The sequence below is a fragment of the Hypomesus nipponensis genome, chromosome 2 (assembly GCF_054491055.1).
Source record: "Hypomesus nipponensis isolate SF chromosome 2, ASM5449105v1, whole genome shotgun sequence".
Classification (NCBI taxonomy): Eukaryota; Metazoa; Chordata; class Actinopteri; order Osmeriformes; family Osmeridae; genus Hypomesus; species Hypomesus nipponensis.
The window spans coordinates 11,302,868-11,423,942 of record NC_140362.1 but is presented as its reverse complement, the minus strand read 5'-3'; the positions used below and the strand labels follow the sequence as shown (position 1 = coordinate 11,423,942).

Sequence of the window (121,075 nt, the reverse complement as noted above, 5' to 3'; positions counted from 1 at the left end):
ATGGAGGACCACACTGATGTCATTCTGAATGGTATAATAATATTTCTCTCCAAGCGGGTTAGTCAATACAGCCACAAGTCTGCTTGGTCTTCTTAAAAATATTTTGGTTTGCACACCACCTGAATGAGTGGAGAAAAACATGTTGACTTTACTTTGCTTTTGCATACAGATCAGTATGTGACAGTGGGAAAAAGAAAGATTAAAAGAAGCTCTTGTAAACTCTGTAACTGCAAATGTGAAGATAATAACCAGCGGGATTGTTCTATTCCCCTGTCTGTCTCCTTTGGCAGGTTATTGCATTCTGCCATGTCCTTTTGCAAAGTCACACTATAAATTGCTGCCCAATTGATTTCCATCATAGCACTTACTCATCAGGGCTGCAAGGAGTGTTCTCGCAGTCCCAAAGGCTAGGCATGGGCCAGGGTGCAAATGAGTGTTGCACAATTCCGCAGTACACTGGAGTGATCCTACTGTGGTCTCATGCCTGATACAACCACTTGCGTTTGAGACGACAACGGAATCTTTGGCCTAATGAGAAGCCGAGCCAGCTGAGAGACATTGCATGAAGTCAGGGAGCTAGCCTGACTGGATGTTCACATCCAGGATCATTGTGTAGGCCTAGTGTAATGTATAACTGGTTGGAAGGCATTGGTTTTATTAGGTAAAGCATCATCATAGTCAGCCAAGAGTGAGACCTGTCTCTGTCATAATAGATTGTGCACTACATCTGTTGTGCACTGCAGTGCTACAGAACTCATATGAACTTGTACAGTATGTACATTCACATTTGATTAGAAGTTCATTTCCAAAGCTGACATGTTAGTGCAGTTAGTGTGTTTCTTATTTCTCAATTGAATGTGTTGAGGTCAGTGCAATTGAAGCAAATTTGCTGAAGCAAATACTTTGTCGTCATGTCATGGAATTGATTAGCAATCTGATATTCAAGCAGACAAACAATATTTGTCCTGGTGATTCTTTGCAAAAAAAAATTACATCGACCAGTGTAGCTGCAGACTGCACCAAGACCCAATTTTGAAGCAGGTTGGAAAAGTTAAGCAAGCATTCTTGTCAGTTGCCAATATTTGGAGGATCTACAGTATGCATGATATACAGTAGTGAGACAAACAGCAGCCACAGAACAACACAAGAAGCAGAAAATACACATAAGTAAAGATCCACATTTGTCATGAATGGTAACAATAAATACATTTGCAGGTCATTGATATTTTGGGAAATTGACTTTTGGGTTGAGAAACACATGAACATAAAATCAATATTTATTCCACAATTGAATACAATCAAGTTCAAACAAGAAAAATATATTACATGACTTTGCTATTTTCTAACAGGCATATAAAAATATTTCTTTTTAATAGTATTATCGTGAATTTCAAGTAACCTATATGAAGTTAAATCAACAAGAGGTGAAAACCAAACCTTGGAGCACTTAGACATATATTTTTTTTTATTAAAGACACAGTACAAATGGAAGCAAAACAAATGTTTTGTAAGATTCAACCACATTTTCTGAATGTTTTATGCTCAAATTTCATCCTTCATTTTTCTCAACAGGTCTGTAATTTTATGGTGATTCTCTGAGACTTACAGCAGCAGCTCATAATATCCCCTTTGGCAAATACTATATTATACTTTACACTGCTTTTACTGCAAATTTGTAAGAACAAGTTCACACATTCACCAAAGTCAAGTAAGGTTTTTCATGTTGCTGTCCAGCCTATTAAGTACTGCAATAGACATCATCAAACATAGATGTTTTTACTTTACATTCTTTACAGAGCATGTGCTTGTAGCTCTTTTCTTGTAGAAAGTCATAGCACCAATGTGCATTTATTTGGGGTTATCTCCGACTCTTTGGAATTCGTTTGAAAAGAATTGCACTTCAATCAACTTTAAAAATGTATTTTGATAACATAATTTCTCTGTAACACTCATGAAAGTTCCAGATTGTGTGTCACATGGTAGTTTTACAGGCTATGCTAGGCTTGTGACAAAACACCAGTGTGTCTTTGCAATAAAGAACTGGATGGATGGAAAAAGTAAAAACACCTTCCTCAACCAATATACTAGATAAAGACAAAGAAATCACAAAAGACAAAGAAAAAAAATCATACAGTAAAGCCTTAATAAAAGCATCTATGTCCTTAATAAAAGCATCTAAAGTATCTATGTCCATGCATGTGACATAGATACTGTACATACAGTACAATGCGTACAGAAGAATGTACAGATATCAAATAAATAAATACATGAATTAATAAGATACATAAATCAATAACTAAGGAGTTGCATCAATCTAGAAGATTGATTACAATTCAAAGGAAAATTGAAAAATACTCATCTGTAGAGTCATCGTACAGTACACAAAGCAGCAACCTGTCCTGATGCAATACAACTGTCAACAAGACACATTTGGGGTTTTTGTCTCCTCACCAAAAAAACATTTAGTGTGAAATCACAAATACTAAACGTGAAACTTCACAGTCTGCAAACACTTAATACTTTTTGCTAATATGGTGCTGCTTTTGTATTCTACTGATTATTATACAATCAGTTTAGAGGCCAAGATCATGTTTTGCATCACTAACGGTTCACAAGACATTGGTGCAAATCTTGCAAGTGTGAACATCTAAAAAGCAAGATTTATATATTTTTTTAAATGTTGATTGCATGTGGAATATTACTGTAATGCACACATTTGAATAAAATGAAAAACCTTCATACATGACCAACATTAGTTGGCTCTGTGACACTATAGAAAGGGAAAATAGGTCACCTAAAAATAAAAAAGCAGCTGCATTAGATAACATGGAGTAAAGATGGCTCCAAAGCCTCTTTCGAGAAAAAGCCAGATTCTGGTCATATTGAAATAAAAACAAGTTACTAACTAAGGTAGCATAACCATAAAGACATAAACCCATTAAGGAGAAATCACAGTAGCCTCCTTTTTCCACACAAAGCCCTCGCAACTAACAATCCCATCCTCACGTGTCTATATGTCACTTATAGTCTTAGTCCCCATTCGACTCAACAACCTTCTCGGTCAGTATCTCCTGGAAGGTCGAGAGCTGTTTCATCTGCTCCGTCTGCATGGAGTGTCTTCTCATCAGCTTCTTTTTCATCTTGAAGTCCGGCCCCCGTTTAGGTGAAGCAGGGGCCACAGGGACTAGAATCTTGTGACCAGAGTTGACCGGGGATGTGGGCTTCCCGTTAGCCCTTATGTCCGGGATAGGCCTCTGGGGGTTGATGTTAAGTGGAGGCAGAAAGCCAGGCCTGGTGTGTGAAATGTGGTCCAGGAGCAACGTCCCAGAGCCCCTACGCTCCAGGAGACCATGGGGCCGCCTGCGGATGGTGATAGGGGACACCGAGTTGGGGATGCTCTCCAGTGACTCCCGAGAAGAGCTGGTGAGCAGTGACAGGGGCGAAGCGTTGTACTTCCGTCTTTCCACTGACACTCTGCCTGAGTCTGGAGACCCAGGAATGGACTCGGGACATAGGTGTGTGTCTGACTCATAGTGTTCCATCCGGGTGAGTTTGGGGTGAGCCAGGGCACGGGCTGCCACCGCCCCCGGTCCTCCTGCAGTTTCCTGGGATTCTGGTGCAGTGTTCCTTCTGTACAGGATTTGATGCTGCTGGACCTTGTCGGCCCAAGATGAGCCACAGAAAGCAGCACAGTCTTCGGAGCAAGACCGGTCGATGAGCATGGGCGAGCAGGGGTCATGGGTCTCGATACTGTGCCGGCGAGACAAGAGAGGTCTGCCAGGGCCCGAGATAGACAAACCGTTTATCTCTGTGACAACCCTGCTGACCCCACCAGCTTCCTCCCCTGAGCCACTGTTTGCAGTGTCTTGTTGGACACCGCTGAGCACCGAGGGCGCCACCAGACCCCAGGGCTCTGAGTTCAACCTCTTTAGAAGCTTGCGCGGGGGTGGCCTCTTGTCCCCCGGAGGTCGAGCTGAAGGTAAGGGTAAAGCCGAGGTCAGCGCAAAGCTAAAGATTCCCACCTCCTCCTCCGCTTTCTCCACCGCAGGAGAGTTGGAGGTGCGGATCTCCACCTCAGAAGGGGACATGCAAACCGGAGAGGAATTGTCCACCAGAGCCGGAGAGGGTGGAGAGTTTAGGTACTGCTTCGTTTTTTTTGTGCCTGAGGGCGACGTATCCGTGGTGATGATGATCACTTCCTTCCCCTTGGCCTTGCAAGCATCCAGAAGAACCTGCAAGGTATCCCGATCGCCCCGGTTGATGGCATGGACCAGGGCCGAGGACCCAGAGTAATCCTTGAGGCTTGGGTCAGCTCCGTTCTCCAAGAGTAGTGACACAACCTCCTTTCCTGCCTGCTCGGCGCAAGCATGAATCAAAGCGGTCCGTCCAGATTTATCAGGGATGTTGGGATCGGCACCTTTCTCCAGGAGGTAGCGTACCATCCTCTGCCGGGTCTGGGAGTCATCGTAACTAGCTATGCAGGCCGCCGAGATGGGGGTCTCACCGCGGTCGTTGCCCTCATTGATGTAGGCACCTCCCTCCAGCAGCAGGCGGGTCAGTCGCAGTTTGCCCTGAAAGACTGCTTTGAGGAGAGCATTTCCCTCGGTGTGGAGGGCAACTCCATCTCCCATGGTTGTCCCTGGAGCTTCTACCTCCTCCACTCAGTCCTGCTGCAGCCTGTTAGTTAGCTTAGCATTGACTAGGCATGCTGCGCAAGGGGCTGGACAATCTGAGGACAAACAATGTTGTAGTAAAGTAAATGACCTATGCCACGACAGACAACTCTTTGACACTAACTTTCAGAAACATGTCATTCCTGCCTGTTAGAGCTTGAATCAAGTTACTACAAATGTGACATTGAATGATCGTTACGATGATTGAGAGAGACAGGTTACGTGTTTAAAAATGAGAGAACATACAAAATGAAACTATTCCAGAGTTATGATCCTCTCTACAATAAAATGCCGTAAAAGTGCTAATAGTCTATTTATTATTGGAGCTATGATGTGTGAACATTTTGGGGAGGCCTGGGCTAGCCTTATTAGATAATTGTCATGACAAAAAAAGAAGATCACATCATCAAGAGCTTGACCCTTTATTTCACTTGCAACCCAGCATATTTTCGACACCACTCAACACATCCTTATGAGGAAGTATGTCTTCTTAGCATTCACACCACATTGAATTGCTGAACAATTTATGCAAACTCATAAAGAAGGCATAATATGCTGTGTACTGTGTGTGCCAAGCAAGACTAAGGGGGCCAAATGCTGAATGAATGAACTACAGTTAACTACTGCACTTGCTAGCAAAAGGGAAGCATGCACCAAATCTTGGGTTGCTGTAGCATGTTTTAAAATGGTACATTATGGGTGGAATACAGGGACAACAAGATTGAAGTAGAAAAATATGAAGGAAAACATATTTTTTAACCAATAATAAAATCATATTTTTCCAAATCGTTGAACATATAGGAGTTCTGTAAGTTACCTGCACTGTTATGTAAAATATTGTAATCATGGCACCTTGTCTATAATTACATTGGATCAATCACTGTGAGCTTTAACCTCTTCAAAGGTTGTCTATGAATAAATTCTGGTCTGTGCTAATGAACCACTGATAGAGGAAAAGAGACAAAATCATTCTCAGAGAAGAAACAAACAGCTGTCTGTAAATAGTGGGATGCTGTGTCACATGGGGATTATGGTTGAATGCCAGGGTGATTTACCCTGCTATGTTCATGTTAACCATCAACACGGGCTCACAACCAGGGTTAACAAGAAGAACGGGGACAGACTGTGTCTATGAAAACAGAAAACATGGATTGTAATCATTGCAGAGGCAACAGAGGGAGGACATTGCAGCCAATGCAGGTGCAGTAGATGAGTACATTAATTATAAAACAAACCACAATCGTTGCTGCCACATCAATCTCACTTTAGCGAGGGGTTTGCTGCAAGTGTATTCCAGGGTACTCCTCCTGCCTCGGCTGGTTAATAAGATCATTAGGACCCCATTACCTCAGCAGCCCCCTGTTGATCTGTGAGAACAAGCCAAGCAGCCTTACTGAAATTGTCATTGTTGCCACACTTTCCCACACTGACGGACAGTACAATAAGTATTCAACCATTGAAAGAGTAATGTGTTTAAAGGCGTGTGTGCATGTTTGTATATGTATGCGTGCTTATGATTATGTGTGCGTGCAGGCCTGGCTCTGGGATTTGGCGTGCCTGTGGTGTGGCTGGATGGCCCCCAGGGACGAATTTGTGTGTGTGTGTTCATGTGCATGTGTGTGGGTTTATAAAGCGGACTGTTTGGTATTTCGCCGAGACAATTTCAAAATTCAATTTGCCTCCCTGTTACTAGGAGGTCATAAGGGAAAGCTTTGTGGATACAGGCTAACTGAAACCTGTCACACACGAGTCAATTAACAGGCAAAAAGGCAGTGGTGTGGACTGGAGCTGTGAGATACAAATGGAGTTAGAAAGTCGACATGACAGATACTTTTTGCAATGTTTTTTACTCCAAAGAGTTGGAATGTAACAGCTGTAAACGGAATGGCATGATGCAGACAAGTTCAAGCTTGAAAATCAGAGCTAAACCATATTATCATATGTTAGTATCTATGATAGATGTATATTTCCATCAACAGAGCCATACCATATTTAACAAAAGAATGCAGGAAACTAGGGAGCCTGTTATTTGTAACGTAAATAATATATTTTTGTATTATCTGCCTTTCTGCCTGTCTTTGGTTGTATAGACAGGCAGAGAGACAGATAATATAAAATATATTATTTGTGTCACAAATTACAGAGTCCCGAGCACTCAACAAAATATGCACATAATAGTTTGAGTGACAGCCTTTACAATGCCTGGGTGGACCTCCGTCTCTTTGTTCATTGAGACAGAGCTCAATTAAATTACTTTTCATCCATCCAGGCAATTTTTATTGTCACCCTATTTGCCTAAATAATTCTGTTGGGTATCAATGTCACTTTAATGACAGTTGTTACTTTGTCGTTATTGAATGCCTCCAGGGGCCTTGGTGGGTGGAGTGGGTGTTGGGGACTGTCACGGCCGCAGTGGTTGTCAGGCTATGAGTTGAGACGTGGTTTTGGAGAAAGGCTCTCTATTCCGAGTGCGTGGTTACAAGGGCTGCCGCCTACAGAATTCTGTGTGTGTATTTGTGTGTGTGTCAGTGGGCCTAAATAAAGTACATGCATTTGTGTGTGTATGTATTTGAAAAGGAGACAGAGAGTGTTTCTAACATCAGTCTGCCCTAAAGCCTAAAGACCAAGACTAACTGTGAGTCCAAAAAAATTGACACCAAAGTGGATATTTATGCAACAATTGGCTGATTGAACAAGTAGACTAACCAACACCTTTGCAAGGTGGAGGCAAAATGTTATCATTAGTCCACAGAACCTCATGCAGAATGTACTTGCAAAAAAGGTTGCACGGGGGGCCAGCTATGTGTTGAGCTCAACTTAAAGCCAACAGGGACACTAGACCATGTGACTCTCAACTTGTATCTGGTCCTTAAGAGCTTCCTCACAAGCAGGAAACAAGGAGCAGTTCACACACAAGCCTTTCTCTATCATAGAGTACGACAGCAGTGATACCTTTGGCAGCTCAGAGCAAAGACATGCTTTAGTAACGATAGGTCACAGCAGGAAAATACTCATTGAAAAGATATTGGAGTAGGCATAGCTATCCAACAGCGCTTTCATTCACAGCCGGCAACAAGGTGCAATTGGGCCTGCAATTGAACACAAAGATCTTCTACACTCTGTCAACTCAGAGCAAAGAGGTACAATGGAAAACATGGCTGTTACATCAGAATTGTTAGATAGGCTTAAGCTAACCTACTGTAGCTATCAAAAGGAAGTGTTTCAGAGTGAAGGTACCAAACACATCACAGATATTCAAACCTCCTTGCAGAGAGAGACCACACACTCAGAGGTAAGAGATGTGGAACACGGTAAAGATGGCCCACCTGAGGTACGGTGCTGATGTTTTTTTGCGGGGCGGGTTGGGTTTCTGAACACAGATAACGAGGAGACGGAGATCTTTGGACCCCAGCTCAGAGGTATGACTCATCGCCAAAGATGCACCCGGATAACAGGCACAGCGTGAGTGCCAGTGTCGCGGCGGTCAGATAACGACGCACAATAGGCCTTGCAGAGCAGAATATCTGACACATTTTCTCCCCTTGAACTGAAATCTTTTTGTAGCTATTGTTGTTTTACACCAAACTGCCTCATGACTGGTGTGCATCAGTAACACCCACCTCTGTGTACTGTACAGTAAATCCCTTAATATACAGGATGTTATTAAAAGTTGGATTGTCATGAAAGATGATACACAAAATAATCAAATGGAGAAGGAGCAACCATGGCAAATAGGTTGAAAGGTCCAGAAAGGTTTTATGTTTTCTATTTCTGTCCATATCAGATACAAATTTGAACCTTTCTCCATGCTTCTGCCCCAACATATCCATTGGGTTTCAAAGGTCCCCACAGCTACCGTGACGAACTGTGACAGGAATTCCATCAGACGTCTGAAGGGTGCGGCTGTGTTTGTCTCACCGAGCCGGCGAGCAGACTAGAAAACATATGCACACCCTCACGCAGAGCTGCCATGGTCATTTGCTCTCACCTCCACCACCATTCTTGCCGCCAACCCCCCATCTATGCCCACAGCATCCCAGTTTGACCCCCTGGCTACAGGTTTTGTCGACAACCATGGGGGGTTGGACATCAATTCAGCTGCCAGTGCAAATGAGACACACTCCCACTCCGAGGGAAGGTGGAAAAAATAAGCTATTTTGGGTTCAGTAGTTACAGCTATTCTGGAGTGAGATGGATTGTTCTGGTAGCTAGCTGTCACTACTACTGCATCTTAGCCCTATGGCTGAAGGAGGCGGAGGGTAACAACACTAATCCAATAGAGATTAGTATTTGGCTGTTAGTATAAAACTAGATTTAAACACTTTGTGTCAATTTCTATTAGGACAAATCAACATTTTCAATAGCTTCTAAAAACAACAAATCAAATTATACAAATATAGCAAGGTATCTTTACGGATTACCTGCAAGCTAACTGTCTATATTGTTTACCTAGTGCATATTTCTCTTGTGCCATGTGGCCTTTTTTTCAGCAGGTGAAGAAATGCTCATCTGTGTGACTGAATGCTGGTCAAATTTTCCCTTCCTTTTTTCAATTGAAAGCAATGTGTGCATGATTTATAGAGAGAAAATATGTGTGTGTATATGTGTGCTTTTGAAAGCGTGCAGATGAGCCTATATGTGCGGCTGGAAGACATTATTAAAATGAACACTTTCCCCCAACCCCCACCCTATCTTTCATCTGCCTTCACCCTCTCTCTCTTCCCTGACATACACACACATAGGCATACACACTAATTCTCACTTTCTCTCGCTTGCTCATTAGCTCAATCAAAGGCATGCATATGCATTGGCACTAAATAGTTACCAAGCCCCTTGACAGGAGACTGTCAGACACAAACCTCTACGACATCTGGTCACCTAGCTTTCCACTACACTACAACAGGAGCCCATATCACTGCACCAACCGTCACCCGCTGAACCACCAACTTGCCAAATCAGCCTGAGGTGGCCGTCGCTATGTCACATGCCCACCTGCTGATCACTTCCTGTTAGGAAGATGGATGAGATTGCCAACAGCTCTAAAAGTGCCTCTCATTGGCCCTCCAGACCGATTAGTCATGTCTGGGAGGGTTTCGGGGTGGATTTGACCCCTGACCTATTCACTGCGTTGTTGCATTTAATCTCTCATTCACATGAGTTATGATGCCAACACTGCACTGTTGTATATCTGTAACGACATGAAAACTATGAATAATGCATAAGAAACATGTTTTCAGCTATGTTTTTGTACCGAGTTGGTTGGACATTCACCCTTTGATTGTACACATGCAGCTTGGTGGGACACACATTAGTATTCTCTACATTTCCTCCCAGTTTTATATGAAGACAGACCAAGGAGATTGAGTCAAGAAGTCAAGAGTAAAGGCCAAGTAGAGCAACACTAACAGGTTGGGATTCAAGCGCATGTAGCACTGATAGTGATACAGTAATACTCTCACTGAACCATTTGGCACGTACTGTATGTCTCATGTTATACAATCTGCTGTTTAGCCTCCATCTTCTCCATGGTGAATGTTCTATGCTGCATCATAATATGTCCCTTTGTGACCCTTGACTGCAGTTGAGTACATGCCGTCCTCTTCTCTGCGCTGGTTCACATTGTGGATCAATCACTTCCTGGGCCAAAGTGAAAAGCTCTGTATTCAGGCGCGTCTAGATTTCATGCCCAATCAAGCCACATCAAGCACTGCATCTGCCCATGATGCAGGCCACAGCTTTTAACGCTTCATTGCAGGATGTTGCAGGGATTTAAAAGTAACAATGATGAGAGATGGTCTCCTGCATAGAAAGTCTTTATAAAAAGTTACATTCTAAAGGTGTTAAGTGAGAGTATACTGCAGTGTAATGCTGTAAGTAATGGTACTGATGAGCAGGAGCAACATTTTCCAATGCACCTCATTCAACAGCCCTCTTCCTTCACTTCCACAAATGTTTTACGTAGTTATTTTATTTACTTAACATACATTTTTCCCAGTCTTAAATGATATTAACCTAATTGGTCAAATTACAGCTACAGAATCATACGGCACCTCCGTATAGACCTACCTACAAGGAAATCTCATGGTAGGACACCAATCACCAGGTATCCTAGTATTTTGTTCCATAAAGCCCAACAGTCTCACTTCATCATTTACATCATATTAAATAGGAGAACCGTCTGCGAATGAACCATATAGGCTACCGCGTGAGGATTCCGTTCTGAACAGTTGTAGCTGTCCGTGGTGCTGAATTGGTAGGCTTCTCTCAAGCGGCGAGAAAACGAAAATGTATAGACACAAATACTGAACGCGGACTCATATTATCGGTAATAAATAAATACTAACTAAAAGCACTTACTCTGACCAATTTATTTTATTTGTTTACGTCAGCTGGTTTCACTGACGTCTTAGTTCTAAAATTAAACCGCCAGCGAAGTTGTGGGCTACCATTCCAGGTGACTGACTAAACAGTAGGCAAACTGCGGCAGCAAATACGAATTCAACAGTGCATGTTACTGGACAACGGGGCATTTTGCAGTTAAACATTTCCTTAAGATGACAGTCGTTTCAGAATGCGTATATATATCCACCATGTCAGCACAACGGCGTTATTAGTCTGTAGGCTACAAATGATGGCTCACCAGTCGCAACATTCCAAAGGTTAGGCTTTGCCTCAAAACACAACCGCATTGAGTGAGGAGGTTGACAATCAGTTTATAGACCTGTGCAGTTTCATGATTTTTCAGGCTTACAGTGTTACTATGAGTGTAACTGGACTGGAAAAACTGCGCTATAAAATGTAAAGATTAATATCAGACCAGATTATATAATTACTTTCAATGTAAAGCACACTGGTACAGTAAAACGACCCGACTCCATTTGAGGAGATTCGTTTTGGAAGTCTAAAGCATGCAGTTCTGTCGACAGAACATTTAAAAATGAAATAACTTCAAGTTACTTGTTTGAGTCGCTTGATATGTTGCTATAATAAAAATATATAAACATTCATTCTAGTAAAATTTGAAATGATCATTAAGCCGCAGTGTAACTTGATGTGCTAGTCACATTTATATTGTTGTTCAGCACAATTATTATCTTCGGTAATAGAAAGGCATTGGCTTAACTAGAACAACAGTAGGCTTGGTTACAGTTTTTTATGTAAGCTAGGCTGCTATGCAAATAATTGCTGACAACATGCTCTGGTAAATTAAAAACAGGTTCTTACCATAGGGAGTGCAAAACGTTTAATTTGGATTCATTTGGCATTTGGCTTTTCTATAAACCAATCTGTTAAATGCTCCGCAAATCAAATATTCTGCGTTGAGCCAGCTTGCCTCCCCTTCCCCCTCTTCTCGAGCCACCACGAGTTTAGAAGACGCGGAGCTTCTCTGCGGGGGCGGGAGTGGGCCGCGTGGTTGGAGAGAAGAAGAGATGCTCTTGCGCTCCCACTCATCGAATTCACATGGAAGGAACGCGGCGAAGATGCTGAGAGCAGACGACACGCTCAGATGATCCCAGTGTTTGACAGGCAGATGGGGAGAGAGAGGGAGAGAGGGGGTGGAGGGAGAGATATAACCTGACTGTTCAGCAGCAAGGTAGCAGAATGTTAAGCAAGATGCCGTTGAGTTCGACAATCAGGTTCATAAACTTATGTAAATTCATGTTAAACCTGAAGTGTTCAATTAGCTAGGCTATTTGATCACCAAATCCAACACCAAAAGATGTGTGTGAAACACTAAAGAAAAACTGTTAAACTAAGACGGATTGTTTTCTGAGTCTTCTAGACAGTCGGTGGTCAGCTCGATCCGTTTAGCAGGGTGGCCTACTTCTGTTTAAACTTGGCTGTTTGGATGTCAAGTGAGCATATGAAAACGTTTTAGAGTTGCATTTTAGGTGATGAAAGGCAGGCAATTTAAATCCTGCCCATAAGTTGCATCTGCAACAATATTTCACACCTAAACCCCAGGCACATTATATAGGCTTACACTTGTTTTCCCACCTTCAGAAAATATATTTTTGACTTCCTGAATGTATATTTAAGGACTTATGAATAAGTTGACAGACACACACACACACAACTGCTGATGCACTTTATTACTGTATGATTGATATTCTCATTGCAAAACCAGTTGCAGCATTTTAAGAACTGTTCATATAATTTCGCTTAAATGCACCAAAGAAACAAAGCAAAATCAAACATTATTTAAGTCATCTGACACAGAAGAAATATACATGCTCCCAATTCATTTGAAACAACTGCGGAAGGAGAAAGTACTTGTACCCAGACTAAATAAAATACTAATTCAGTGACTGTTGCTATTATGGAACACAGTTTCTATGGCAACTGATTTACTGGATTCCTACAGAAGCGTTCCCACGGTGACATGTGTGCGCACTCCCGCTCTCTCTCTTGCACACACACACACACTCACACACACGCACACACACACACACACACACACACACACACACACACACACACACACACACACACACACACACACACACAAGGCTGACAATATCTGTCTGACTGACAAGTTAAGTCTTACGATCATTCAGGTGCGAAATCATCCCCAAGTAAGCTACATCAGGATGCTGAGCTAAGGATGACTAGGATTTAAACTATAACCTGAATATTCTTTTTACAAGCCAGACATAACATCCCACCCAACAGACATCTGTATTAGTGCACAGCAACTTTGTTGCAGTATATCTCTCTGTATTTGTTTACACCATCTTTTAAATACATACAGTTAGGGCCATAAACATTTGGACAGTAACTTTGGCTTTGTCTGCCCCCACAATGGATTTCAAATGAAAGTGAAGACTTTCAGCTTTAATTCAAGGCGTTCAACGAAAATATTGTACCAAACGTTCAGGAATTGCAACTATTTTTATACACCTTATTTCAGGTCCTCAAAAGTAATTGGACACATTAAAAATCATAAATCAAACAAACATACTTTGTCAAGAATCTTTTGCAGGTAATGATTGCTTGAACCCTGGAACCCATGGACCAAACATTGGGTTTCCTCCTATGTGGTGCTTTGCCAGGCCTTTACTGCGGCTGTCTTCAGTTGTTGTTTATTTGTGGGTCTTTCTGCCTTACGTTTGGTCTTCCTCAGGTGAAATGCATGCTCGATCAGGTTGAGATCAGGTGATTCACTTGGCCATTGCAGATTGTTCCACTTCAGTGCCTTAAAAAACTTCTGGGTTGCTTTGCAGTATGTTTGGGTCATTGTCCATATGTAAAGTGAAGTACCATCCAATCAACTTTGCTGAATTTGGCTGAATCTGTGCAGACAATATATCTTTTACATTTTAGAATTCATTTGGCTGCTTCTGTCTTCTGTCACATCATCAATAAACATTAGTGTCCCAGTGCCATTGAAAGTCATGCATGCCCATGCCATTACATTGCCTCCCTGTGTTTAGCAGATGATGTGGTATGCTTCAGATCATGAACCGTTCCAAGCCTTCTCCATACTTTTTTCTTCCCATCATTCTGATACAGGGGGATCTTAGTTCCATCTGTCCAAAGAATGCTGTTTCAGAACTGGGGCTGGCTTTTTTAGATGTTTTTTGACTAAGTCTAATCTGGCCTTTCTATTATTGAGACTTATGAATGGTTTGACTCTAGTGGTGTACACTCTGTATTTGCTCTGGTGAAGTATTTGCTTTATGGTACACTTGAATAAGGATATGCCTACCTCCTGGAGAGTGTTTGTCACTTGGCTGGATGCTGTGGAGGGTTTTTTTTTCATAATGGAAAGGATCCTGTGATCATCCACCACCGTTGTCTTTCTTGGACGTCCAGCCCTTTTTGTGTTGCTCAGCACACCAGTGCATTATTTTCTCTCAGAATGTACCAAACTGTTGATTTGGCCACTCCTAGTGTTCCTGCTATCTCTCTGATGGATTCTTTTTTGCAAATTAATGATGGCCTGTTTCCCTTGTATTGAGCGCTCATTTGACCGCATGCTGTGGGTTAACAGCAACAGCTTCCAAATGCAAATGCCACACTTGAAATCAACTCCAGACCTTTTACCTGCTTAATTGATGAAGACACAACAAAGAATAGCCCACACCTGTCAATGAAATAGGTTTTGAGTCAATTGTCCAATTACTCTTGGTCCCTTGAAAAGAAGGGGGACCAAGGGAGAAGTTGCATATTAGCATATTATTGAGCTGGAATTCCTAAACCCTCCCTCCAATATGATAATACCCTTAAATTGAAGCTCAGACACAGCCCATATTAATTATTTAACTGTTCCTTGAATATGTTTTGATAAACCAAGGCTGTAATCATAATATATATATTAATATATAATATTCAAATCTGGTAAAATGTTCCCCCCTCCCAATATATTTATATATAAATAAAAATATAAATGTGCTACGCAACGAAAGGCAACCACCCATGTTATCCGAAATTATCACAACAAATTTAATTCGTTCCCCCAATGTTGACTCCGAGGCTACGGCCTTATGGTAAACAGTCAATACAACTAAACGTGTGTTGATGTCAAAATGTTTATGGACCCAACTGTGCATATTTGAAAGATAGGCAGATACAAGTCTATAGACTGATATATCAGTAATAGCTGTACTTGGAAGATCCCAAAGACTGTAACTGCTCAAACTGCTTGTGTTCCATACGTCCAGTAGAGCAACAGACACAAGCTATCACTGAAGTCCAACTAAGTCGCAGTCTTAAATGTTTTGGCTTATAACAATTTACAAGACGATGGAGCAACGCTATTAATTCTGTCGTGCATGTCCGTTGCAACATTAGTAAGGAACGCAGTGTCTCAGTACTCATAAATAGCTCCGAAACACCAGGGGGCAGTGAATGAATAGTGTCACAACTGCATTTGCAGAGAACATCGAGATAATGTAAACAAAGAATATTGACCACCAACTTAAGGCACTTGTCTTCAGACAGATGTTAGCAATATAATACAGTTAAAGTTCAAATTTGATGGATTTTTAAAATGGACAGTTGTCAAGGAATTGCACGGGTTTCCAGCGATCCAAATTGTTTGGATATCGCTTTATGAGAAACACTCCAGTTGTGTTTTGCTTCCATCTTTCAAAGCCTAGCTAAGCTGTACGTGAAGTTTTTTAAGAAGGTAAAATGGGTGGGAAAATATAGTCTCCATTTCAACATTTCATTGTTTAATATTCTAGATCATTTTTATTTGCACGTTTGTGCATCTTTAAAGTATGTGCATTACCAGGTAACAGAAAGCATGATTTCTGTAATAGCCCACCCCCCTGGATTTGTCTCGATAGTTTGTTGGCATGTTCAATGACAATTACTAACCATCTCCGTTTTACTCTTCATTTCCCATCCCAAGTTTACTGTTCCACGATGGCCGGTAGGGGACGTGGGCGCGGAAGGGGCCACATGAGCTTCAGTGTGGAAGCAGTCGGGATTGGGAAAGGGGAAAATTTGCCCCCTTCCATTCTCCAGCCCACTCCTCTTTTCCCCGTAAGTTAATTCTGTCATCTGTGACGTGTATTTTATCCCTCTCATATATTTAGCTACAATAATATCTGACTACAAAGCGCTGTGTGTTAGGAAGGAATACTTAAAATATAAGAAAGGCTAAAGTGAGTATTTCTATGCCTTGGTAGCCTATGGAACACAAGCCGGTACCTCTGGTGATGGGAGAGGACTTAGAGTACATGCTAGCCCTGAAGCAGGAGTTCAGAGGTGCCATGAAGACCCTGCCATTTTACATCCGTCCTGCTGCCCCACAAAAAGGTCTGCTTGGCATGTCTATGACATAAATGTGTCGTAGACCGAATCACAAACTCAAAATGTTGTACATAAAAGCCTTCCAAATAAACAAATATATTTTAGTGCCATCGTTTGATAGTAGTTTTGGCAGTTTTATAGTGCTTGCCTTTGAAGGAGTGTGATCAGGTAAACACTTGATATATGAAAGGAGAGGGTCCGGATGGTTCTGTCCCAATACATATCTCTTTAATTTACAGATGTGGAGCGTTATTCTGATAAGTACCAGAACAACGAGCCTACGGACAATACTATTGAGTGGAACCCTGGTGAGTCTGCAGTGCAGCAAAGTTTCAATAACCTTGCATGGTGCTGAGATCCAGGTTGCTCATTCTTGCCACTGCACCACAGTGATTACCGTATTCTACGAAAAATATGCTGCATTTTCTATAAGTTGCATCCCCCCAGAATTGGAACTTTCTGTTTGTAAATCAGAGTCTAGGCCGCACTGGAATATAGGCCGACTGTTTATTTACCCAACACCACTTTCACATAGGACAGCTTGGATAGCCATCTAACTAGACAACATTCACATTCACAATCAGGGTGAACACTCAAATGATTTAACTACAGACCATACATAGCATTACACATATCAAAACAGAACGAACACTAGAACCCCGAACAATGCTTATCTAACTAAGCTAATGCCCTTAACTTCGTAGCTTTTCAGCTTGCCGCGGGGCATTCTGGGTACTAAAAGCATTGTCGCTACAATACCAAGCAATGCACGAATGTAGGCGATCTTACAGTATTGTGTAACTCACTTCGGTTGTGGATAGTATGTCCAGTAGTGATGGGAAGTTCGGATCATTTTACTGACTCGGTTCTTTGAATTTCGTTCAGTAAAATGAACTAATCTTTTGGGGGGTGTTGCTCAATATTTTATAGCCAATTCCCTGGCCTAAATACGTCCACTGCAAACATTTATCATATTCTCGAGTATATGTTAGTGCATGTAAACCAGCAGATACTATTTTTGGTGTTGTTATGATGAGAGACCTATGCACTTTTGTAAAGCTCTCGGAAGTCAATTTGGATAAAAGCGTCTGCTAAATGCATATATATTTTTTTTAAGTATTTTTTATTGGGGTGGCAGCTGCCACCCCTTAGATCCGCCACTGCTACTATCCATTTGCCTACTTTAGCAAGTCACTATTTCCAAGCCCTGATAGTGTAACGACACAGTAAATAATTCATCTTTCAAGTAATAAGCCCCCGTTCAAGTGTTGAGCTTTAAATTAGCTGCACGGTCTGTAGAGATTTTGGGACAAAGCCACTTCTTTTGTTCTTAAACCTATAACCTGCTTCAAAATATAAGCCGTACAACCACAAGAAAACAGTAAAATCGGGGTACAGGCCGCGGCTTTATTTCCGAATACGGTATATGTCCTACCAAACTGCCACACAGAACATTTGCTCAGAGAAACTATTTGTTGGCAAATGGACAAATACGAAAACACAAAAACCTGGACAATGAGTCTCATTATTCATGATGATGCCAAACATGGTGAACGTTTAAACAGGGTGAGGGGGAGCTGAGACAGAACAGGAGAGAAACTGCTCAGCATGGACTAGTAGCAGCCAGCATGATCTGATTACCAGCATAATGTAGTTAAACAAAGATTAATGAAGTCAATAATATAATCCCATAAAGAGCATGAAATCATTCCCTGGTCCTTCCCAGATGTGACCGATGTAACAGAGTGTGCAACAGCCTGATTGAAGTTGTCAAGTGATCCAAACCATGTAAAATGGTAGAAATTAAAGTTGTCACTCTGAGCCTTGTTAGGTAACAATGTGTGGCTGCATTCTCCAAACTGGATTTGATGGAGATATGCTGAAGGATCATTTTAGAAAGGTCTCTGCTGTGTTTGAAGTTTAGTCAGTGTCCAAGAATGTGTATTTTGTTATCATTGCAGACTGGAAAAGATTGCCCAAAGAGCTTCGAATACGGGTGAGAAAACCCCAAAAAGAGAGTAAGTGAACTCTTATTTCCCAAATAATGTTAATTAAATTAACATTACATTGATTGACATACATTTTTACTTTTTTATTCTGTACATTTTAAAAGTCTGGTCTTCTCTCACACGTGTTACTGATATTTTGCCTTCATTTGTGTTTATTGAAGGAATAAAATGCTTGTATGCAAGTATACATTTAAACAGAATACAGTAAATATGATATGGTCTTAAGTTATTAGCTTGGTCTGCCTCAGCTAGCAAATGTACCTCTGGTCCTCCTTGCTCTGTAAGTTCTGGGCAGCTTGCATTGTATAGGTGAAGTGGCACAGACACAGGTGTCTTGAGAGGAGCTGCGTTTGTGTGACCCATGGTCTTTCTCCAGAGACACAAGGGAAACCATTTGCCTTTCTGCTTTCCATGTGAAAGGAGAGATAAGATAAAGCCATCGCAGGCAGACGACAAAGACACTTTCCGTCTCATGAAAAAATTATCCGCTTTTTATTTGTGGGGCTAAATATAGAGCAGTGTCATGAATGAGTGGCATTTGAAGGGAATGGAGGAAGACTGGGAGAGGGTTGGGGATAGATGATGGAAATTTGGTTCCCTAATGGCTCTCTTATCTTCCTTTTTATACCTCTTACACAGACACCTTCCTTACTGTGGAGGTTCCAGTGGGACCCAAACCTAGTAAAAAATCCAGAGTGGACAAGGAAGAGATCATATTAAAACTGGAGGTTAGTCCTTACTGCAGCTGCCACAGCTTCTTCATCACTTGGCCATTGGCATTCAGCAGAAACATACCAAGCATTGTGTTCTGTTGGCATGCAGCAAAGTAAACGATTATGGGAGAAGCTCTTGGTAAAAACTGAAAGCATCGCAGACACAATGTTTTATGTGTTTTCAGACGCTGGAGAAGAAAGAGGAGGAGGTGAGCTCGGATGATGAAGAGGGGGAGAAGAAAAAGCAAGAGGAGGAGGTGCAGGAGGGCGACAATGAGTACGACGAGGAAGAGTTTGAAGAGGTGTGCACCCTAACATGTTACATACCTTACCTTATCTTCATGACCTTAGCCAAACCCCCAACTAAAGTGTTGCTTTTTGTTTTTATTGACCAGGCACTATTCAAGCTATCTTGGATTACAAAATTGATGTCAATTTACATATTCACATTTCTAGTTGGAAAACCTCATCACATTTGTTTATGCTTTGGACCAGACTTAATCTGAGTTTGGGAAATAAACTCTCAGGTTAACCTTCTCCCTTTGAGAACTGTGGGTGCATTTTCATATGAATACTTTTTGATAGGAAATACAGGATTTGTGTTAAACCTCCATACAGAAGTTACCTCTGTGGTTCTCACCCTGTGTGGTGAGCATCTTTGTTTACTCCTGAGTGTGTCCTAATAAATCTCATGTCCCCATAGGAGACCGATTACATCATGTCCTACTTTGACAACGGAGAGGAGTTTGGGGGGGACAGCGATGACAACATGGATGAGGCTATTTACTGATGAAATAACTGGTTACCAAGCATGACGTTACTCAATGACTCCGGTGGGGGGAAAACATGTGACACTCCAGAACAGAGAAATTATAGTTATTGTTTTATTTTTGTAAGTTTGTAGGTTTTTACATGACTTGTAATGTTTTATAATGTTAGTTTTTTTTTTTTTGTGGGATGGTATATTTTTAATGGGGAAAAATATGTATCAATGTTGGTACACCAACATCTTTTCTATAAGCGATGACCATTCATTGTCAATTTCAACTTTTGCACTGTTTTTTAGCGTTTTGCTGTTTACAAGTCTGTTTTTAGACCAAGAGAAGTTTTAGATGTATAGATGTCCCGTCAATGTTTTTTTGTGTTGCGTATGTCTATATTTCTGTATTTTACAACATTTTTTAAGAGTTTTATATTAATGTTGTCTTAATCTTAATGTTTAAAAACATTTGTGCAGTGAAATAAGACATTTACATCATGCACATACTTTCTTTGTTCAAGAAAGATGTAGATAAAAAATGGCAGCTAATTCTTAATGATTTTGAGATATTTCTCTTGTTGAAGCAAAGCCTTCGTACACAAGTGCTCTTACCAATAGGTGGCGTCATACAGAGATATGCGTAAGCTCCAGACAAAACAAACCACTGTCAATACACCATGTTTACATAGCAACCACTACTTTATTATAGTAATCCAAAATGACTCATGATTACATGAAGTATGCACTTCTTCCTATACTGAAATTCATCATTCAAGTTTTTTTTGCACATAGGGGCACCTTAGATTGCATCGCATCATGTTTTCTTCACTGGAAGGGCAGACATGAGGGCACTTTATCACATCTTGCACACACTGAGCCGCCAAAGAGGGCACTTTATCGTGTTCATCTACCACAGAGGGCATCTAAGAGGTCACTTTTTCTGCATTGTTTTCCAACATGGGGCATCGGGAGCAATTGAGTCCACCAGTGGCAAGAATACATAGAGTGGACAGGAATCGATTTTATGTAAGAAGCTCTTGAGACAAATAAATACAGTGGTGTGGGCAGTCTAATGTAAATAGTGTGTGACAGGCTTACAGATGTTGCCGATACACCAGCCATCGTCATGGTGCTGGGAAGAAGCACAGAAATTTACATTGAGTACTATAGGTTTTACTTGAAGAGAGCCACTACAAAGTGGTCATACATTTGAACATCTTGTTGGGGGACATTGTGATCAAGCGCAAGACCCTAGAATAAATGGTCTGATTGATCACACTGTAAATCTGCCAGGGCTCAGTCTCAGGTTCTATTGGCATCCCTCAACAGGGATTCATGACTCAACGCTTCAATGGAAGGGCTCTTGCAGACAATTTTAGACTGCACAACTGCTACCGTTGGATAAGTACGGTTACTTTGCTCTGATACCTTTGTACTTATGCCCAAGGCCATTTGGATAAGGGTTTTGTTTAGATGGTGTCATGAGCAATGACAAAGTGATGAGAAAAGGTCACTTGAACATGTTTGGCCCCAAGTAACCTGTGGCCATGGCAAGCCACTTAGAGAAAACATAGAGGCAATGTCCCCTTGCCTCCCCCTGATCTCTGTCCCACTTCCTAAAAAGGGCTTTGGACTGAGAACTAAACATTTTTTTTCAAGGGCTGGGCGTTGCAGGGACTCTCGCTGCTACAGGAGAAGGTACTTCTATCTCTTTGATGGTCTGTCTGAAGGACTCTTCCTCACTAAGTGCCATTGTAAGAGAAGAGTGACCTTTGGACAAAGGGCCCCCACTAAATATGATCAGATTTAAGTGGATTTGTAGCATTTTGGGTAGAGATTTTCACAATGACCTCGGATTGATTTGTAATTCTAACAAATGGTATGATAATGAATGCATTCCTTGTGAAGACTTTTCTCAAGTGTCTCATCAATTCTGATAATTCTTTAATAGTAATCGAAATACGTCTCTATGATATGTCTTTGAATGTTTTCATGCATTGATAGCATTAATATAAAGGGACTACTTTCCTCAAAATGCCCCCCAGAGGTTCCCTAGAGTGTATACATAACATGGAGACAAGGAGCTGCAAAAAACAGGTGAAAATAAAAGGGCTGCAAAAAAATCTGCAAACAGCGAGACAAGACAAGTCATGCAAACCAGAGCCTAGCACTGCAATGCATTCCCAGACGAACACTCCTCTCACTGAGGTCTGTCTGGAACACACATCAGAGCTCATGCTAAGAAACAGAAACAGCTAAGTGCTGTGGAAGATTACTAATGCCGAGCTGGGCTGAAACTAGAGCTGGCAGAGATGCCTCAGTGACAGAATGAGGGAGGGAGGTGGAGGAGAGAGAAATAGCGCGTTAGAAAGAGCGAGAGAAAGTGAGAGAAAGATTGAAACACTGCCTGAGACAGAATATAGAGAGGTGGGAGAGAGAGAGAGAGAGAGAGAGAAAGAGAGAGAGAGAGGATAGTGAAAAATGCAGGACTGATGCACTTAAATATCAGGCTCTGCCATAATATCTGCCACCAAGATTCTTTGGTCTCTCACAAGAGTCTCTCACCTGCCCTCTGCAAAGTGGATTTTTCATTCTTGAAACTAATATGTCCAAATATTTTGTATGGTCAACATGAGTTTAAAGGAACTAAATCAATTAGTTGAAAATTAATCATTTCAGATGTTGACATCACTTGAAGCACCTGAAATAACCCATTTAGACCCAATAATCTAGTTTACTTTTCTTGAACGCTCTCTCACGCACCCTGTTCAGAGGGAGCTCCCTGAGCCACACCTCCATGACACGCACTTGGTGTTACTGTACATGATCTCTATTTATATATTCTCTCTAAATATACTACAGTATATTGTGGCCCTGGATGATCTGTTAAACATGACACCATGGGTCAAACCTTCTCAATCACCAGCAAAGATGGGACAGACTACAATGGGAACTTTATTTATTGCAACTTTATTGAAGTTAATTGATCAGGGAACATTGCATTGTTACATCAACAGTGAAAATCTATAAATGGGTCATATGCATAAAGAAGTATATTGAACGCATGTATGGAGCCTTAATATCTATGTACTGTAAATACATATTCATATACTAGAAATGCAAAAATGTATAAAAATGCCATCAGATATTCAGATTATCTGAAAGGAGATTAGTACTCAAATGTAGTTGCACTATTTATATTATTCAAAAATATGCTGCAACAAAATAAAAATAAAAAGACAAAATGCTTTACAACTTCATGTAGTCAGTCAATGGTCAATGGCAAGAAAGCATAAGAAAATGGGAAGATTATTTAATTTTTGAAATGTTGCTGTCCATGTTGAAATCTACCAAAATCTTTGTGTATTTATAATGTTTAGGATGTATTAAGTAAATATAAAGTGTATTACAGACATCTCACTATTTTTCAGTTCCAATAAAACTTTGTGCTGCAGAAAATGTCTCCAGTACTCCACATAGTGGCAACCTGCAAACATTACACTGCATGGATGGAAGCACATGTTTTCACTCTTTTCAACAGTAAATCTACTTATTACTACTGTACCATAGTCCAGTATTTCTAGTTTAAAGACCACACCAACAACACATTGTTAATAGTTTCAAGCATGAAACTTAGTGAAAGGAATCAAGGGACTGTCCCCAATCAAATGTCTAACATGTTTACCTTACGGTTCTGTAAGCTTCCAGACTTCAATGTCAGAAGAAGAAGATAATTATGCCTAGCCTACTAATAATGGGGTCAGATAGCTGAGCGGTTAGGGCGTAAGGCTATGAATCACAAAGTTGTTGAATGATGTTGTGTCCTTGGGCAAGACTCTTCATCCTACTTGCCTCGGGGAGAATATCCCTGTACTTACTGTAAGTTGTTCTGGATAAGAGCCTCTGCGAAATGACTAAATGTAATAATAGGAAGAAACTCAATGGGTGCTTACGCTGCTTTGCTGCTCAGACCCCAACAAGTTAGTAAACTTAGTCAGCTCAAACACATTTTAGTTAATAAGTTACATTTTGATGTGGTACAACAAATGTCTATTAGAATGTATCAAAAATAAAATACATATACCAGGTGTCAGAACAAAAGGATGTATTCAGTTTTGTTTTATGATCATCATGTTTTTGTACAGGGTAAGAAGTCACTTCCTGAGCAATGACTCATTGGAAGAGATTCATAACATTACATTTGTTATATATAAAAAAATAATTTTAAAAATCCTGCATTACAAAAGTGTACAATGAAAGAAACATTATTCTGTTATTTTGTTTAGTTGTTTGTTCAGAATCATGCTCTCTATTTTATTCTCAGTTCATCCAGAATCGTGTAGCTCTAATACATAGCTTGTGTAGGCTTATATATCATTTTGTTCTATTTAAAGTCATCATGTATAGAAGGTAGGGCCCAAAAATTACTCAAGCCCAGGGGCCCCAACCTCCCTAAGTCCAGCCCTGTTGCCAACATCCATAGAGAATGTCTTCCAGAACCTGAAACAGACATGGAACTAAGCTTCTCCATATTCCAAACATTAGCTAAAATGTTACAACCCAGTGCTAGTTTTATTAATGTATTTTTTGTTACACAAATAGGAAGGTTCTCTATTCAGCTTCTCTTTCAGTTTTTAATTCAGGATGTTCAGCATATAATTCAGTTTAAAAACATTATACCTAATGTAAATGAAATTATAGCAGACTATAACAAGGTTACATGAATGACAACCATGTGCTTACAGATGTTTACACAGCATTTCTAGAAATGTTCACGTTAGTCAAACAAATACAACTTAAAGGTACTTATCGTACCTGCATTTGCAAGGGTGTAGAAATAAAGACAAAACCAAACATCAAAACGCATTTTTAGATATCTTATCTTCCTTATCTTAGTAATCGTGACTCCTTTCACTTTCACCCTCATTGTTCCTTGTTCATGTGAAAGTTATTCAACCAATCAAATAACATCAGGAAACTTGTCTTTGCTGGGAATTAAAACCAAGGAACACATAGCATCCTGTATGGTAATACAATGTAAATACGTATGCTTTAACTGTTTGTTGGAGGCTTCTGCCAAAATCGACAGTATGTTAATTGAGTTGATTAAAATGACTTAGGGTTATTTTAAAGATGTTAAGGATCACACCTTTACGTTCCTAATTCACAAAACATGGATTTTCACAGTTGTCATGACCTTAAATCATCACAAATAGAAAACAAAACATGTTATATATCCAGATATTCACAAAACAAAACATTCTTAGCCTTTAGAGGAGTGAGTTCTAAATATTACCGACGCTGCCACCAGAGTGAGTTATTTTTTTAAAACGAAAGCTAGCTAGCTTTCGTTAGCTTCAGTTACCTAGCAACCTAGCATAATACTCGTAGCAATGCTACTACCTGCTAGTGTTACTTGTTAGCCTCCTAATTGTAAATTTTGAAGCCATACTATAGCGTTTGTCATTGCATGCACCCAAAATAATTCTCATTTGAAAATTATCCCATGGTCATCAGCTTGTTCAGTTAGTATTTATCACTTTTATATTTTTCTTATCTTTAACATCCACATAGAATGTTTCCTAGAACCTAACAAAAGAGAGAACTATACATTTATAGATTGGCTATTTGATGTTATACAATAACTTCTACAGCTATTTGGCCACCTAATGTGGGTTTATTCAATGATTTTTTTCTTTTTTAATTCTATTTGTATATATGTTTTTAACCAAACTTAGCAGTGAAGATCCAATCCTTGTATCACTCTCTGACACAAGCAGATGGCATGACATATTACATTCATATATTTTATACAAGATAAGTCGTGATAGATATGTACCATGTCCAGTTTAGCTGGTTTCTGAATAAAATATGGACAACAGTTCTGCAAAGTAGTTTTCTGTATATGTTCTGTTCATGTCAACCGATCTACAAGATTAATTCAAAAGTCAGTTTGTGATGGTGGAATGTACCTGGAGACAGGCCACATAAACTGGTTTGTCTGGATCAACAACATTAAGAGGTGAGCTATCAAGGCTTTTGTTTGGGTCTCCAATGTTCTCATGAAAACATTCACAGAAGGCTTCAAAATAGTGAGCACTTAAAAAAACATGGGTACCTTCTGGGTCTTCCTATTAGTTTTTTCTTTGCACGCCATTGTTAATGCAGGTAAGAACCTTATGGACTACATACTTTACACTATCTTATGAAACAACTTATGTAGTATTTGACAATTAGCCATAATATGATAGAGCGATAGGATAGGCTCTTTGACATTCGCTACTGGTACATTATTATACCCACAGTCCTGTAATTACATGTGAATATAGTGGTCATATTCAACATAGATATTTTATACTTAATCAGTGATGAAAAATTAGCTTCATGTTAGTTGTTAGTTTTTCAATGTCAACTTCCATATTGAAAGAACTTAAGGACATATTAAGGACACGTAGTAATAGTTTTCTCCTTGTGTTTGCGTTTTCATAAAACATTATCTGTGGGTGTAAGGGGTTACACCTTGTCACAAAGTCAAAAAAGATTAAAAAAAAAAAAAGATAGCACAAAAGTTTTTCTTGATCCATACTGTAGAAAAACGTCAACACAATCTAATATATTAATATTAATTTCTTCAGGTTCTGGAAGACATTCTCTGTTTTTACTGGCAACATATATCACAGGAGAGACACAATTTCCAGAATTTACTGTTACATTGATGTTGGATGATGTTCAAGTTGGTTACTTTGACTCAAAAGATAAGAAGCTAGTTTATTCCAGCCAAGAAGGAACCACAAATGAAAAGGACAGATTTCAGGAGGAAGTGTATATATTGAATTACCATTACTTTACAATGCAAGAAAGAATGAGTTCTGTAAAACAAAGGTTGAATTTGACCACAGGGATTCATGTATATCAGAGAATAGCAGGATGTGAAATGAAGGACAACAGTGCATCAATCTCTATGGCAGGAGATGCTTGTGATGGAATTGATGCTGATAGATTGCTTTACAACATGACACACTATACATACTTTACTGGAAATCCTTGGCAGTTGGAATTAAATGAAATAGAGCTAACTTATGCCAAAACAATTTTACAAACATTCCACTTACCCGCTTGTATAAAGGGTCTGAAATATTTACTAGAAAAAGAAAAGAAATTGGTGCTTCGTAGGGTGCGTCCCAGAGTCAGGTTCATAGAGAAGGCAGTCCCAGGAGGGGCTCAGGTGAGCTGCCTGGCCACTGACTTCTACCCCCGACACATCAACCTGACCCTGCTGAGGGATGGCCAGCCTGTGGCAGAGCAGGAGCTCACAGGGGGGGCAGTGCTGCCCAACATGAATGGACTGTACCAAGTCAGGAAGACCCTGGACATCACCTCCAAGGAGCTGAGAGAGAGACACAACTACACCTGCACCGCTTCTCACCTCAGTCTGGACAACAAGTTGGACATCAGCTGGCAACCTGAGTTTTCGCGTGAACATCGTCTGACCATCCTTTCCAGCTCAGTGGTGTTGATGGTGATGACTGTGATGGTTCTCAGCATTGTCATGTGCGTGAGGTGGGTGAGGAAGTGTGCTGACTCCAGGTCGGCTCTGCAAAAGCCTGCCAACATCGATGCCCCCCTGAAAAATAACTCATCCACTCATTCTGACGAGTGATATAAACTGTTATTTAAAACTCTTGCTAAAACTGATAAGGATGTACAATTTGTTGCCTGTCTGCCTGCAGTACAGATTTCTTTCAAGTTTCAAGTTTTTTATTGTCAGGTGCTGCGAACAACACAAGGTCAAACTGGGTACTGAAATTCTTGGGACAAGACAATGCAAAGCAACCTGAACATAACATATAAGTACTAAGAACATAGATTACATCTATGATAAGATAAGATTAAACAAAAAAAATATTATAATAATAAATCTAATACACAAATAGTATGCAATATACAAAATACTAGACCTGTAATACACATAATGACCTATACTGACCTTGTAGACCTATACTAACCCAAGTCAAGTCCTATACTAACCTAAGACAAGACCTACACTAACCTAAGACAAGAGGGGTACAGTACAATAGTGCAATATTGAGCTGAAAGTGACAGTGTGTAAAGTGACTACTCAGAAATTTCTTAAGAGTATCTTTCAAAAAGAGCCCTCTAGTCTCATTCAGTATACAAATGGATCACTCTGCAGTCGGTACACACAAAAGGGGTCAAACTAGAGTCTCAATGAAAGTTGATAAAAAATGTGTAGGACTGGGTGTCACCCTGCCCGCACCTCTCATATGCTAATATTTGGAGTTGCTGGACGGAGTCTCTACTTGATGGCTCTCACACCTCATTGTATAACTTGCTGTAGCAATGCTATAGTCATATGTTGACAAGTAAGGATCAAGATGTCTGATTGGTTGTTGTTGGGTATAAAGGGAATTGTGAAGCATTGTTCTGTGGATTCTTCATCTTCTGACATTCTCCTCAGCTTTAGCTTGTCCTACTCATTCTCCTTCCTCACCTCTTGCTTTCTATCTCTGGTTCACAAAAATCATGATAGAGTAGGTAAGATTTAAAGCCTTCATTTTGTAATATGATTGCCTTGTAATTGATTTCATTAATTTGCGATGTTATTAAATGTATATTTCATTTAACCATACTTTGACCATTCATGCTCTGATTAAACCATAGAGTCAAATTACTGCAATTTCCATTGGTATTGTCATTATTTAGTTAATGTTAATACACTGTTCAGTTTCCCCTCTTCCTTTAAACCATAGGGGAATAGTTATGGTTGTTTGGCCAATGTTAAACCCCCTACAAATGCACCACATGGACAGTGCATGTTCAGCATGCACCCATCATACCCACACTCTGTACACACATATGCACAGCGTTCTGACCAACATGTGTTACAGACAACACTGGTGTTGGCAGTCTAATGTAAATAGTGTGTGACAGGAGAGAGAAAGAGTATAGTGAAATAAAAAAATGCAGGACTGATGCATTTAAATCAGGCTCTGCCATAATATCTGCCACCAAGATTCTTTGGTCTCTCACAAGAGTCTCTCACCTGCCCTCTGCAAAGTGGATTTTTCATTCTTGAAACTAATATTTCCAAATAGTTTGAGTCAACGTGAGTTTAAAGGAGCTAAATCAATTAGTTTAAAATGAATCATTTCAGATATTGACATCACTTGAAGCACCTGAAATAACCCCTTTAGACCCAATAATGTAGTTTACTTTTCTGTCATTCTCAGACATTTACTTGTACAATACAACAGTATGATCTGAGTAAACAGCAGGAGAAGGGTAATGTCTTGAACGCGCTATCACGCACCCTGTTCAGAGGGAGCTCCCTGAGCCACACCTCCATGACACGCACTTGGTGTTACTGTACATGATCTCTATTTATATATTCTCTCTAAATATACTACAGTATATTGTGGCCCTGGATGATCTGTAAACATGACACCATGGGTCAAACCTTCTCAATCACCAGCAAGGATGGGATAGACTACGATAGGAACTCTATTTATTGCAACTTTATTGAAGTTAATTGATCAGGTAACATTGCATAGTTACATCAACAGTGAAAATCTATAAATGGGGCACACGCATAACAGAAGTATATTGAACGCATGTATAGAGCCTAAATATCTATGTACTGTAAATACATATTCATATACTAGAAATGCAAAAACGTATAAAAAAAATACCATCAGATATTATCTGACGAGAAGATTTGCAACAAATTATAAATAAAAAACTCCAAAATACTTCACAACTAAGTGGGTCAGATGGCTGAACGGTTAGGGAATCAGAAGGTTGCTGGTTTGATTCCCAGCCATGCCAAATGACGGTGTGTCCCTGGGTAAGGCACTTCACCCTACTTGCCTCCAGGGAATGTCCCTGTACTTACTGTAAGTCACTCTGGATAAGAGTGTTTGTTAAATGACTAAACGTAAATATAAATGTAAACAACTTCATGTACTCCTCAGTCAGTGGTCAATGGCAAGAAGGAATAAGAACATTTGAAATTTGATAAGAAATGTCTCCAGTACTCCACATGGTGGCAACCTGCAAACATTACACTGCCTTGATAGAAGCACCTGTTTTCACTCTTTTCAACAGTAAATCTACTTATTACTACTGTACCATAGTCCAGTATTTCTAGTTTAAAGACCACACCAACAACAAATTGTTAATATCTTCAAGCATTAAACTAAGTGAAAATAATCAAGGGACTGTCCCCAATCAGATGTCTAAAATGTAGGCTTCCAGACTTCAATGTTAGAAGAAGAAGATAATCATGCCTAGCCTACTACTAATAATAAAAGGCAGAAACTCAATGGGTGCTTTTGCAGCTTTGCTGCTTGGACCCCAACAAGTTAGTGAACTGGAGACATAGTCAGCTCAAACACATTTTAGAATAAGTTACATGTTTATTGTTGATGTGCTAACAAATGGTTTTGTCAATATCTATCAGAATATATCAACAAGAAAATACATATAGCAGGTGTCAGAACAAAAGGATTTATTACGTTTTTTGATCAAAAAAATATGTTAAATCCTCAATTCATCTTGTACTTGAATTACAGCAGGCCTGACACTCACTAGAAAAAGCCGGGCCACAGTCTCTTAGAGAATCTGATAGGTATGTTGATAGGCATGTTGTGAGCTGTTGGGGGCCCGATAGCTCAGCTTGTAGTGTAGCCAGTGTGGTTGCTGATGTCGTTTTTCCCATTGAGACGGTGTCGGTCCCCCGCACTTTTTCAAAATTCCGGCCCTCAATTATTAGGAATTATACCAATTTAATATCTATTCAGACTTGCTCACCCGTTGCTCTTCCTACTAAGTTTTGTGATAACAGTGCCACCTTCTCGGAAGAATTATCTACGTCTAAAGCTGCCAAAAACCCATACTGGAATGTGGGGCTCCGAAACATCAGATCTCTATCCACAAAGGCCGTTTTGATTAATGATCTGATGTCTGAATGCAGCCTGGACCTGATTGGACTCCCCGAAACCTGGTTAAAACCTGACGAATATTCCCCCCTGAATGAAGCATCGCCTTCGGATTTTGCGTACTCACACATCCCTCGTGTCTCAAAGAAAGGTAATGGTGTTGCTATGATATATAAAGCTAGCTTCAACCTCAGCCTAAAATCTGTAAATACTAGTGCTGTCAGTTTAACGCGTTATTAACGGCGTTAACACAAACCCAAATTAACGGCGTCAATTATTTTATCGCGCGATTAACGCTCTTTTTGGCCTAGCAAACTTTGTTGTTTTTTTCACATGCTGTTGCAACAACTACCGACGTTAGAAAAACTACAACACCACACCGGATCTAGCTAGACCGGAAACAAAACAACAGGCACGCCAAACACTCGTTTGGCTTGCGAGCTGGCTAAAGAGTAGTAGCAGAGCGCGTTTACGGATATTAGACATTCTCTGGTAGTAGGCTAACGTTACGTTTTGAGTGGATGACGAGCGCGAGATGCCGAAATGGATGCCAATAAGATTCTGAATGGAAAGTTTGCTTTTAAAAAGTTGCCAAATGGTTCTATTGACAAGACCAGTGATCTGTGTGTTTTGTCGTTGTAAACTGAGCTATCATCGCAGCACGTCCAGTCTGAAATACCACTTGATGGCCAAGCACACAGTTGATGCGAATTCTCTGCCCCCTCGTCAAAGCCAGGCGATTGCAATGTTGTTTTCAATAAAAAAAATATTTGCACAAAGCAATCCGAACCACTTTTCTATGTTGATAAGAGCATTAAAATTTGAAAAAAGATTGGGACAAAAAGAGATCAGGGACATTTAGAATAGATAAAAATGTGCGATTAATTGTGATTAATCGCGAGTTAACTAGACATTAATGCGATTAATCGCGATTAAATATTTTAATCGTTTGACAGCACTAGTAAATACCTTTAAATCATTTGAGACAATTTGCATGAAACCACCAACTACTTTAAAAAGGACTAATTATTCTACTATTGCCCCCCCTCCCCCACTGGACGTCCAAAATAAATAATTGAATGCTAAAACAAGGGATCTGAATTTGGTTCTTCAGCTATCCCTAGATTCTGTTGCCCCACTCAAACCAAGGAAATTAAAGACAAGAAATTGGCTCCATGGTATTCAGAGGAAACCCGCACTCTCAAGAGGTCCACTAGACAAGTAGAGCATAAGTGGCATACCACTAAATTGGAGGTTTTCCGCCTTGCCTGGAAGGACAGCCAAATGGAGTACAAGCAAGTCCTCATCAGGTCCAGATCAAAATATTTATAAGTTGATTAGTAAGAACAAACACAATACTAAGTTCCTATTTGATACTGTTGCAAAATTCACTAAGAAAAGTACACTCTATGTTAGTTCAGATCTCTCTCCCAATGATTTCTTAGATTTCTTTGACCAAAAAATCTATGTAATAAGCGACAAACTACAGACTAGTCCTGGAGGAGTGGCCATCAACACTTATTTTCCCTCTACACCCAGCATGCTGCATTTTGAGGCTCTCACTCACTTTAACCCTATTTCTATGGAAGCGTTCATCAAGCTGATAGATTCCTCGAAACCCACAAGTTGCTTTCTCGATCCCCTCCCTGCCAAACTTTGTAGGGAACTTCTCCCTATTATTGGACCACCCATGCTTAGTATTATTAATGAATCTATTGTAACTGGACAAGTCACTGACAATTTCAAACAAGCTATTATTAAGCCCCTTCTTAAAAAACCAAACCTGGATCCAGGTTGTCTTAGCAACTACAGGTCAATTTCAAATTAGCCATTTCTCTCCAAAATTTTAGAAAAAGGCACAACAGCTCACTGAGCACCTCTCCTCAAATCAGCTTTATGAACCTCTCCAGTCTGGATTTCGTCTTCACCACAGCACTGAAACTGCATTAGCTAAGTCAATGATCTATTATTAGCCTCTGACGCGGGCTCTATCTCTGTCCTGGTTCTTCTATCCCCAAGTGCACCTTTTGACACTATGGATCATGAGTTTCTCCTGGAACGTATAGAGAACTATGTTGGGATTTCTGGTACTTCACTTCAGTGGTTTAGATCCTATCTATCTGATAGATCACAATATGTCCACTATGATGGCTGCTCATCCAGGAGCTCCACTATAAAATACGGAGTACCACAGGGTTCAGTTCTAGGCCCTCTGTTATTTTCACTCTATATGTCGCCTTTAGGAAACATAATTAGAAGCTCTGGGGTAAATTTTCACTGTTATGCAGATGATACTCAGCTATACATGTCCATAAAGCCTGGAGAATTTCCACATACTATGGAAAAATGTGTTTCCGGGTTTAGAACTTGGATGACAGCAAATTTCCTTCTTCTTAATTCGGATAAAACCGAGGTTCAAATTTTCGGCACCTAAAAAATACAGAAATAATTTAACCTTAGACGGCGTCAAAGTATCTCAAAGCCAGCTGGTAAAAAATTTAGGAGTCACATTGGACCCAGACCTTTCTTTTGAGTACCATATGAAGCAAATCACCAGAACTGCATTTTTCCATCTACGTAATATTGCCAAAATATGAAAATTCCTCTCAAAGGATGATGCTGAAAAACTAATACGTGCTTTTGTTACGTCCCGATTGGACTACTGCAATGTGTTGTTCTCTGGCCTCCCAATTACCTACCAAAAAAATTAACAGCGGGTGCAAAATGCTGCTGCTAGACTATTGACTAAAACAAGAAAGTTTGACCATATAACATCTACTCTTATCTCTTTACACTGGCTCCCTATCCCAGCCAGAGCTGTTTGAAAGTTTTACTACTAACTTACAAATCTCTGCATGGATTGGCACCACTGTACCTCTCCGGTCTCCTTGCACCCTATTGCCCCGCAAGGACTCTAAGATCTCAAGATGCCGGCTATCTGGTAATACCCAAAATTAAGAAAAAAAACGCTGGAGGTAGGGCGTTATCATACAGAGCACATCTTCTCTAGATCAAATTACCTGTCTCAATCAAGGAGGCTGATACTGTTTTGACATTTAAAACTAGATTTAAAACTTTCTTGGTTTGTCAATTCTATGAGTGTTAAAGGTAAGTATGTGTGTACTTTCTATGTAAACCTGGGGTGTGCGTTTGCCTATGTGTGTATCACATGTAACTTTTAAATTGTAATTATAGCTTATGTTCACACTGCCCATTTAGATGTTACAAATAAAGTAAACCTGTTACTGTATATTGTTACTGTTATAGTTCCGTTGCTGTGTATTGTTATTGTTATAGTTTTTGTTACTAGTTGGAGACAATGGGGGACTGGTTGTTTTGTATTCGTATAAGTATAACCTATTTTAGAGTTATATCCCCCGGAACAGATTTCATGTTCCAACCAAGGGGGGCTGTCGTTGTCTTGGTGTGTGGGACTGCATCAAATACCCTTTCAGCTCTGTTAAATAGCTGCACTAGTCCACACTTGACCGGTGGGGATCTCATTCTATTATGACTGTAACTGTTAGCTGCCCCTGGCATTCTCTAATCCCTGCTCTCCTCTCTCTGTCCCCCCCACACCTCCCCTGTGGTGTGGGGGGTTTGAGCTACCAACGCTGGACCAGGTTGTCTACCGGAATCCAGTCTCCATGATGGCCAACAGCGAGTTTCACAGGCCCATCCAACCTCTATAAAGCCGAACAATGGATTTTGGTGTTTCAAAACCCATTGACACTGTATGACTATGTTTAGCCTGTGTTCTGCTCCTCTCTCACCAACCGTCTCTGAAGGAGGGGATCCCTCTCTGAATTGCTCCTCCCAAGGTTTCTTAAATTTTTTCTCCCATTGGGAGTTTTTCTGGGAGTTTTTCCTTGTCTTCCTTAAGGGTTTAGGTTGGTTCTATGGGCATATGTGAAGCCCTCTGTGACATGCTTGCGTGTAAAAAGGGCTATACAAATACATTTGATCTGATTTGATTTGATTACAAAAGTGTACAATGAAAGAAACATTATTCTCACTATCCTGTGTCAGCGTAAAACTTCAACCAAACAAAGAACACTGATGATAAAATTAGCCTGGTATACCATTTCTGCCTTGGTATAGACCTGTGTAGATCTTCAAAATGTGAAATGTTGAGTCTAAAAATCTTCATCTATTCCATACAGATGATTGCCAATAGCAAACTCTCAGATGTCATCTGAGATGACACAAACTCATCAACAGAAAAAAAAAAATAAAAGAGAACTCGAAAATGATACAAGAATGGACTTAAACAAGCGATAACAAATGAAACAACATCTTCTTGACTGTATTGAATATACGCTAAAATGCAATGTTATCTGGGGTGGTTACAGGCTAATTGTTTTGCCATCAGTAATCCCAACAAGAGGAAGAAAGCTAATATCAGCTGTCAGAGTGAGGTAATGGATTCAGCTGCATATTATCTTGATCAATATTAGCCGGCTGCTACAGAGTTGTCCTGGAGTCAGTACGTCTCCTTACCCACCTCACAAATAGGAAGAGGCCGGAAACAATCCCCCCAAAAATCAAAATGGCTATGATTACCAAGACACCCAGGAGCATGGATATGGAATGTTCGTTTGAGTTCTCAGGTTGCCAGCTGATGTCCAGCCTGTTGTCCAGACTGAGGTGAGAAGCGGTGCAGGTGTAGTTGTGTCTCTCTCTCAGCTCCTTGGAGGTGATGTCCAGGGTCTTCCTGACTTGGTACAGTCCATTCATGTTGGGCAGCACTGCCCCCCCTGTGAGCTCCTGCTCTGCCACAGGCTGGCCATCCCTCAGCAGGGTCAGGTTGATGTGTCGGGGGTAGAAGTCAGTGGCCAGGCAGCTCACCTGAGCCCCTCCTGGGATTGCCTTCTCTATGAACCTGACTCTGGGACGTACCCTACGAAGCACCAATTTCTTTTTTCTTTCTAAGAAATACTTTAATTTTTGAATGCAAACAGGGAGATAAAAGGTTGAATAGCGCATTTTGACATAAATAAGCTTCATTTGATCCCATTGCAACTGCCAAGGATTTCCAGTTGAGTATGAATACTCTGTCATGTTGTAAACCAATCCATCAGCTTCAACTCCATCACAAGCATCCCTGAACATCATCTGGGCTGATTCTCCATCGTCCAATATTTCACAACCTGCTTTTCTCTGCTGGACATGGACACCTGTAGTCAGATTAAAGCGCTGTTTTACAATACTCAATCTTCTTTTCATGCTAATGTACATGTTATTTAAAACATAAACTCCCTCCTGAGCGATGTCATTGGGATTTGTGTTTGCTGAATGCCTGGTTTGAACTAATTTGTTGATGTTAGAGTCAAAGTAACCAACTTGAACATCATCCAGCATTAGTACAGCAGTGAATTCTGGAAAGGGTGTCTCTCCAGTGATGTATGTCGCCAACATCCACAGAGAATGTCTTCCAGAACCTGAAAGAGACATGGAACTATAAGCTCCTCCATAATGAAAACAAGATCTAAAACATATCAATCTATTACTAGTTTATGTATTATTTGTTTTGTTTTTTATTTATTCAGCATGTTCAGAATGTAATTCAGTTTGAAAACATTATACCAAATGTAATTGAAATGATAGCAGACTATTAGCCTGGCTGCCAGCCCAACTTAGCCCCGCCCATAAAAAAAAATGTGGTCAGGAAGTTGGGCCTGGAGTAGCATGACGTTGTCATACTCATAATTCTGGTCAGAATATGAGTCGGAACTCTCCGTTGGGCTGTGACTATGGGGCATGTTTCAACCGAACTCGTAAAACAAATGCCTCTTCGTTCAATTGGATAGACCTACAACCAATCAGAGCAACGTAATATGTTGTTTGTTATTACGAGCCCCTCCAGACCTAGCCTGGTCCTAACCACACCCTCGTACATTTCATTTGTACAGAGGGTCTGGGATCGCCCCATTGACAAGCGTTAACTTCCTTGAAGGCGGGTCCTCTGTTGAAGTTTAAAACTATTGGATCTGCCCAGAGCCACTCTGATCTGCCATAACCAATCGTAAGCGTTCGTCTTAGCCAACTCCTTCACCACTACTGTAACGGAGCAAGCTGCCATAGCTGGAAAATCTAACTTTTCCCGAACCCCGTGGGGAGGAGGGCTACAACATCATGGCCACCTACAAAACTCAGCGAGGAATGTTCTTGCTCCGGCTTTAACCTATGGATATTCGGCAGCATTGCCACAACCACAGAATAACTTTGCTCGCATCTTTCTCCACCGCCATTGCTGAACTACTCAAACTAGTGCACGACATTAACGTCATAGTTCTCAGCCACTCCCTCTTCGCTGATTGGACCTACAAAAAATGTGTTTCTGAAAACCGACTTCAGAGCCTAGCTCCCAGACCTAGAACTGAAGCAAAATCCAAATTGTACATAGGAGGGCAGAGCCAGGCTACTCCAGACCCAACTTCCCGACCAATTTTTTTTGTGGGCGGGGCTAAATAGGGCTGGAGGCCAGGCTCGGTCTGGATGGGCTCATATTGGGGACAAACTATATAAAACCAGGAGCTGTGCGGACCAATGAAATTGCCAGGGCGGGCTTTATACGATGATGGACAGATGATCAACAGTAACGTAATCAACAACGTCACGAAAGTGCGCTTGGGTTGAATTCGTTTTCAACAAACAAAATATTACATTGCTTTGATTGGTTGTAGGTCTATCCAATTGAGCGAAAAGGCATTTGTTTTAAGAGTTCGGTTGAAACACGCCCCATAGTCACAGCCCAACGGAGAGTTATCAGACTCATTCTGACTATAATTATGAGTATGACAACGTCAGGCTAGCAGACTATAACAAGGTTACATGAATGACAACTATGTGCATACAAATGTTCATAAAGAATTTCTGGAAATATTCACTTTAGTCAAACAAATACAACTTAATCATTAGTCATTGTTATCGTACCTGCATTTGCAATTGTGTAGAAAGAAAGACAAAACCAAAGATCAAAACGCATTTTTAGTCTGTGTTCCTAGTCGTAGTAATCGTGCCTCCTTTCACTTTCACCCTTACTGTTCCTTGTTCATGTGAAATGTATTCAACCAATCAAATAACATCAGGAAGCTTGTCTCTGATGGGAACTAAAACCAATGAACAGCATCCTGTATGGTAATACAATGCAAATAATAAGTATGCTTTAACTGTTTGTGGGAGGCTACTGCCAAAATTCACAGTATGTTAATTGAGTTGATTAATGAGTTACGGTTATTTTAAAGATGTTAAGGATTACCCCTTTACTTTCAATAGTTATTTGTTCCTAATTCACAAAACATATTCACAAAAAATATAATTAGTGAGATATGTACTATGTCCAGTTTAGCTGGTTTCTGAATAAAATATGGACAACAGTTCTGCAAAGTAGGTTTCTGCAAATGTTTTGTTGATGTGAACCGATCTAGAAGCTCTAGATTAATTCAATAGTCAGTTTGTGATGGTGGAATGTACCTGCAGACAGGCCACATTAACTGGTTTGTCTGGATCAACAACATTAAGAGGTGAGCTACCAAGGCTTATGTTAGGTCACCAATGTTCTTAGGAAACATTCCCAGAAGGCTTCAAAATACTGAGTGTTTTCTTTGTGCACCATTGTGATTGCAGGTAAGAACCTTATGGACTATGTAGTTTATACTATCTTATGAAACAACTAATGTAGTATATGACAATCAGCCATATTATGCTAGAGTGATAGAAAAGGCTCTTTGACATGCACTACTGGTACACTATTATACCTACAGTCCTGTTATTATTTGTGAATATAGTGGCCATATTCACAGTAAACAGTAAATAGTGAAATGCTAGTGAACATAGGTATTTGATATTTGATGAAAAGTTAGTTTCATGTTAGTTGTTAGTTTTGCGTTTCCATTTAAAGTATGTCAACTGCCATATTGAAATAACTTAAGGACATATTGAAGATACCTACTGTAGTCATATTTTTCTCCTTGTTTTGAGGTTTTATAAAACATTATCTGTGGTTGTAAGTGTTACACCCACAGATAATAAAATAATAAGAGATAATAAAAGTGTCAAAAGACAGCAAAAAGTTTTTTTCTGGAGTCATACTGTAGACAACAGGCGACACAATCTAATATATTTATATTAGTGCTGTCAGTTTAACGCGTTATTAACGGCGTTAACGCAAACCCAAATTAACGGCGTCAATTATTTTATCGCGCGATTAACGCTCTTTTTGGCCTAGCAAACTTTGTAGTTTTTTTCACATGCTGTTGCAACAACTACCGAAGTTAGAAAAACTACAACACCACACCGGATCTAGCTAGACCGGAAACAAAACAACAGGCACGCCAAACACTCGTTTGGCTTGCGAGCTGGCTAAAGAGTAGTAGCAGAGCCCGTTTACGGATATTAGACATTCTCTGGTAGTAGGCTAACGTTACGTTTTGAGTGGATGACGAGCGCGAGATGCCGAAATGGATGCCAATAAGATTCTGAATGGAAAGTTTGCTTTTAAAAAGTTGCCAAATGGTTCTATTGACAAGACCAGTGATCTGTGTGTTTTGTCGTTGTAAACTGAGCTATCATCGCAGCACGTCCAGTCTGAAATACCACTTGATGGCCAAGCACACAGCTGATGCGAATTCTCTGCCCCCTCGTCAAAGCCAGGCGATTGCAATGTTGTTTTCAATAAAAAAAATATTTGCACAAAGCAATCCGAACCACTTTTCTATGTTGATAAGAGCATTAAAATTTGAAAAAAGATTGGGACAAAAAGAAATCAGGGACATTTAGAATAGATAAAAATGTGCGATTAATTGTGATTAATCGCGAGTTAACTATGACATTTATGCGATTAATCGCGATTAAATATTTTAATCGTTTGACAGCACTAATTTATATTCATTTTTTCAGGTTCTGGAAGACATTCTCTGTTGATACTGGCGACATATATCACAGGAGAGACACCATTTCCAGAATTTACTGTTACATTGATGTTGGATGATGTTCAAGTTGGTTACTTTGACTCATTAGTTGAGAAGCTAGTTTTTTTCAGACAAGAAGGAACCAAAAAGGTAAAGGACACTTCAGGATGGAGTACATGCATTAAATTACCATTACTTTGTAATGCAAGAAAGAAGGAGTTCTCTAACACAAAGCTTTAATTTGACCACAGGGATTCATGTATATCAGAGAATAGCAGGCTGTGAAATAGTGAACAACAGTGCATCAGCCATAATGGCAGGAGATGCTTGTGATGGAATGGATGTTGATAGATTTCATTACAACATTACACACTATGCATACTCTACTGGAAATACTTGGCAGTTGCAATTCAATGAAATAGAGCTCATTTATGTCAAAACAATTGCACAAACATTCCACTTACCCGCTTGTATAAAGGGTCTGAAATATTTACTAATAAAATAAAATAATTTGGTGCTTCGTAGGGTACGTCCCAGAGTCAGGTTCATAGCGAAGGCAGTCCCAGGAGGGGCTCAGGTGAGCTGCCAGGCCATTGATTTCTACCCCCGACACATCAACCTGACCCTGCTGAGGGATGGCCAGCCTGTGGCAGAGCAGGAGCTCACAGGGGGGGCAGTGCTGCCCAACATGAAAGGACTGTACCAAGTCAGGAAGACCCTGGACATCACCTCCAAGGAGCTGAGAGAGACACCCATCTACACCTGCACCGCTTCTCACCTCAGTCTGGACAACAGGCTGGACATCAGCTTGTAACTTGAGTTTTCACGTGAACATCGTCTGACCATCCTTTCCAGCTCAGTGGTGTTGATGGTGATGACTGTGATGGTTCTAAGCATTGTCATGTGCATGAGGTGGGTGAGGAAGTGTGCTGACTCCAGGTCGGCTCGGCAAAAGCCTGCTAACATTGATGCCCCCCTGAAAAATAACCCATACACTCATTCTGACGAGTGATAAAAACTGTTATTTAAAACTCTTGCTAAAACTGATGTACAATTTGTTGCCCGTCTGCCTGCAGTACAGATTTCTTAAGAGTATCTTTCAAAAAGAGCCCAAGAGAGTTTCATTCTTTATACAGATGGATCACTCTGCGGTCTGTACACACACGGGGTCAAACTGGAGTCTCAATGAAAGTTGATACACAATGCAACACATGGACATTGCATGTACAGCATGCACCCAGCATACACACACTGTGCACACATATGCACAAAGTTCTGACCAAAATGTGTTACAGACTTAACATGAATGTACCATGAAAGTTCGCAATGAGAGATTGTAATATTTCATCTGATTATGGACAGTACAGTAATGCATCACACCATGAGTTGAGTGTATGCTTGGTTCAGTGTTGTCAACCAAATTTACAGTCCTGTAGTTTACTAAAACTAAGCACAATTTTCTTCATGTCCGTAACTCCGTAAAGTTTAAACAGATATCAAAAAGGTTTTTGGGACCAAAAAGACTAGTGGGCTTCAGCTCCTAATATGGAGATGCTACTTTTCAAATCCTGCCAGCCACCATATCAATCCCTGCCAGCTCTATCCCACCCCTTCCCTCTCCAGCCCCCTCCATTCCAAATCCTGCCCCCTCCATTCCCCTTCAGTGATCCCTGTGGAGAAGACACAGTGAGTCAGCAGAAACATAAAGTGCATCCCACCAGCGTCTTGTTACACTCACCCTCTTGGGATTCCACAGATGTCACAAATGGATCACATGCTTGACTGAGCAGTCACCCCCGACTTCTTCACTATTCTACGAGTTGCATGCTGCTCTTATGGCTTATGTGAGTTCTTTTTGTCCTGCAAAATGTTCTGTTCACAGGTACATATTTGAGAAGAATGCAAAAAGTGCTGAATAGACAGAAATCTAGCTCTGTTTGCGACATCGCTTTCACAACCTTTGCCATGTTATTGCAACCCGGTAATCAATGGAAATGTGCCAATGTGGTCGACTATTGGCCCAGTTGCTTCTCTATGCCTTTAACTCATTGACTTGAAGAAGACATGCTGATCATTGTGACTTTTTGTGGGTGAGTGTGTTGGATAATCATATGCATACTGAACCATCACTAAAAATAAACTTCGAAAGTTCACTGTTATGTCATAGCATATAATAAACTGGCTGGGACCATTTCTGAAAAAATAAATAAATGGGGAAATAATTGAGTTTTTTATTCATCTTGGAGTGCATTTTAAGGGGTTGTACCAACAAAGGCTATTTTGACAGACTTGCTATAAATTATTTATGATTCATCTTTGGTTTCTGAATGCCTGGTGCATGTAATTGGAAGGATTAGATAACATACTCTATTTCAATGTGCCCCCAGTCTGATACACATGTAGCCATGAACACACAGGGGACACTTCAGCAAATTCAAACTGGGCATGGGCAGGAAATGGGGAAGTGAGAAGAGGTATTGGGGAAAGTTTCTGGTTGATGGACAACGCGTCTTAAGGTGCCACATCCCTATTAGTTTTTCCATGTCCACTTTTATTAGAAAATAGGTGACCCAAATATTACTCCCACAAGAAAAGGTTTTAAAAGCCAACCAACCTTTGTAGATAACATAAACAGTTTTTGTGATTTATTCAGAGGACTTGACCACCTCAGCCTTGTCTTAATTTATTTGGCCTTGGGTTTTGATTTTGGTTCGGTTACTGGACCAGCCTGGGTTGGGTTACCAAAAGCGGCCTTTCATGTCAGCACATTTGGGTTTAGTAGCAGGTGGCTAATAAGTTCTTGGTATTGAGCACTGATATAGAGGCACAAAGTTCATGTCCACTGACCTATGACGGCAACAGGCCACAACATAATTGTCTTCCTAAAAAATAAATCATATCCTCAGTGTTCAGTTTAATCAAAAGTTATTACAGTACTGTACCATAATGCTAAATAATGCAAACAAGCTTCAAGTTTCATTCGAAGGTAGCTGTTTGAGTCAACATTTCTGCATATCTTAACTTGAACTTGGGACCACTGTATGTCTCCTGCACTCCACATAGTGGCCACCTGTTACCATTGCACAGTGCTGTTCAGCTATTGTCACAATGTCTTACTGCTGAAACAACCCAAGGGTTTAACTTTCTATTAGGCAGGCTCCTTCACTGTCTGTTTTTAAATCCAGGCTTAAGAACCTTTGTGTTCTGGCGTTTCCCACCACTTGACTTGTGCTGTTGTTTGTTTTTCTGTTGTTGACTGTTGTGTATTTTGTTTTACTGTGTATTTTATAGTGTTTAAAAAAACAATGTATTTGCATTCTGTTTTTGTGCTTTTTTTCGGCACCTCGGTCAGCCTTGCTGTGTTATGAGTGTGCTTTATAAATAAAATGTACTTACTTACTTACTTAACTGCTGTGGCCATAACAACAGTATTTCATTGTAACCCCACTTTTCAAAAATAAAAATTGCATTCTACTACTACAATTAATAAATGCAATGTTATAATAAAACTAGTACAATAGTTATTCCATAGTTTACATTGTATTCACAAGTTCTGAGATTACCATCAGATTGTAAGAAATTGTAAGAAGGGAGCAGGAACTACAGTAGTAGTTCTGTGTGTGACAGTTGAGATGACTTGGTCTTCGTTTTCCAGAACCTCCGTCTTGTCTATCTGCAATGACAGTTCCCACAGATGCCAACTTTATGTAGCTGCGTGGTAACGGCAAGGTAGGTTAGGAGTGCAAGCATCAACATGGAAGACCTACTTGGCTCTGTCTGTCAGGCCAGCTCTACTGTTTGTGTACATGTTGGCAGCCTCAATAGACCGCACCCCAGACTTTTAGAGAAGGCAGTTTGGAATTAGGTAGAGAGATAGAGGGATGGAGGGAGGGTGGAAGAGAGAGGGGGGGGGTGGAAGAGAGAGGGAGAGGGAGAGAGAGAGGTGGTGAGGACTGGTGGGAGGAGAGAAGGCCCTGTTGGGAACAGCTGCAGACCCTGGTAAACAACAGCATTGGGTTTCTGGTGGGGGTTGCCGCTACCCAACTTGGTGAGGTTGTCATTGCCAATGATGTACCACCCTACCCCATCCCACCTCACTTCTCCAATCCCTTCACCATGGTTGATCTTTTTCAAGATGCAACAGAATATACACTTAGTCAACCTTGTTAGAGAAAGGTTAACTTTTATTGAAATGTCTTGGATCATTCATACTAATATGTAACAAGTACCACAAGTTTCAGATGAAAGTGTGATCTTTAGTATGACATGAGGCTGCAGGTGTCAGGGGAACTGACAATGTACAATACACAGGCCATTGCTGTGCAAGACAAAAGCTCATGCCCCACGTATATTCTCAAATAGAACATGGTGCAAAAACACTCATGCAATGTATTGACGGATGGAAATCCATCTAAATTGCATACAAGAGTAACATTTTTATCTTGGTTGTATCATTACATTTCAGCGGACTTACATCTGAATGCATTTATAACCTTCCATACTCATCCCGATACATTCCATACATCTGTGTTCCATGGAAAATTATGATGTCTGAGTGCGCTTGTGTATGTAACAATATGGACTTTCACAGGCAAAGCAACAGACATGTTCTATCAAGTAACTGAAGACTACTAAATACATTACCTCACTGCCATCCAATACCACCTCCATTGGTTCTGCCATGCCCACGTGTTGTAATAAAATCCTCCCAGGGTCTGTCCTAAATTTGTGTCACAATTCAAAAGTAGATATGAAGCAAACACACATTCAGGCATGCACGCTCCCATGGAAACAGGTGTTTGTCAGTTTCTCAGGTCATTTTGGCCTGTCCTTCTCATCTGGTCACTTCCATGGCTCTACGTAGAAACGTGCCAATCAACCTTTCCCCCACTTACTAACAGACTTTTCTCTGCATCCACCCTGAGTTGTTTTTCCATTTTCCACAATGTACATACATAATGTAAACATATGCAGAACTACACAGACATTGAATCCGGTCATTTAGAAGATATATTCTGTTTACCTGCTCCCTGCAGACAGGTATTGAGATATAATAATGAATTTGAAAGAGGCAGCTCTTGCGTACTAAATAGAGACATTTCACAGGTTTCAGAAATATCTGATGCTCATAGTAACTGTGTCTTCACCTTTTTACCCTCTGTACATCCTTGTACTGAGGGTAAAAAGACGGATTCGAGAGACCGCAGGTAGAGTGCGGCTTGTCTGGGTTGTTAAATGTTTTAGATCTATTACTTTTATCACGTGTATTATTGTTTTTGTTGATTTTATGTAAAGCACATTGAGCTGCAATTCCTGTATGAAATGTGCTATATAAATAAAGTCTTACTAACTTACTTACTTGTGTAAACATGGCTCTGCCTTGACCTCAACTGACTGAACTATAGGGCAACATGTTGATGATAGTCAACTGAATTGGTGTCCTAAGGACTTTTTACTGGTGTCATGGTCTGTCACAACATATGATATGGCTTATGAGGCACTAAAGCGTTACCATATAAATATTATTGTTTATGGTTGAGGCTGGTGTAATGCAATTAACTGTTCTTGCATCACAGTAGGCCGACAAATGTTGTTGGAGCAGTATTTTGGCTTGGCTCAAATAGGTCAAGCCGTGCAAAAGCTGTTCATTCATATATTCATTCAAGTACCGAGAACATATTCAGTATGTTCTGTTCTGTCAGATTTTATTTGCATATAAAACATGAATCTTGAAAAAAATCATACTCTTCATATTGAATTGTTATATACAGTTTCAAAACATAATTTAGATTTCTCATTAGTGTAGTCTATTCAATCAGCTTGTTTGTGCTTTTAATACATGGAAACTACAGTACATTCAAAACAAAGTCAAAACTACCAAGAAAGGACCTTAAAAAAATACAATATAATTTGTACTTGTATAGCAATCTGCCACCACAAAAAGTGCAACAACACAATATGTCTGACTGCATAGTCTTGCATTGGCCTAGTTTCTACAAACAATGGCTGCCATGCTCATTTTCAAGTGTGGGTGACAATTCTAATGTTGCATCAGTCTAACACAGCAACTCTCTGACTGCTCAAGCGCACTCAAGTACAAAACTAACGTGGAATGACTTGAGGGGTTAAGGTCAGATAACTTACAAAATATGTCTCAATGCCCCAAAATGTGAACTTCTGTGAGGATTTTGTGTGACATTGAGGTTTTACATTCAAAGCTGAGACCGGAGTATAATTAACCTGTTCTGAGACCAGAATCTTAGTCTCTGTTCCATTGTTGTTTTGGGGTTATGGTCCCGCTTCTCCAAATTTCACAGCTGTGCTGCTCTTTTACTACTTTACAGTCTGACCTCTAGTCTTGCAACAGACAGCACACACTTTGGTTAAGTCTACAGGTTGTGACTTCAGCAAACCTGAAGAACATGGTTGCTGTCGTTGAGTTCCTCAACAACCTGGAGAGAAAAAAACATACAAAAAATGTAAGAGAAAGTGTAATACTTTAAATTCTTGAACATGGTCTTGCTACCCTCACAGACCCTGGCCTTGTGAGACAGACACACAGCTCACCTCGGAGTACGCCGGGGGTGGGGGGTAATGACGGGTCGGCGCCCTCATGAAGAGACCGTCGTCCTCGTCTATGTTGCAATCATCCAGCAGTGGCATGAGCGGGCTGTCGATGCACAGGTCGCGGGAGATGTTGCTGTAGCTGGGGGGCGCGGAGGGGAGCCTTATGGACGCCCAGCTGCTGGAAGGGCTGGCAAGTGACTCGGCCTGGCTGCTCATGCTGTTGGTGCGGCTGGCGAAGCCACTGAAGGGGATGGTGCCGATGACCAGGGGCAACTCCATGATCAGTTTATCACTACCGGGGATGTGGAGGTAAATCTGGAGGAATGACAAGGGACCGAAGAGAGAGCGAGAGATGGTTACAATGCATGTCGGAGCTAAATTGTAGGACGGCTATACAACTGTTTCAATTCTGAACAACTAGTTTAAAGTAAAAATGACTGCGGAACATCAACAGCTCAGCTGATACGTTCACAAGGAGCCAGTCCAGGAGGAGGAGTCCAGTACTGCTCACCATGAGAGTGTAATCAACATGGATGATGTCACAACCCATCAACGAAGGTTTAAGCTTGGGCACACGTAGGGTCTTGCCCTGCCACATATCGCACATGCCCGAGATGATGTGGTCGCCACGCACGGCCGACAGCTTCTGCCGAAACACCTTGGTCCTGCCGCCTGCCTGGTAGCTGTGCTTCGCCATGATGGCCGCCTTGGGCACCACGATGCGCGAGCAATTGTTCTCAAATTTGGCATTTATGCATATCTCCTCGCCCTCGCAAAAGCCCTTGCGGTCGATCTTGGCGCTGATGGACACCTGGCCGTCGGGAATGAACATGCAAGTCACCCTCTTCTCTTTTCTCCCAGCGGCTGGCATCTGGATTTACATGGGGGGGAAGAGGCAGCGAGTGAGTGAGCACTGAATGATATGGACACGTCTCTTTATTACTAATTTGTATCATTACTGTGGAGGGTCTTGGTATTTGGGAAGTTCTCTAAATTCCAAGAACATCATGAAAATCACAGCTGTAGTAATAAGATGTAAAATCTCTGATGTTTCCATAGTAGTGTGGTAGTGAATGGCCCTGCTGGTGTACCTGGAGGTCAGGTGTGTTGACATCCAGAGGCTCCTCCACCTCAAAAGGCTGTTCACACTGCAAGGCCGGTTGGGAAGGTCTCTCCATCACTGCCTTCACATAATACTGCACGTAACCAAATTTACCTTTGTAGGAGGATACTAGTTGCCTGTGAACGAAAAGTCAGATTAAATCTTCTAACCCTAAGTAAACAATTCTATGTGTAGGCTATGCTACAGCCAGGTCACAGCCCAACGCTCGAATGCTTACCCTGACTGGGGTAATTCAAATGCAAACATGAACTCGTATCTGTTTCCTGGTCGCAGAGTGACAGAACCATCAGCATCTGAGGTCGCATTTAAAACACAGAAAGCACATAATTATTGATTATTGAGAAGTAGCCTACAATTCTCTCGTGTACTTCACGTCGCCCTTATTGTCATTAATAGTTTCAAATTGGATGTCTACGTTTCGTAAAAAATATTTTTACAATATTTTAGTAGTGTTCCGCCTTCGCACACTGCAGTACAAACCGCTGATAGAAAAAAAAGGTCACAAGCATTGGGTAGGCGAAATAAATCTCAATTTAGCTATAGTTCAGAATATTACCTCTTAGTTCACGATCTAGTCGAACTGTGTCTTCGTATTTAAGATAATCGATTTCTTCATGACATCTCTGCTTTCCTTTTGTGTATCCCACATTGGCGCATCCAATGCCAAACACTCGCATAGCGGATAACTTGGTCACCTCTGACACTTCAACAACAATATTCCCGGCTACTTTGTCACCACTGCAATAAGTCTTAGTAGGGTCATGGAAAATGATATCAAAGGTCTTCAATTTCTTCGTCATAACCATTTTAAATATTACCGTTTATTTCAGCCGATAAGGAAAAAATAAATGTAGCCTATCTGTTGTATCAGCTCTTTGGCTAGTTAGGCTAAATGATTTACTGCAGCAAACGCTTACACAATGGACCTTCTCTATGTCTGATTTTAATATTATGTAGGTATAGAAGCTGGCGTATATTTACTGGAAGTCTGCAGGGGCTTTATATGGATGGTGTCTAGGCATCCCATAGCCACTTATTACTCACACTAGCATCTCGTTACAGTCGGTGCATGCGGCTGGGAAATGAGTGAACTGAGTACAGTGCTGTCATTGGTCAAAATGGCACAGTTGTATCACTTATAGCCAATCCACTTTCAGAAAGTGCGCGTGAACACCTCGTGTAGTTTGTCGGTAGGAGTGGCATTGGTACCCAGAACATGACCCTCAATAATAGCCTACTTCACGACCAATCGTTGGTTAGAGATGTGCAACATGTGCTTCTGAAAATGGTCCTCTGAATCAAACTCATCAATTATGATTAACGATTGGTCGTATATGGGTCGTATTGGTATGATATAATGAAACAGCTTTCTCTCTTTCTGTAGCCTTTAGCCAACATGGGAAATAATTGGGTTAGCTTGTTGGGCTAAAAGTTAATGTTGTCCTTTCGTAAGTGGATAAAGAGTAATTAGGCTATCCAAATGTTGCACATGAACATACAGAGCAACTAAAAGCTATTATAGATCATCAATGGATACATTGGACTTTAAAATGAGCTAGGGGGCAAACCATCTCCTTTTCCACCCCTTTTTAGGCTGTTGTTTTGCGCCCCCTGCTGTCAGACACCTTGTCTGACTTTACTACTGGCCTCAGGTCTGTTTCTATAAGATCAATGTCAAGGTTGCTGTCAAGGGGTTCTTGAAGTAGCTTAACTAGCTTATGTTAACATGACTTGGAACCATACCTGTCAACACTCCCGTTTTCCCCGGGAGTCTCCCGTATTTCACACCCATCTCCCGCCCCCTCCGGTTTTCTTATTTCCCGTAATTGGTATGGCCAATCTTTATATAAATATTCACATCAATACATTATTTCAATGTTGTTCAGTTGTCAGATCTTGTATGAAACGCATCCTACTCACATACTAGCTACATATCGTTAAATTGTCAACCCATTTGTGACCACAACCAGAGCCCGTCTATATTAGGCTAGACATTCTCTGCCGTAACCTACAACAGTTGCGCCGTTGATAGGCTATCTCCGCAGGTCGGCGGGAAAATGTGTATAATACACGAATTTAGATTTTTGAATTTTGATACAGAATCACTTGTAGAAATGGCAAGGTTGGTGCTACGGCAAAAAAAAAAACTACGAAATATAGCTGCAAATTAACAGTACATAGTAGCGGACAGGCCATCGGGAGCACTGGGAGAATTGCCGATGGACCGAAGCACTTCTGGGCCGGAGGGCCGCTTGCCTTTTTTTTTTACTAGAAATTTCGGCAGAAGATTGAGCGACACGGTTGGCCAGCAACACGGTTGGCCGACCCCCCTTTCCACCAGGACGGTTGGTCTATTCCAAATGAACGTCGATGCAGCCCACAACAGTGACACCGACAGATCGAAAGCTAGCTACTAATAGAGACAATATAAAGATGGAAAACCAGGCCAAGAAACGTAAACGTAATTACCTTCACTAGACAATGTTTTACCATTTGAAAAAGCGGCTGTTTGTTTGTTTTACATAAAGCTCCAAAAACGATTTTTCGTTCAAATCAGCCCAAAAAATTTGCTCGCGCGCTATGCGCGCTTGCATTAAGCGTAGAATCTCCTAACTAGCATCACATCAGGCACAGAAGTTGCATGCCGGAGGAATTAAATGTCTTATCAGCAAGCCGCATCGACAATTCCCACGCCTGCTGCAAAGTGTGTCACGCCGATTTTAGTATCGCACACGGTGGGAAAAATTATGTTCGGCAGCATATGAAATCACAACGGCACAGACGCGCTGCGGAGGCCCACAAGGGCGCACAGGCGATTTCAAGCTTTGTAACTATGGGACGGACGGAGGCAGACACCGCTTTACAGAGTGAACAGAAAATGGCACAATGTTACAATAAAAATAAAAAAAATAAAACATGAATAAGTCCCATTATTAATACCATAATTTTTTATTACTAATTATGTATGTATGTAGATTTAGGGGGGGATGCTAGGTACTTGTCCCCACCAACATTTGAAAATGACAAAATTGTCCCCACCAATATTTTAGCCAATTGTGCTGCTATTTGGATCGATTCCGACGGCCAGGACGCTACAGTAGCCTACTAGAAACGCCATAATTTGATTGGCTGAAAACCAAGAAGGTTATGTGACACGCGACACGCACGAGAAGAAGCACATGCTACTTTGCTTGCTTGCACTGACAGTGGCAGACAAGCTAGCGGGTGTATCGGCGACAACGGTACAGCTAACTTACCAGGGCTGTCTGCCAACAATACATAACTACATAAAAGGCCAGAGTAACGCATTTTTATATTCCCTTTGCCCTTCAGCATGTCCATGTTTGTCCCTTTTTGTGCTTTGTAGATCAAATATGCCTCCACCCAAGAAGAAGAAAGGGGACATACGAAGCTTTTTCAAAAAGCAGTTTAAGTCAGGCTAAACAACTAGCCATACTAGCATCGGTAGTGACCAGGCTTTCAAATGCAGATTCTACTGTGGAAAAAGTATTAACTGGTGATATATATTAACCAGAATATTGTAACAGCTAAACCTAGCTTCTGTAGCTAATCCTTCAACCAAGGTTAGGAGCCTAGCCTAGGACAAATTCACAGTTGATGGACTGTCACTGCATTGCTAGACAGGTGCTGGAAAAAAACAGTTGGCAATGTGAATAAGTTAACACTGTTGGTTATTCAAATATGATGAATCATTATTTGATTATTAATGTCCAAATAACACTGTATACAATATGGTAGGAGGGTTAAACTTGCTAGCAATAGGATAGGCAACAAAATGAATGAACCATTTTGTATGCGGGGAAGACAGCATGAAAACACTCCAGATGTAGCGCAGGCTGAGGAAACAGCATCAGGGCTTCAGGTGAGGTTTATGATAACAAATGTTGTTGTTGTTCAGCATTAGTCTTATCATCACAGTCTCTTTTTCTGGAGATTGCATTTTTTAGAGTATACAGTTATACTAGCTCTTTAGGGAAAGTATACAGAAAGGCATCTCGATTTGCGCCTAATAAGCCTAACCTACAGTCCTAAGAGGCACAAGAACATTTACATTTAGTCATTTAGCAGACGCTCTTATCCAGAGCGACTTACAGTAAGTACAGGGACATTCTCTCTGAGGCAAGTAGGGTTAAGTGCCTTGCCTAAGGACACAACTTCATTTTCGAACCAACAACCTTATGATTAATAGCCCAACTCCCTAACCGCTCAGCCATCTGACCCCCTGACCTGCAGCCCTCAAAGCCAAGCAAGGATCGAGTTCTCTAGAAGTCCATTTACATACTTTATTGATCCCCAGGTAAATTATAGCTTTGCAGCAGTAAACTATGACAGTTGTCCTAGCAATACTAGGATAACGAATAAAATGCCCATAGCCAACAAACACAAACAGGGCTGTGCATGGGGTGAAATAACGATTTAAATCACAGAGTGATATTTACAAAACAATTTTACGTAGGTGACACACAGGGGTAGTACACATTTGTACAGCACAATTGACCAAACAATTGACTGAGGTGAATTGAGACAGGTTAACACATGGGAGACGCTGGTGACATAAATAATACTGCTAACAGTGAAAACCAGCGAATGGCATGAACCAGCAAACTGAACAGATCAATTTCAGTATATAAATAAATACAGAAGCCCTCAAATGGGTAGAGGTATACCAAGTACTGTGTGATATATAGTATGTAGTACTCAACAACTAAACAGTGCTAACAGAGCAGTGCAAACAGTGCAGTATAAATAGCAGTAATATAAATAGCAGTAAGAGAATAGTGAAGAATTAAGTGGTACTCCAACAGCACTGCCAGTGAGGCATTATAGAGTCTACGGGCCGCTGGCATAAATAACTCATAATATTACTCCTTGTGACACTGGGTTTTATGAAAATACTGAAATAAATGGTATACTGTTGAAGTAGCAGTTGACTTGAACTGTCTTTCTTTCAGCTGAGACCACTCTGCTGATGTTGTCTCCAAACATTCATACAACATACAGCTATTCATACAACAGTTCTATGAAAAATAAAATATATGTATTTGGACAAAATATTGATTCTGACATTATACATCATCAATTGATAAGATGGAAGTGGGTCAGATGTCCAGACTCCTCTTAGAAGTCTGGGTTTTGTCCCCAGTCATCCCTGCAGGTCTCACTGTGTCCAGACCCGTCTCAGAGTGCTGTGCAGCATGTGGAGGGCAGAGCCAGTGAGGTGGCAGGTCAGCTGAACGGACTGAGGAAGAGTGAAGGAGTTGATACCAGCTCAGAGCTCCCACACTTGCTAGCGGACAAGTTTACATGAAAATAAATCAACAGCTATGTTTCTCCACAAAATAGATGGGTTTATTTTAGTTTTTCCAAGTGCAGGTACTACTTTCAGATATTTCAAGGCTCAAAGGTTTAGAAATCCTGTATCTAAATAATGCTCAAATTGGACTGTGTAAAATCTAAAACAATAGCCCAATCAACACTTTCCCTCATGAATCTAATCTGATTCTTCAAAAATAATATCCTAACAGCCACAGGCCACTTCATTGCTCTGATTGCATTTGAGTAAAATCTAAATCAATGGCCTAAATGAATTTTGCTCCTAAAATAGACGATCTAGTTTCTATTTCTACACAATATTGACAGTAGAGCAAATATTGGATTGTAAATCATCTTCTGAGTTACAAAATTAGAATCCATCTAGCACAGTTCAAAACTGGACCCACGTACCAAAGAAACAAACCCAAACCCAGGATAGAGTGGCTGAGTGAATGTGGTCTGGACTTGGTACAGGAGGGTCATTGTGTCAGAGATGCTGTAGAAGGACAGAGTACCTGCCTTGTGATCCAGGTACACTGCTACCCAGGAGGACATGGGGCCTGACAAGGCAGTAGCAACATTATAGTATTTGAAACTGTAACCACCATTATAACATTGCAAGCTCCAGGACTTGTCTTTGCATCCAAATTCACAGTCAGCATTGCACCCTACATCTTTGTAGGAGAGTGCTATATAAACCCCTAAAACACTCCACTCTACCTCCCAGTAACAGCGTGCAGATACATCCTCTTTACACAGCACCTGCAGACATTTATAGAATCTTTCAGAATGGTTAGGATGAGGCTGTGGCCACACACATTCTGCCTTTCTGTTCCCATTAGACAGACGAATGTGTTTATGTGCTGTGTTTGGGTCCAGTATGAGGGAACAGGAATCTGGGAAAAGAGCAAGGAACAAATCTTAAAAATATGTGTACATAGATACTGTATTTGCAGATTTGACCCAGTAGTCTACTACTTCCCCTCCATGTCTATGTTTTTCTCAGTCTTAATATGTAGTGTCAGTGGAGACACTCAGTTACATAGAAACTTACATTTTAAGAAGTCATCTCTTGTCTTAGGTTCTAGTGGTAGTACAACATCAACCAAACTCACTAAAGACAGAAAAATACATTCAAATGGAGGCAGTCAAATCACGTAATGAGGCATGTCCTCATCATTTAAAAGTGCTTGTGATCCACCCACAGGTCTAGTTTTGTACCTACCTTTGGGTGGGATGTTGAGCCACTCCCCTTTAAGGAGGTTCTCTAATTTCTCTCTCAGCTCAGACAGAGCCTCAGTCAAATCTCCAAAGTACAGTGGAGGAGGGACTAGGATTATGGGTAAATCTGAAGATAGACTGGAAAGAGATGGATATCTCTGAAAAAGGGGGGGAGGACAAAACAATAGGTTAGCTGAACTGTCAGTTACTTCTTTGTGCTAGATAGAAGGTAAGTAGAATTACCAGGAGAAAGAGTATGTGATCTTCTGTGAGTGAAATCTTCTCTAATTCAGCATCTCTTGTCTTCAGCTCAGCTATCTCGTGCTCCAGGCGTTCCAGGAGTCCTTCAGCCTGACTCACTGCTGCCCTCTGCTGGGCTCTGATCAGCTTCTTAACCTCAGAGCGTCTTCTCTGAATGGAGCGGATCAGCTCATTAAAGATCCTCTCACTGTTCTTTTCTGCTTCTTGTGCTGAGTGCTGTAAGGGGACAAACCACATATTTTGCAAACACACACATATGCACAGCAACAGACAAAATATGTGTTTTCTTTGGATTACACTTGCATTGAAAGACATCACAGCCTGTTGAAGCTCCTTCTGCTCCTTATTTCTCTCCTGGATTGTCTGCTGCAGTTTTTGCTGACTCAAACCCAGCTCCACCTATGAATAAACATCCTTTATCAACAGTGCTTGTTTTATAGGCAGACTATGACATTAGAATACTTCCGTAATTAAGATGTTATTTTTAGACTGTGGTGGAGGAATCAAGATCTTATGCTTAATTGAGATGTTATTGCACTGTATCCAAGTCATTAATTGTTATTGTCACACTAGAAAAATGTTTTGTTCACCGTGCCTAGGAGCTGAGATGTGGTGACTTTGCGATGTGACCGGTAACAGACTGTTTGACTCTGACCACTGAAAAACTGTAGAACTATGCACTTCTAAACCTTGACCTTCTGCTGTACTTTTCTGTTTTCTCAATTTTGACATTGCTTTGGATAAAATGGTCTTCTAGGAATATAATTTGTATTATAAACGTAAGTATAGAATCATAGTCACAGTACATAATTGTATATGTTTTATATAGAAAATGTATGATAATACAGTCTGCCACTACGCTTTGATAGGCGTGAAGGAGGAAACTGTTGCTTGTGAGGGAGGTGGGCGGAATTATGGGGTGAGAGCTCTTTGAGGTAGTAGTTGGGTGTGGTTCCCTGGATGCCATTGAAATTTAGCAGATGATTTTGAGTCAAATCTGAGACAGGGAGCCAGTGGAGGGATATGAGGATGGGGATGATGTGGTGGTGCCTCCACACTATTATCAGGATCCTAGCGCTGTTTTGATTTACTGTAGCTTATTTAGACTCCAAACCAGGGTCTTGATGAGAAGTGTATTCCAGTACTCCATTCTTGAAGAGACAAAGGCATCCAAGTTTTGTAGCATCTGGCAGCAAGAGAGAAGGACAGAGTTTGGCAACATTTTGAAGATGGTACAAGGAGGTGTTGCTAGTTTGTTGCTGCGGGTGAGGGAGGGGGTCACGGTCTCCGTTCTTTGAGTAGTCTGTCAGTTGTAAGGTGAGTTATGCGAGAGTGAAGGATTTGGTGGGTGATGTCAAGGTGGGTGGTGTAGCTTGAAGGTTTCCTCATTCAGGCCCATATCTCTTGCAAGACACGTAATGAGACGAGTTCAAGCAAATGAGAGAGAAGAGATGATTTTCATGAAAAACTGGAAAAACAGTGAAGGAGACTGTTTTTATGGAAGACTTGGCCATGGGGGAGCATGTAGAGAATAAAAAGGATTGAACCAATGATAGGCCCATAGGGGACATCGCAGGTGAATGGATGGGTCTGAGACTTGGCCCTGCCAGGAAGAAATACTCCATCCTCGGAGCAAAACCAGTTTGGGCCTGTGTTGTTGAGACCAGTGTTATAATATTTTGTTATTCTTATAAATTAATTATGGTTTCCTTTCAGATCCTAAGAATCAAGACAACCACATCAAACAGTACCTAATTTGTAAAAAGGTGTGAACAATAAAAAAACATAGAAAAGGAGAGTTGCGACACTTCCATAGACTCCCATTGTTGTAGAGGAATGCGGAAGTAAAGCGTGTCACATGTGATCTATAGACCAATTATTTGTTTGTAAACATTCGGGATACGCGCGCAGCATGGTGGCAGAAAACCGGGAAAAGATAACCTTTATAACAGCTAGAGAATTACATGGATTATACAAATAGTCAGATTTAAAAATACCAAAAAGGTCAAGGAGGACAGCCTTTACGAGAGAAAGAGATTCCCCATTGATCTGTCACATCAGAATTTTGATTTGGGTCACAAAAGTCTTGAAATTTGAGTGAGAATGTCGCCCTGTAGATCGCATAGGAGGCAGCCATGTCTTCACGTCATGTCACAAAGTTCATAATTTTACAGTTTTACTGTCAATTCTACACCAAAAAAGTAGAGCAGGACAGCTTTCAAGAGATATAGGAATTGTGCTTTTGGCCAGGTGGTCCGATTATTTTTGTGATTTGTGTAAAACTGGCAATCTGAGTGAGACTGCGTCCCCGTTACACTGTTTTGACGTTAGCCTTGGTTAGACACGGGTAGCTCACTGGCAGTGTGCACAATGTTGTATTTCACTCCATTCTACACCAAAAACGTCAAGGAGGACTGCTTTTTGTTGATACGACTGCTTTTTGTAGATACGAGTCTGACGTTTTTGGTGTAGAATGGAGTGAAATACAACATTGTGAACACACTCACTGCCAGTGAGTCTGATTAAGGCGAACGTCAAAACAGTGTAACGGGGGCCAAGACATGGCTGCCGCCTAAGACTATGCGGGCGACGCATTCTCACTCAAATTTCAAGACTTTCGTGAGCCAAATCAAAATTCTGATGCGACAAATCAATGGGGAATTGCTTTCTGTCTTAAAGGTTGTCTTTCTTGTCCTTTTTGCTGTATAATTCTACAAGATGAAAGTATCAACTTAACCGAAACAGAGGAAAAAAGCTAGCTAGATACTTTAAAATTGGTTAAGTAGACGTAGCCTAATGAGTGGAACATAACGTTAAGTAACATGGCATTTTATTTTGTTTGAGTTTTAACTTGTCTAGTGGGACAAGTAAATGTATCTTCCGCTTGCCCTACCTCTTTTTCTATGGCTCTGCTACTGTGTAAGTAGCGTAACCTTTGCTCTATCCAACTCTCAAGCTAAAAGGAGTACAGAATGGACTTTAAATGGATTTTAAAGAATGTTCTGTTACCAAAGAATTAACTTTGCAGTGACCTACTGCTGGGCAATGCCTTCTTTTCTACGTTAATCAGAGTCAATTATTGAAAGTTTAGATTCTCACCCGTTTCTCTTTGATTTCTCTTACAGCTGAAACTGTCTCATGGTCTTTATGTTGACCCACGAAGCATAGATAACAAATACTTCTGGTCAGTACGGCAGAAAACCTCCAACAGTTTGTTGTGACGAGAGCAGATCTTCTCCTGCAAGTTTGAGGAGGCTTTGACCAGCTTGTGATTCTTAAAGGCAGGCGACTCATGGTGAGGCTGGAGGTGAGCCTCACAGTAAGAGGCCAGACACACTAGACAGGACTTGAGGGCTTTCTGCTTTCTCTCAGTGCAGACGTCACAATCCATATCTTCAGATCCAGCATAACAGTTAGACGAAGCAGTTAGAAGAAGCAGACTCAAATGCCATCTTTTCAATTTTATCCACCAGATCCACAAGCACAGTGTTTTTCTTTAGCACAGGCCTTGTGATAAAGCTTTCTTGGCAGATGGGGCAGCTGTAGACTCCCTTCTGATCATCCCAATCCCAGTAGTACTCAATACATTCCATACAGTAACTGTGACCACAGGGAATAGTCACTGGATTCTTCAGTGGATCTATACAAATGGGACAACTGATTGAGTCCATGGCCTCGGTCATTTTGACAAAAAAGACTATGACAGAACCAAGCTGATCACTTGAACTCTCTGTAAGAGGCAAATTATACTGGTTTTGTGCATGTACTCAGTATCTGTGGGAAGGAGTGTTGAACAAAGTTAATAATTGTCTTGAACAATTGAACAATGAACCAGGTAGACACAATTACCTCTTTATGGAGGTCATAAATTATGAGATTCCCAACATAAGAAAACAGCGAGATCTGCTGGACAGGGGTAGTTGGTTGAATGAAGAACACAAGCAGTGTTGGTAGATCTCTTTAAGATGAAAAAGCATTTATTTTCATGACTAACATATTTGACATTTTTTGTTTGTTTATTTCACCTAAAAGCAACGAGAGGCAGGTGTCGCAAGAGAGCAGTGAGTGACGTGGAAAATAATTCAGTTCAGATACCAGACTTCATCTGCATGCAAAATATTTTTCTCAAGACTACAGGTGATCACTGGAAAAACGTTTTAAATAAATACATAAAAAGCCTTTTTTTTTACAGAAATGTGAAATCTTGCCAAGTTTTTAATCACATTTTACTATATTATCTTGCTTCGAGTAGGGTAGGCTATGGGAAATCAGTTATTAAGGCAATACCTCTGCATTGCATGGCCTAATATATAATTTTGAGAGCTACCAGAAAGCGGCGCACTGACGCTGCCTACAATAAAAATACACATCAACCCGTTTTTTTTAAGGCAATCTGTGTAGACAACGGTTAGTTGTTCAGCACAACGGCGACGACAAGAGTATCGCTGTCTATGTTCGTCTAAGATTTTTGGGGAAGGACAGTACTTTTACCGAGCTCTTAAAATGGTTTAATTCATTGTCTATGTATTCGTTTAAGACAGACCATTGCCTGTCGGATTCTCAGTTGGTAAGTAGGTAAATAATTCGTATCGTGTTTTTCTTATGCTAAAGATAAACCAAGTAACCGTTTTATTTTTGTAATAGCATACACCATCTCTGTCTGTCTGTCTTAATGTAGGCAATGAAAGGTGTCTCTTTTTCTCTTTCTCGGTTGACACACACAAGTGGCTTCCTAGATTAAATAACTCCTACAGTATATCAACATTCTTCAAAAATAAGTTCGCTCTCCGTTTTGCACAAATTACTATTTAATACAAGATTTATCCTTATTATGACATTCGGTGTATATGAGATACACAATAACTTGTCTTTGGCTTTGCTTTGAGGGAATGTGTTGTCCAAGTTAACTATGATGCTCTCAGCTCTGAATTAGGGTAACGTTTAGAAACCAGCATAGGACTAGTAGACCTTGGTAAAAGGTGTAGGCTATTGATTTAATTAAAAACGTAGGCTACTGTGCCACTACATTTGGAGTGTCTCCTCTTCCATGCTGTGTCACAGACACATAGCAGGCGGACAGCTAATGTGACAGCTAGTGTAGAAATATGGTGTTTTTGAACCAAATATATTTAATCTGCCATGATTGAGGGATACATTTCAACTAATGCTTGCTATTGTATGATGTTCAATAGATGTAACTGTACATGTAGAAACATTTAATTACAGCTATAATGTCAATAATACAACAAAAGGATTACCCATGTATCCTCTATGGTTGCAATTAGGACATGTGGACCACTGGGGCGCTAACCTTGGCCAAAGATTGTTCTGTGCAATGTTTGTCTTCATCTTGGCACTGCCAAACACTCTCTTCCAACACATGTTGATGTTAACAGACTCAATGTCTTCCCCTCAGTTAAAGGAACATTCCCTTCCTAAATTAGGCCTAGTTAATGTCTTGAGGGGTGTAATATCATCGAGTGTCTCTGCAGCACAGTGCAAATACAGTTCTGCCTGACTTAGTGGCTATTATCTCTACTGCATCCATTTAGCATGACTAAAAAGTGATAGTCCAAAAAGAGTTTAAAATCGGTCAAACTTTTAAATAGTTGATTCTGCTTAAAGGGATCTTTTCAAATGTGTTCTTTCGAATGTGAAGAGTGGAGGAAAACGGTTAAACCCTGTTTAGGGCTGTTGATGTTGTTTTTGGTTTTAGTGTATATATCAATTTGAAAGAGGTATGTGCATTTGTTGCAGGTGGAGATTGTGTAACTATTTCACCTTCACTGTTTTTTGTCAGACTTTAAGTAATGGAATCTGATATTGTCTCAACAGGCCCAACAGATGTAGTCTGACTCTAGAGAAAAACCAAACCCCATGGGAAACCTGCACAAGAAAGGGGGAGAACAGGCCAATTCTTAAAAGTTGTGAGAATTACATCCGGTCTGTGTACAGGACCTTGCGGGACGCCTTTTGTTTTTCCTGGATTAGTTGGGTCACTGGAAAGTTTTCACAATTGCCCCCCAAGCTTCACCCTTGTACCCAGCAAGTACTCGTCTGCCTCCAGGGCATCAAGAGAGACCCAGGGTCTCCAGTACATTTCACCAACAGGACAGCTGGGATGAGTGAGTTCTGGCACAAGATCGGCTGCTGCGTTGTGGCCAAACCTCCGCCGGTGAGTGTTTCACTCTTCCAGGGGAATCATGGGAAAGACTGTTGACCTGCTTGTCTGTCATTCAAAGGGTTCTTATGACTTAATTAAAATGTTTACATACTTTTAGATTAGATATATATATTAGATTGACCCCACTGAAGAACCTTCTTGATTTCAGTGCAGTATTAAGGCCATCCAACTGTAGCCTCATGCAGCTAACATTGGTTTTGAACTCATTAGCTCACTCACTTCAGTCACTCACAGACAACAAGCAAGGAGGGTCCTATGTTACAGCACAAGTGTGTCAGAAATGGGTCAGGCTAATACAAGGGGAATTGAACGAGGAAAATTACTTATTTTTTTCTGCTCAAGTGGTTGACCCACATACTGTAGTCACGAGAGGGCCTCAACAGTCAAGAAGGGTAGACTTCTGTGTTGTTGGGAGAGTGGCTCAGACACGAGGCATGTAAAAACAAAGAAAGCTCTGTCATTGCCTATTACATACTAATTGGTGGCCAAAGATGCAGAATCAGGATTTCCAAGACATGGACAGTGATTATGAAGGTCACAACGGGGTTGACATACTGTAGAGTTTTTAAAACCTAGACTAATTTAAGTGAAACTTACAGTTTATGACACAAAAACTGCGTGTTTGTAAATTGCAGAGGTGTTTTGGCACACTTGCAAGTTTATCTTCCAGTACAACCTTTTTCAGTTCAAGTACTGAGTTGCATTTATATTAGCAAATGTCCAATATTTACAGTGTACAAACAAGGACCAGGGCAGTAACTTTGGCAGCAAATGTAGCTTAGTAATTGGTTGGCTTGAAGTTTATTATGTTTATAATCCCCTGTTTGAACTATGGTTTGGTCTTTTCCACAGATCTGATACATTGATTCAGTTTAATAAATTAGGGTTCGAAAGACATGTTAGGTTTTTGACCTTCTGAAGCATGTCTCCATAGTAACGTCCCCCTACCCACCCTCTGACCCTTGTATTCAGGTCCCTGTTTTAACAATGAGTAGTCTCTCTGAGGGGGAAGTGGGATTTTCATCTTGGCTGCTAATGTGAGCTCATTCTCTTTCCTCCCTCCTTCCTCCTTCCTCTTCTATATTTTTAGGTTCTTGTTTGTTCTATTGTTGGGTGGAGAGAGACCCAGACTGTTATGGAAATAGCTTATGAGCCGTAACAAGTGACTCCCCAGCTTGTGCGGGATTTGTGGAGAAAAGTGTAGTTTGTAAAAGTTATAAAAAATATAGAGTATGGTGCTTGTCATGCCATTGATAATGGCTGTATTGGTTGTGTCATTAATATTGTGTTCATGTTTTTTTCAAATGGTGCTGTGTGAATGATCAGTCTCTGATCTGTTCTCAGTGAATACCGCCACAGCATACTGGGTTGTAATACCTGGTTTGTTTGCAGCACACTGTGGCATGTGATGACATGTTGGTCGAGGAACTTGCACTGATCTAATAAAACAAGTATGGGGAGAGGACAGTAATGAAGTGATCAGACTCTCCATTGACTGCGACATGCATAATAAAAAGAGAGGAGATTCACGTTCTCCAAATTCTCATAAAAGTCACAACAATATTGGGAAAAGTTGTAACGTCACGAGTTGTTGATTATTTCACAAGCACCCATGTTACGTCAATACTAGTTCAGTTGAGTCTTAGTTGAAAAGGAGCAACATTGTCTGATAGTTTTTCATGAAAACAGAAACAGGCTTATCCGTCATCTAAACTTTAATCTGCATTGATTTTGGTTTACAGAGGAAAAGGCGGAGGAAAATTGATTGCAGCATGATTGGCGAGCCCACAAACTTTGTTCACCTGACACACATAGGCTCTGGGGAGATGGCCAACGGACTCCAGCCGGTAAGATAGAAAAGCGAATTTTGAAAATAAGAATATCCTTGTATGCTAGTACAGTATGTATGTAGGAAGTTTATGTGACACAAGGTATTTCAAGGTTCTTCTTATTCTGAGAAATTATATCAAATTATACCATTATATCAATTCCACAAGGTCCAGTGATTTAACCAATTGATTAGTATTGTATAAAGCACACTCATTATTAATATTATTATTACCATAGGAATTGAAAGTATTATAGCACAAATTTGATATTAGTTTAAAATTTCTCTGCACACAGAAATGGGGAAGTACTAAGAAACTGCATAAATGATTGGTGAAGGAATCGGTTGCAGAGACCATTGTGTTTTAAGTTTCCCCAATGCCTCTTAAAATAGTCAGGTTTCTTTGATGTTAATACAGGGTTGTATAGTACAATTTGTCCCTATAGTACAATTTCCGTCCAAATTAAAATGTACTGTGACTCAGTATGATGCCTCAATTTGTGCCCATTTTGGACATGTTTGTATTTGATAAATGCTGCCGGTGCCTGAATGCTTGTATGAGCTCTACATTTTAAACCACCTATGGATTATACTCGGCAACCCAGGGTAGCTAGTATAGTGAAGAATATATATGAAAGACAGCTGACGAAAACTAATGTGACCTTCACAAGAACCAGGCCATAGCCCATTAGCGATAGCCTAAAAGGCAAGCTAAGGGCCATTGTCCTCCTAACAGATAGCACCGCATTGTTTGTCTGCACTGAGCTATTTCAATGCCTTAAAATGACTCTGTCAGAGGACAATGGTTTAGGGGAATAATCTGTAACCCGTATGGGACATAAATACAGAGTTCAACCCACACTGGAGTATACTGGGCTATGTTTATTGTCTAACCCTCAATAATGAAATAATACCATCTCCATCGGTGTTATGTAATAGTAATGACTCACAAATGATAAGTTGAGCTGGGTACCATATGGAACCAGTTAAGATGGAAAACATTGTCAGGGCTCCAAATAGGCTCATGTTTCATGTGAACCATAGAACCAGACCGTTATATCGCATACAATCGGCCAAAAACACGGTTTTAAATCACTTTAGTCCTGTAGATGAAATCACTCCGTTTCAGTTTCAGTGTGTAGAATAGGAGACGCTGTATCAACACACATATGGGACACTTGTACAGTGTACTGTTCACATTAATATCCTGTAAATACTGTCTCTTAGTATCTATTTACTGAGCTCTCAAATAAAATGATCTACAAAAAATGCCAACAGAAACATAAGGACTCTTCTTTCTTTTTGGCAGTCAGGGTCAGTCCAGGAGCAGATGAGATCTAAAGGCCCCAGTTCCAATGGACGTAGAAGCATGTCATAGCTGTTAGCTACTGTGTTCCTCCAGCAATGGTAGGTGAAGTAAATGTCTGCACTGCTATGATATCCATGGACTACTTATATTCTGTACAGCAATAGAAACTTTAATGGCACATGAAGATAAAGTAAATCAATCAGAAAATGATTTTTTTTTAACCTGTGGTCTCATTTTTGTTATTCAAATACCCCCCAAAAACTCCTATTGGCTTCACAGGTGAAGAGGATCATGGGATGGCCTTCTTCATGTTTTCCTTGTCCAATCAGAAAGCTGTGCTCTTTATGTTTTGCAAAACTGGAAAACATTTGGGAAGTGTGTGCTTTTCTGTGGGTTCCACAGGTTCTCTTTTGTTAGATTTGTCCCACCGATGGATTTTCAGCCATTGAGCACCTTTGTATTTTTGTCTGTGCGTGAGCTGCTGAACTTGCATACTGCAAATAATGACTGGTTCTGGAGATGTCCAGAAGACTAATATCATGTTTATGTTTGTTTAAAAAACATTTGAATATCCCAGTCTATATTCTTACTGCTTATCCAAGCAGGATAGAAGATCAAACGTCTATCACCAAGGCCAGCTAAGAAATGTTTATTCTTTTTTCAATTACATGTTTTTGTCCACCCATGATGGAATACGGTTTAATTGATTTAACATCAAAGTCCTAAAATTTAGATGGTGTCCAAGGGCAGGATCTGATTCTCTCCTGAAAATCATTTTTTTTTAACATTATGACCCTGTCCAGTTATTAAAGAATCATCCTTGCAGGACACTGAAGGAACATTCCGTTAAGGCGTTTTTAAAGAGCAGGGGATTGTAGGATGTCCCCCACCTTGATGAGAGTGGAAAATTCCTAGCACTTTACTGTGCATTCCTTCTGTCAGCTCTACTGAGCCTCCCACTCACACAGTGTCAACTCTAGCTCTCTTGGGGGGAACCAAATATGGCATATTTCATAGGCCCAAGATAGCTATTTTAATAATAGTATGTCACTGACATGACACTTACGTTTCTTGAATTATATGGGCTGTTTTTTTTTAATTCAAAGTTGTTGTTTTTGTGTCGCACCTTACGATGGCTGTACGTTGTGAATAACCAGTCCTGTCCTTCCTGTTGCCTGGCCTGTCGCTCATTTGAAATTGTTTTGACTGTGTCCACTGGAACCTTTCATTTTAACAGTGTTTTTATGTGTTTGTCATCTAAAGCCATGTTAATCCACAGATTGAATTCACTGGGTCTATAGTTTCCCTAAAGTTGAGGATGACTGATGTGTTGCCTTTGTTCATCATGTAGTGTTCATATAAACTGTACAGCAAATTGTCTTGTCAACTAAAATAACACCCCATTTGTTGTATAATTATCATGTTATACCATTTGCATTTTATGAAATCAAAACTTGCTAAAACATTTTGATACAAAGTCATTTCTGAGAACTTTCCTTTTTCCTTCACTGGAAAGTAAAATGTTTGAACGTTTGTGTACCACCTCCATATATAGTGTATGACATTCGCTAAATGGCTTTATGGCAACAACAAAAAATAAATAGTGAATGAGCAGGTGCAATGGCCATGCTCCAACTTTCAAACATTTTTTAAATGGAGCCATCTGTGAATCAAATTGAATGTTCCACACATTCTTAATGGCCGGGTTTCCCAGATTCCTTAAGAAGCTCTTAACTCTAAGAGCTTCTTAGGAGTGTTCTAAGAGCATTTTAAGAGCGTTCTAGAGCGTTCTTAGAATGTTCCTAAGAAGCTCTTAGCGTTAAGAGCTTCTTAACGAATCTGGGAAACCCGGCCAATTTGTTTAGAGTCTAGCCTAGGCAACCACTCATTCACATACTAATTACACCCATCAAAAAGACCAATAGATGTTGCACTGGAAACTGTAACCTTTTCATAATGGTGTTAAGAATCTACAATATCAGGACATGTTAGAGATATTTAGTTTTTATCAAGATGCATTAGATCAATGTCTTCTGTGTTTTAGTAAAACTTTTCTTTTTGTGTTTTTCATGTACAGTAGTTCTACATCTCAGTATTATACATGGATAAGTATTTGATTGTGCAAACAATTCAGTGTTAAATTAAATATGCCCATCTTACTATTATTATTATTACCAAAGCCAAAGAGAAACAAAAAAAACATAAACAAACAGTACTTTTGGATTTTAACACAAATGTGATTTATTATACTTTAATATTCAACAGTAGAAATGTAATGCATTCCTTTATGTACAAAACACTTTAATATCTTTGGTTTCCAGTTTGCGTTATATTCAAAAATACTCATTCCACTGGTTTATTGTTTATTAACTGAATTATCAAGATCCCAGATCAAGATTCCCAGAATATATAGATTACTGAACAGGAAATAGTAAACTGGAGAGTCTTTGGCAGTAATCTTCCTCCTTGATTACCTCACTTCCTGTGGCTGTCAAGGACTTGTTTCCTGAGTCTGTAATATTTCCATGGTGACAGTTCTTCATTTAAGGCTTGCATGCAATATAAAGTCATTTTTGCAGACAGTATAAACAATCATGTAACTTAGAATTGGAAGACATAGCACAAATTCAAACTGTACTTCCGGATGACTTAATATTTGCCCGGTGAATTAGTTATAGATGGCTAGTGTCTGATAAATATCTGCTCTGGGGAAAGACTAACCAGTGACAACCTTTGACATTATAACTAGGCATTCATGATGTATTGAAAATGTGTTTTATCCATTTTGCTTCATAATTTCCTTATTTTACTTCAAGTATAAATAATAAAAAGTAATTGTCCTCTTTAAAACAGTCTTACAGATTAAACGTTTTCTCATTAACTTCATACAGAAGAATTAGCAGTCCTAAAATATATCAGTAATGGTAACAGTAACATAAAACTATATATTTATTTGAATGAACTCTAGTGGTACCTCAGTGGCCTCACACTAGCTGTCGGTTGCTGGTGTATTAACCAAACTTCCATTAGTATATACTATGGTGGTGCTGCATTTCAGTAAGAGTTATAAGCTTTTGACAGTAGCAATAAGACAACAAGTTATTGTGGGATGTGTGCTTACACTTGATAAAGTAGGATTTCAACCTCTTAATCTCCTTTTACAAAACAGAATAACCCAGTAATGCGGTATGAATTAGTGGGCTGTAACAGACAGTTGAGATTCAGCACTTTAAAGCACTGAGTGATAGTGAAATATGGAGTAGTAAACTTGACGAAGCAAGTTAAGAATAGTGAGATTTTTTTCGCCATGCAATGACGTTAATTCCCATTCCCATGACATTCAAAGAAATGATCAATAAATAATTCATAGAATACAAGTCTGGTCCTGTACAACAAGATGCCCATATGCTCTTGCAAGGTTGCATTAATGTTTGTTCACTTTTTAAGGTGATTTAGCGTTCCCTTCGTTGTCCGGCTTGCAGACCCAACCTCTACCTTTCCTTTCCAAATGTCTGCTCCTCAGTAACTCCACATGTACATTGGTGGTTGCCAAAATGTTCCTCACTTGTTTGTCTTTTGATCAAACCTAGAAGGGAAAAGAGTAATCCTTACATTTTAGGAATAGTGCCATTACTGTATGGGAGTGAAAATTGTTTTATTATTGCTTGTTATTAATAGTCTGTGGGATTCTGTGGTTATATACAGAGCATTGTTAGATGGGTTCTTCCATTTTTGTGAATCAGCTTCAGTGTGTAACAAACACATCTAGTGGTCTACTTCCTGTGGGGACAAGGCTCCCAGAAGGAACAACTATCTGGCCATGGTAAATAGCTTTATGGATTGCTGCAGCATATTGTACAGTGGAGAGTTCATAGAACTGTAACCATATTTGAACACCTTAGGTATCCTAATGTATCCTGTTGAGCCAAAGGCAGGTGGAGAAGGAGTAAACTTACTCTCTGATGCAGTCAGGAATCTGGAGGCGTTCCATAGGGATGTACTGAGACAGCTCCTGCAAGCTGTGAATGAACCTGATCTTCCTGCTGAACTTTTCACTGGAAGGAACACACAGATAAAACAGGAGTTATGAATGGCATGATGTTATATCCCTTCACACTCAAATGAAGAACAGTCACTGTTGATAAAGAAAATGAAATGCAGTCCTTACCTAATGAAAGGTTTGACAACGGTTATCAAGGCTTTGACGTACCAGGCAGGGTGGACCACAAACAGACCTTTAAGGTCTTTCCTTAGCCTGGTTATAAGAGGAGAGCAGACACAGACACGAGAAAGTCATTTTTTTAACACTGATCAGGAATTGGTCAGGTACGGGAAACGTTATTTTTAAAGGAGAGAACATGATTGAAACTATCAAACCATTACACATCCAATTAGAGGAATAACTGTAGGCTCAAGTGACAGCAAAAAGGTGAGGTAACATGTGAGGTAACGTCTGAGGGACGATGGGTGTTTTGTCGTAGCCATACCAAACCCTTTGATGTCTACGATGAAGTGGGAGGGAATTCTACCCCAAGTGCGCAACATGACGATTACCTTTCCCACACTATGTACGGACAGGTTCGAACGCTCCTCAGAGCACAGCATTGATAGGAAATGCATGATTCACTGATGCCACACAAAATCAGACATGTTGTTCTGGGATCATCTGAAGACATTGTGCATTGACTTTGGTTAGAGCTAACTGTTTCTCTAATCCTTCGTGATATTTGACTATCCTTGTTTATCCGTCTTATATCTTGAACGTGCTTTTGTTTTTCATAAACGTAAAGGGATATAAAGGGATATAATGTTAAACAGGGAGGTTTGAGTGGAGGAGGTGTGGGTAAAGGCTAGATTGTGGTAAGTGTAGCTGCTAGCCAGCCACTGAGGGAGGAAGAAAACTGAGCTGCCTTTATATGGACTATACAAACACATTGCCTCTGAGATAAGGTTGCCTCCTTGGTTTAAATGGGAGCCACACACAGTAAGTATCAAAGTCAAATGTGGTGCTAAAGTGAGTAAAACTGGATTTCAACAGTGGTGGAAATGTGGTATTTGAGATATAAACTGAGAACTGAACATGAGCTAGTTTGGGAACCTACTGTAAGACAGGACTGACTTTGAAGTCCATTAAACACCACTGAGTCCAATAAACTTTCAACAAGGACTGTGCTCCAGTAATATACTACATCCAAAATTAGCTTCAACAAAAGAGTTTACAACAAGGGAAACACACACACACACTTTCACCACCTTGTTCACACACCCACAGCTGAGCCCTGCCCGCTACAGTCAGGGGGTTAGGAGGTTATCTGAGGAATGCGGGGAGAGAGCACTTCCCTAACGATAACACTCCAGTTCCTCACAGCGCTCGATCATTACAGCATTCCTTTCATATTTCACAGGAGAGGCAAGGAGGGCAGACAGAGGAGCCTCATATACTAAATGGGCATCTGATGCTCACATTCCAACTAGTAGCTATGACACCTACAGTATGACAGAGAAAGCGTCGAATATAGAGAACAAATGATTGTAGCGCCCCCTTCTGAAGAATATGAAAAATACACCTAATTTTAGTCCCACTTTGAGCATTCTGTGTGTTAGAATGAAAAGTTGGGGTGATTAATATGTAAGATTCAACAGGAAGAAATACTAGCCAATACAAGACTTTCTACTGGACTAACACTAAAGCTGCTGAGTGTCTGATGCATGGCAAAACCTTTGTTAAAATATCTTGCTGAAAACACTTCTCACTCTACACAGCGGAGATGGATGACCTTTTTATTTGAACACCATCAAAATACTTTCCCTGTGCATAATTGACCTAACACAAAGCAATCCCTAGCAATTCCTAGAAATGCCAACCCTGGCCTCCAGCTCTCACAGGCTCATACAAGACTGTGGACGGTTACAGTTACATACTGTACAATGTCAGGAGTGCGACAGCTATTATATTGGGAGTTCCCTTACCTTCTCTCAATGGAGGTGTAACATTGGCGCAGCCACTTGATAGTCGGCATCTTGTTCCTGGGAGCCATGCCACACAGGTACACCAGGACATAGTTCTCTGACACCATCAGGTCCAGCGTCCCCACGATGTACCTGTCACAACATGACATGAGCTGTGGGTCAGCACTGACCATTCAACTGGATGGAGAAATGCTTTGTGTGGGTGTGTCTGTAACAGGATAACAATTTGATCTGTAGTCTGTGTGGCAGCTAGGTCAGGTGTTGGCATGAAGGATATTTCATGTCAACACTTTTAAAAGGGAACATTGTTTTTCAAAGGGAAGTGTCCATGCAACACAGAAGTGCACATGCTCACACTGACATGCTCGCACATCCAAGCACCCACGCGCATGCACACTCACTCAAGCAGACACGTACACACACACTGTTGCAACACAGTTCCCAATTGCACTGCTCTCAACATCCGGGACATTTGTAAAGAAGTTACCAAACAGCAACCAAGATCAAAATCGTCAAGCAAAACAACTAATTAAATCACAAAGTACTAGTACTTGTTATTTTGGGATCTGAGATTTCTAAATTCATGGTACATAGTAATGTTTGACCAAAAGTGTCTATGCTCAATTGCATGTGTAACTTCACACAATCACACAGATTGTAGACACTGTAGAACATACTGACCTGAAAAGGTTATCCATGACATACTCATAGTTCTCCACCGTGTTTTCTGGTAGATAGCAAGAGGAGAACAGGATGATGGCGTTCATCCCCTCACCATAGTAACCTTCAGAGCGATCAAAGGGTGGAAAACCAGTTGGAGAGAGGCTGGGAGGTCTAAAGAATGTTTTATGTTACTTTAGAGAAACATCGAGTGTGTCGTCCTCCCACATTCTATGAACAAAACAAAACATGTGAAGCACGGCACCATAGGTCAATTCAGTTCCAATTCAGTTCATTTGAACTAGGGTACTTCCCAGTGCGGGCAGACTTTACCTCCGTGGGAGAGCACCTGCAGGTACGGCTCCAGAACGCTCATGTTGACATGGTATTCCTGGCCAGCGATGCAGAAACGCCTCCACCGGCGCCCCCTGCTGTCGACCTGGTCGAGGTCCATAGGACCCATCTCCGCCTGCTCCACTGCTGCGCTGGACACCCTGCTCTCCCCTCGGCCCAGACGTGGCAGGTCATCTGGAGGTCAACAGAAGGTGCTGTCAGTCAGGTAGATATACAGTATTTGAAGTAGGTTGGAGGGGTTGAATAGTGGATCGTTTGTTGTGCTGATTCAAGGGTTTGTGTCATTATAGTACCTGGCTTAACGTTTCATTGTTTCTCTCAAGTTGACCTATATTTCTTGTCCTTCTAAATATCAGTCTTCACCTTCAGATTTGAACTGTCTCATTGACTGTCAAAAGCCCCTTCCATGACACTGTATACTATATATGAGAACTGCTCAAATGAAACAGTGACACAAAAATGAGTTTATTTCCATCTGTTTGTTTCCCTCGCTCTCTTACTCCTTGAACCTCCCTCCTTCCCCCTTCCTCTCACCCTCCCACTCCAGCTCGTGCATGCTGTCAGGGAAAGTGCAGGACTCGCTGTCCGACGGCGTCTCCATGGCCTCTAGGTTGATGTCCATCTCCGTGTCGTCGGGCGAGAGGGAGAGGCCGGCGGCCAGGTAGCCCTCCTCCCCAGACACCACGCTGCGGTCCAGCGAATTGGTGCTCTCCAGGGTCAGGCTCAGGGCGGGCGCCACCAGACGCTTCTTCCTCATGCCGTTACCCGAGAGCGCCAAGCTGGTGGGTGGAGCTGGGGCAAGGAAAGAGAGGGATGGAGTATGTGAAGAGTATGTGTAAGAGAGGAAGAATATAGTACAGCATGTTTTACTCAATAATGAGATATTTTACCAGTATTATACAGTATTACAGTATATTTACTTCATTATTACAGTTAATGCAAAAAGTACATGTATTTTCCTTTATATGATATCCTATCCAACATAATCTTCTGACAGAAACATTGTATTAATATACACTTTTATTTGAGTCTAATTTTTCCTTCAATCTTTGCTGTACACATAATAATATCAGGAGACTTCCAGGGAAAGTGTGACAGCTGACTTCGCTGTGTGCCAGGTCTTTGAAGGCATAGAGCGTTGCAACTCGGCTTTACCTGGTCTCTCTCCATTGTGACTCTCTTGCTCGTCTTCTGGGCTGTTAGTATCCTCAGGCAGAGGTCTAAAGCAGGAAGTAAATCCTTTGTGAAAGATGTGCATTGACAGTATGTGTGGTAGTCAACGTACTTTCAATATCACTCATATTCTCATTCAAATTCTTATTCAATCTGATATGAGAATATCATATTCTTCTTCAACGTTAGAAAGATGTCGTGCACACATTAATACCACACAGGTTAAAGGTCAAGAACCAGTTAACCTCTGACCTGGGAAAGTCCTCGTCTTGCCACTCCTCCCTCAGCTCCATGTCCTGGAAGTAGTTTGCTACCTTGGCCCCCTCTGAATGCCTTGGATCAGAGACACAAAACACCATTTATTTTTCTGTGATACTTGCGTTTCTTATTTTTATTGACCGATATCAGGACAGGTATTTATTTTTCTAGAAAATATTTGGCATTTATGAATACACCACATCACACAATGCATTTTATATTACCGTGGCACAAGGCTAAATAGTACCATATCAGATGTTATTTGATCACAAAGCTCATTTCCCTAGTGAAACACATATAGAAACATCATGACAACTTGTGTGGGGCAGTGATGCATTAAAGCAGAAATCCCTGTGGTCAGTACAGTTTCCACATTTACCACAGTACATAGGGAAAAGGAGTGAGTAAGGTACTTTTCACTACCTGTACAAACATGACCTGAATGAATCAGACAATCCCAGCAAGCAATTTGGGCTTGTCAAACGGTCATACTGTAGTATTGACATAATTAGAGAAACCAAGGTGATATGCCAAGTTGACACAAGCTATGCCAAGTTTGGCATCAAAGTGAAATGTTAAATCATGTTCACCTGATTAACTGAAATGAGCAAAAAAGCTTTTTTGAAACCCTTATCAAAGACACATGTACATGCACACAGTCACATGATCTCACAAAAAACTACATATTTCCCCTTTCAAGAGAGCCCTCTGGTTCCTCCTCACCGAACTCCTAAGTGGCTCGTAAGAGCATACTGACGGAAACACACACAATCAAGTGCAGCGTAAAGACAACACACACACCACACACGTACACACACACTAAACAAATTATCTTACATCAAGCATGTCCTCTGGTTGTCATTGGCATGAGCAACTGCCAGTGTGTCACTTTATGACAAGATTTCAGGAAAGCTAAGAATTCAACAGCACCCTATGTTACTAGGACTATTTCCACATATTTAGGAAAGACTGGTCCATGCCCTGTCCCCCTTAATGGTAGGATCTCATCGATTGATTAATAGATGGTCTTATTATGGTGTATGGTTGTCCATTTATTAACGGCTTGATTACACACTAAGAAGTAGCTAGACAATGTTAATGAATCAGATCTAAATCAAAAAATGGGGATGAGATAACTAAATGGTTCAGATTTGATGGAGGTTAGCCAGTAAAATTAGATTTTCTAGTTGACCGATTATTGTATTTGTATGTGTAACATACCAGGCAATGTATAGGATACGCCTGTTTTCGTGAACAGTATATTTACAATTTAAATACCTGTAGTAGGCTACATGAAAGAAAATATATTTATTACTAATTAGAATAAAAAGCCATTTTATACTTCTTTAAATCCTTCTTCCCGTTTTAACCGCGTAACCTACATTGCTATTTGTGTGGTTTCAGAATGTAAATACAGATTTTTAAAAATGCAACATACCTGTTCCTCTACCTGTTTTTATAAATTTGCTTCCAACACAAAGTAAAAGGTGTCTATTCCACTGAATTGATTGAACATAGAGATACAGACTGAAACGTTTATGAATTCGGTAGGTTAAGTTAAAAATAGGATACAGTTAACTATGCAAGTTGTGCACGAACAAGAACTATGAAAAAGATACACGGGGAGTGTCTATTGGCCAATGAGTGGGCTTTTCACCTGCTACTTGGTGACGCGTTCGTAACACCTGAGATTCCACTTTGCAGATAAAAAAATCTACAGGAACAAAAAGTATTTACAATTCCGACTTAAATTCTATGTAAATTCAATTTGTAGGCTGATTCATCCAGCAGATGTGTGTAGTTTATTATACATTAAGAGAGGGAGAGGAAGACAGACTGCATGTGATCTGTTTTACATTTTTGAAAAGGGCTTGTCTTCATTATGAACAATTATTCAGATACCTGTAAATCTTGTTTGGTTTCTTATCGTGGATTCTTCTCACATGTTAGTTTGGCGCACTGTACATATGTCACACAAATACTTGTATACTCAGACAACGGAACACCTATTGAGGGTAAATAAAAGGTTATTATTACAAGTAATTCTTTGGACTGGCAATGTCTGCAAAAAAGGGTGCTAAGCAATTCCTCTGTGCAAGAGCCCACTTTACTAATCCCTAGCTTGATCACACACCCTGCATCCAGACACATTTCACAATCCCTTAACTTAGATTACTACGACAATCCGTAAATCTCGCATGCAACCACAGGCATTCACATGATCATGGTTCACAAACAGCATAGGACAGCCATGACCAACCCCAACCACTACTTTGTTTTCACGTTGCTAGAGAATACTATTTCTGAATGGCTTGAACACATGATGAGGACCTGAGCCTAGAGTCTGATCCTGAGTGGAAAAGACTCAGAACAGAAGACCTCTCCATTGTTGCTATGCCTGTCGAAGCACGACATGGGTGTTACTCTGCCCCCCTTTGTGCTCTGTGCTCAGGAAACTTGAGCATGTAAAGGCAGCAGACTATTTTGAGGCTGTCTTTTGTAGCTTGAGCCTATTTTAGGGACAGGACTGGTAGCTGTAGGAAGAAACTATCTCAACGTGATTGACATATTGAAGTTTGGAGGCCAACAGAGAAAGAGACAGACTAGTATATCTTGTCTTGGTGTAAAAGCACCTATCTCTGCCAAATTCATGTTTTAACCTGAAACTTACTGTAATTTGATTGACTGAATGAAAGAAATGGTACATTATTGGGCAAGGATTCACATTGAATATTCCAAGTGTATAAAAGCAGATTCACTGGCCTTGGGAAAGGGGTCCCATTTCAATACATAACAATGTTGAGTAATGAGATCTGCTCTCATGCCATAATTCTAGCTAGTCATGTGATTCTATACCTTTAGCCACCCAATCAGGAGCCAGGATCCCAGAAGCCGAGTGCTGTGACACTTTCTATAACTGTCATAACCTTTGCTAAACTGTAGTCTGACTGTTCCTTGTGAAAAGTAACACAAAGTGCCTAATCTTTGCAACTACATTGGCATGTGCTGTAGTCCTCTTGGAGGTCCAGGGATGACATTGATGAGTGTTTAGAAGTCAGTTGAGACTTCCTGGATGAATGAAAAGTCCCCCTTTCCTCCTCACATAGTGTCTTGTTACGCAAGACCAGTGACTTTTGATTCTTCACTTCCTTCTTTCACTGGCCACATGACAGAACGGCCCATCTACAGAGTCATGTAAAAGATGCATGCAAAACCCAATAGTATACTCCATTCAAGAGTATCATTAGATCTAACTTGCCCTCAGGCAACTTTTTTGACAGGCCCATTCTGAAATTAACTCAAATATATTAGCACTATTTCCTGTGTACTGTATATCAGGAAATCAACACTGCATTTCAGGCAAATCAGAAGCGAGAATTCAAAGCATCTACTCAAGCCTTAGGTTTGCCTTTTGAAGAAAGGACCTACCCATTTGTCAGGTACTGTTCTCTTGTATCGGAGTAGGTTCCCATGTCTTCAAATCGAAGCAATCAGGATTGTCCGTTGGAGAAATGACACATTAAGGAACTGTTGTTTCTTCAGCAACTAAGCCTGCTGCAACAGCTCATCTGCATTGCTCCTGAGGAAGTCCTGTTGATATGGGTATGTGTGTGCATGTGACAGAGCGTGTTTGCCTTGCTGTGCGTCTGTCAGTAGACTCTGCCTCTCCCCTGTCCCTACAGGTTTTTCAGCATTTCAGTACAACCTGTTGTGGTTGCCTCCCTATTGGCTCAGCTTACCTGGGGCTTGGTTAAGTGTGTTAGCACTTAATGCTAACTTAAAGCATGTGCACCGAGGGGTCTCTTTAAAGAAGTGCCTGTATTCTCACTATATTTGTCTAAATGTGATGCTGCATTGGGTCATGTTAAAAGTTTAAACTGAGGACTGTCCGCAGCAGCTGGGATCAAATCTGACCGTGGCCCTTTGCTGCATGTATTCCCCTCTCTCTCACCCTGTCTGTCCCATCACATGTCACTTCTAAACTGTACAGTTTAGCGTAAAAAAAATGCTATACACAAAAATTAAATATTTTTTATAAATCAAAATCACAGTATAGAAGTAAAGCTAAGACATAAATCTAAGCTAATAAAGCAAAAAAAGACATTTGAGACTAAATACATGAAATAACATATGTTGTTTTAATACTCATTTTGTAAATGTAGTATTTAACCATTCAGTTCATTTTAAAAACAGAAATGTATTTCTCTCTACTAGTTTAAAATATGAAAAGAAAATCACTGTGTACACTTTCTCCTGATTGTACTTCTTCACAACACAGTGAAATAAATCTTGACAAACAGATTTGTCAACCTTTAGAGAATAACTTTACACAAATAAACAATTCTTCTTGGCAATTATCAGGATATGGGGGACCTTCACAACCAACCATTTGTCAATGATTATATATAACCTTAAGAGTTAGTTATCATCGCTCCAAATCTTCATTATAAATGTATTTCAAATTACGTGCTTTTTTAAAATTATTGACAAAGTAAGCTACCATGCTTTATCTTGAACAATACTTTAAATTATGTACTTTCACATGAATTAATAAAAAGACATTCCATGTAAAAGTGTTTCATACTGTTCATTTGTGTACTTTATTTGATCAAAATCTAAATTGAAGTAATGCAAAAACAAAAGTAATTGTGAATCGAACTATGAATTGCGAATGGAACCTTTCAACACCTCACTCATTGAAAGCCAACCCTATCATATTTATCAACGAACCACTGCAAAACACCACTAATTCCAAACAAATTTAACCTTGATGTCTCAAGGTTAAGTAGGTGGTTTGAAAATCAACACATACCTAAAGTGCCACCATTTTTCTTTTTCTTTTGTCTTTTAAGATTAATAGCTGCTCAAGTGTATTGGAAACGATTTGTGATTCTTGTTTTGATGAATTAGTATTATCACTGCATTCTACTACAAAACAAGTATATATATATATATTTATATCAAAATATACTTTTTTTTTATAACTTCAGAATATCTTTTGAGATATGTGAAACCCCTGTTGAATACTTCTACACAATCCTGTGACTGTGTACTGTCTTTAATGGGATGGACGCTCTGAACGTTTTCACTCTGTATGACAGGAAGCACATGCCAACCAGTCATTCCTTTAAGGGGATAAACTATTTGGGGGGATAACAATCTTAAGTCTTCCTTCATAACCAGGAAATACTTTTGATAGACCCATCCTCGGAACTGTCTGGCTCTCCAGATGTTCTTGAGATCAGGGAGTGTGGATGCTCCAACTGAATAGTAAATAATTAAATCAACATCATTGCCCCCCCGTGCTCTCAGCCTCATTGGCCAATTTGCTAAACTTTTCCACAAGCGCCTCAGCGCTGATCCTGGGCAGTCCGTTGTCAAGGGGACAGCCTTCCACCAGACTGTTCATGGGGGTCGGGGGCACCATGGAGTCCTCATCTATCCCAGCCTCCCCGGCAATGTCTTCAGCATTGCCACAGTACCCTCCTCTGCGCTCTCTGTCCCTGAGGAAGTCCTTGATGATAGGCAGGACTTTCTTGCGGGAGGCCAAGGTGTTGCCTTGGAGATAGGCTTTGATGTGGGAATAGGGGCTGCTCATTGGACAGAGGCTTAGGCTGGGGTTCCGGGCCTGCTCCAACGATTGACTTATCTGCAAGGGCACAAACAGAACAATGATGAACAAAAAGAATGATCGGATAAACATTAATATTAGTGAACCGTCAATGCTAATATGGCTAAAACATCTCCGGAAAACCCTTTCAAAAGTTTCAAAAATCATTTGTTGGTGTAATGTGCAGAAGGTGTAGTTTGTACCTCCTCCCTGTAGAGGGTGCTGGAGCTGTAGATGGCTAGCTGTCTGAAGGGCTCCTTGTTGTCTCGAAAGGAGATGGTCATAGCCACCAGCAGGTCGTAGCCATGTCTACGGCAGAAGGCGCACAGCTCCTGATCTAGGCTTTGTCTTTGGAGAAACTCCTGATAGATACAGATAAATGTATGTACTATTAGTTTGATCGCTTTTTAAACCGTCAGCAGAGAACAAACATGACTTGCCGGCAATATTTAAAATACAATGGTTGGGCATTTGTTGCATGTGGCATCTTTTTCACTCTCCAGAACCTCAAGAAGAGGTTCTGCTTCAGCTACTGGTTGCACTGTCAGTAACATTGCCCTACTGTACCTCGCCACCAGGCTCCTGTATGGTCATTGACATAGTCACTGATCTGCAATTTTGCACTATTGTACTGTACTCCACTTAGGTTAGAATAGGTTATAGGGTTGAAATAGGTTTTATGTGCATTTATGGTTAGTATAGTGTATTATTTATTGTTATCTGTAATTTAGGACGTTTTTGTATTACGGTTAGTATAATCGATTATTTATTGCTATCTGTATATTTAGGAAGTTTCACTTATTTAAGCTCAGCATAGATGTTCTGTGTACTAATATGTTATGTTATGCCAGGTGCTTGCGTTGTCTTGTCTTAAGAAATTCCGTGCCCAGTCTGACCTTGTGTTGTTCTGTGTACCTGACAAATAAAAGACTTGAATTTGAAGAAGACTCAAAAACACTGTCCTTAACCAGGGATGACGTATAACAGACAATATAGTGACAGATAATTTGTTTTGTTTGTTTCCGATGGGCAATTGTATTGTGTGAATGTGCCACATCTTGTGGAAAGCCTGACAATGATGTGGATATTCTAAAAATAGATTTTCGCTTGCTGCTCTTGTCTGAATCTAGCATGAGAAAACCCTGAGATGCCTCTTGAGTTTGTGGGTGGTTCCAGCAGACTTGACATGTGGTATGAGTCCATTACAATGTATTTGGGGACATTCCAGCGCTGAATCCTTTTTCTTGTCTAAGGGTGTGTGTGGCTGTGTGTGTAGCAATGCCAAAAGAAGGGTCATTGGACCATGCAGCTACGCAGCACAGCATTTCAAACTGAATGCCAGTGGTTGTACACTGACCTCCATTGTCATGTATATAACACTGACAGCCAGTTTCAAGTCTTCTCCAGACGCTGACTTCATGTCTTTCAGTAGCATCTGTTCTGTAGTGAGACCTGAGAGATAGAGAAGAGGTGGTGATCCACTGTGGTAATGAACATGAATGGCGTGTATGTACAGTACAGATGAAACACCTCAGAAGTCGCGTTTTCAACTTTCTACTGTTGAAAATATTTCTGTAGGCTATACAATGCTGTTACACTAGAGAAAGCATTTGATTAAGAGTACACTGATGAAGATCCAAATTTGGCATACATTTTGAGATCTGTTACCTGACACATCGAACTTTGCGTTCTGCAGGGACTGGAACAGAACAGCCCTCGGTGGCAGCCTGGGGAAGCGTGCTTCCAGGAGCGCGGCATACTGGCTGTCTTTGGGGGTGACCTTCCCAGCCTCTGGGGCCATGTTGACACAGTCTAGTACAATGGTACCTGGCCTCAAACAAACATGAGGTTGCATTATGCCTCTAGTCTACTTACATGAGGATGAGACATTCTACAGTTAGTTCAGCTACAGGGCCCTTGTAGCATAAGAATAAGCACAATGGGATCTATGACTTGGCTTTAAAACTATATGAAATTACATTTTCAGAGGCATACATCACACACAGTTCAGAGCATAGAGGACAACATATAGACCGTGGTAGAGTACTAGCCTGACGTTGTCATACTCATAATTCTAGTCAGAATATGAGTCTGAAAACTCTCCGTTGGGCTGTGACTACGGGGCGTGTTTCAACCGAACTCGTAAAACAAATGCCTCTACGCTCAATTGGATAGACTTACAACCAATCAGATCAACGTAATATGTTGTTTGTTGAAAACAAATTCAACCCAAGGGCTCTTTCGTGACGTTGTTGAATACGTTACTGTTCATCATCTGTCCATCATCGTATAAAGCCCGCCCTGGCAATTTCATTGGTCAGCCCAGATCCTGGTTTTATGTAGTTGTTCCCAATACGAGACCCTCCAGACCCTACTTCCCGACCAAATTTTTTTGTGGCCGGTGAGAAGTTGGGCTGGCAGCCAGGCTAGTAGAGTACGGTACAGTGGAATAAAATCCTGTTGTGTTCATACAATATGGAACCCAAGCACAAGTTGCATTATGTTGTGAAGGAGTTCTAATCTGTACAGAGGGAATATGTTATTAGTTGCTGTGCACACTGTATTAGTTGAGTTTTACCATATAACAGTTGCGCCACCTGTTGGTCAAGGACATCAGGAGCCTTTTGGAAAATCTTCTCAGTCACAAGTGTAGCACAGGAGCCCACCGTCTCCACGGTAATGGGGCAGGAGGGGGACGAAGCTCTCTCCACAAAGTGGTGGTCAATCACCTCCACTACTGCCCCCTCTAGGTCACTGTCAGAACTGCAAGAGGAAAAACGTGATCTAATAGGTAAGAGGTTTATGATTTCATGATTAGATTTGTTTACCAAATGAATGATAAACATCATTATGATTCATGATAAAGCACTGGAGAACAGGTTCCTCCAAGCACAAGTGTGCAGATACACACGTGGATGTGCGGGAGGGGCAGACACACATCCACATACACCGACACATACATCCACACACATCCACACACGGACGCACACACACAAACAAACCACCCACACAAACACACAGCCTGATATCTCCAGCCAGACCTGGGCAGCAAGTTGTGGTCCACCAGAGTGAGGTCCAGCCGCCCGGCCCGATGCAGGGCCGCCAGGTCCAGATCGTTCCGGAACACCAGGTAGTCCTGGGAGAGGCCGCTCTCACGCAGCAGGAACACGTTGTCCGTCCGCAGCAGGAACTCTGCCCTGGGGATGTTCAGGACAGCCAGAGGAGTTTTCCCAGAGTCAAGTGTCTGCGGAGGGAGAGTGAGATGTTGAGGTGTTTGTTGGTGGCATTCTATTCTATACTGTAAAAAGAGAGTGTGTTCCACATTCAATATTTTCTCTCTCTCTTATTTCATTACATTTCAGGGAAATCCAACTGTTACATATTATAGTTGTGTGAGCCCTGTGAACAGTAAGTAATGAACTTGTACTTTAGGTCATTGATTGTTAGTACAGCTTTTTCTTTTATGATTCCAAGTCAACACTGTGGGTGTGTGAGCGGGGTCTGACTCTCACCTTGGACAAGAAGTAGGCATACACCAAGGCACACACCATTGAGTCAAGGTCGCAGGCTTCGTTCCCCAACACCACGTGGAACCCTGGGCTTCCATCTGTGTTTCCTTCCTGGGAAAAAAGAAAGTAACACACTTTGTAAGCTTGCCATTGGACAACTGTATAAAGCAGTGGTTCCCAACCCTGGTCCTCAGAGCACGGCTCTGTTCGAAAACTCTTAAAATGCGTCCTTTCTTCCTTCCTTCCTTTTAAGACAGCGAGGTCTGTTCGAAATGTCTTAAATCTTCTCTTCCTGTCTAATAAGATACCTTGAAATACGTCACATAACGGTCATTTTTTAAGAGAGCATATGAGCTGCCTTGCTGTCTTAATGGCGGCACGTATTACCCATAAGTCTGTGCGCGGGGTTACCGTGAGCAACAAGTTAAACAGAATCCTTTGACCGCCATTGCTCTACGTTTTTACAATTCATATTTCAGCTAAACGGTACTTGTAAATCAGCATCTGAATAAAAATGTATCGAGAAGTGGGCAGTGTAGTTGCTGAAAATGTACTTATTTTATTGATGACACTCCTAATTTGTAAATTTGCTCCGACTTTTCGATAACGTACAGTAGCTAGCATCGCAGTGCAGTGCAGACACTAGCTAGTTGCTGCGTTTGATCATAATCCTATCAAATGAGTGAAATACAAAACACATGTTATGATCTATTGAGCCTATATCTAACACAAGTTTAAATACAGCTTAAGTTGACTTAGTGTGACAATAAACTCAATGCAATTGACTGCCGTCTGACAAAGCGCGCTAGTGCGAGCACATAAGTACACGCAGCGCCATGACGTACATCCTGTCTTAATAGGCTGTTCGAAAACAACGTTTTTTAAGATACCTTACCCTGAAGAGAGCTGTCTCATTAGACACCTGTCTAGTAAGACATCAAGGATTAAGACAGCTGTCTAAGTTTTCGAACAGAGCCAGTCCTGCGTGTTTTTAGATGTTTCCCTACTTCAACACACCTGATTCAAACTAATGGGTCGTTATCCAGCTCTGCAGAAGCCTATTTATGACCATTCATTTGAATCAGGTGTTGGAGCAGGGAAACATCTAAAACATGCAGGACAGGGGTGCCCTGAGGACCAGGCTTGGGAACCACTAGTATAGAGGCAAACCATACATTACTAGAACCATACAGAGAGTGTGTGTGTCTGCATATGTAAGTTAGATTACACCTAATCTAATTGAAGAGTTACTAAACAACATTTTTTTATTTAATCCCCATGGTTGATACTCACACAGCTAAACTTAACAATTCTGGTGTTGATTCCAACAAATCTATGCAAGTTGGGTGGTATTTGAAATTATTCTGAGGTCGAGGAGGTTCCACAAATGGAGTTTGAGGCCTCCTGTTTAGTTCTGAGTGGTTAGACTATTTCTGGCTCCTATTTCATGCTTCAAGGCATAATGAATATGGACCATTGTCAAACTGCTTTTGGCTAACTTCTGCCATGACCTCAGACAGTAAGCTAGATGAACACAATGGCACATCCAGTGACATAGTCACAGTGCTTCATTATTTTCAAACAGCCATTATGAGAGTATTCTGGACAGGGTTGACTCTGTGTGTGTGTGTGTGTTATCTGTGTAGCACAGATGGGCAGAGTAGGGATGTGGGGGGCAGATCAGAGACTGTGACAATAACAAAAGCTCCCCTCGTGATCATTAGCCTGTCTACTACGGCCTGCCCTGTACACAACCAGAGAGGGGATTAAAAGGAAACATGCATCCCAAACACACACACTCTCTCCCTCTCTCACACATACAAACAGAAATAGAGGAAACATTTTCACCTTTCCATTAATTAATCTCACTCGTTCTAGCCTACCTCTATCTCCTTCTCTTGCTCTCACTTACACCCCTTCCTTTACATTTGCATAATATTGTCAAAAATAGCTTTTCAGAAAGATCAAACCTACCGATGAGAAAAGATTGGACAGCAAGGAGCTGTGGTGTCTGTTCTCAAACCAGCAAGGATAGCAAAGAAAAGGAGGATGCCACATTGCCTCATGGTTCAATGCAGCTCCTAACATCTTTCCTTATCCACTCATCGCTCTCATTGTATGCTCTTCTTCCATCCCCAATGTAGACACACTGGACTGTTACACTTGCACTAAAAGCACTAAAGTGTGTGGACTGGTGTATTTGTGTGTGTTAAGTGTGTGGTCTCTGCCTCAATGAGAAGCTCTTTAATCTCACTAATCTAACATTACCCCACACTGTTTGGGTTCAAAACAAGCTCCACCTGGTGTCCTCGAGGACAAGGCCAGCAAGGTGTGTTTACAACATTCAGAGCAAATGGTTAGTGACTTATTCAGAATATAGGTAGTTGTTAATTAGCTAGTTACGTTCACGATGTCACGGTAAACATAACTTGGTGTAACAATAACAATATTTGTAACAATTTCTGAATAAAAAAACCTTTACAGTAGGGGTGGAACATTATATCGTGGAACAATATCGCAATACAAAAATTGTACAATATGTATCGTAGAAAACATCGGAATTTAAAATACTCCAGTCCATTGTCGGTGTCATTCAAAAATTCATACAAACACCATACAGTGATTACCTGGGAGAAAACCCATGACTTGATCAAAATTCTTAGTTCATCTCTCAAAGATAGATATATGTCAATAAGCATGTCAGTGTCATCAAAATGATTCCTTGTGTCATTGATCACAAACAAGATAGTCAAAATCCTTAACCATGTTGTCAATAGGCTATAACATAGTACTCATGTTTTCTGATGTAAAATATGGCTAAGGTTCTGATGACAATGATAGGGTAAGAATATTCAACAGAAAACCTGATTGCAATTGGTAATTTAGGAAACAGCAGACAATTGTAGGATACATTCATTTGCATGAATGTATATTTTTGCATGAATGTGGCACTGGCAATTTGTTCATAAGAATGAGTGATTGCTTTTAGGATATGCATACATGACATACATGACGTGGAGGTTGAACAAGAAGTTTTGAGAATTTCTATTGTAATCTGAGAAACGTAGTTACAAAAGTAACCGATAAAACAGCAGGTGCATAACAGGAACAAAAATCACAAGCTCTGTATCTCTCTCATAATGACAGTAATCGCTGTCTTTGTTTGTGTATCTGTGTGTACAAATTGCAATGGGTTTTGATGGGCACTGTGCATTATCTATAGAAGTAAGCTGCATTTGTGTGTTTCACTTACATTTTAGGCAGCAACTGCATCACGGGCACTGTACACTAGTTATCTATAATACCAGGAATCTCTGTTTGTGTGTGTCACCAATATATTCATAATCGACTGCATCACGGGCCCTGGGCACTATTAGTTTAAATGTACCCTTAATGCACGTGATATTTCTATTGCCATGTACCCTTATTCCACGTGACATTTCTATTGCTGAGCTCACTATGACACTGGACGATTAAGACAGACGGGTTGGCTGTATTGTCTAAATACCTTGCTTCACATTTTGAAATCAATACCAATAGCAAACTAATTAACTAGCCGGCAGTCAGAGGCACGATCCTGTTGAGACCATTTTGTATGGTTGAGACAGATTGGCGTAAACAGCAAAATAATGAGGACATTTGCTTTTAGCTAGCTAGCTGACATTTGCTAAAACCTTCGTTCACCAATATTAGCACCTCGCCAACATGCCGCACGAGATGGTCTCATGAGTTATGTTGTTTTGGACATGTCAAAACAATTTCGTTTATTATTCAACATACATAACAATTATGATAGGACAATTCCAGAAACTATTTTACAGACGACGTAGAACATTCCTAAGAGAAAAACTATTACTAATAAAATAATGGATAAAACAAAACCAACCAACCACACGCGGATACAGTGTACGTACCTTCTGTGTACCGTGACAGCTCTGCAGAAACGTTTCCATACTTGGCATCGATGGTTTTAAAGGCGATGACAGTCGTAAATTTAGTCAACTTGAATGGCTTTGATCTTGTGCTAGGTTTGCACAGGACTTGAAGGCTAGAAGCTATCTAGCTGCTGCTGTTTCTGCACGCAGCTAGCTGCTGTAGCCTACTGAAGTCTGCAGTATCAAGTGCCATGCGTCGCTAGATTCTGGTTAACACAGGGGCGTGGTGCGGTGTGGGTAATGTAGTATTACACGTTCGAGTGTTTTTACCCAGATCAACAGTCTAAAAAGCAAGTCTAAACCCAATCCTTTATAGAATTGATACATATACTATGAAATAATTTTTGTACTTAAATAAATTATGATAATGTAACATACAATAGTATACACAGTAAGAAGAAATCCATTTACAAAAAAATATTTTATAGAAAAAAAACAATGTTTATCTTCTTTTGGTTGGTAAAAAAACGATATATATTTTTATATAGAGGCTATCTAGGCTATCTAGTGCCGCACAATGTGAAAACAATTGTATTATACTGTATGTTAAAGCAATCTTCGAAATACCTGAACAGCTTAGTATTGTAGCCTACTGCTGGATAGACATCAGGGTGTGGGCATGAGCATAGGTCTTGACCTTGGCCGGCATTTGGGCTTGAACCTCATGGGTTTGAACCTGGCCACTCAGGCCCTATAATGTTGAGGTTTCGAAAACATTCAATTAATTAATACTGACAAAAAAATATTAGAAGAAATACACGAGTTTTTCTATTATAAAGGACTGCGGGCTACTAATCTGTGGCAAAGAAGGACTGGTCTTGCATTCAATTTTCTGTTGGAATCTGCGCTGTAGCTCTGTTTGACGCTTATCCTTCTGGGCACAGCCTATTGCGCTTGCCGTTGAATACCACTTTAATAATCTCATCCACGGCCTTTAAATCTCATACCTCAAAGTTTACAAACACAAACCTTCGGGACATGGCATTGTCCACCTTCATGACCGAGACGTTCGTGATCTTTGAATGCTTGCTGAAGACTTGTGAGCTGCCCATTCACATCCTGTCCAAGGTTCTTGATGTGTAGACGTTGCTGAACTTGCAAGCGGGTACCGCGCTCAGCTTCGCGACCCTCACGGGATTTAAAGCAGCTTGCAAATATTTTTCTGTAATACAGTTTACCATTCAATATTTTTATAGTCGTCTTAAAGACATTACGCTAACGCTGCTCTCAGGGTCGAGTTGCGCTGTGACGACGTTACACGAATCGGAGATCCATCAGTTTTATGTAACTCAAAAGGCGTGTTCCACGGAATGCTTCGAGTTGAGTCATATCCAACCGAGCGCACATAGATGTAATATAATTTAGCCTAGAAACAAATGTATATTATTTATCATTTAATTGTTTCTCACAATGTACATTTAAAGACTTGTATTTTACAGGGAATCCGTTGTCCGTGTGGAAAAAAAGAGAATAAGATAAACATCTAAACGTCTTTATTTTATGCTCCTCTAGCCAATATACAATCAAATAAAACATGTTTTTGCTGAAAAATAAAATCTTACCAACTGACATAACAGTAGGCTAGTAACTATGCTATAATGTCGATATGCATTTCAAGTTGTGTAGGATGCTAAAGCTCCCTTGACTTACTTTGTTATACCATGGTTGTGTTAATTTGATACATTTAGGACCACATACAAACAATTGTTTGATATGGAATGAAAATACCAAGTAAATAAAATTGTTCCACATGTATTCCACCTTCAAGGACTACGTGACCCATATTTGCTTTTATATAGAAATGTGGCAAACCAGATTGAACAAATTATTTCCATTAAACCAGTGTAAAGGGTATATTTGAAAGTGCTCAATATGGTTTTGAACATTTTCCCTGCTAAAATAGACCCCTCTTAAAAAAAAAAAAAAACATTGGGAGTACACTGCAGAATGTGTAGTTTTTGGAAAGACCATGATTCCATGGTGTAAAGTCCTGTTGTTTTTGTCTCTACTGTTTGTGTTAGAATAAAGCATCCACTTTAGTTAGTTTCAACTAGATCTTCTCAACATAGTTTCCAGGGAACATGCCTTCTCTCCCTCGCAGACGACCATACCACCAGCCCGATGGATCTGTCAATGTAAGATATAGGTGGGTGAAATGGTTACTGATGTTTGCTTGAAAACATTGGTCCTGTTTATGGCTGAAACTGAGCCATAGCAATGGGCTACCTAGGCAGTACTCCAATAGAAAGTGTAGGGGTACCTTCAGTGAGGATCTCTATGATGTCGTCTGGGTTGAAGCTCAGCTCATCTGTGTCCTGGGCATCGTAGGCGTAGAGCGCCCTGCACTGCGGCGTGCGAGGTTTAGGCCTGGGAGCTGGTTTAGGGCGGTTAGCTCCTGGGGGAGGCTTGTAATCCTTTGAACGTCGACGATGAAGACTAAGAGAAGAAGTGGGACAAAGAGAGAAAGGAGAAGGGAAAGAGAAAGAACATGCTGAACATTCCTTTCCTTATCACTATAATTGGTATTATTGTCAATTTATTGCTGCTTTGGCAATATTAACACATTTATTCCATGACAATAAAGGCTTTTCCTGCACGGAACTGAAAGACAGAGAGAGAGTGAGAGAGACCATAGAAAAGAGATAAATGTATAGAAAATACATTTAACTTATGTTAGTATTTAATATTTAATGTTAGAATATTAAGTAACTCAAAATGCTTAAAGAATAAACACCAATTGTGCAAAAGAAAGCAAAGTACTTCCTGAACATTTACCAGTTCTGTAAAAAACAAAGACATCTCCATGTGCTATTCTCTCTCCACTTACCCAGCCACCCCCTGATCAGGTACTCCCATGAAGCCCATGTCGGCCTGGCCGAGGTTGCTGTTGTTGGAGCGCTTGGAGGGCTGCCGGGAGCCCAGGTGTCGAGGCAGGCTTGGCTGATCCATACTGGCCTGCTGACGCAGCATTGAACTCCTGGACGAGGGCGGGCGGCCGCTCTGGCGATCACCTCCAGCACGGCTCCCACCTCTTGTCCCGGGGGAGCCTGCGATGCACAGAGAAACCGGGTTCAATTCCCTGCTTTGTTGTAACTCATCTCTTGTACTGTGCTGAGTTGTAAACTAAGTAGCCATGCACCATAAAGCCTGGTTTGATGTGTTACTGTGTTAGCCTTTCTCACCGCGTGAGTACTGACCAGATCCAGGGGTCTGGTTGTCCATGTAGCGACTTTTCCTGTTGTCCCTGCGTGTCGGCTCTAAAACACAAGAACCAGGTGGAACACATAAAAAAAAAATTCTAGAAGACTATTCAGCTATTTACTTAATTATTCCATAAACAGATGTAAAAGCATCTGTTTGTATCTATGCATACAAAAAAAAATCATAAAGATTTATTCTTAGAATCAGTGACGTTTATGGCTGGTCACAGTCCTGAGGCTTGATAGGTTTTTACTCACTGGAGTTCTTGGGAAGTCCGGGTCCGATGCTGACTACGAGAACCTTACTGCTGGGCTTAAGAACCACGTCGTTTCCCTGGCCCGTCTGGAACTGGATTTGTCTGGAGCCTGCTGCCCCAAAGGGACCCCAGCCACCTTTCTTCACCTTAAACTCCAGTCTGGAGTGCAGAGAGAGGGGGATGAGGGACAGACGGGGGACACACAAAGGAAGGCAATTTATAGACCTCTGAAGCTCCCAAAGACACCTAGATTCACAATGGAACAAAACGATTTAATAGAACTACATTCCTAGCTATAACCGGTACGATAAATATTGGGTTGGTGTGATGCTTCTATAGCAGCTATGGACTAACAGGTTGTTGAACTTGAGAGGAAGCTTCCGGAGGGCCTTCTCCTCATAGCGCTTGTAGAGCAGACTAAGGAACTCAGTCTTGAAGATGCTCTGGAGGACGCTGTCATAGTGCTCCTCGTGGACAATAAAGAAGTCATCCTGCAAAGTACTGTGGGAAGGGGGGGAGGGCAGAATAATAGGTGATAAGTGAGGTAAGGAGGGATGAAAATGTTGAATGAAGTAGTTGAATGTAGTAGTTTCTTCTTGTGTGTAAAGTTATGGTGACTTGTTAGTATTTGGTACCTGAGAGAGATGGACTGGATCTTGTCAATCTCAATCTGTCTCTTCAGAACCTCGCGGATCTGCCCCTTGTCTGGGCCTTGCTTCACCTTTTCTCGACCAATCATGTACAAGAACTTAGGGGTCAGGATGAGGTCACGCTTCACAGTCTTTATGATAGAAAAAGAGAGATAATGAGAGTGAAGTTGACACAATAGATATTCAGTGACAAACTTAGAAGACATATCCATTCATATGAATCAAACTATGTATCACAGTCGGCCCCGAGCTTACCTTGAATCTGCGGTCGTATTTGACGACCACGTCCGCAAAGTCAATCCTCTCACGGCGGCCCACAAACTGGCGGACCTCGGGGTGGTTGTCTGTGCCAATGTAGTCACCCACAAAGTTGCGGTTGAGGCTGTTTCTCCTTCTCTCCTTCTTGTTCAACAGGATGTCGGATGCTATAAAAAGGCACACCATACTGTTATCAACTACTTAACAGAACATACACTATTTACAGAAGTATTTATGAGTACATAGAATGAGGTAAGTATACAGTATATGAGGGGCAATATTCTTCATATTTGAGGACTTTTATCCTCTCACTTTTAACAACCGTTCCATTGTTCTATTTATTTGTACAGTTAAAACACAGCAAGCTACAGACTGTTTGGGAATAGCATATAAGCACATATGTATGCAGTGTATTGTGTTGCTGTAAGGGTACATAAAAAGCACGAAGCACAGTTGGTTTATCTTATAATGGAAATATACATTGGACTGTCAAAGCTCAATGCGAGTCCATAGAATGATTCAAAGGGTAACCAATACACAGCTTAATGATGATAATAAAGTTGAGTATGGTGATGGTGAGGATGATGATGGTGAAGACGATCTTACCTTCCTCCCTCATGCGGACGTATTTGCGCACAGCAATGTGTTTGCGCCAGGCCTTCTGGATGACACGGGCGTAGCCGTTGAACTTCCTCTCCCGCATCTCTTCAAGCAGGAACAACTGTGCTCACACACACATGAGAGTCTTCAATAGATAATAAATAAAGAATAGAGCATTGTATAAGTGCAGGTGAAGGGGAGTTCAGGGGCCATCGACTTGTACTCACTGACTCTGGGGCTTTGATAAAGATCTTGGTCTTGCCCAGCTGGTACTGGTCCTGGTCCATGTTGACAGACTTCAGCAGGTGGAGAACACCCTGCCGCTCCTCCCCCTGCCACTTGGGCCATGTCTCCTTGGTCAGGATGGCATACCTGACACACACAGATATTGACCGAAGCACCGTAAAAATGAATTCACTAATAAACAACCAAGACACTAATGACCTCTTTCCCCAATTCACACAAACACATTCTGTAAACACAGAACATGCCAACAGCCTTTAGTTTCCCGTGAAAAAAAATCCAAGCTGTCACCGGCGACCTCACCTGTGCAGAAACTTAGCGAAGGGCCGCCGGAAAGCGTAGCCCGCCCTGCGCACTCGGATGTTCTCGCGTAGGCCCAGGTACTCCACCTGGTGCTTGGCTCGCGAGTCTTCCCAGTCTCTCGGTTTCTTGGTCTCGTTGGGCTTGATGCAACGAATGTAATGTGGCGTGCACTTCATCAGCGTGCTCACCAGGGTGTTTGCTTGTTTCTGTGTGGAACAGTAAGAAATGCACGTGTAACTGAGAGGAACGGGTAATCTCACTCCTCCACTCAGTATAAATATCCCCCACACGTACTTTCCTTATTCCACCATTTAATTGTTAGCTAGGTGACAATTATACTTTGGGGTTATTACTAAACCCTGTTGGATCAGGTTATGACAACAACAAAGTACATTTGTCAATCAAAATAGATACCTTGATCTTGTTGCTAGCTGTGGTTGGACGGCCCTTCTTCTCTGCCTCAAGGTTTTCTTTGAAGAGGTCTTTTATGAAGACACTACCCAAATGGGAGCACAAGACAAACAGCAAATGCATAACGCCCTTATTTAGTTAGTAGTTCTTGTCCTCAAGAAGTAATTGGAATATAATTTGCAAAGTACATACACCCAATATGAGCATATTCTAACTCTTACAATTCGCTGCTCTGCATCAGTTCAATGATGTCAGGGAAAAGCACATCCCGATTCCTCTCACAGAAGCCACTGACTGTGTACGACACCTAGGGGAAACAGACTTGTTAGCCAGGACATAGAACATGATACATATATCTCTGGTGATTATAGAATGAACACAATGTTGAATGCACCAAATATCGCATAATATACAAAGATGATCATATTGGACGATAGCTGGTAGCTTAGAGCTTTTTGGCTATTGCTTAGACACTACTAGCTCGGAGTAAGGTGTAGCTGCTGTTTCTGCCTCAGTGTGATGTACAACAACAAGTGTATGTACAATCACCTTTCCAGTAGGTGGCTCACTTCACCTCAGATTTACATCTGTTGGCAGACCTGGCCAAGCAGTTCAGATTAGAGTTCTGATTTGACTAAATTTTCAACAGCTAAAGTATGCACTATTGCTTTCACAATCCTTTGATCATGTCAAAGGGGTGGGGGAAGTTAAAAAGTTAGAATGTGTGTTCTCTATATATAGTATTCAAAGAGAGTCTGGTCCGGGTCAATCGGAACTACCAGGCAAAAATACTTGAAAAGTGCATTTTATTGACATTTTATTTCCCAATATTTGCCAAATGACATTTGACACCGGTCTGACACAAGGTGTCCTTGCCTTTCCCGCGTAGTGGTGAACAATGAATCCTTTATTCCAGCTGTTAAAGTGTTCATGGGTGCCAATCTGGGATTGGAGCTTCTGGACCAGCATCTGGTCAGCGCCGTCGCCCTTGGCATGCATGGTGGCACACACATCATCCAGTACACTCATGATGCCAATCGGGTTCTGTGGCCGTGAGGGGAAAATATCAGTGAAGCTTCTTCATGTGCTAGACTGCAGCAACTTATACAGGTGTGCTAAAGGGTACTACTGTACGTCTTAAAAGTGCCATACTTTGTCTGCATGTGATTGAAAGTGGTGCCTTATGTTGGGTAACGCTCACCAGTTTGGACTCGATGAGGTCACACACTATTTTATTGTTGAAGTATTCGATCGGGGTCCACTTGATTCCTTCCTGTACATACTCCTCCTGCAAAGGCAGAGACAATTGAGTGTGTGCGTGCCGGAAACGAGACTCTTTACTACTTGAACACATTTGCATGACACGACGCATGCAGATGTGTTGGAGCATCCAGATCATGTTACCTGCTCAGCCTTCAGTGTGAGCTCAATGAAAATCTGCTGCAGCTTCTCGTTAACGAAGTTGATGCAAAACTGCTCAAAGCCGTTTTGCTATTAGAAAATAAATAAAGATTATTACAATGTATAATTGAAAAGAATATCAATACTGTAATTTACTACAGACGGTGTTCAGCACACATTGTGTGCTTCCGGAATGTAAGGGTCAGCTATTTTTTTACACAAATATTAGATACACCTATGATCTATGTGTCAACCTGCTTATTTCACTACTGTAGGGTTACACAAATAAGGGCAGAAAGAAGGTGTTTACCTGGAAGATCTCAAAGCCATAGATGTCCAACACACCAATGTTAAACTCCTCATGGTCTTTCTGCATGGCCTTGTTGATAGACTGGGTTTGAAACAGAAATAATGTGGGAGAAGGGGGGTAGAGAGAAGGGATGAAGAAAGGGAAAGGTTGGGGAGGGAGGGTAGAAGAAAGACATGAGAGAGAGAGAGAGAGAGAGAGAGAGAGAGAGAGAGAGAGAGAGAGAGAGAGAGAGAGAGAGAGAGAGAGAGAGAGAGAGAGAGAGAGAGAGAGAGAGAGAGAGAGAGAGAGAGAGAGAGAGAGAGAGAGAGAGAGAGAGAGACATGGAAAGATGGGTATGGGGAAATGGGGAAAGATTATAAAAACAATTTCTACAAAGAAAATGAAAGAGGGAGGGTGAGAGAGGAAGGAACATGGGATTGAACGAACATATTGAAAATAATCCGATTTTCAGAGGATTGAGCTTTCACGTCCATCTACACTTGTAAATATTTCACGTGGGGCAGTGCAGAGTAAAAGCATTTACTGTTTATCTACTCTGCACTTTTTACATTATTCCTAAAAGGCATGGCAAATGTGATGTGTAGCTATAACAGCAATGTCCTTGTTTGAAAACAAGACCTGACATGCGGAAACTGTGCTCTCTCTAAAAGCATATCATAAGACGTGCCTTATCTTGTGTCATCCAACCAACACACACGCACACAAAAACAACTGAATAATGAGTACAAGACTGAAAAAAAAAAAAAAAGAGGTTTTAAAAAGCCGACAAATGCCTTCTCTTTCTGTCCCATAGGTAGGGATGGGTATCGAGAACCGGTTCTGTAAGGACCCGGTTCCAAATTTCTCAAAACCCGAATATCAATAAGGTCCAAGCTTATCGATACCGCTATCGAGACCAAGTAGTATAATGTAACGTTGACTTATGTCTCGAGAAATAAGTAATGTTATTTAAATCAAATCGCTGGTGCACAAACATACAACGTTTGACTAATAAAATGACTATTCAATTGAATTGCCTGCCAACCGCCTTTAAACTAAACAAAGAAAGAAGAATGTTATTGCCTCAAGCGCTACCTCGCTTCATTTATCATTTTGTTGCTAGCTACGATGGCAGAGCACACGAAACGGTCAAAGGCTTGCTACATTTTATTAAAGCCAAAGATAAAGACGAAGCAAAGTGCAATATATGTTCTAAAGTAATTTCTTGTAAAGGGGGGAAACAACAGCGATGAAAAAGCACCTCAACGTTGTGCATCAGATTAAGATAAAAAGCAGTACTTCGACTGTCTCCGAGACGCAACGGTGCAAACTCCAGCTGCCTTTTCAGGACCATCCTCTGGTGAGCACACCACAACTTCGTAGCGAGTCTCCATCGTTGACAATAATAAGCCAATTCAGGGCTTAACAGTGCAACTATTTCAATCATATGCCCCTAAAATTTGATGTGTGCGCGAACTGCAAAAATTATTTACGAGCACAGTGTGTGAGTATAGACAAGCCTCCCCCCTCACTGTTGATCATTCAAAACATAGCCACCGCAAGCATGGCTCTGTGGGATGCTTAAACATCGTGTTAAACAAAAACAGAGACAGAAGAAAATCGGGATAAGGAAGGTTTGGTTAGCTGGTCATTTAGCTATATCAGGTGCCTTTTCAACTTTTCATAAAGTCGATGAGCTTGGCAATGTCACTTCGTCAACCAACCAATCACAGTCTAGTTACTCATCCAGGTTGTGGACAGTTTAAGATATAGCCAGAGCCAGGATCCATTGTGCCTATTTGCTCCTTTTAGCCAGCCTTCTCCTGAGAGCAACACGTTCCCCTTGTTCTATTTTACATCTGTTTTACTTAAGAAATAGAAAAGTATCGATAGTGGTATCGATAAAGACTTGAATCGTTAAGCAGTCTCAAAAATTGTATCGATATCGATCAAAATTAACAATACCCATCCCTACCCATAGGTGAAGGGCAAAATATAATAACAAAAGCTATAACTAATCCCCATGGAGGTAAAACCTTACTAAACTAACACCCTCAATATCACATGTTGATTTGCAGGTAAAGATATAGCATATGCAGTATTATCTTGTGTCTTACTCATGGGGCCTAAAAAGCTTCATTGAGCATTAATAGATATGCTGTCTCTCTCAGTTCAACCAAGTGAACTTCCATGGAGTTCAATCTAGAACGAAACAGAGTAAACTGGAAAGTGCCAGGAGATGTACTCACGTCCACAAGGTAGTCGAAGAGACGGGAGTAGAGGGCCTTGGAGAGGGCGTCGCGTGTGAAGCTGGCCTGCTCCGTGTTGAGGGTGACGGCGATCGTCTCAGTCTTGCCCCCCCATTTGCTGTCCATGATGCGACTGGTCAGCTTGTTCTTCAGGCCCTCCTGGGAAATGCCCAACAGGAAGGCTGGGAAAGCCAGGACTGGAGGAGAGGAGAGATTAGAAGGAGGGATGAGGAGAGGTTGGAAGGAGGGGTGACGAGGGGTTAGAAGGAAGGATGACGAGAGGTTGGAAGGAGGGATGACGAGAGGTTGGAAGGAGGGATGACGAGAGGTTGGAAGGAGGGGTGAGGAGGGGTTAGAAGGAAGGGTGAGGAGAGGTTGGAAGGAGGGGTGAGGAGAGATTAGAAGGAGGGATGACGAGAGGTTGGAAGGAGGGGTGAGGAGAGGTTGGAAGGAGGGGTGAGGAGAGACAGAACCATGAAACACTGAGTCACATGTCCTAAAGGAAAAAGACTGATTGACAAAATTGGAAACACCTGGACTATATCCTTCTACATTTGTTTCAGGGAAACAAATTCACAGAATGTACAAGGTGTCTGAATTGTGTCTGAATGTCTTTGTGTCTGTTTACTCACAGTCCTCACTCTCCACCACAGCATAGTTGCCCTCCTCTCGGAAGGCAATGTTGCCCAGATGCAAGATGCCCGCTACAATCTGCAACACTGTGTCCTGCTCATCCAGTGACAAACCCACAACAGACATGGCCTCCTAACAGTGCACGCACACGCACACACACGCACATGCACACAGTTGAAAGAAGTGAGCAACGGTCTTTGAACATTTTAAGAGAACAAAGTGAAAGAAAATCCCTTTGGATATGGGGATATTGATAAATAGAAAGCGACAAACAGACAGAAAGAAAGAGACGAACAAACCATGGTGTCTGCAAACTCCTTCTTGTCATTGACGTCCTCTACAGTGTAGGTGCCGGACTGGTTGAGGTAGAGGTAGTAGTCTGGCGTGGTGATACCCAGGTTCTCCCTCTGCGCTTTACTTGCGCCCTCTAAGACCTGGGATTGAAAGGTCATTTGAAATCAAACATACTGACTTAATTTAGGTCCCTCAGCAGTAATGTATCTGTGTCTGTTGTTGAAAGCTTCTGGACTAACTGTACAATGTCACACATGAAATCTACTTAACACGTTGTTACGACACACAATGTTTCATCTTCTCCCTCCCAGTGATGTGGTGACAAGCTGGGCCTCACCTGGTGACAAGCTGGGTCTTACCTGGTAGTAGATGTGGAAGTTTCTCTCCCCCTGGTTCTGAGACACCACCCTGGACTTCTCCAACAGGAAGTTAGAGATCTTCCCTCCGTCCGGCTCTCCTCCCCGACTGAACTGGATCTCAAAATACTTCCCCTGGGGAGACGGGGGTAGATCAAATTGAGGTTCCTATCTTTGTGCTGTTCCTATCTTTGTATATGATCAGGGAGTACAAATCTGAATTGTAATTCCAAAAACAAGGTTTTGAGCAGACATCTTTGAGCTTCCTGTCTAACCACCTGTGGAGTGTCTGTGGAGTTCGGATTCTACTCACAAAGCGACTGGAGTTGTTGTTGCGGACTGTCTTGGCATTCCCAAAGGCCTCCAGCAGAGGGTTGGATTGAAGAATGATATCTTTCACATGCTGGGAAAACCCAAAGACAAGCACGATTAGCACAAAAGATGAGCACAGATAGATTTTAGCATCATTTATCATCTTTCTATAATTACTGTTTTAATGTTTAATTCATGTTTCAGTCATTTAGACAAGAAGTGGTCCAAGTAATGTGGGTGTATGGTACAGTTACATATCATGGCTATTTTATTTGGTATGAATCAAGGATCATTTTATTTCATGCTTGACTGTGAAGGTGTAAAAAGAGAGAAGCCTGCACCTGAACTTTGGCACCTCCACCTGACACTTTGGAGATGTAGCTCATGATGTACTTGGCTGCTACCGTCTTTCCAGCTCCGCTCTCACCACTGCACGTAGAAAAGATGAAGGATGGTAAAAGGCTGTTAAAGCATGTCTGTAAATCTAACATGGGCATCAAGTGTTGGGCATCAAGAGCTGCTGGGTTGATTGGTCAGACCTGATGATGACACACTGGTTCTCACAGTCGATCATCATGTTGCGGTACATGTAGTCGGCCAGGGCGTAGATGTGAGGGGGATTCTCATACTGGGACTGGAGAGCAAGGGAGCGGGGATCGCGGGGGGGGGGGGGGGGGGTCATATATTTGATAACAATTACCACCACCATCATCCTCTTTTCATTTTTGTTATATATATATATATGTGTGTGTGTACAAATGTGTCTGTGGGGGCATGCTTTATTGAATTGCACAGTTCAAGATAGACAGGAAAAGCAGGGTAGAGAGAGAAAGGGGAGGCCATGCAGCGAAACATTCTGGGCCGGATTCAAGTCCAGTTCAGCCACAGGGTGCACAGCCCCTGACCATCATTTTAACATTAACATTATCATCATCATTATCATCTGATCCTCTGTGTTCTGCTTGACTAGAACTGCATATTAGCTCCCTCTTGTACACTGTGATCTTTATCAAATAGTTTCAAGCACTGCAAAAATCAACTGCACTTCATTGACTGTAACGAGACAGACCAGTTTCCAGGAGGGGATTCTGTCATTAAGAAATTGTGTTCAAACCACTTGTAAACACTACATTACAATGGTCACCGGTTTCAGTTGACTTCTAGCCTTGTTGTTTTTTTCCACAATAGAAGAACTGGAGCAGGCAGTGAGGTTTGGAGATTAACATAGATCGGGTAACTTATTAACTGTGCTTAATGTTTATGGGCGAGGCTGATAGACTGGATCTGAGCCAGCCTGAAAGAGACCTTAGCTTCACAGTAGAAAAGCCCTAGAACATGAGAACCAAGAAGGTTATTCACTTCCTGAATTATAATATTGGTGTGTGTACTTACAGCTCCTTGGTACAACTCCACCTCTCTATCAGTGAAGTATGGCAGCTGTTTGAAGGGGTTGACTGAGATCAGTACCGGTCCAATATATGTCTAAGCACAGCAGGTCAAAGAGGAGCAACCAACAAGCCAGAATCATATATGTCATATATGGTGTCAATTATATCCAATGGATACATCCATGCCACCTTCTGCCAAATGTAATATGGAGGAGCTTGTTGAGACACTAGAACATGTGCTTGGGTACTATGTAGCCTATCATTAGGGCTAATCTCTTAACAACAGGATTGTGTTGGGTGGGGTCATAACATGTGTGTGTGTGTGTGTCTGTCTGTCTGTCTGTGTGTGCGTGCGTGTGTGTAAAGGATACAAAGATGTAGTCGTCCATGTATCTCTTCTTGAGATTGTCCGTGATGGCTTCTTCATTGATTTTTGACAGCAGGACCATGTCGTCCACCCCACTGACCTTGACATTCTGGGTCTGCCAATGGTAACGCTCCTTACTCCCCTGAGAGGAGAGGAGAGCAGGGGAGAGGAGGGAGGGTCAAATAAAAAGATGAGGGTATGTAGAGGTGATGATGAAACAAAAATTTCACTAAATAGTTTGGGATTTGAAATTCTGGTGCTCTAGCAACTGTTAATATTCAAAGTTAGTCCCTCACTTTCACTCCATCGTTTTTTAGAATCCTGTGTTTTAGTAAGCCTGTATACTTAACACTCATTAAGCATTAAGCATAAAGTGCGTAGCATTCGGTCTCGCACAAGCAGACTGGACAATCGTTTCTATCCAGGGGTCATCAGGCTTCTGAATGGACATTGATATGGATATTGATTTCTCCCTAGTCACTTTACATTGATACATTTCTCACTCGTCACTTTACTCACTGTCACTTTCAGCTCAATATTGCCCTAACTGTACCTCACTTGTCTTAGGTTAGTTTAGGTCTTGTCTAAGGTTAGTATAGGTCATTATGTCTATTAGAGGTCTAGAATATTTTATATTGCATACTATTTTGTATATTAAGATGTTTATTATTAATATAATTTAATTCTTATTTTATCTTATTTTATTTGAGCTTATCATAGATGTAATCTATGTTCTTAGTACTTATATGTAATGTTATGCCAGGTTGCTTGTGTTGGTTTGTCCCAAGAATTTCAGTGCCCAGTCTGACCTTGTGTTGTTCTGTGCACCTGACAATAAAACTTGAAACTTGAGGTGCAAACAAGCTAAATATTGTAACAGGTGAACCCACCAACAATCACTGTACCACCCATCATTATGTGGATACATTTTAAGATTTAGAACCACATAAAGATTCTCCCTATTTCAAGTGAACGACTCAACCTTTTCTCATTTATTTGGGATACATGATATTCATGCATCAGTCCCCATTGGGATCCTGATAAGGTCAAGTGACAATAATGACACCAACAATGACCAACTAAAGGTTTCTGGTAACAAAAATTGCAGCATGCAGGACACACAACCAAACCCTGGCATATATATATATATATATTAAGTAAAACTGTAAATGTAAAACACCGCCTCCTGTGTGTGTACTGTATGTGTGTTGCATTGGGTTTTTAATTTATGCTACCTTTTCTATTGTTAAGCAGAGGACAAAACTGAGCATGTCACTATGGTGGTGACCACTATTGCAAAAGTCTAGTCCAGTCATTGCAGGGCCAGTCACAGTTCTCTGCTATTTTTAACAATGAAAGAGGAAGACAGGCTGTTTGTACCAGGGTACAGACAGACAGACAGTGGCTCGCTGATGACTTTAATTCCATAGGAGGACAGAAAAATTATGAGCTGAATAGGCTCCATTGGGCCTGGAGAGACACAACTGACCAAATTTTTCTCATCCAGAATTCTCAACATTCCTTCCCCTCTCCAGCCTGGTGTGGATAACCCTGCCCAAACACGTTTGTCTCTGCTGATTCATTTGAACCCACCGCATTTGATTTTTTTAAAATCCCATCAGATTAGTTTGTTCCAAGTTAGAATTCAAGACCGCATTCTGAAATATCTTCACCCAACTCTAAACTCAAATTAGTAAGACCAAAAGAACTTGCGGAACTTAAATGGCTGGACTCAGGCCAGGGGCTTATAAAGTTTGTGCACTGTGCAATAATTGCAAATCTGTTTGGAAATGCAAGTATTTGACTGACCAATCTGTATGTGTATCATTTTCAGGATGGCCGCATATTATGAAACGACGAGCTACTTTTTGTTTTCTAATAAATTTAGGTGCGAGTCGAATAATGTTAAAACAAATCTTACCATTATCCCTTCTTTGCAACTTCCTGCTTCAGTGCGTGAATGCCAAGAAATTCACCTTCCCTTCCTCGAGCTGTCCAAGGAGCGTCCCTCGAGGCAAGTTGATTGTCATATCATTGTTAAGCTGCTATAACGTAAAACTCGTATCGTCCATAATATGACTGTCACAGTTTAAAAAAAATTCTTACAAACATCTAAAACCCTCTTCGAACGAGTGAAAACAGTAGAAAATTCAAAAGGAGGTGGGGTACAAGTATAAGATCACCGAAACGTCTGCTTAATAGCGGCAAGTGTGGACAGGTAGGGGATATCTCCACCCCGTCATGGGACAGTGGGCTGGCCCTAAAAGCAAATCTCAGGTGAAGGACTGGTGTCCTCTGGTGGTGCACATACGCGACACAACATTGACTAGAACCTATTCATTTCTATTTCAACCTATTCACGTCAAAAAAATTGTTTATGTACATATGGAAACCCATTAAAGTGAATGATTCGAAATAAGTGTTAAACATTTTTTGCTTAACCTTTCAGAACCTTTTCTTCCTTCCTTCCTTAGATGTCACTGCAGGACTGTCACTGAACGAAAACTTGCACCAGTTCATAAATTTGACAATTGCGCTAAGACAATAAAGTTAAATTTATTATACAAAGCAACATTCACAAGTTAATGGAGGTCTTTCACATGATCAAAAGCTGGTCCGTTCAAGAGGTAATACAGAAAGTAAAAGGTTTTGACAAAGCAAAACAAAGTAGTAGAAAAAAACCCAACTAAGAAACTATTACATAACTTGTTTGTTTGCTCACACATTTCATTAAACTTGTTTAGGAAGGGGGATTGCATGTGGGGTGATGGGTGGCAAGTAACTGACACAAAGGTGAATGGCGTGATGGAAACTACAGTAGCACACTGTAATTCTTAAAAATATCTGCTTAGTCCAGTCGCTGGCCATTTAAACATCCATCTTAAAAATTCTGGAAAGCAGCCTTTCAAACAATGTATTACAACCCTCAGATATTAATCCATAGTAAAGGACATCTGGTTCCTTTCAACGCTTTCACAGCATTTTATAAACTAGAATATTCATGAAGGTTCTCCAACACAGGTGTCCAGCTTCCATTGCTTTCCATTACTTGTTAAACACCAAAGGTAAAAGTCCTGTCCAATGAGCGAGGATGTCATGTTGCTCAGTTGATGCATGAGAGCAGCTACATTAATCTCCATTTTCATCCACAGTAAAACGCCCAAGGTTCATTCAATACAAGTTGACAGTTCCTCACTTAGCAAGTGTCATTTTCAATTGATGCAAATTAAACAAAAATTGAGCTTTCACCATTGAAACAAGTATATGGTGGTGGGGCCTACTTAGAAATGTATTGTCTTGCTCATACAGTCAGAAAAGACTATAGATATAAATGTATAGTAGTAGTGAAAGTTGCAGAGCCTCAGCTGACACCGAAACAATGGAATTGGTGACATTGAAACAACAAATTAGTGACAAACTTCACTATTCACCTTGGCAAGTGAACGTATTTATGCCAATGAATATAATACCAATGAAGATTATGGTTGGAGAAAACAATTTTCCATTTTGCGGGTAGAATTTGTGTCAACATAACCTTCAAATGCTGTTGTATTTTCCTTGCAGTCAATCTGCTCATGCCCTCTTGAGAAGTGTACCTTGTTCATAATTAAGACTGCAGACAGAACTGAAACCAGACATTTAATTGTCTAACTTTTGTCTAGAAAGTGTTTGGTGAAGAGGAACAGCCAATAAAGTTCATAAAAAATAAATAAATTAATAAAACAAAAGCAAAATGCATTAATCTGTTGGGATGAATGTAGATTCAGTTGGAGACTGTAAAACACAAGGTTGGTGGTGGGAGGCAATAGAACAGAGGAGTTGGAAGCAGTGTTAAGTGAGATAGAACAACAGAACCATTACATATCAAAAAGGGGGAAACACTCGTTGACGCTACGACAAAAACAAACTCACAAATATGAGCAATTAAAAAAGAGACAGAAGAGTCAACCACAGATCAGCGAGGAAGTCTTTGGAAAATAAAGGGGGGGGGGGGGGGGCTTCACAGTTGAGACCTCCTCGGGCTTCTGTCCTGGTATAAAAGTCCTGTGAGCGAAGACCTCAGTTGAAAAATAGGGACCAAGCGTTGGTGTTGTGTTAGAGGGACCACTATAAACAAGCATTAGGAGTCTGTTGAGGTATTAAGAGGGTTTGGTGGAAGGGCTGGGCACGGTTCTGTGTGGTTTTCTCAAGTCTGCCTGTTTGTTAATGGAGGAGGCCCACCACACACGCGCGCACGCACAACCAACCAAACATCAAACAAACACACACTTTCTCTCTCTCTTTTCACATGATGCCGTTGGTGAGGTACTGGAAACCGTCATAGAGCTTGGTGGTGATGGAGCGCATGGAGCCGTCCACCATCTGCTCCACCAGCACCTGCAGCTGCTCCTCCGTCAGGCTCATGTGGAAACGTTCTTTCAGGGTCCGGATGGTGCTGGAGCCGTGAAAGCACGGCAACTGGGAACCTGGGGGAGGGAGGGAGGGACAAAAAGACGAGGAGAGGAAAGGGTGGTGATTTGGGGAGAGGGAGAAGGTTGAGATGAGTTGGGGAGGGAGGTGGTGATTAAAGCCAGGGTGTCGAAAGGGGTAGAGATGAGTGGATAGGATTTGGACAGAGGCGGACATGTGTTATGTGGTGTGTGTATGTGGTGCATGGAAGGGAAGCCCAACGAGAGGAAGGTCAGAAGATGAACTTTGGCTTGGATAATAGTAACCAGACCGTTTGTCCCCCCCCCATCCATCCATATCCCCCATGTGTATTCAAGAAGTAGACAGAAGGGGAGAGCAGAGCCTACCTTGCTGCATGATCTCCACTATCTGGATGACTTTGTCCATGTGTTTCCGCGCAGCTATCAAGCCCTGCAGCATCAGCATCTTATAGTAGTTGAACATGTCTCCATCGAGACCTCCCATCACCTGAGAGACGGAGAAACCGCAGGGTCAGAAGAGGGTGGCAGAGAAACAGCACTGGAGCGGAGGGGAGAAGGAGCCGGAGCAAGTGAGATCAAGCAAGAGAGGGAGAGAGAATAGGAAGAAATACAGGGAGCCATGAGGAAGACAAGCTCGTCTTTCGAGTTTCAAGTCACGTTCCCATGCTGGCCGTGTGACTTACGTCCACAAACTCGCTGGTGAGCTTGAAGGCGGAGGTCTCGAAGCCTAGGTTGCGCGGCGAGCTGGACAGGATGAAGCCGAAGTCTATGTGGATGATGTGCCCCTCCGCGTCCAATAGGATGTTCCCATTGTGCCTGGGGGGAGAGAAGGAGGAGGTCAGAAGAGAGGGTCAGGCGAGAGTTACCTAAAAAGCGTCAATGTGCAGCCCAACACAAACTCCCAACACATCAGAGAGGGGGCGGGGTCAAGGAAAGAAAAGAAGTTTGGGCAGTGGAAAGAGAAAAAAAAAAGTACAATTTACCACTGAAAAGAGAGGAAAGTCGCTCTTAGTAAAACACGCCATCTCACCTGTCTTTGACCTGCAGCAGGTAGCAGATGAGGCAGTAGCCGGCGCAGCTCTGGACGAAGTTCCGCTGGGCGGTGAGGAAGGCCTCGGTAGTGGGGCTGCCGTGCTCCTGCAGGAAGTAGTCCATCAGCGACAGCTGGCTCTGCTTCTTCACCTGAGCACGCAAGGAAACAACGTTCACAGAATCAAAAAATTGAAACAAGCACTCGGGAGTTGGTGAAGAATCAGGGTCCATAACATCCAGTGAAACAAGAGGAAGAGGAGAGCCTTGAAAGGAAAACCAAATATGAAAAGCATGTGGTGGGACAGGGCTACCTGGTGGATGGACACGGCGTTGACCACGGGCTCAATCATGCCGCTGTCGCAGGAAATCACCAGGATCTTGTAGGGCTTGATCCACAGGGGAACGCGTTCCTGCTCCCAGATGCTCTGCAGGATGGACAGACACAGAAGGTTAGAGCGGGGTCAAAAAAGGATGCCGTTCTCAGCTTATTGATATGTAGCAGGATCATAGTATAGCATGGGCTAAAAAAGTTGAGTTTAGAATATTTTTTCCCTTGACATTTCGAGCGCTTCAGCCCCAGAAGCAGTAGCTTATCAATATCAAGGAACCCCAGCCGAGCTTAGGGCTGAGGTGGGGTACAGTATCTACCTGCAGCTGTTTCAGCACTTGGAAGGCCAGGAGCTCCTGTCGCAGGTCGTCGCCACACTTGACGATGACGGACAGCAAGCGCCAGTTAGGGAGGTGACCATAGGGGGAGCCATCCCTTATCCGCCTGCCAGATGAAGAAGAGATGAGATATTGTGAAAAAACGTCCAATTCTAAAAACACTTTTTTTTGAATTACACAAGACTTGTCTCTGGAAACAGGAGAAAATAAAATAAAATCTGAAATACAACACTCAGATGTGTCATCTCATATTGCACGACGGAATGAAAGGAAGTCTTTCTCTTTCCATAGTGTGCAGTGATAAGTGTTAAGCAGTCTCCCATATTACAGCGCAGTACCCGCCTGGCCCTCCAGGGGGGAGTCAGTACTCACCGGACCTTCTCCTGCCAAGGCTCTTTGAGGGCCACAGCAGATGGGTCCTCGGGGTCCCTCTTAAACGTGGTGGGGGCTTGAGCCAGCTGCTCCGACAGACGGCGCCTAGCAACAAAGAGACAGGAAGAGAAAGTTTTGTTTTAAGAAATGCACATCCTGAGGCAAACCTCCAAATCTAAAGGATTTTTCTGAAACACCTGAGGAGCTTGTCAGGTGCATTAAACCAAACATTGTGACAAGATTGCCCTTTGTTCTTCGAGCAAAAACTTAATCTACATGTACCTTATATCTCCGGCGGCGATGAAGATGGGCTCCTTGCTCTCCAGGCTGGTGATGCTGTCTACTGAGAACTGGGAGATGTTGTCACAGCTGTTGGTGTGGATCTCGGGAAGCTGAAAAACAGACGAAGGCCATAGTCGCATTAGAGCCGAACGGAGAGCGTTATTAGCGACAAATGCCAAACTGGTCTGGTCGCTCCAGTGAGACGCACCTCCACCTGAAGCTCCCCGATGTCGTCCACCGACCAGGCCTCGTCATCGTTGTCGTAGTTGGGGACCATGGAGAAGCTCCCCGCTCGCTGGTCGGCCGTGATGCCGCAGTCCGGCAGGTTCTCCACCGAGCGCGTGCTGCGGATCCGTGTCTCCGGGATCCGCACGGGAACGTTGGACATCTCAAAGTTCTCGCACTCCAGCACCTCTACGTAGATAAGGTACGGGGCCTGGAGAGGGACAAACACCAGGGTTTTAAAACGTTACGAGCGGTCAAATGTTGGATGTTGCAGGGGTGTGCGTGTGTCCTCCCTCACCTTATCCTTTGAGTTTAGCACCACAGCCTGTGTGTGCGGCACGCGCACCACGTGGTGGTCGAAGGGGGCGGTGGGCAGCCAGACGCGGGCGGGCAGCTTGTGGTTGAGCAGCGACAGCTCCGAGATCAGACGCTGGGTCTTCTGCTCCTTGGTGGGCAGTGTGGCCAGGCGCTTGCCGATGCCCATCAGGGACTTGATGAACTCTCTCTGGGGCGTCAGGCGCACAGGCTGCAGGGAAGGGAGGATGAGACAGGCCAATGTGAGATGTATGATGTTGATCCTGTCAGGGATGCTTCACAGAATGTCGTTGAACCAACAATTTACCTGGTGTAATTGTTCATACTGTTTGAGGGATACAACTGTAATTGTAATGACTTGGCCAACAGGTCTTGACAAGAACCCACTACAACACCTCTTTTCCCCATTTGACCAAATGTGAAGCAAGTCAGAGCCCCAGTGAGCAATTACTTCAGCAAATTATCCATAAATTATTGAAGAGCCGGCATAGTTGAGGATTCCAAGTTAAACAATGGACAAACCTGGAAGGCCACCTTACTAAGGCCTGTCGTTAATCAATCACTTTGTTACCAAACTTGACAAAAACACCAAATCATTCAGTTGAAACTGCACAACCATTGATACAGAAAAGAAGAACTTAACTTCAACACCTGTTTTAGTAAATTAAGGCATTAAAGCTTCAATCATCAGGAAGGAGTTCACAGTTGAGAGACAATAAAGTCAGAGAACAGCAAAACCTGCAATACCAGAAATTTGACCCAACAAAACCACAAGACATTTTCAATGACAGGAAAAAAAAATTGAGAATTTGTCAGAAGAGTGGAGATTTATAAGCATGACAATTAACGTGGGTGATACCAATAATAATTCCAAAGAGGAGATCAACAGTCCCGAAAGTTTTTTTCCAGTTTTTTTCTTCTTCTTAACAGCCCATCCATGTACATGCTTACAAATCCCCACCATGCACAGTTGAACCCATGACCCTTAGCTGCCAGTGGAAATGGCTGGGATCACACAATGCACCACAGGGAGCGCTGGTGATGACGGGCGGTAAACTTACTGTCCCAGCCTCCTGGTGGAGACTCTCAGTCGAGCTGGAGCTCGAATCCTAGAGACGGTCAGGAGTTAGAGGTCTTAGTTACGGTGCGAGGTGAGGGGCGGAGAACAGGATGAAGACACCAAGTCATCGTCGCCAGGAAAGGGCACCAGATGTTTAGGCATTGACTGAGATCAATGGGGTGGATAATAGCGAGGGCTCACCAAATTTGTGTATTTCATAATCAGGTAAGACACTGGTAAAGCTTTATGTACTAAAGCTTTACCAGTGTCTTACCTAAAACTGAAGTTTCGGACTTGGGAGTTGATGGAGGTTATAACCCAACATCGCGAGGAATTACGAAGCACTGCTCGTGGAAAGGATGCATACTGAATGCAAAGTCATCCTGGCCTGAAGAGCATTGGGATGAGAGCCAATATCACATAAGACAAATCTCCTCTGTTTAATCCCCTTAGGGTAGGGCAACGAGTTCTCAGTGCCGTGTCATCCTCCTGTCCCTGTACAGTGCGCTGTGTCTGGTGAAATACAGACCGTTCCTAGGCACCAACTACAGAACTGCTGTTAGAACTGAGCACTTCTAGCCCTTGATTATCTGCTGTACTTACTTACCTACATGCACCATTTGTATTTCACTTTGGATAAAAGCTCCTGCTAAATGAAAAGGTCAGATGTAAATGTTAAACATTTCTGTGATGCGGCTGGTCTTTCACCACTGAGCTATCATGGACTGCCACAAACTGCCTTCAAATTGCTTGATGCAGCTTCTGAATTCACAAACTCTTTAATTACTTCTTCTCACTAAGGGGGGGGGGGGGGCTGCCCATTCCCTGCTGTTGTCCCTTGGTCCTCTTTTAGTCTTTCCGGAACATGGTGTTCTTGAGCCCAGTGGATGTAGGGAGGTGGCATTGTGTGCCTCAGCATTCCAGAGTCGGAGGAGAAATCACAGTGAGATTAGAGAACAATCGAAATATGGTACTCGATCTAACTCATTAGACCAAGGCTCAAATGACATCTACAGCCAGAGACTGGAAGAAACTGAGCGAGGTGAGAAGTGAAGAGAGAGATGTGAGACCTCACTTAAGATTTAAAAAGGAGAAGCACAGAGCTCTTCCAATGAAAGAACAACCCAACATCAAACTTTTCTGAATCCCATTTCAGAGTTTTGTAATGGTTCACTAATTCAAGGCCAGTGCTCCTACCGATAACTCGTTAGCTACATTAATTATTAATAATTATTTTAGACACTAAGAGCAAACAATCTCTCTTTTATGCCCTGTTCCAATGTTTTACCAAAGTACAGGCCAGGGCAGGGACATGCTTTCTCTCAACGTTGTATCTCAATGTTTATTTCTGCTGTCGCAATGAAGGCTAAATAAACTGACAGTATAATGATGGGCTCTTCCATTTCTGTGACCCCTTATATATTTAAGGTCCTTTTTCATTTTCATTGTTCTACCGTGAGTCTGATTGGTTGAAGGCCAGGTAGGAGTAATACTAAATCACAGCTTAATTACATATACACAAGATCAGAGATCAGCATATACTCTTACATAATGACAGCTTATCACTTTCAGGGGCGTGCGCTGATAGAGACAGTATTAACTATAGATGTACAGAGTCTCTCCTCATTCCCAGTGGTGGACAAAACACAAACTCCTATTCAAATATTTTCCTGTCTTTGATTCCTTATCTCCATCCAGGGCAGTCATAGGCTAAATTCAGTATTTAAGTGAAGGGTTTTACTGGCAGGACCGCCATCATGGTCGATCTGTGTCACAGGCACGCAGTGGTTTGTCACCTGACTAACCGGCTTAAGTGGAGGTCCCTTCATCATGTGACAGAACTTTGGACCACACAGGGTTTCAGTGTACAGAACCAGTGTTGTTTTCCACAAAAGACCACTACCCTCCGAATGGGGAGTGTAGAAGAAATCTGGGGTTTCTTATAAGCAGACGGAGACGATCACAGTACAAATACAATATGTGAATTCATTAATAGCATCGGAATCATGACCAGACAAGGCAGTAGCCGACTTATCGATCGTGATTAATATGAGCACGTAAGCAATCCCAGATTTCTTCCACAGCGGTAACACACGAGTCAAGTGAAAACATCCCCCTCCGCGGCGTGGGGGTGCATTCAGCACCAGCGCTCACCTCATCCTGGCTGCTCTCCACCTTGGGGTTGCTGGCCGTCCTCTTCAGGTTGCTGCTCAGACTGATGCTGACCGTGGCGTCCGACTTGGAGCGCTGGTGCGTCCGCTTGGAGGGCGACAGGCCATGCTCGCCGCCCAGCCCGTGCACGTGCAGGGAGGGGCCGGCGGGCGCCACAGGACAGAAGGGAGTCAGAGTCAGGGGCTCCCTGCGAGCCCGGGCGCCGGTTGGCTTTAGTTCGTCGGACAGGATGAGCTTGCGGAGTTTGGTGCCGCGCGAGTGGCGCTGCGTGGAGATGTGCATGTCGTCGGAGTAGGCCCCCAGCAGCCAGGCGCACTGCAGCGAGAAGGAGATGCTCTGACGACAGCGGTGAACCTGCGGAGACAGCAGACGTATAGGATATTAAAGCGAAAGCGGATGTGCTTCTGAAGAACCTGGTTTGGGCTCTATTCGGAATTGATCATGTATCGTGACGAAAAGGAAATGCGGAGTAAACAAATGACACCACTAAGACACTTACTGCTTCTGTGTTTACTAGGCTGTACACCCTCTCATGAAACTTAACTCTGGGGCAATCAGAACACAAACTCACCCATTACACGGATATCAGGGACCTGCTATTTACTTTACTTTATTTACTTTTGTCCCAAACTCACCACGTACGGCTTGATGGCATCTCCAACATCTTCGTCCATGTGTATGTACATGTTGAGCAGCTGTGGCAGGTAGAAATCCACCTCCTCGTGCCGGAAGCTGAACAGGCGGTTGCCGATGTAGGCCTGCACGCCAGGCTCCTTGGAGTTGTGCAAATAGGAGATGGCCATGGACACGTCGAACAGCTTTGACTCAAACAGACGCAGCAGCCACGACTGCTTCGAGGGATTGTGGCGCTGGCGCCGCCGGGCACTCTTCACAGAGCCTGCCGCCTCGGCATCCTCTTCTTCACGGACCTTCGCTGCTTTAATGATACCCGTGAGGCCATCCACGGGGGCGTCCGCGTGCCCGGTACCGTTGACTTGCGCGTGGTCCGTCGCGCTGCTCCCGCTCTCGGACCCTGACCCGTCGCCGTCACCCTTCAGCTGCTTGACCTTCTGCAGCACCTCATGGCAGGCCCTCTTGGCCACCTCAGGGTCAATAACCAGGCTCAGCTCTCCGACACCCTCTGATATGACATCCAGAGTAGGGCTGGGTGCGGCTGGGCCCTCTCCGGGGCTGGGGCTGGGGGTGAGGCTGAGGGCCTGCTGGTGGTGAGCGCCGGAGGAAGGGGAGGAGGGCAGGGAAAGGGAGGGGGAGGAGGAGATGGACACAGAGGGGGAGGCTGTGGGGGAGGGACTCAGTTTTTGCGGCTGCTCTTCTTCCTCTTGCTGAGCAAGTGGCTGCTCAAGCTCTGTGTCACCCATCATGCCTGCTCACCGCTCCACACAGCCACTGGGGGAGAGAGGTCAGGGACATGTCCATGTTATTTATTTATTTTATCACAAGAGAGGCAGAGAAAAACTGTAGCGAAGCTTAAAAGAGTTACTGTGCACACAGAGTGAGACAGAGAAGGTAGAGACATGGGGGGAATGTGGAAAGAACAAAACAAGTATAACTGGCTCAAAGTACAGCAGACCTTGACAGACATACAAAGAACTTGCATATGAATGTGCGCGAGAGAGGGACACAGAGTAACAAAAACAAAAGAATGGTATTCTAACACTACAATAACTGTTCGATATCCTTAGTTGTAAACAGGTCACACCAAACTTAAAATCTTTTTGGCACCTACTTGACTTATCAGTCAGAAATCTAGTCTAGGCCATAATGAGCAGTCCGTTTTTTTCTGCACAACTTACTTAAACTTATAAACATTCACTTCTGAATGTGATAACCAACCCTTCAGTGTGTGTTTCAGCATGTTTTAGGAAAAGAGTCAAAGAGAGCTTGTCCCAATATGTGCCAGGCATGTCACCATACGACAATCCATTCCCTAATCCCATTGAGCAGATTAGAAGCACTACCGAGAACACAGGCCAAAGGAAGAGGAGGCCAACTACATTAGGTAAGAAGGAGAGCAGAAGGAAATTAGATGAAATTAGAATAAGGGCAAACTCATTGCTGTCAATCAGCACACACCATATCTACACAAGCATCCAACAACTTCTGCCCGTATTCAACTTGCTCAAGTCTAAAATGGTAGTTTATATACGCTCTCTAAAGTTGCATAACTATGCACTGATGCTTTTCTCTTTTTTTTTATCATGACTGTTTACAAATTTGCAAGTTTAAATATATCGTGGTTGACCTCCCTTTTCTGTTCTGTTTTCCATGAATCCGTTTAAATTACCGAGAACTCAATGCTGACCAAACTGTAGCTAACCTAGACATAAATTACTCATGAAACTTATAGATCGCTATCTTAGTAAACGAACATTAGTTTAGGTGGTAACCATCTAGTTTAAATAAGTAGTCGTAGATTCGTTTACTATTTTGCTAAACTGTAAGCTATGAATGATGGCAAGAACAAGCTAGGCTAGTAGTAGTTGTGCTGCACTAACAACTAGCAACTGTTCTAGCTAGACAGCTAACTGGTGGGATAGTGAGCTAGCACTAGCAATGCTGGTAAAGCCATCTGTACATTTATATTATGGAATTAGATCGGACTTAGAACTACCTTTGAAATAGCGGAAAGTAGCTTCTGAAGTTAACATTCTTCTAAATAACCTAATTGATTGGCAACAAGATACTGTCAGCAGTATCAAAACAGCAAACTAGTATTAATTGTATTTTCACTAGCACTCATGCTAGCTAGCCTAGCATAAGTAGCTTACTGGCAAGGGTAGTTTATCTTCAGTACCCAGTTTGTTTCTTACAAGATGAAGAAAATGCATGCCAACACAGATGTATAATATAGAAAATATCCCTTATTTACACGTGCAACCATTCGCATTTACTTAGCTACAGTAGTTATCTGTGATGGTTTACTCAACTAGACTAGTTAGCTCTAGCTAGCAGTAGCTAGCTGCACAACAACAACACTAACTTGTTGCCTTCAGCCTTGTCGGTCTTTGAGAACCTAACAAGACTATCTACTGTATATGTCGTAATACGTAGCCTACCTAAAATGTCTTCGGTGAGTTTTGAGGTTTATCTTTTATCTCCAACTTCTCGGATCCATTTCGAAAAGCTGTCTCCCGACTTTACCACTACTCGGGGTAAATTGAGAGAAGTCAATGACATGCCAAGAGGGGCCCTTTCTTTGCCTAGCTTCAATACAGCTCTTTTCCGTTAGTTGTATTTCAACACAAAACAACCACTTAATTTAGAATAATAACTGGAATATAATTATAACTTAACTCATTAATCAATATAAGAGGTCAGGTGTGGTTATGTGCTTTCCTTCACAAGGACACGTTTGAAACATATAGCTCTGGTTTTCATATTGTTAAAAATACAAAGTTTACAATAACGTCATGCTATGTTAACTTACTGTTAGCATAACCTGGACAAAAAACGTGCCAGACATTTAATTAAAAAATAAGCTTAAACGCAATAAATCCTAGTAGCTGTTCGAATCATGCCTGAATTAAAATCAAGATACCTTCCTGCTTCAACCAGTGTTAGGCGCTAGTAAGCTTGTTCTTTCATATGCTGTACATTCCAAGGGATTTGGTCAAGACTCGGGCCAGGTGAGACAGCAGTATTTTACTATTCGGATTAAATAAATATAGTCACAAAAAGACATTCCATCCCAACACTGAACATAAGCTCCCTCATCAATAAAAGCACAACAGAGGATGTAGTACTTACTACGGCAGCTGAAGAATTTCAACCTGCCAAAGACAATGATGGTGCACTTCTACTTTACTTTTTAGATTGTTCGTTTTTAGGATTAGACATACTGTACTTTTCTACATTTTGATTGAAGATCTGTAGGCTGTACGTTTATTGTTTGTACCTTCCGTCCACAGTAAATTCTGTGTTTGTGTAAACCTACTGGCATACTGATTCTGATGGTTAAATCTGTATTTTTTATTCTTACATTTCTATTTTGGTGCAATACACATTTTAAGTGTACTGTCTGTCACGTTTAGCCGTTGTGAGATGTTCATATGCCAGTATAGGCCAATGTTTGCGGCTTTACTGATCAAAAGTATTATTGGGGTATTAAAACAATACAGCCATGATAATATCAGAAATGTTTTCAGCTATAGACACTTCTCAATGTTTAATATAAAAATAAAATATAGATATACATTTGGCCGTAGAACCATAGCCAAATGTCGAAGGTGCAGTCGGCTGGCCCCGGGATTTCTGAGCTTGTGGGCTAATACAAGGCCTCCGGGTTCTTTCAAGGGGCAATTGACTGCAAAACCGATTTTACCTTGTCATAGTTGAATAACGACAGTTCGGTGGGTAAAATAAACATACCGTGAATATCAAAGTCCATTGACACCTCTTTCCAATTCAAATCTCAAAAGAAAAAACTTGGCTGTAAAACGCTAGCTTTTCAACAAAGCTACCGGTCCTACGTAGGACCGGTGATCGCCCTCTTATTGGCTCTGGTCTGTATCTTTGTCACGCCCCCGAATTTACATCCAGACCAGCCCGAGATAGCGTCTATCTCCGATACTAGTTTACAGTAGCTGAGCGCTGCTCTGTGTAAGCTACTTATAAGGAATTACAAAGAAGAACGTTTTGAATTATAACAAGGATATTGAAAATGGACCACGGTCGTAAATGCTGTGTTCAAGGCTGTACAGGGAAGGCTAACACTCACAGTCTTCCCAAGGAGCCAAACATTCAACTGGCATGGCTGGTGTTGTCTTATGAGAAGATCCCGGCGAAGTTCGACACTCAATCATTCATTTGCTCTGAACATTTCACCCAAGACAGTTTTGACAACCTTGGACAATTGCAAGCAGGATTTGCTAGGAAGCTGAACCTGGAAAGAGGTGCTGTTCCGACCGTATGCTCATTGCAGCCGCCTATAAGGACAGTATGATGTTGTGCTAACAGTTATTAGTAATGCTAACGTTTCCTCTATAATATAGCATACCAGGTAGAATGCTAAATAGGTTTCTACACACATCAAATGACTCCAGCTAGACTAGCTGTAGTCGGCATTAGAAGGGAAGCTTCCGAAAAATAGCCAGAAAAGGAACGGCAGCCTGGCTTATTGCTAACGCCTGTCTAGATAATCTATTTGAAAGAACTGGAGAAAGGCAGGTGCTTGATACAGGATATGGTAGCATTGCTAGTAACTGTTACTAGTAGTAACACCTAGACTGTAGGCATGTAAACAAGTTTAGATTGCTAACGCAAGAGCATAGGTAGAATGTGTGATAATTTAGCCTAATTTATTGGAAATGGGGCTAACGTTGATTCATGTTCCTGACTGTGTTTCATTCAAATAAATAACCTGTGTAATGTAAATCTACAATTCACGATGCATGTTTGTCCAGATCTTGGTCATGTTATTTTTCAGCAAGTTATTTAGAGCTAGCTAGCTAACTGAAGCCGAGTAGAATCAGGACATGGTTTGGTTGCTAAGCTGTAGCCTAACGTTCTACCCACCCAAGTCAATCCAGTTTGCTTCAACAACAGAAGTGGAAACAAGTAATGTTATCATTTCAAATGATATATAGTCAATGTGTTGAAAACAGTGTTGTGTAGACACAATAGATTTATTTGCGCGTTTTTATTTCAAGTCTCCAACTTCGGTGTTTCAGCGAGTGCTGCTGTTGGCCGTGTTGCGTTTTTGCTCCCCAGCTTCACTCGTTGAAAACCAACCAATCAGCGCGCAGCTCATCTAAATATTAATGAACATACCATAAAAGGAGAAAAGCTAGTGTTTTTTTCCCCGGAACATTTCAGAGGATCTGTCAGTGGGCATAGAACAGCACCCGGGCCATTTTCAACCCAACCAATGTTACATACCCTATTTGGAGACCTTAAGGAACCGTGTGAAATACCCCCAAAAAACAGTCAATTGCCCCTTTCACAAAGTCAACTAGGAAGTTGTCTTCAGCTTGATTTCACCATTGGAGACCTCTACGTCAATTTGCATCAAAAAAGAGCCAGGCATAGAGAGACTATGCTGTTTGTTAGTAATCAGTTTTGACCAAAATCAAAATAAATTGTTATTTTATACTGGAAAATATGGAGAAAGTAAACAGCAAGATCACCAGTTATTATTATTAGGTGGCAAACACAATCTACAATCTAATTTTTTCCAGGAATAGTGGAGAGGTGGTCACATTATCTTCTCATCCAGATGCAACTATAACATCTGGGAGCTTACCTGCATGTGCACACAAGCTCACACAAACACGCACACGTCAGAATTTGAACCCAGTTTACTTATAATACACTGGGACAACATACAGTATGTTATATATTCTAGAACAGTTATTTTTTGTCTTAGGGACAATACATAAAGGGAGGATGAGGTTGGCAGGAACCCATATGATTGCATGTACATCACGCAGGTTTAGTCTTTATATGACGACACTAGGCTAGTTCACAGCTGGGTGCAACTCCATATTCTTTAGGGAACAGTTATATCAGTTAGTCCAGCTGGGATTAGACCGCTTGAGAATCTTCATTAGTAGCCTACATTTCTTTGGCCATTTGTGCTCCCCTTTGTCCAGTGTACCCGTCATTTGTTATTACTTATAATTTTTTACCATATTGATATATAAGAATGAATAGACCCTAATTTTTTTTGTATTGTAAGATAATTATGGCTAGTCCAGGGTCCATGTGCATACTCATTTCTGTGTAGCTGGATGGTTTTGGTGCTGCATGTTGTTGCTTGCTTGACATAATTGGGGCAAGATATTCTTAAGTGTGCTTCAGTTGGTTTAGGATGTTGTTTTTTGTTGGTCCATATCCTTTTTTATATTTGGGGGTGCACTAATTGCTACCTCTGTGATGCCAACTTTCTTGAATGAATCATTTCTGGAAGACCAGTGTCAAAGATTATATTCATTTAGTATTGCAAAAAACTTCAGTATTACTTTTTTGGGGCACATTATTAAAGCAGCTAATATTAGAAAAAAATGTTACTTTTGTCACATGGCACAGCCCTTCTTTCTGTCATCTGTTGACTTGAGCGTTTGTGGCAATCGTGTTTATCTCTTCACCTCTGTCCACTTTGCTTGTAGTTTGCCCAGGAGAGGACTAAGTTGGCAGGTAAAATGCCCATGGGGTTCCACATACAACACGCAGGTTTGGTCTTTGTGACAGTAGGCTAGTTCACAGCTGGGTGCCACTCTGTGTACTTTTGGGAACAGACAAGGTGTGGGCTTGTTAGGGTTTAGTTAGACCTATCAATTAGGCCAGCTGGGATTAGATTGCGTGATCATTTTCTTGATGTCATTTTTTTGGCTTCCACTGTCCAGTGGCCCCATGTGTTGTTGTCTCCCTATTGATAATTAGAAAGTACGGCCACTAACACAATTAAAGTGATGTGAGGTGCGTGTTTGGCTGAAGGCGTTGCTACAGAGGCCACCGCTGATGTAGATGCAAAAACACCTGTTACCTTGCCAAGCTTTCAACCACTTTCGATGTCCTCTGTGGATTTGAGCATTTGGCGATCGTGTTAATCTATTCCCTACTGTCCGCCATCCTTGTAAGTAAACCAGGAGAAGACAAGGTTGGCAGTTAAGACACCTATGGGCCTACATCTACATCAGGCAGATTTGAGCGAGATTTAATTGTGACTCTAGGCTAGTTTACAGCCGGCCTTGTTAGGGTACAGTGAGTTATGCTACTTAGGCCAGCTCAGAGGAAACAATGAGGGGCTTTTCTTCATTTAATGTGTTTTGCACCAATACTATTCTCCCCTCTGTCCAGTATTCAAGTTTGTTATAGGCCACCTCCTTTAATAATTATTGTTTACCATTTTATATGAATAAATTAAATACCTGGTATATACATCACTGTTTAATCAAATATTAAAATTTATTGCAAAACAATGACCTAAGACCTGTCTGGCCTCTTATGCGGAGTCAGATGGCTGAGCGGTTAGGGAACCCGGCTATTAATCAGAAGGTTGTCGGTTCGATTCCCGGACGTGCTAAATGACATTGTGTCCTTGGGCAAGGCATTTCACCCTACTTGCCTCAGGGAGAATGTCCCTGTACTTACTGTAAGTCGCTCTGCATAAGACCGTCTGCTAAAAGACTAAATGTAAATGTAAAATGTAAATTATGCACCGACAGGGAAGATTTAGCTAGTTGTTGACATCCTGTGATGTTCCATGCTGTTGGAAGAGCTGAAGTTTTAGCTCTGGGGTATTAAATCACACAGGTTTGGGTTTCGAATAGTGACAGTAGGCTAGTTCACAGTCAGGTGCCAGGTAGGGGCTTGTTACGGTTTGGTAAGATATATAAATTAGGTCAGATAGGATGAGACAATGTTGGGACTTTCTTCATTGACTTTATTTGGCACCCACTCTATTGTTCAGTGGACCTGTTGTTGTTTCCCTAATAAACATTTTTTGTAGCAGCTCAGCCCTATTTTTCCATCCCCATTTTTTTTATGAGACCAGGACTAAGAACTAGAACAAAGTTTAATCAAGTACCTACTGTTATGTCAAACACTGAAGGAAGGGACAGAGTGAGGTGTAAAGTGAAGTGAGAGAATTGGGAAGTGAGATCTCACTGAAGATATAAAAGGAAGCACAAATGTATTCCAATGAAAGAACAACCAAACACATAAATCATTTCTGAATCCCAGTTCAGGGTTTTGTAATGGTTCATCAATTCAAGCCAGTGCCACCACGTGTATCTTGTTGTTTACACATTAATCAGGACAATAATTTGTGGCATCAAAGGTTCAAACATGAAATCCGGTTTCAAACACACACTTTTCACCTTGAACTCTGCATCCAAAACTATTATGGGGCTGTCTGGTTTTGTGATATTTAACGTTTATGGTCTTTTGAAGGCTAAAAGGAGAATTAAGCCTTGAAAGCGATGTATTATTACAGAGTAAGACAACAGTTCCTTGACATAGAAAACAATCTTGTTATGCACTGGCATGGTACAAAGGAAGCCAGCACAGCAATTGCCAGGGCTGCACTCACAGAAATGAATCATGGCATATTTTCTAATTAAGTATTTATATCTATTTGATTTTATTTAAATAGTCATTGTCTCAAAATGTATTCATTAGAATTCCTTTATATAATTAATTCTTAAATATATTAAACATAATCAATTAAAACATACTATAATGTTTTAAATATGGTTAACTGTGAAACAAGCTAGATTCAAGTGGTTAAAACGTATGAGATTTGTTTACATTCAATTTTCGGGAAGTGAAATCGTTTTGAGGTGGAAATGACGTCAGATTTCGCGCTTTCCCAACCGTTTTTCTTTCCACCATTTCAACTCAGCCCTGCCTGCCGGGATCGTGACTTTTGCCCTGTAACGGTAAAATATCTGCTTGTAATCCATGTGCTTACTTATGTTTTACTTGTGCAGTTAATACCGTACCTCATATTTGAACAATTAAATCCAGTAAATCCGTCATGATACCAAACATTTTCGTCTAGTTTGATAGCTAGCTCTAAGTCTCACATGGTCGATGCTAGAACTTTCAGATAGGGTGGCTAATTTGTGGCTGGCGTCAGTAAAATAGGAACATAGAGTACAGTATGTTGCCTGAGCTAGAGACTCGTAGCAAGTACTGTTCAAATTATATATACATATGTGTAGGTTTTCCAGGCTCCGAATTAGGGATTAACTATTAGCTAACTCAGCTGTTGGTCAGGCGAATGCAAATGCTATTTTTATAGCTAAGTATTAACATGGGAGTGAACTAGTGTTGCACAGTAAACCTGTACTAAAGAGACACTTGCATAGCTTCAGTGTTCTTGTACATACATAGGAGATAAGCACTGCAAAAAAGCACTGCAGTTCCTGTGCAGACAGGAGAACCTATCTGAACGCCATCTCTGTAGCACTCCATCCAGTCCAGAACCCGGGGTCCTGAAGTCTCGACTTTTACGATACTCAAACGATGCGATGTTAATATACCTCTCTGATCTAACGAGTCTGGCTAGCTGTCGTGACCTCTCAGGTGGGCTCTGGCTACGATGGAGAGCTGGAGAGATGGTTGTTCTGCTCGGTTCTCCTGTCTGCATAGGAACTGCAGCTCTTTTGCAGTGATTGTTAAGGAGTCTAATGAAGAATCATGGTCAAAATTATGTTGGCCCATGCTACACCCTTCACCAATTTTCATACAAATCGGTCTGGGAGTTTTTTTTTGTGTTCATACACATACAGACCAACATTCAAACACACACAGGAGAGAAAACACCTTCCGACCTGCAGCGGTTTTGCCTGGGTAGGAGGTCATAAACAGTGGATTTATTTATGATTTTTTGTCTTATTTTCAGATAAGATCAAGTTTATCCTTGCTAAAGGTAGAAATTATTACCCTGTTGGATTGTTTACAAGCCAAGTGACAAAATGCTGAACCTATCATTAAAGAAATGCATTGTAGGGCTGCACGATTAATCGAATTTTAATCAAGATCACGATTTCGGCTTCCCACAATCAAATTCGCGTGATCGAGCGATATTTAAAATGCGTCATTCCGTTCATAGAACGCTCCGTATCAAAGTTTTTTTGCAAACCAATCTAGCGCTCCGTAAACCAATAGGTGCATTCGACATCGGCTGTGGCTGCATGAAACGACCAGCGAGAGTTGCCGCTTGCTGTCGGGGAGGAGTTCCAAACGGCTCCTTAAGTCGGAAAATTTGACATTTTATGTATTGGGCTATGGTAAACTCTTTCTCCGATCTGCAGGCTGCAGCCGGCTGCGGCCGCTTCGTGGAGTCGAATACAACTAATGTCCGTTCACGTGCCTCCATGAGCCAGTCAGAGTTGTTCCCTGCACCATACAGCTCAATTTCTAGATGTAGACGGTTACAGACAGAGTAACGTGAGGAAAATTCCGCAACAGATAGAAGTCGGTCATAAGGCTGCTATCTTAACAAAGAAAACAAAAAAAACTACATGTGACCTGCCTTCGCTAATCCCTAAAGAATTATTTTAGATACAGTATAAATTTAGATAGCTTGCAAATACAGAGGATAGCCTACCAAAGTTGAGTTAGCCAATGTCGTTAGCGATGCTAGTTTGCTAGCTGCATAACTTTTAACTGGGTCTTGCAGCGCTGCTTGATTTACTGAAATTATTCTGAAATGTTATGTTCTACTAGCCATTAGCTTATTTGAGCTTGGCACAGTTTTCCAAAGCCCTAGTGTAACTGAGACGACACAATAAATAATTCAAGTAATAATCCCCCGTTCAATTGTTGAGCATTAAATTAGCTGCAAGGTCTGTAGAGATCTTGGGACTATGCCACTCGAGCGAACACAGATCTGTGTTTTGCTCATGTAGAATTCGGTTAAATAAAACCGGTAAAATAAACGTAATGAGTAGGGATGGGTATCGTTAATTTTTATCGATATCGATACCATTTTTGAGACTGCTTAACGATTCGAGTCTTTATCGATACCACTATCGATACTTTTCTATTTCTTAAGTAAAACAGATGTAAAATAGAACAAGGGGAACGTGTTGCTCTCAGGAGGAGACTGGCTAAAAGGAGCAAATAGGCACAATGGATCCTGACTCTGGCTATATCTTAAACTGTCCACAACCTGGATGAGTAACTAGACTATGAGTAATTGGTTGGTTGACGAAGTGACATTGTCAAGCTCATCGACTTCATGAAAAGTTGAACACGTTTCAACAAAATGCACCTGATATAGCTAAATGACCAACTAACCAAACCCAAACCTTCCTTATCTTATCCCTATTTTCTTCTGTTTTTGTTTAACATGATGTTTAAGCATCCCACAGAGCCATGCTTGCGGTGGCTATGTTTTGATTGATCAACAGTGAGGGGGGGAGGCTTGTCTATACTCACACACTGTGCTCGTAATTTTTTTTTGCAGTTCGCGCACACATCAAATTTTAGGGGCATATGCTAAATAGTTGCACTGTTGAGCCCTGAATTGGCTTATTATTGTCAACGACGGAGACTCGCTATGAAGTTGTGGTGCGCTCACCAGAGGATTGTCCTGCAAAGGCAGCTGGAGTTTGCACCGTTGCGACTCGGAGACAGTCGAAGTACTGCTTTTTATCTTTATCTGATGCACAACGTTGAGGTGCTTTTTCATCGCAGTTGTTTCCCCCCTTTACAAGAAATTACTTTAGAACATATGTCGCACTTTGCTTCGTC

General features: G+C 41.4%; 10 protein-coding genes and 2 pseudogenes across 13 annotated transcripts; 4 read left to right on the top strand and 8 right to left on the bottom strand.

Annotated features, from left to right (window-relative positions):
* Positions 1–3,029: 3,029 nt before the first annotated feature.
* Positions 3,030–4,631, bottom strand: ankrd34a (ankyrin repeat domain 34A). The gene has a single exon (XM_084669576.1). The coding sequence runs from the start codon at positions 4,629–4,631 to the stop codon at positions 3,030–3,032; it is 1,602 nt and encodes a 533-aa protein (XP_084525702.1).
* A 10,924-nt stretch (positions 4,632–15,555) lies between these two features.
* polr3glb (RNA polymerase III subunit GL b) lies at positions 15,556–20,418 on the top strand. Its single transcript, XM_084669564.1, has 8 exons — positions 15,556–15,804; positions 16,033–16,166; positions 16,313–16,442; positions 16,676–16,744; positions 18,398–18,454; positions 19,085–19,173; positions 19,344–19,460; positions 19,862–20,418. Exons 2-8 carry the CDS (start codon positions 16,047–16,049, stop codon positions 19,946–19,948), a joined length of 669 nt encoding a protein of 222 aa, XP_084525690.1. The 5' UTR covers positions 15,556–15,804; positions 16,033–16,046; the 3' UTR covers positions 19,949–20,418.
* Positions 20,419–25,884: 5,466 nt separating this feature from the next.
* LOC146300770 (zinc-alpha-2-glycoprotein-like) lies at positions 25,885–27,578 on the top strand. Its single transcript, XM_084668980.1, has 2 exons — positions 25,885–25,940; positions 26,510–27,578. Exons 1-2 carry the CDS (start codon positions 25,885–25,887, stop codon positions 27,576–27,578), a joined length of 1,125 nt encoding a protein of 374 aa, XP_084525106.1.
* A 7,282-nt stretch (positions 27,579–34,860) lies between these two features.
* On the bottom strand, positions 34,861–36,337 carry LOC146300769 (class I histocompatibility antigen, F10 alpha chain-like). The gene has a single exon (XM_084705969.1). The coding sequence runs from the start codon at positions 36,328–36,330 to the stop codon at positions 35,341–35,343; it is 990 nt and encodes a 329-aa protein (XP_084562095.1). The 5' UTR covers positions 36,331–36,337; the 3' UTR covers positions 34,861–35,340.
* Positions 36,338–39,175: 2,838 nt separating this feature from the next.
* LOC146300768 (major histocompatibility complex class I-related protein 1-like) lies at positions 39,176–40,951 on the top strand (annotated as a pseudogene).
* A 4,525-nt stretch (positions 40,952–45,476) lies between these two features.
* Positions 45,477–48,485, bottom strand: LOC146300767 (thioredoxin-interacting protein-like). Its single transcript, XM_084705961.1, has 6 exons — positions 48,035–48,485; positions 47,696–47,771; positions 47,447–47,594; positions 46,867–47,226; positions 46,356–46,670; positions 45,477–46,240 (listed from the first exon to the last, which is right to left on the bottom strand). The coding sequence occupies exons 1-6, from the start codon at positions 48,282–48,284 to the stop codon at positions 46,193–46,195; spliced, it is 1,197 nt and encodes a 398-aa protein (XP_084562087.1). The 5' UTR covers positions 48,285–48,485; the 3' UTR covers positions 45,477–46,192.
* Positions 48,486–53,193: 4,708 nt separating this feature from the next.
* LOC146300766 (tripartite motif-containing protein 16-like) lies at positions 53,194–57,977 on the bottom strand (annotated as a pseudogene).
* Positions 57,978–58,699: 722 nt separating this feature from the next.
* Positions 58,700–65,096, top strand: cdc42se1 (CDC42 small effector 1). 2 transcript variants are annotated; one of them, XM_084705952.1, is made up of 5 exons: positions 58,700–58,861; positions 60,130–60,469; positions 62,221–62,325; positions 63,616–63,713; positions 63,895–65,096. In XM_084705952.1, the coding sequence occupies exons 2-4, from the start codon at positions 60,416–60,418 to the stop codon at positions 63,682–63,684; spliced, it is 228 nt and encodes a 75-aa protein (XP_084562078.1). In that variant the 5' UTR covers positions 58,700–58,861; positions 60,130–60,415; the 3' UTR covers positions 63,685–63,713; positions 63,895–65,096. The 2 variants fall into 2 exon arrangements, with proteins under 2 accessions (XP_084562078.1, XP_084562069.1); XM_084705943.1 differs by having other exon boundaries at positions 58,700–58,869.
* Positions 65,097–65,965: 869 nt separating this feature from the next.
* Positions 65,966–75,618, bottom strand: bnipl (BCL2 interacting protein like). Its single transcript, XM_084705930.1, has 10 exons — positions 75,460–75,618; positions 72,025–72,105; positions 71,755–71,819; positions 71,134–71,391; positions 70,579–70,773; positions 70,267–70,369; positions 69,586–69,717; positions 67,784–67,870; positions 67,572–67,670; positions 65,966–67,201 (listed from the first exon to the last, which is right to left on the bottom strand). Exons 1-10 carry the CDS (start codon positions 75,501–75,503, stop codon positions 67,177–67,179), a joined length of 1,089 nt encoding a protein of 362 aa, XP_084562056.1. The 5' UTR covers positions 75,504–75,618; the 3' UTR covers positions 65,966–67,176.
* A 430-nt stretch (positions 75,619–76,048) lies between these two features.
* Positions 76,049–85,289, bottom strand: prune1 (prune exopolyphosphatase 1). Its single transcript, XM_084705919.1, has 8 exons — positions 85,065–85,289; positions 81,154–81,261; positions 80,683–80,885; positions 80,220–80,404; positions 79,310–79,468; positions 78,999–79,093; positions 77,845–78,003; positions 76,049–77,680 (listed from the first exon to the last, which is right to left on the bottom strand). The coding sequence occupies exons 1-8, from the start codon at positions 85,110–85,112 to the stop codon at positions 77,321–77,323; spliced, it is 1,317 nt and encodes a 438-aa protein (XP_084562045.1). The 5' UTR covers positions 85,113–85,289; the 3' UTR covers positions 76,049–77,320.
* Positions 85,290–86,561: 1,272 nt separating this feature from the next.
* Positions 86,562–100,477, bottom strand: myo1eb (myosin IEb). 2 transcript variants are annotated; one of them, XM_084705876.1, is made up of 27 exons: positions 100,218–100,477; positions 98,301–98,438; positions 97,934–98,023; positions 97,081–97,175; positions 96,883–96,970; positions 96,543–96,632; positions 96,233–96,364; positions 95,879–96,013; positions 95,579–95,711; positions 94,947–95,143; positions 92,719–92,799; positions 92,412–92,498; positions 92,209–92,295; positions 91,884–92,051; positions 91,229–91,314; positions 91,011–91,092; positions 90,597–90,802; positions 90,278–90,422; positions 90,057–90,171; positions 89,448–89,617; positions 89,178–89,323; positions 88,897–89,043; positions 88,544–88,701; positions 88,268–88,342; positions 87,913–88,132; positions 87,346–87,521; positions 86,562–87,212 (listed from the first exon to the last, which is right to left on the bottom strand). In XM_084705876.1, exons 1-27 carry the CDS (start codon positions 100,218–100,220, stop codon positions 87,136–87,138), a joined length of 3,327 nt encoding a protein of 1,108 aa, XP_084562002.1. In that variant the 5' UTR covers positions 100,221–100,477; the 3' UTR covers positions 86,562–87,135. The 2 variants fall into 2 exon arrangements, with proteins under 2 accessions (XP_084562002.1, XP_084562010.1); XM_084705884.1 differs by having other exon boundaries at positions 88,283–88,342.
* A 356-nt stretch (positions 100,478–100,833) lies between these two features.
* On the bottom strand, positions 100,834–112,190 carry pi4kb (phosphatidylinositol 4-kinase, catalytic, beta). 2 transcript variants are annotated; one of them, XM_084705898.1, is made up of 14 exons: positions 111,928–112,190; positions 109,486–110,257; positions 108,833–109,204; positions 106,680–106,727; positions 105,602–105,829; positions 105,287–105,514; positions 105,079–105,188; positions 104,797–104,901; positions 104,407–104,530; positions 104,070–104,183; positions 103,757–103,908; positions 103,410–103,542; positions 103,093–103,213; positions 100,834–102,762 (listed from the first exon to the last, which is right to left on the bottom strand). In XM_084705898.1, exons 2-14 carry the CDS (start codon positions 110,230–110,232, stop codon positions 102,581–102,583), a joined length of 2,664 nt encoding a protein of 887 aa, XP_084562024.1. In that variant the 5' UTR covers positions 110,233–110,257; positions 111,928–112,190; the 3' UTR covers positions 100,834–102,580. The 2 variants fall into 2 exon arrangements, with proteins under 2 accessions (XP_084562024.1, XP_084562032.1); XM_084705906.1 differs by lacking the exon at positions 106,680–106,727 and having other exon boundaries at positions 111,928–112,187.
* Between the last annotated feature and the right edge of the window lie 8,885 nt (positions 112,191–121,075).

Excerpts from the sequence above, each read along its gene's own strand:
- LOC146300767 (XM_084705961.1), bottom strand. The coding sequence starts at position 48,284 with ATGGTTATGACGAAGAAATTGAAGACCTTTGATATCATTTTCCATGAC. Across the intron at positions 47,227-47,446 it reads TCAACACACCTGACCTCCAG|ATGCCAGCCGCTGGGAGAAA; the intron begins GTACACCAGCAG and ends ATGTAAATCCAG. Across the intron at positions 46,241-46,355 it reads CACCCCCGGCGTACTCCGAG|GTTGTTGAGGAACTCAACGA; the intron begins GTGAGCTGTGTG and ends TTTTCTCTCCAG.
- prune1 (XM_084705919.1), bottom strand. The coding sequence starts at position 85,112 with ATGCCAAGTATGGAAACGTTTCTGCAGAGCTGTCACGGTACACAGAAG. Across the intron at positions 79,469-80,219 it reads GGTGGCGCAACTGTTATATG|GTACCATTGTACTAGACTGT; the intron begins GTAAAACTCAAC and ends GTTTGAGGCCAG. Across the intron at positions 79,094-79,309 it reads CGCAAAGTTCGATGTGTCAG|GTCTCACTACAGAACAGATG; the intron begins GTAACAGATCTC and ends TCTATCTCTCAG.
- LOC146300769 (XM_084705969.1), bottom strand. The coding sequence starts at position 36,330 with ATGTCTCTTTCAGGTTCTGGAAGACATTCTCTGTGGATGTTGGCGACA.
- bnipl (XM_084705930.1), bottom strand. The coding sequence starts at position 75,503 with ATGGGAACCTACTCCGATACAAGAGAACAGTACCTGACAAATGG. Across the intron at positions 71,392-71,754 it reads TCACAATGGAGAGAGACCAG|CTCCACCCACCAGCTTGGCG; the intron begins GTAAAGCCGAGT and ends TCCTTGCCCCAG. Across the intron at positions 70,774-71,133 it reads GCACGAGCTGGAGTGGGAGG|ATGACCTGCCACGTCTGGGC; the intron begins GTGAGAGGAAGG and ends GTTGACCTCCAG.
- cdc42se1 (XM_084705943.1), top strand. The coding sequence starts at position 58,817 with ATGTATTCGTTTAAGACAGACCATTGCCTGTCGGATTCTCAGTTGGTA. Across the intron at positions 60,470-62,220 it reads TTGTGGCCAAACCTCCGCCG|AGGAAAAGGCGGAGGAAAAT; the intron begins GTGAGTGTTTCA and ends TTTGGTTTACAG. Across the intron at positions 62,326-63,615 it reads TGGCCAACGGACTCCAGCCG|TCAGGGTCAGTCCAGGAGCA; the intron begins GTAAGATAGAAA and ends TCTTTTTGGCAG.
- polr3glb (XM_084669564.1), top strand. The coding sequence starts at position 16,047 with ATGGCCGGTAGGGGACGTGGGCGCGGAAGGGGCCACATGAGCTTCAGT. Across the intron at positions 16,167-16,312 it reads AGCCCACTCCTCTTTTCCCC|CCTATGGAACACAAGCCGGT; the intron begins GTAAGTTAATTC and ends ATGCCTTGGTAG. Across the intron at positions 16,745-18,397 it reads TACTATTGAGTGGAACCCTG|ACTGGAAAAGATTGCCCAAA; the intron begins GTGAGTCTGCAG and ends TTATCATTGCAG.
- pi4kb (XM_084705898.1), bottom strand. The coding sequence starts at position 110,232 with ATGATGGGTGACACAGAGCTTGAGCAGCCACTTGCTCAGCAAGAGGAA. Across the intron at positions 106,728-108,832 it reads TGGAGAGCAGCCAGGATGAG|GATTCGAGCTCCAGCTCGAC; the intron begins GTGAGCGCTGGT and ends GACCGTCTCTAG. Across the intron at positions 103,543-103,756 it reads CTGCTGCAGGTCAAAGACAG|GCACAATGGGAACATCCTAT; the intron begins GTGAGATGGCGT and ends CTCTCCCCCCAG.
- ankrd34a (XM_084669576.1), bottom strand. The coding sequence starts at position 4,631 with ATGGGAGATGGAGTTGCCCTCCACACCGAGGGAAATGCTCTCCTCAAA.
- LOC146300770 (XM_084668980.1), top strand. The coding sequence starts at position 25,885 with ATGTACCTGGAGACAGGCCACATAAACTGGTTTGTCTGGATCAACAAC. Across the intron at positions 25,941-26,509 it reads TGGATCAACAACATTAAGAG|AAAAACGTCAACACAATCTA; the intron begins GTGAGCTATCAA and ends TCCATACTGTAG.
- myo1eb (XM_084705876.1), bottom strand. Across the intron at positions 95,712-95,878 it reads AGGAGTTTGCAGACACCATG|GAGGCCATGTCTGTTGTGGG; the intron begins GTTTGTTCGTCT and ends GTGCACTGTTAG. Across the intron at positions 92,052-92,208 it reads ACCTCATCGAGTCCAAACTG|AACCCGATTGGCATCATGAG; the intron begins GTGAGCGTTACC and ends TCACGGCCACAG.